This window comes from Oncorhynchus gorbuscha, linkage group LG11 (genome assembly GCF_021184085.1).
Source record: "Oncorhynchus gorbuscha isolate QuinsamMale2020 ecotype Even-year linkage group LG11, OgorEven_v1.0, whole genome shotgun sequence".
Classification (NCBI taxonomy): Eukaryota; Metazoa; Chordata; class Actinopteri; order Salmoniformes; family Salmonidae; genus Oncorhynchus; species Oncorhynchus gorbuscha.
In genome coordinates, this window is record NC_060183.1 from 7,489,451 (window position 1) to 7,619,063 (window position 129,613).

Genomic DNA, 129,613 nt, shown 5'->3' on the forward strand with positions numbered 1-129,613 from the left:
CCCCCACTTACCTTTTGTACACCAAGCCGCGATGCCGGATTATCCCATTAGAGAAACTCCATTATCATTTCCTTGTAACTATCTATTGTTTTTTTTATGCATTTCTGTGAATTACTTAGTTGGTAAATAAATGATTTAAGACAATTGATGTATGGATGACTCATAGTGAAGACTGGGTTCGTGCAGATAACCAACTATTTACAATGTTTGGAATGAGACTAACGTGAGGTAAAGAAGAATTCATTAATTAGAAGAATAATTGATCAGATATTAAAATATCTGAAAAGTGGGATGACCTTACCCTGAACCCTAAACTACAACCCTTAACTAACCATTTTACATGTATACATGATTGAGGTATGGACACCCCAAGGATCCCGAATAGCAACTCTTCGAAAGCCTATGAACTCCTCTATTCGACTGAAAACCACGGACACAGCTCTTATTGGTTGTCTAATACTGGGAACTGGTAACAACACAGTCTGTGATTGGCTAACTTTAATTTAGATCTGAAAACGGTGAGATAACATACCATGCCGTGAGGTGTTGAGGGAAAGACAGATTACCTATAGATTGGACATAATCTTTTCTAGGCCCATTAGCAAAAACAGGAAATACGCAAGCCGTAGGCTACACCATTAGCAAAAATAGGAAATACACAAGCCGTAGGCTACACCATTAGCAAAAATAGGAAATACACAAGCCGTAGGCTACACTATCACTCAAGTTGGCTACTGCGGAATGTCGGCTTGCACGGGTAAAAACGGTAAGTTTCGAACGTTTATGTTTGAGATTTAATTCATATAAATAGAAACTATGCACCCTTATGCCTTTCATTAACACGCAGGCGTTGGTATGACGACGTGTTAGTTACACACAGCCGTCACGCAGGCGTTGGTATGACGACGTGTTCGTTACACACAGCCGTCACGCAGGCGTTGGTATGACGACGTGTTCTATACACACAGCCGTCACACAGGCGTTAGTAAGGCGTTCATTGGTAGGCGAGAGCCACACAGTTGTACGGTTGCCTTGGCTTAATTCTGTCACTTATCACCCCCCATACTCCCCATCTTTCAGGTAGATTTCTATGGAATGCTGTTTGGGTCTTTGTGTGTCAAAAAAGAAACACACATCAAATAACAAAATTCTATTGTAGAAGGTTGTGTGTGCTGAATTTGTGTTTACAATACTGAGTTGGTAATAAGGCATTATTTGTTCAACCAAATGGGAAAACATCTGTGCTGAGGCATTTGAAATAAGAGCAGGATCAAAAATGTTTGCAAATATCTTTGATACAGATGTTATTAGAAGCTTTAGCTTGATACCTAGCTAGCACCAATACAACCAGCCTGAACACAATGACCAGTAGAAACTGCAGTCATTTTCATTATTCTTAGCAATGATTTGGGAATCCATGTGAGTATTAGCTAGTTAGCCACTTGTTGTTCTCCTATTGAAATCGAACTTCAGTTCATGAAAATAACTACATTAGCTAGACATCTACCCTGTTGCCCAAAGCTAACATTATAAGCAGCCAGCTAGCTCCAGTTGGCTAGTGAGACTTGACCGGACTGGGTTATGTGTTATGAAGCTAGCCACAATAGTGGAATTTGCAGTTTTGCCTTCAAAATCAAACTCAGTCTGCTCAATAAAAGAGAAGGGGAAAACAGCCCATTCTCTGTGGACACATTAAATGAACACACTTGCATATGACATCACGAACAGACAAGTCATGACACCCTGTCGTGCTCCACTTGGCTCAGTTCCCACTTTTTATTATGTGAAATATTTCTTATATATTTAAACATATAAAACACATATTTGAAGATCCATTAAATACAGAATTTCTGTACATGTTGTTTTAGGTTTTTTTTCTGCGTTGATTAGCGTGTTTAGATTAAATTCACAAGCAATTACTATCTTGCCTTTGGAAGAGGATGGTGGAGGGAATCAACCAGACTAGCTTGGTTTATTTAGTATGTTCAGTACCCAAGTGCTCCTCGGAGGTATCAGACTCCAAAACATCCACGTTGCTTTGTTTTTCCCATGGAAGTGTTCAATACGCCAACGTAGGTTGACTGGTACAATAAATGAGGGCTGTACGGTATTCATTCACAATACACGGGTATTACTTGTCTAAACCATCGCTAAACCAACTAAATATACGGTCCCACATTGCCGTATACTGTTGAATATGAGTACTGCACGATTAATCCCTACTCTCGTGGATACATTGTGAATACCTGCGACGACTGCTCTGAATTCTGCTGTCCAGGCTGTATCACATCCGGCGGTGATTTTTGAGCGCCAGAGGTGCGGCGCACAATTAGCCCAGCGTCGTCCGGGTTTGGTCGTCATTGTAAATAACAATTTGTTCTTTAACGGACTTACCTAGTTAAGTAAAGGTTGAATAAAACAAAACATTTAAAACCATTACTCTGGTCTCTGTAGTCAGGAACTTGAGAGAAACACAGCGAGGACGGTTTGGTGTCCACTTGTTACCACAACTACAAAGTGTAAAAATAAAAAAAATCGTCAAAAATGTATATTAACAAAAAATAGCTTTTTGGTCTTAAATTATGGTTAAAATTAAGCATAAGGTTAACATTGTGCTTATGGTCAGGTTTCAAATCTAATTTTAAGAAGCTACATTTAAGAAAAGGGCGGAGTTTATAACTCTGTGGCTGTGTTAACTGGTGACGACCGAGACAACAATAACACAAGTCAGGTCTGACTTTTACTTCGGATTCAACCTATTCTGACAGGCCAAAGCCAACAACATCCGCGAATGTGTGCTTTCTTTCTCATGTTGATTGATGGGTGACACGCGTCGAATAGTAGGTGAGTATCTGATGATACGTGAATATCGATCAGGGATATTTGTTTTATTGAATACACACCGCACATTGGTTGGTGACTGATAATGTATTCTGAACGTTTCAAGAAATCTGTTCCATACGGTGTTACCGGTTTGATATGTAGTACCATGGATTCAATCAAACGAATGATGAAGGGATTGTATAAAGGTTACTAGATTGCTGTTGCAGTGTGGAAAGGCAGGTGAACCGGTTGAATTACTATTGTGTTTGGGGGATAGATGCGTTATGAACAAATATAGCCACTAAACTCGTGATCACAGTTTCAGACTAGTCAATCTCAGGCTGCTGTGATTGTGAATTAGCCTCGTCGATGCATCATCTTTCCGCAGCAGTTGTGCAAAACACAGAACTAGAATTAAAGTCGTGATTCTATTTCAATGCCTGCCAACACGTGATACTTACGGATGCAGGATCAGCACTTTACAATCCTATAGTCATCTCTGGTTGACTGGCTCACCAAAAAGTGGTTGCAAAATTCTTGTTTTGCAAGAAAATAGCAGAACGGAAGACCGCATCCATTTAATCACATCACACCTATAACTGTATGAGTGAGATTGGTTCACTGGAAAAAAAGTATTGTGGCTTCATGTGATCTGTCTGGTCACGTTTTCATTGAAATCGGTTAACCCAGAACTAAAAACTTGCGTAATTTGGTCAGATGCTTCGTTATGTTTAAGTAGTCTGTCAACGAGAGATGACGTTTTCATAAACTCCCTAACTGTAGGCTGGCTACTTTCATTTACATGGGCTGGTGTCGTCCTAGTGGGTCTGGCACAGTCAAGGACATGGGGACAGACTCACAGTCAAGGACATGGGGACAGACTCACAGTCAAGGACATGGGGACAGACTCACAGTCAAGGACACGGGGACAGACTCACAGTCAAGGACACGGGGACAGACTCGCAGTCAAGGACACGGGGACAGACTCGCAGTCAAGGACACGGGGACAGACTCACAGTCAAGGACACGGGGACAGACTCACAGTCAAGGACACGGGGACAGACTCACAGTCAAGGACACGGGGACAGACTCAGTCAGGACACGGGGACAGACTCAGTCAGGACACGGGGACAGACTCACAGTCAAGGACACGGGGACAGACTCACAGTCAAGGACACGGGGACAGACTCACAGTCAAGGACATGGGGACAGACTCACAGTCAATGACATGGGGACAGACTCACAGTCAAGGACATGGGGACAGACTCACAATCAGGGACACGGGGACAGACTCACAGTCAGGGACATGGGGACAGACTCACAGTCAAGGACATGGGGACAGACTCACAGTCAAGGCATTGCCATGGGGACAGACTCACAGTCAAGGACATGGGGACAGACTCACAGTCAAGGACATGGGGACAGACTCACAGTCAGGGACATGGGGACAGACTCACAGTCAGGGACATGGGGACAGACTCACAGTCAGGGACATGGGGACAGACTCACAGTCAGGGACATGGGGACAGACTCACAGTCAGGGACATGGGGACAGACTCACAGTCAGGGACATGGGGACAGACTCACAGTCAGGGACATGGGGACAGACTCACAGTCAAGGACACGGGGACAGACTCACAGTCAAGGACACGGGGACAGACTCACAGTCAGGGACATGGGGACAGACTCACAGTCAAGGACACAGGGACAGACTCACAGTCAGGGACATGGGGACAGACTCACAGTCAAGGACATGGGGACAGACTCACAGTCAAGGCATTGCCATGGGGACAGACTCACAGTCAAGGACATCGGGACAGACTCACAGTCAAGGACACGGGGACAGACTCACAGTCAAGGACATGGGGACAGACTCACAGTCAAGGACATGGGGACAGACTCACAGTCAAGGACATGGGGACAGACTCACAGTCAAGGACATGGGGACAGACTCACAGTCAAGGACATGGGGACAGACTCACAGTCAAGGACACGGGGACAGACTCACAGTCAAGGACACGGGGACAGACTCACAGTCAAGGCATTGCCACGGGGACAGACTCACAGTCAAGGACATGGGGACAGACTCACAGTCAAGGACATGGGGACAGACTCACAGTCAAGGACACGGGGACAGACTCACAGTCAAGGACATGGGGACAGACTCACAGTCAAGGACACAGGGACAGACTCACAGTCAAGGCATTGAAGTAGGGTAGTGCAGCAACCCCCTGCATGCCAAAGCATTGGTTAGGTTTACCCCATGAATTGTTGGGTGCATTTATGGAGTCGCCATTGAGAACAGGGTCTCTTTCACAAGGTAGTCATATATATATATTATTACTTACTTACTTATATATATATTAGACCTGCCTTGTGAAAGAACCTGTATATTACTTATATATATATATTACTTATACTTATACTGGGACGGCAGGGTAGCCTAGTAGTTAAAGCGGTGGACTAGTAACCGAAAGTGTTGCAAGTTCAAATCCCTGAGCTGACAAGGTACAAATCTGTCGTTCTGCCCCTGAACAGGCAGTTAACCCACTGTTCCTAGGCCGTCATTGAAAATAAGAATTTGTTCTTAACTGACTTGCCTAGTTAAATAAAGGTAAAATATATATGTATATTGTATTTGAAAATTGTATATATATATATATATATCATTTTCAAATACAATATGCAAGTAAAATACAGTACAACACAAATATTCAAGACAAGCAGTTGCATTCCCCAATAAGACATTCCTCAATTAGACATTCCCCAATAAGACATTCCTCAATTAGACGTTCCCCAATAAGTCATTCCCCAATAAGTCATTCCCCAATAAGACGTTCCCCAATTAGACGTTCCTCAATTAGACATTCCCCAATTAGACGTTCCCCAATTAGACGTTCCCCAATTAGACGTTCCCCAATTAGACGTTCCCCAATTAGACATTCCCCAATTAGACATTCCCCAATTAGACGTTCCCCAATAAGACGTTCCCCAATAAGACGTTCCCCAATAAGACGTTCCCCAATAAGACGTTCCCCAATAAGACGTTCCCCAATAAGACGTTCCCCAATAAGACGTTCCCCAATAAGTCATTCCCCAATAAGACGTTCCCCAATTAGACGTTCCTCAATTAGACATTCCCCAATTAGACGTTCCCCAATTAGACGTTCCCCAATTAGACGTTCCCCAATTAGACGTTCCCCAATTAGACGTTCCCCAATAAGACGTTCCCCAATAAGACGTTCCCCAATAAGACGTTCCCCAATAAGACGTTCCCCAATAAGACGTTCCCCAATTAGACATTCCCCAATAAGACGTTCCCCAATAAGACATTCCCCAATAAGACGTTCCCCAATTAGACATTCCCCAATAAGACGTTCCCCAATTAGACATTCCCCAATAAGACGGTCCTCAATATTTAAAATTGCAGAGCGGCACCAGAACATCCAACTGTATTTTGTAGTTGGTTCCAGCAATGAGGTGCTTTCACGCTTAAAGTGGATTTACCTTATCTTTGTCCCGAATGGCTCAGTTTGTAGAGCATGGCACTTGCAACGCCAGGGTTGTGAGTTCGATTCCCACTGGGGACCAGTATGGAAAAATAATTGTTGAATTTGACAGAAGTCAGAAGGATCTCCTCTTTTATGGGGAAGAGGACATAGGACATAGGAAGAGGACATAGGAAGAGGACATAGGACTTAGGAAGAGGATATAGGAAGAGGACATAGGACATAGGAAGAGGACATAGGAAGGAAGAGGACATAGGACATAGGACTTAGGAAGAGGATATAGAAAGAGGACATAGGACTTAGGAAGAGGACATAGGAAGAGGACATAGGACTTAGGAAGAGGACATAGGACTTAGGAAGAGGACATAGGAAGAGGACGTAGGATAAGGACATATGCTGCTTTCCAGATCTTAGGGAGGGGGGTGTTTCAAAGATTTAACTACTTTCCAGAAGTTCACTGGATTCCCACCATTCTCCTACATAGTGTGAGACTTTCTTTCTTCTTTTATCCAGTCAAGGACAGATGAAACATTTCAACTGTGGTAGAAGTTAGAACTGTCTTTAACAGTTAACTGTGGTGTTAGGTCTATATAGGCCTGTCTTTAACAGTTAACTGTGGTGTTAGGTCTATATAGGCCTGTCTTTAACAGTTAACTGGGGTGTTAGGTCTATATAGGCCTGTCTTTAGCAGTTAACTGGGGTGTTAGGTCTATATAGGCCTGTCTTTAACAGTTAACTGGGGTGTTACTGTCTCAAACTAGGGAGGAGTTAACTGGGGTGTTAGTTTTCAACATTCCACTGTTAACAGTTAACTGGGGTGTTACATATAGGCAACAGTTAACTGGGGTGTTAGGTCTATGGCCTGTCTTAACTGATCTATATAGGCCTGTCCTTAACAGTTAACTGGGGTGTTAGGTCTATATAGACACAGAAGAAGACTGTCTCAACTAGGGAGGAGAGGTAGTTTTCACATTCCACTGTTAAGTGGAACACAAGCAGCTATGTCTGATGCTCTCTCACCTCTAACCTAACTGTCTGTGACATCCTTTTACCATGGTGTTACACACACAGACACACACAGACACACACAGACACACAGGCACACAGACACACAGACACACAGGCACACAGACACACAGACACACAGGCACACAGGCACACAGACACACGCACACAGACACACGCACACAGACACACAGACACACACACACACAGACACACGCACACAGACACACAGACACACGCACACACACACACACACACACACACACACACACACACACACACACACACACACACACACACACACACACACACACACACACACACACACACACACACACACACACACACACACAGAAGTATGTCTATAAGTATCTGAGTGGTAGTGTTGTGGGTCATGTGCTGATGTCAGGGGTCACGGTCATCCTGAACTTCCCGGTTTATAAATGTGGAGGATACGTGTGTGTGCTCCTGGTACAGATAACAGCACTATATTCTGTACTGTAACTGTCATGGTCGTTGGTCAAATGCATTCATGTGAGCTCTCTCTTCCCCCTCCCCTGTCTCTGTCCTCTCTCTCCTTCCTCTCTCTTCCCCCTCCCCTGTCTCTGTCCTTCTCTCTCCTTCCTCTCTCTTCCCCCTCTCCTGTCTCTGTCCTTCTCTCTCCTTCCTCTCTCTTCCCCCTCCCCTGTCTCTGTCCTCTCTCTCCTTCCTCTCTCTTCCCCTCCCTGTCTCTGTCCTCTCTCTCCTTCCTCTCTCTTCCCCCTCCCCTGTCTCTGTCCTTCTCTCTCCTTCCTCTCTCTTCCCCCTCCCCTGTCTCTGTCCTTCCTCTCTTCCTCCCCTCCTCTGTCCTCTTCCCCTCTCCCCCTCCCCTGTCTCTGTCCTCTCTCTCCTTCCTCTCTCTTCCCCCTCCCCTGTCTCTGTCCTTCTCTCTCCTTCCTCTCTCTTCCCCCTCCCCTGTCTCTGTCCTTCTCTCTCCTTCCTCTCTCTTCCCCCTCCCCTGTCTCTGTCCTTCTCTCTCCTTCCTCTCTCTTCCCCCTCCCCTGTCTCTGTCCTTCTCTCTCCTTCCTCTCTCTTCCCCCTCCCCTGTCTCTGTCCTCTCTCTCCTTCCTATCTCTTCCCCCTCCCCTGTCTCTGTCCTCTCTCTCCTTCCTCTCTCTTCCCCCTCCCCCCTCCCCTTCCTCCTGTCTCTGTCCTTCTCTCTCCCTTCCTCTCTCTTCCCCCTCCCCTGTCTCTGTCCTTCTCTCTCCTTCCTCTCTCTTCCCCTCCCCTGTCCCCTTCTCCTTCCCTGTCCCCCCTGTCCTTCCTTCTCTCTCTTCCTCTCTCTTCCCCCTCCCCTGTCTCTGTCCTTCTCTCTCCTTCCTCTCTCTTCCCCCTCCCCTGTCTCTGTCCTTCTCTCTCCTTCCTCTCTCTTCCCCCTCCCCTGTCTCTGTCCTTCTCTCTCCTTCCTCTCTCTTCCCCCTCCCCTGTCTCTGTCCTTCTCTCTCCTTCCTCTCTCTTCCCCCTCCCCTGTCTCTGTCCTTCTCTCTCCTTCCTCTCTCTTCCCCCTCACCTGTCTCTGTCCTTCTCTCTCCTTCCTCTCTCTTCCCCCTCCCCTGTCTTTGTCCTCTCTCTCCTTCCTCTCTCTTCCCCCTCCCCTGTCTCTGTCCCTTCTCTCCTTCCTCTCTCTTCCCCCTCCCCTGTCTCTGTCCTTCTCTCTCCTTCCTCTCTCTTTCCCCCTCCTCTCTCTCCTTCCTCTCTCTTCCCCTCCCCTGTCTCTGTCCTCTCTCTCTCCTTCCTCTCTCTTCCCCCCCCCTGTCTCTGTACTTCTCTCTCCTTCCTGTCTCTTCCCCCTCCCCTGTCTCTGTCCTTCTCTCTCCTTCCTGTCTCTTCCCCTCTTCCCCCTCCCCTATCTCTGTCCTTCTCTCTCCTTCCTCTCTCTTCCCCCTCCCCTGTCTCTGTCCTTCTCTCTCCTTCCTCTCTCTTCCCCCTCCCCTGTCTCTGTCCTCTCTCTCCTTCCTCTCTCTTCCCCCTCCCCTGTCTCTGTCCTTCTCTCTCCTTCCTCTCTCTTCCCCCTCCCCTGTCTCTGTCCTCTCTCTCCTTCCTCTCTCTTCCCCCTCCCCTATCTCTGTCCTCTCTCTCCTTCCTCTCTCTTCCCCCTCCCCTGTCTCTGTCCTCTCTCTCCTTCCTCTCTCTTCCCCCTCCCCTGTCTCTGTCCTCTCTCTCCTTCCTCTCTCTTCCCCTCCCCTGTCTCTGTCCTTCTCTCTCCTTCCTCTCTCTTCCCCCTCCCCTGTCTCTGTCCTCTCTCTCCTTCCTCTCTCTTCCCCTCCCCTGTCTCTGTCCTTCTCTCTCCTTCCTCCCTCTGTCTGTAGGTGCTACAGCCTGACTACCCATACTGCCCTGGTCCCCAGTGTCAGCCTGACTACCCATACTGCCCTAGTCCCCACTGTCAGCCTGACTACCCATACTGCCCTAGTCCCCACTGTCAGCCTGACTACCCATACTGCCCTGGTCCCCACTGTCAGCCTGACTACCCATACTGCCCTAGTCCCCACTGTCAGCCTGACTACCCATACTGCCCTAGTCCCCACTGTCAGCCTGACTACCCATACTGCCCTGGTCCCCACTGTCAGCCTGACTACCCATACTGCCCTAGTCCCCACTGTCAGCCTGACTACCCATACTGCCCTAGTCCCCACTGTCAGCCTGACTACCCATACTGCCCTGGTCCCCAATGTCTACCTGACTACCCATACTGCCCTGGTCCCCAGTGTCAGCCTGACTACCCATACTGCCCTTGTCCCCAGTGTCGCCTGAGTCTTTCCCCCACACTATGGACCTCAACCTTGGGTAGAGCAGTCCTACACACCCCTGGAGAAACATTCCACCCTCTCTCCTTTCCTCCCTCTTCCCCCTCCCCTGTCTCTGTCCTTCTCTCTCCTTGTCTCCTCCTCCTGTCCCTCTCCATACCTCTCTCCTCTCTTGTCTCCCTCTTCCCCCTGTGTGTGATGATGGCTGATGGTACAGAGTCTCTACAAGCCAGTGTAAACTCCTACTGGGCAGCTTCTCCCATCCACGCCTCCGCTATGTCTGACGAGGAGACCGAGGGACAGGACACTGATGAGGTAAATGGCATCATCAAGTTTCAAGATGTGTTAGTCGTGTATATATATATATATATATATATACAGTGGGGCAAAAAAAGTATTTAGACAGCCACCGACTGTGCAAGTTCTCCCACTTAAAAAGATGAGAGAGGCCTTGTAATTTTCATCATAGGTACACTTCAACTATGGCAGACAAAATGAGAGAGAAAAACTCCAGAAAATCACATTGTAGGATTTTTAATCTAAAAACTCTGGACATTATAGTGAATATTAAACTGCTTTATTTTCAATGCTACACTAACCCAATGCGAACTTTTATAACTTTTCCCCATATCCACTTCCTTACATTGTAGATAGACAGGGCCCCTCTGCTGCCCAAGCAGCACCATGCAGGACCCCCGGGGGCCACGGGGCGGCCCCTAGCCTCCCGCCACTGTCCAGAAGACTCCTACTGTATGGTGTACATGATCTTCTTCCTGTTGGGCATCGGCTCTCTGCTCCCCTGGAACTTCTTCATTACAGCGAAACACTACTGGACCTACAAGCTGAGCAATAATACTGACGGGCACGGAGAGGAGCCGCGCTCAGACCTTAGTGTGAGTGTGTGAAGGTGTGTGTGTGTGTGTCTACTGCATTAAATCACTCGACAGCTGTAGGAATTGAAGTGTTCTTTCACTTGCAACACAATTATAAGAGGGGGGGGGAAGCGTAGCCTAGTGGTTAGAGTGTAGGGACGGCAGGTAGTCTAGTGGTTAGTGTGTAGGGACGGCAGGTAGCCTAGTGGTTAGAGTGTAGGGACGGTAGGTAGCCTAGTGGTTAGAGTGTAGGGGCGGTAGGTAGCCTAGTGGTTAGAGTGTAGGGACGGTAGGTAGCCTAGTGGTTAGAGTGTGGGGCGGCAGGTAGCCTAGTGGTTAGAGTGTAGGGGCGGCAGCGTAGCCTAGTGGTTAGAGTGTAGGGGCGGCAGGTAGCCTAGTGGTTAGAGTGTAGGGACGGCAGGTAGCCTAGTGGTTAGAGTGTAGGGGCGGCAGGTAGCCTAGTGGTTAGAGTGTAGGGGCGGCAGGTAGCCTAGTGGTTAGAGTGTAGGGGCGGCAGGTAGCCTAGTGGTTAGAGTGTAGGGGCGGCAGGTAGCCTAGTGGTTAGAGTGTAGGGGCGGCAGCGTAGCCTAGTGGTTAGAGTGTAGGGGCGGCAGCGTAGCCCAGTGGTTAGAGTGTAGGGGCGGCAGCGTAGCCTAGTGGTTAGAGTGTAGGGGCGGCAGCGTAGCCTAGTGGTTAGAGTGTAGGGGCGGCAGGTAGCCTAGTGGTTAGAGCGTTGGACTAGTCACCGAAAGGTTGCAAGATCAAATCCCAGAGCTGACAAGGTAAAAAATCTGTCGTTCTGCCCCTGAACAGGCCGTCATTGAAAATAAGAATTTGTTCTTAACTGACTTTCCTAGTTAAATAAAGATATAAATAGTGGGTGTCATTTTAAAGATGATTCTATTGCCAACATGTCTAGTTAAACTATAGTGTTAGCTGTTTCAAAAGCCACTTCAGAAAAACAGATTGTAATTTTGGTAGAAAGGAGTCCTGACTGCGTGTGTGTACATGTGGCCGATGTGAAATGGCTAGCTAGTTAGCGGTGGCTAATAGTGTTTCAGTCGGTGACGTCACTCGCTCTGAGACCTCGAAGTAGTGGTTCCCCCTTTGCTCTGCAAGAGCCGCGGCTTTTGTGGCGCGATGGGTAACGATGCTTCGTGAGTGACTGTTGTTGATGTGTGCAGAGGGTCCCTGGTTCGAGCCCAGTTTGGGGCGAGGAGAAGTATAGCGTGTTACTGTACAGACACTGAGCTCTGACATCATGTATAGCGTGTTACAGTACAGACACTGAGCTCTGACATCATGTTTAGCGTGTTACTGTACAGACACTTAGACTAAATCTACCATTTTCAACCCGTATAAGGGTTGACGGGCTGTGAGTGGGGAAGGTCTATGATGAATGCCCTGACTGTTAGACTCTCTGGTGTCTGCTAAATGAATACAATGTAAATGTTTCCCTCTGGCCTTGACAGGAGTACTTTGAGAGCTATCTGGCCATCGCCTCTACAGTGCCTTCGGTCCTCTGTCTGGTCCTCAACTACCTGTTAGTTAACAGGTAACCTCTACAGTGCCTTCGGTCCTCTGTCTGGTCCTCAACTACCTGCTAGTTAACAGGTAACGTCTACAGTGCCTTCGGTCCTCTGTCTGGTCCTCAACTACCTACTAGTTAACAGGTAACGTCTACAGTGCCTTCGGTCCTCTGTCTGGTCCTCAACTACCTGTTAGTTAACAGGTAACCTCTACAGTGCCTTCGGTCCTCTGTCTGGTCCTCAACTACCTGCTAGTTAACCGGTAACGTCTACAGTGCCTTCGGTCCTCTGTCTGGTCCTCAACTACCTACTAGTTAACAGGTAACCTCTACAGTGCCTTCGGTCCTCTGTCTGGTCCTCTGTCTGGTCCTCTGTCTGGTCCTCTGTCTGGTCCTCAACTACCTGCTAGTTAACAGGTAACCTCTACTGTGCCTTCGGTCCTCTGTCTGGTCCTCAACTACCTACTAGTTAACAGGTAACCTCTACAGTGCCTTCGGTCCTCTGTCTGGTCCTCTGTCTGGTCCTCAACTACCTGCTAGTTAACAGGTAACCTCTACAGTGCCTTTGGTCCTCTGTCTGGTCCTCTGTCTGTTCCTCAACTACCTACTAGTTAACAGGTAACCTCTACAGTGCCTTTGGTCCTCTGTCTGGTCCTCTGTCTGTTCCTCAACTACCTACTAGTTAACAGGTAACCTCTACAGTGCCTTTGGTCCTCTGTCTGTTCCTCAACTACCTACTAGTTAACAGGTAACCTCTACAGTGCCTTCGGTCCTCTGTCTGGTCCTCAACTACCTACTAGTTAACAGGTAACGTCTACAGTGCCTTTGGTCCTCTGTCTGTTCCTCAACTACCTGCTAGTTAACAGGTAACGTCTACAGTGCCTTCGGTCCTCTGTCTGGTCCTCAACTACCTGCTAGTTAACAGGTAACCTCTACAGTGCCTTTGGTCCTCTGTCTGGTCCTCAACTACCTACTAGTTAACAGGTAACCTCTACAGTGCCTTTGGTCCTCTGTCTGGTCCTCTGTCTGTTCCTCAACTACCTACTAGTTAACAGGTAACCTCTACAGTGCCTTCGGTCCTCTGTCTGTTCCTCAACTACCTGCTAGTTAACAGGTAACCTCTACAGTGCCTTCGGTCCTCTGTCTGTTCCTCAACTACCTGCTAGTTAACAGGTAACCTCTACAGTGCCTTCGGTCCTCTGTCTGGTCCTCAACTACCTACTAGTTAACAGGTAACCTCTACTGTGCCTTCGGTCCTCTGTCTGGTCCTCAACTACCTACTAGTTAACAGGTAACCTCTACAGTGCCTTCGGTCCTCTGTCTGGTCCTCTGTCTGGTCCTCTGTCTGGTCCTCTGTCTGGTCCTCTGTCTGGTCCTCTGTCTGGTCCTCTGTCTGTTCCTCAACTACCTGCTAGTTAACAGGTAACCTCTACAGTGCCTTTGGTCCTCTGTCTGGTCCTCTGTCTGTTCCTCAACTACCTACTAGTTAACAGGTAACCTCTACAGTGCCTTTGGTCCTCTGTCTGGTCCTCTGTCTGTTCCTCAACTACCTACTAGTTAACAGGTAACCTCTACAGTGCCTTTGGTCCTCTGTCTGGTCCTCTGTCTGTTCCTCAACTACATACTAGTTAACAGGTAACGTCTACAGTGCCTTCGGTCCTCTGTCTGGTCCTCAACTACCTACTAGTTAACAGGTAACCTCTACAGTGCCTCCGGTCCTCTGTCTGGTCCTCAACTACCTACTAGTTAACAGGTAACCTCTACAGTGCCTTCGGTCCTCTGTCTGGTCCTCAACTACCTGCTAGTTAACAGGTAACCTCTACAGTGCCTTCGGTCCTCTGTCTGGTCCTCAACTACCTGCTAGTTAACAGGTAACCTCTACAGTGCCTTCGGTCCTCTGTCTGGTCCTCTGTCTGGTCCTCAACTACCTACTAGTTAACAGGTAACATCTACAGTGCCTTCGGTCCTCTGTCTGGTCCTCAACTACCTACTAGTTAACAGGTAACCTCTACAGTGCCTTCGGTCCTCTGTCTGGTCCTCTGTCTGTTCCTCAACTACCTACTAGTTAACAGGTAACCTCTACAGTGCCTTTGGTCCTCTGTCTGTTCCTCAACTACCTACTAGTTAACAGGTAACCTCTACAGTGCCTTCGGTCCTCTGTCTGGTCCTCTGTCTGTCTCTCAACTACCTACTAGTTAACAGGTAACCTCTACAGTGCCTTCGGTCCTCTGTCTGGTCCTCAACTACCTACTAGTTAACAGGTAACCTCTACAGTGCCTTCGGTCCTCTGTCTGGTCCTCAACTACCTACTAGTTAACAGGTAACCTCTACTGTGCCTTCGGTCCTCTGTCTGGTCCTCAACTACCTACTAGTTAACAGGTAACCTCTACAGTGCCTTCGGTCCTCTGTCTGGTCCTCTGTCTGGTCCTCTGTCTGGTCCTCTGTCTGGTCCTCTGTCTGTTCCTCAACTACCTGCTAGTTAACAGGTAACCTCTACAGTGCCTTTGGTCCTCTGTCTGGTCCTCTGTCTGTTCCTCAACTACCTGCTAGTTAACAGGTAACCTCTACAGTGCCTTCGGTCCTCTGTCTGGTCCTCTGTCTGGTCCTCAACTACCTACTAGTTAACAGGTAACCTCTACAGTGCCTTCGGTCCTCTGTCTGTTCCTCAACTACCTACTAGTTAACAGGTAACCTCTACAGTGCCTTCGGTCCTCTGTCTGGTCCTCTGTCTGTTTCTCAACTACCTACTAGTTAACAGGTAACCTCTACAGTGCCTTCGGTCCTCTGTCTGGTCCTCAACTACCTACTAGTTAACAGGTAACCTCTACAGTGCCTTTGGTCCTCTGTCTGTTCCTCAACTACCTACTAGTTAACAGGTAACCTCTACAGTGCCTTCGGTCCTCTGTCTGGTCCTCTGTCTGGTCCTCAACTACCTACTAGTTAACAGGTAACCTCTACAGTGCCTTCGGTCCTCTGTCTGGTCCTCAACTACCTACTAGTTAACAGGTAACCTCTACAGTGCCTTCGGTCCTCTGTCTGGTCCTCAACTACCTACTAGTTAACAGGTAACCTCTACAGTGCCTTCGGAACATCATTAGAGGAACCAGATTCATTCAGCCAATCAGTAGGCCTGGCTACAAACACTTGGAGCCTGTGAGGTCACGTGTTCTCTCAGCCAAACAGACGGTCTGTTCTGGATATAAAGGACTCAGTATCCTTCCACACCGCGACCTTCATATCACAGTCCTGCAGTGTGTTTGGACCTTTAAGTGTTAAGGCATCACTGCTACTTCCTGAAACGTAACCCGTTTTGGCCCTTTAAGAGCTTTCCTTGTATTAACGTCCATTGTCCTCCGAGAGTTGCTAAATCTCCTCTACTAAAGGAGATGGGTAAGCGCCTGATCCCAGATCTGTGTGTGCTGTCTTGCCATCTCCTAGTTAGTTAACAACTCACGACTGCACAAACAGATCTGGGATCAGGCTTGGTCTGGGACATTCTACAGTTATGAACATAGTCTACTGATCTGGGATCAGGCTTGGTCTGGGACAGTCTACAGTTATGAACACAGTCTACAGTTATGAACATAGTCTACTGATCTGGGATCAGGCTTGGTCTGGGACATTCTACAGTTATGAACATAGTCTACTGATCTGGGATCAGGCTTGGTCTGGGACAGTCTCCAGTTATGAACATAGTCTACTGATCTGGGATCAGGCTTGGTCTGGGACAGTCTACAGTTATGAACACAGTCTCCAGTTATGAACATAGTCTACTGATCTGGGATCAGGCTTGGTCTGGGACAGTCTCCAGTTATGAACACAGTCTCTCCGTCCCTCTGGCTGAACGGAATGTTACGTATTAATGATGTTGTACACTTGAGCAAGATGCTTGACCCCTGATAATTGCTCTCGTGGTTCTACTGTGCGGATGGCCCATTGCCTCCATCCCCTCTGGGTGTGTCTCTGGGTGTGTCTCTGTAAGTATATTTTCTGTGTACTTAGTTTAAAGTGGCAGGTAGGTCTGAATAAACCATCACAGTCTCTCATATGCGTTGACCAGACCTGGGTTCAAATAGTATTTTAAATCATTTCAAAATAGTTTCATATGTGCTTGATTTGAGCATGGCCCAATGAGACCAACAGAATGGTCTGTATAAACCCCGCCCACCTAGCACTCCAGCTAGGCTAAAGAAAACGGCTCAAAAGTATTTGAAAGATTTTAAATAGTACTTGAACCCAGGTCATGTGTTGAGCAGTCTTTGCCGTCTAGTTTAATCCACTCGGTCTACTTCCTGTGTGATCAGCAACACCATAATCAAATCAAATCAAATGTATTTATATAGCCCTTCGGACATCAGCTGATGTCTCAAAGTGCTGTACAGAAACCCAGCCTAAAACCCCAAACAGCAAGCAATGCAGGTGTAGAACCACACCATTAATCCTCATACGTAGGTTTGGTTCTCTCCGAGCAGAACACGGACATGCGGAGCAAATGTCTTATACAACATTACTGTTGTTTTGTCCCTCTTGAGCCACTGAAGCAACAACATAGCCAGAAACACTATCTCAAAAATAAATCACGAAATCTGTCATACATGTTGACAGCCAGGCCGTTTTAGGGCCTAGCTTTCTGCTCTCTCATCTTTCTGCTCTCTCCTCTTTCTGCTCTCTCCTCTTTCTGCTCTCTCCTCTTTCTCGTTGAATGACGACAAACACATTGAAGAATCACGTCCCCTACTGTTGACCAACCCCTCAGTCAGGCAGTCTCTCTGTCAGTCTCTCTCTGTCAGTCTCTCTGTCAGTCTCTCTGTCAGTCTCTCTGTCAGTCTCTCTGTCAGTCTCTCTCTCTGTCTCTCTCTCTGTCAGACTCTCTCTGTCAGTCTCTCTCTCTGTCAGTCTCTCTCTCTGTCTCTCTCTCTCTGTCTCTCTCTCTGTCTGTCTCTCTCTCTCTGTCTCTCTCTCTCTCTCTCTCTCTGTCTCTCTCTCTGTCTCTCTCTCTGTCTGTCTCTCTCTCTGTCAGTCTCTCTCTGTCTGTCTCTCTCTGTCTCTCTCTCTGTCTCTCTCTCTGTCTCTCTCTCTGTCTGTCTCTCTCTGTCAGTCTCTCTGTCAGTCTCTCTCTGTCAGTCTCTCTCTGTCAGGCTGTCTCTCTCTGTCTCTCTCTCCGTCTCTCTCTCTGTCAGTCTCTCTCTCTCTGTCAGTCTCTCTCTGTCAGGCTTTCTCTCTCTGTCTCTCTCTCTGTCAGTCTCTCTCTGTCTCTCTCTCTCTGTCAGTCTCTCTCTGTCAGGCTGTCTCTCTCGGTCTCTCTCTCTGTCAGTCTCTCTCTCTCTGTCAGTCTCTCTCTCTCTGTCAGTCTCTCTGTCAGTCTCTCTCTGTCAGTCTCTCTGTCAGTCTCTCTCTCTCTCTCTCTCTCTCTCTCTCTCTCTCTCTCTCTCTCTCTCTCTCTCTCTCTCTGTCTCTCTCTCTCTCTCTGTCTCTCTCTCTCTCTCTCTCTCTCTGTCAGTCTCTCTCTCTCTGTCTCTCTCTGTCAGTCTCTCTCTCTCTCTCTCTCTGTCTCTCTCTGTCAGTCTCTCTCTGTCAGTCTCTCTCTCTGTCAGTCTCTCTCTCTGTCAGTCTCTCTCTCTGTCAGTCTCTCTCTCTGTCAGTCTCTCTCTCTGTCAGTCTCTCTCTCTGTCAGTCTCTCTCTCTGTCAGTCTCTCTCTGTCAGTCTCTCTCTCTGTCAGTCTCTCTCTCTGTCAGGCTGTCTCTCAGTCTGTCTCTCTCTGTCTGTCTCTCTCTCTCTCTGCCTCTCTCTCTGTCAGTCTCTCTCTGTCAGTCTCTCTCTGTCAGTCTCTCTCTGTCAGTCTCTCTCTCTGTCTCTCTCAGTCAGTCTCTCTCAGTCTGTCTCTGTCTCTCTCTCTCTCTGTCTCTCTCAGTCAGTCTCTCTCTGTCTGCCTCTCTCTCAGGTTGTCCCCAGCGGTGCGTATCCTGTCGTCTCTGCTCATCATCTTGGCTGTGTTCATAGTGACCACGGTCATGGTCAAGGTGTGTACTATATACTACTGGTCTCTTAGAAATGTCCTTGTTTCCCCATGAAAACCGGTCTCTTAGAAATGTCCTTGTTTCCCCATGAAAACCGGTCTCTTAGAAATGTCCTTGTTTCCCCATGAAAACCGGTCTCTTAGAAATGTCCTTGTTTCCCCATGAAAACCGGTCTCTTAGAAATGTCCTTGTTTCCCCATGAAAACCGGTCTCTTAGAAATGTCCTTGTTTTCCCATGAAAACCGGTCTCTTAGAAATGTCCTTGTTTTCCCATGAAAACCGGTCTCTTAGAAATGTCCTTGTTTTCCCATGAAAACCGGTCTCTTAGAAATGTCCTTGTTTTCCCATGAAAACAAACATGAAATGAGTTGCAAAGTGAATAGGAAATACAGTCAAGACATTGACAAGGTTATAAATAATGATTTTTAATTGAAATAATAATTGTGTCCTTCAAACTTTGCTTTTGTCAAAATAATCCTCCATTTGCTGCAATTACAGCCTTGCAGACCTTTGGAATTCTAGTTGTCAATTTGTTGAGGTGATCTGAAGAGATTTCACCCCATGCTTCCTGAAGCACCTCACACAAGTTGGATTGGCTTGATGGGCACTTCTTACGTACCATACGGTCAAGCTGCTCCCACAACAGCTCAATAGGGTTGAGATCTGGTGACTGTGCTGGCTACTCCATTATAGACAGAATACCAGCTGACTGCTTCTTCCCTAAATAGTTCTTGCATAGTTTGGAGCTGTGGGTCATTGTCCTGTTGTAGGTGTAAATGAGCTCCAATTAAGCGCCACCCCCAGGCCATCACATTGCCTCCCCCAGACCATCACATTGCCTCCCCCAGGCCATCACATTGCCAGGCCATCATTGCCTCCCCAGGCCATCACATTGCCTCCCCAGACCATCACATTGCCTCCCCAGGCCATCACATTGCCTCCCCCAGACCATCACATTGCCTCCCCCAGGCCATCACATTGCCTCCCCCAGGCCATCACATTGCCTCCCCCAGACCATCACATTGCCTCCCCCAGACCATCACATTGCCTCCCCCAGACCATCACATTGCCTCCCCAGACCATCACATTGCCTCCCCCAGACCATCACATTGCCTCCCCCAGGCCATCACATTGCCTCCCCCAGGCCATCACATTGCCTCCCCCAGACCATCACATTGCCTCCCCCAGACCAACACATTGCCTCCCCCAGACCATCATTGCAGACCATCACATTGCCTCCCCCCAACACATTGCCTCCCCAGACCAACACATTGCCTCCCCAGACCAACCTCCCCCAGACCAACACATTGCCTCCCCCAGACCATCCTCCCCAGACCATCACATTGCCTCCCCCAGACCATCACATTGCCTCCCCCAGACCATCACATTGCCTCCCCAGACCATCACATTGCCTCCCCCAGGCCATCACATTGCCTCCCCAGGCCATCACATTGCCTCCCCAGGCCATCACATTGCCTCCCCCAGGCCATCACATTCTCCCCAGGCCATCACATTGCCTCCCCAGGCCATCACATTGCCTCCCCAGGCCATCACATTGCCTCCCCAGGCCATCACATTGCCTCCCCCAGGCCATCACATTGCCTCCCCCAGGCCATCACATTGCCTCCCCCAATCACATTGCCTCCACCTCCCCAGACCATCACATTGCCTCCCCCAGACCATCACATTGCCTCCCCCAGACCATCACATTGCCTCCCCCAGACCAACACATTGCCTCCCCCAGACCAACACATTGCCTCCCCCAGACCAACACATTTCCCCCAGACCATCACATTGCCTCCCCCAGACCATCACATTGCTTTTTGCCTCCCCCAGACCATCACATTGCCTCTCCCAGGCCATCACACTGCCTCCCCCAGGCCATCACATTGCCTCCACCAGGCCATCACATTGCCTCCACCAGGCCATCACATTGCCTCCCCCAGGCCATCACATTGCCTCCCCCAGGCCATCACATTGCCTCCCCAGACCATCACATTGACTCCACCAGGCCATCACATTGCCTCCCCCAGACCATCACATTGCCTCCCCCAGACCATCCCATTGCCTCCCCAGGCCATCACATTGCCTCCCCAGGCCATCAAATTGCCTCCCCCAGGCCATCTTCACATTGCCTCCATCCCCCAGGCCATCACACTGCCTCCCCCAGGCCATCACATTGCCTCCCCCAGACCATCACATTGCCTCCACCAGGCCATCACATTGCCTCCCCCAGACCATCATTGCCTCCCCCAGACCATCACATTGCCTCCCCAGACCATCACATTGCCTCCCCATCACATTGCCTCCACCAGGCCATCACATTGCCTCCCCCAGACCATCCCATTGCCTCCCCCAGGCCATCACACTGCCTCCCCCAGACCATCACATTGCCTCCCCAGACCATCACATTGCCTCCCCAGACCATCACATTGCCTCCCCCAGACCATCACATTGCCTCCCCCAGACCATCACACTGCCTCCACCAGGCTTGACAGATGGTTCACTCCTCCAGCATCTTTTCATTTTTTCTGTGTCTCATGAATGTTCTTCTTTGTGATCTGAACACCTGCGAAAGTAGATTCGTCTGTCCACAACACTTTTTTCCCCCCAATCTTCCTCTGTCCAGTGTCTGTGTTCTTTTGTCCATCTTAATCTTTTATTTTTATTGTCCAGTCTGAGATATGGCTATTTCTTTGTATCTCTGCCTAGAAGGCCAGCATCCTGGAGTCGCCTCTTCACTGTTGATGTTGAGACTGGTGTTTTGTGGGTACTATTTAATGAAGCTGCCAGTTGAGGACTTGTGAGGCGTCTGTTTCTCAGACTAGAGACACTAATGTACATGTCCTCTTGCTCAGTAGTGCACCTGGGCCTCCCACTCCTCTTTCTATTCTGGTTAGAGCCAGTTTGCTCTGTTCTGTGACGGGAGTTGTACACAGCGTTGTACGAGATCTTCAGTTTCTTGGCAATTTCTCGCATGGAATAGCCTTCATTTCTCAGAACAAGAATAGACTGACGAGTTTCAGAAGAAAGGTCTTTGTTTCTGGCCATTTTGAGCCTGTAATCGAACCCATAAATGCTGATGCTCCAGATACTCAACTAGTCTAAAGAAGGCCAGTTTTATTGCTTCTTTAATCAGGACAACAGTTTTCAGCTGTGCTAACATAATTGCAAAAGGGATTTCTAATGATCTATTACCCTTTTAAAATTATAAACTTGGATTAGCTAACACAACGTGCCATTGGAACACAGGAGTGATGGTTGCTGATAATGGGCCTCTGTACCCCTATATAGATATTCCATTAAAAATCAGCCATTTCCAGCTACAATAGTCATTTATAACATTAACAATGTCTACACTGTATTTCTGATCAATTTGATGTTATTTTAATGGACAAAAAATTTGCTAAAAAAAATTGTGAGTGACTCCAAACATTTGAATCGAAGTGTATCTGTATATATTTATGGCTTTACAACATGACTTGGGTAACATGGTTTATTGTGTAAATGTCAAGTCTGTAAAGTACAGTTTATTTTCTATACAGCCATAATGTACAGTACCAGTCAAACAGTTTGGACACACCTACTCATTCCAGGGTTTTTCTTTATTTTAACTATTTTTTTACATTTGTAGAATAATAATGAAGACATCAAAACTATTAAAAAACACACATGAGAATCATGTAGTAACCCCCCCCAAAAAAATATATTTTATATTTGAGCAGTCGCCCTTTTGCATTGGCATTCTCTCAACCAGCTTCATGAGGTAGTCACCTGGAATGCATTTCAATGAACAGGTGTGCCTTGTTAAAAGTTTATTTGTTTCCTTCTACAATGTAGAAAATAGTCAAAGTAAAGAACCCTGGAATGAGTATGCGCGTCCTAACTTTTGACTGGTACTGTATGCGTGTCTAAGACATTTTTCACCTCATTAAAGTTGATGCTCCTGTACAGGTGGATTCCTCTGGTTGTAGAGAGCAGTTCTTCTTTGGGACTTTAGCCAGTGTTGCTATGGTCAGCGGGGCGTCCAACCTCTTCTCTGGCTCTGTGTTCGGGATCAGTGGGCATTTTCCTATGAGGATATCACAGGCACTCATATCAGGTATTACACACACACACACACACACACACACACACACACACACACACACACACACACTAAGTCTCTCATATTGGGAAGATGAATCTGTCTACATGCCAATATCATATACCCAACAGTCTAGTCTACATGATAACAAACCACCCAAACTGTTCCCTTGGAGAGTCTCTGTATCTGTCCCATCATTGCTGACATCATCTTAGTTTCATACCAACAACTGAAACACCCATCAGCTGATTTGACTTCCTTCTCCTGCTTAACCCAGACATCATTTTATAACAGCATAACACAGTCAGTCATTTTGCCCTCCCCCATCCCTCTCCCCCATCTCTCTCTCCCCCATCCATCTCTCCTCACCCCTCTCTCCCCATCCCTCTCCCCCATCTCTCTCCCCCATCCCTCTCCCCCTCTCTCTCTCCCCCACCTCTCTCTCCCCACCCCTCTCTTCTCTCTCTCCCCCACCCCTCTCTCCCCCACCCCTCTCTCCCCCACCCCTCTCTCCCCCACCTCTCTCTCCCCACCCCTCTCTCCCCACCCCTCTCTCCCCACCCCTCTCTCCCCCACCTCTCTCTCCCCTCTCTCCCCCATCCCTCTCCCCCATCTCTCTCTCCTCACCCCTCTCTCCCCCCACCCCTCTCTCCCCCCTCTCTCCCCCATCTCTCTCTCCTCACCCCTCTCTCCCCCATCTCTCTCCCCCACCCCTCTCTCCCCCACCCCTCTCTCCCCACCCCTCTCCCCACCCCTCTCTCCCCCATCTCTCTCTCCACCCCTCTCTCCCCCACCTCTCTCCCCCATCTCTCTCTCCACCCCCTCTCTCCCCACCTCTCTCCCCCATCCCTCTCCCCATCCCTCTCCCCCCATCTCTCTCTCTCTCACCCCTCTCTCCCCCACCCCTCTCTCCCCATCTCTCTCTCCCCCATCTCTCTCTCCTCACCCCTCTCTCCCCCATCTCTCTCCCCCACCCCTCTCTCCCCCACCCCTCTCTCCCCACCCCTCTCCCCACCCCTCTCTCCCCCATCTCTCTCTCTCTCTCTCCCCCCACCCCTCTCTCCCCACCCCTCTCTCCCCCATCCCTCTCTCCCCACCCCTCTCTCCCCCATCTCTCTCTCCCCACCCCTCTCTCCCCACCCCTCTCTCCCCACCCCTCTCTCCCCACCCCCTCTCCCCCACCCTCTCTCCCCACCCCTCTCTCCCCACCCTCTCTCCCCACCCCCTCTCCCCCATCCCTCTCGTCCATCCCTCTCTCCCCACCCCTCTCTCCCCCATCCCTCTCTCCCCATTCCTCTCCCCATCTCCCCACCCCTCCTCTCTCCCCATTCATCTCCCCACCCCTCTCTCCCCCACCCCTCTCTCTCCACCCCTCTCTCCCCCACCCCTCTCTCTCCCACCCCTCTCTCTCCCCACCCCTCTCTCTCCCACCCCTCTCTCCCCCACCCCTCTCTCCCCACCTCTCTCTCCCCCACCCCTCTCTCCCCACCCCTCTCTCCCCCACCCCTCTCTCCCCACCTCTCTCTCCCCCCTCCCCTCTCTCCCCCACCCCTCTCTCCCCCACCCCTCTCTCCCCCCACCTCTCTCTCCCCCACCCCTCTCTCACCCACCCCTCTCTCCTCACCCCTCTCTCCCCCATCTCTCTCTCCCCACCCCTATCTCTCCCTCCCCCATCTCTCCCTCCCCACCCCTCTCTCCCCCATCTCTCTCTCCCCACCCCTCTCTCCCCATCTCTCTCTCCCCACCCCTCTCTCCCCATCTCTCTCTCCCCACCCCTCTCTCCCCCACCCCTCTCTCCCCCACCTCTCTCTCCCCCACCTCTCTCTCCCCCACCCCTCTCTCCCCCACCCCCCCTCTCTCCCCACCCCTCTCTCCCCACCCCTATCTCTCCCTCCCCCATCTCTCTCCCCACCCCTCTCTCCCCCCATCTCTCTCTCCCCTCTCTCCCCCATCCCTCTCCCCCATCTCTCTCTCCCCATCTCTCTCTCCTCAATCTCTCTCCCCCATCTCTCTCTCCCCCATCTCTCTCTCCCCCCATCTCTCTCCTCACCCCTCTCTCCCCACCCCTCTCTCCCCCATCTCTCTCCCCCACCCCTCTCTCCCCCATCTCTCTCTCCCCCACCCCTCTCTCCCCACCCCTCTCTCCCCCATCTCTCTCTCCCCACCCCTCTCTCCCCCACCCCCTCTCTCCCCACCCCTCTCTCCCCACCCCCTCTCCCCACCCCCTCTCGTCCATCCCTCTCTCCCCACCCTCTCTCCCCCATCCCTCTCTCCCCACCTCTCTCCCCCACCCCTCTCTCCCCCATCTCTCTCTCCCCATCCCTCTCTCCCCCATCTCTCTCTCCCCACCCCTCTCTCCCCATTCCTCTCCCCATCTCCCCACCCCTCCCTCTCTCCCCATTCATCTCCCCATTCATCTCCCCATCCCTCTCTCCCCCATCCCTCTCTCCCCCCACCCTCTCTCCCCCACCCCTCTCTCCCCACCTCTCTCTCCCCCACCTCTCTCTCCCCCACCCCTCTCTCCCCACCTCTCTCTCCCCCACCCCTCTCTCCCCCACCCCTCTCTCCCCCACCCCTCTCTCCCCCACCTCTCTCTCTCTCCCCACCCCTCTCTCCCCCACCCCTCTCTCCCCCACCCCTCTCTCTCTCACCCCTCTCTCCCCCCATCTCTCTCTCCCCACCCCTCTCTCTCCCCACCCCTATCTCTCCCTCCCCATCTCTCCCTCCCCACCCCTCTCTCCCCCATCTCTCTCTCCCCACCCCTCTCTCCCCCATCTCTCTCTCCCCACCCCTCTCTCCCCCTCCCCCTCTCTCCCCCATCTCTCCCTCCCCACCCCTCTCTCCCCCCATCTCTCTCTCCCCACCCCTCTCTCTCCCCACCCCTCTCTCTCCCCCATCTCTCTCTCCCCCATCTCTCTCTCCCCATCCCTCTCTCCCCACCCCTCTCTCCCCCACCTCTCTCTCCTCACCCCTCTCTCTCCCCACCCCTCTCTCCCCCCACCTCTCTCTCCTCACCCCTCTCTCTCCCCACCCCTCTCTCCCCCATCGCTCTCTCTCCCACCCCTCTCTCCCACCCCTCTCTCCCCCATCTCTCTCTCCCCTCTCTCCCCCATCCCTCTCCCCCATCTCTCTCCCCATCTCTCTCTCCTCACCCCTCTCTCCCCATCTCTCTCCCCACCCCTCTCTCCCCCATCCCTCTCGTCCATCCCTCTCCCATCCTCTCTCTCCCCACCCCTCTCTCCCCCACCCCTCTCCCCCCACCCCTCTCTCCCCCACCTCTCTCTCCCCCACCCCTCTCTCCCCCCACCTCTCTCTCCCCCACCCCTCTCTCCCCCACCCCTCTCTCCCCCATCTCTCTCCCCACCCCTCTCTCCCCACCCCTATCTCTCCCTCCCCCATCTCTCCCTCCCCACCCCTCTCTCCCCCATCTCTCTCTCCCCTCTCTCCCCCATCCCTCTCCCCCATCTCTCTCTCCCCCATCTCTCTCTCCTCTCCCCCTCTCTCCCCATCTCTCTCCCCCATCTCTCTCCCCCATCTCTCTCTCCCCCCATCTCTCTCTCCTCACCCCTCTCTCTCTCCCCACCCCTCTCTCCCCACCTCTCTCTCTCCCCACCTCTCTCTCACCCACCCCTCTCTCCCCCACCCCTCTCTCCCCACTCTCTCTCCCCCCACCCCTCTCTCCCCACCCCTCTCTCCCCCACCTCTCTCTCACCCACCCCTCTCACCCACCCCTCTCTCCTCACCCCTCTCTCCCCCCATCTCTCTCTCCCCACCCCTATCTCTCCCTCTCCCCCATCTCTCCCTCCCCACCCCTCTCCCCCATCTCTCTCTCCCCACCCCTCTCTCCCCCATCTCTCTCTCCCCACCCCTCTCTCCCCCATCTCTCTCTCCCCACCCCTCTCTCCCCCCCTCTCTCCCCCACCTCTCTCTCCCCCACCTCTCTCTCCCCCCACCCCTCTCCCCCACCCCTCTCTCCCCCACCCCTCTCTCCTCACCCCTCTCTCCCCCATCTCTCTCTCCCCACCCCTCTCTCCCCACCCCTATCTCTCCCTCCCCCATCTCTCCCTCCCCACCCCTCTCTCCCCCATCTCTCTCTCCCCTCTCTCCCCATCCCTCTCCCCATCTCTCTCTCCCCCATCTCTCTCTCCTCACCCCTCTCTCCCCCATCTCTCTCCCCCACCCCTCTCTCCCCCATCTCTCTCTCCCCCATCTCTCTCCTCACCCCTCTCCCCCATCTCTCTCCCCCACCCCTCTCTCCCCCATCTCTCTCTCCCCCACCCCTCTCTCCCCACCCCTCTCTCCCCCATCTCTCTCTCCCCACCCCTCTCTCCCCCACCCCCTCTCCCCCACCCCTCTCTCCCCACCCCTCTCTCCCCGCCCCTCTCTCCCCCATCCCTCTCCTGTCCATCCCTCTCTCCCCCACTCTCTCCCCCATCCCTCTCTCCCCACCCCTCTCTCCCCCCACCCCCTCTCTCCCCATCTCTCTCTCCCCATCCCTCTCTCCCCCATCTCTCTCTCCCCACCCCTCTCTCCCCATTCCTCTCCCCATCTCCCCACCCCTCCCTCTCTCCCCATTCATCTCCCCATCCCTCTCTCCCCATCCCTCTCTCCCCCACCCCTCTCTCCCCCACCCCTCTCTCCCCACCTCTCTCTCCCCCACCTCTCTCTCCCCACCCCTCTCTCCCCACCTCTCTCTCCCCCCCACCCCTCTCTCCCCCACCCCTCTCTCCCCCACCCCTCTCTCCCCCACCTCTCTCTCCCCCACCCCTCTCTCCCCACCCCTCTCTCCCCCACCCCTCTCTCCTCACCCCTCTCTCCCCCATCTCTCTCTCCCCACCCCTCTCTCCCCACCCCTATCTCTCCCTCCCCCATCTCTCCCTCCCACCCCTCTCTCTCCCCATCTCTCTCTCCCCACCCCTCTCTCCCCCATCTCTCTCTCCCCACCCCTCTCTCCCCCCACCCCTCTCTCCCCCATCTCTCCCTCCCCCCACCCCTCTCTCCCCCATCTCTCTCTCCCCACCCCTCTCTCTCCCCACCCCTCTCTCTCCCCCATCTCTCTCTCCCCCATCTCTCTCTCCCCCATCTCTCTCTCCCCATCCCTCTCTCCCCCCACCTCTCTCTCCTCACATCTCTCTCCTCATTTCCCCACCCCTCTCTCCCCCATAACATCTCTCTCTCCCCTCTCTCCATCCCTCTCCCCCATCTCTCTCTCCCCCACACAGTCTCTCCCCCACCCCTCTCTCCCCCATCCCTCTCGTCCATCCCTTTGCCTCCTCCCCACCCCTCCTCCCCCATCTCTCCCCCACCCTCTCTCCCCCACCTCTCTCTCCCCCACCCCTCTCCCCCCACCCCTCTCTCCCCCACCCCTCTCTCCCCCACCCCTCTCTCCCCCATCTCTCTCTCCCCACCCTCTCTCCCACCCCTATCTCTCCCTCCCCCATCTCTCCCTCCCCACCCCTCTCTCCCCCATCTCTCTCTCCCCTCTCTCCCCCATCCCTCTCCCCCATCTCTCTCTCCCCCATCTCTCTCTCCTCACCCCTCTCTCCCCCATCTCTCTCCCCCATCTCTCCCCCCATCTCTCTCTCCCCCATCTCTCTCTCCTCACCCCTCTCTCTCTCCTCCTCCCCTCTCTCCCCCATCTCTCTCCCCCACCCCTCTCTCCCCCACCCTCTCTCCCCACCCCTCTCTCCCCTCTCTCTCCCCATCTCTCTCCCCCACCCCTCTCTCCCCCACCCCTCTCTCCCCATCTCTCTCTCCCCCACCCCTCTCTCCCCACCCCTCTCTCCCCCATCCCTCTCTCCCCACCTCTCTCTCCCCACCCCTCTCTCCCCACCCCTCTCTCCCCCACCCCTCTCCCCCCCACCCCTCTCTCTCCCACCCTCTCTCCCCACCCCTCTCTCCCCCTCGTCCATCCCTCTCTCCCCCCCCTCTCTCCCCCATCCCTCTCTCCCCACCCCTCTCCCCCCACCCCTCTCTCCCCCATCTCTCTCCCCCCCCCTCTCTCCCCATTCCTCTCCCCATCTCCCCACCCCCTCCCTCTCCCCCATTCATCTCCCCATCCCTCTCCCCCCCACCCCTCTCCCCCCACCCCCTCTCCCCCCCCCTCTCCCCCACCCCTCTCTCCCCACCTCTCTCCCCCACCCCTCTCTCCCCCACCCCCTCTCTCCCCCACCCCTCTCTCCCCCACCCCTCTCTCCCCCACCCTCTCTCTCCCCTCTCTCCCCACCCCTCTCTCCCACCCCTCTCTCCCCCATCTCTCTCTCCCCACCCCTCTCTCCCCCATCTCTCTCTCCCCACCCCTATCTCCCCCATCTCTCTCTCCCATCTCTCTCTCCCCAATCTCTCTCTCCCCACCCCTCTCTCCCCCACCCCCTCTCTCCCCCACCCCCTCTCTCCCCCATCTCTCCCTCCCCACCCCTCTCTCCCCTCTCTCTCCCCACCCCTCTCTCCCCCATCCCTCTCCCCCATCTCTCTCTCCCCATCCCTCTCCCCACCCCTCTCCCCCACCTCTCTCTCCTCACCCCTCTCTCCCCCACCCCTCTCTCTCCCCACCCCTCTCTCCCACCCCCTCTCCCCATCTCTCTCTCTCCCCATCCCTCTCCCATCCCTCTCTCCCCACCCCTCTCTCCCCCATCCCTCTCTCCCCCACCCCCTCTCTCCCCCACCCCTCTCTCCCCCATCTCTCTCTCCCCACCCCTCTCTCCCCATTCCTCTCCCCATCTCCCACCCCTCCCTCTCTCCCCATTCATCTCCCCATCCCTCTCTCCCCCACCCCTCTCTCTCCCCACCCCTCTCTCCCCCACCCCTCTCTCCCCACCTCTCTCTCCCCCCACCCCTCTCTCCCCACCTCTCTCTCCCCCACCCTCTCTCCCCACCTCTCTCTCCCCCACCCCTCTCTCCCCCACCCCTCTCTCCCCACCTCTCTCCCCCCACCCCTCTCTCCCCCACCCCTCTCTCCCCACCCCTCTCTCCCCACCCCTCTCTCCTCACCCCTCTCTCCTCACCCCTCTCTCCCCCATCTCTCTCTCCCCCACCCCTATCTCTCCCTCCCCCATCTCTCCCTCCCCACCCCTCTCCCCACCCCTCTCTCCCCCATCTCTCTCTCCCCACCCCTCTCTCCCCCATCTCTCTCCCCCACCCCTCTCTCCCCCACCCCTCTCTCCCCCATCTCTCCCTCCCCACCCCTCTCTCCCCCATCCCTCTCTCCCCATCTCTCTCCCCCACCCCCTCTCTCCCCCATCTCTCTCTCCCCACCTCTCTCTCCCCCACCCCTCTCTCCCCCACCCCTCTCTCCCCCACCCCTCTCTCCCACCTCTCTCTCCCCACCCCTCTCTCCCCACCTCTCTCTCCCCCACCTCTCTCTCCCCCACCCCTCTCTCCCCCACCCCTCTCTCCCCCACCCCTCTCTCCCCCACCCCTCTCTCCCCCACCCCCTCTCTCTCACCCCTCTCCCCCCATCTCTCTCTCCCCACCCCTATCTCTCCCTCCCCCATCTCTCCCTCCCCCATCTCTCCCCCCCCACCCCTCTCTCCCCACCCTCTCTCCCCATCTCTCTCTCCCCACCCCTCTCTCCCCATCTCTCTCTCCCCCCCCCTCTCTCCCCCACCCCTCTCTCCCCCATCTCTCCCCCCCCCCCTCTCTCCCCCATCTCTCCCTCCCCACCCCTCTCTCCCCCATCTCTCCCTCCCCACCCCTCTCTCCCCATCTCTCTCCCCCCCCCCTCTCCCCCCATCTCTCTCTCCCCCACCCCTCTCTCCCCATCTCTCTCTCCCCCACCTCTCTCTCTCCCCTCCCTCTCTCCCCCCACCTCTCTCCTCACCCCTCTCTCCCCCATCGCTCTCTCCCCCCCCTCTCTCCCCCATCCTCTCTCCCCACCCCTCTCTCCCACCCCTCTCTCCCCATCCCTCTCTCCCACCCCTCTCTCCCCATCTCTCTCTCCCCCCACCCCTCTCTCCCCATCTCTCTCTCCCCCACCCTCTCTCCCCCACCCCTCTCTTCCCCCACCTCTCTCCCCCATCTCTCTCTCCCCCCTCTCTCTCCCCACCCCTCTCTCCCCCCTCTCTCTCCCCCACCCCTCTCTCTCCCCACCCCTCTCTCCCCCACCCCTCTCTCCCCACCCCCTCTCCCCCACCCCTCTCTCCCCACCCCTCTCTCCTCACCCCTCTCTCCTCCCCCCTCTCTCCTCACCCCTCTCTCCCCCATCCCTCTCTCCCCATCCCTCTCTCCCAGGCCAGGCTATGGGTGGTACTATCAGTGCAGTAGCCTCCATAGTGGACTTGGCAGCAGCTAAAGATGTGACTGACAGCGCTCTAGCTTACTTCCTGACAGCTGATGTCTTCATCCTCTTCTGTATCCTCATGTACCTGCTGCTGCCTAAGCTGGATTACTCACGGTAGACACACACACACACACACACACACACACACACACACAGCAATAACACTCTCACCATATCAATCAAATGTATTTATAAAGCCCTTTGTACATCAGCTGATATCTCAAAGTGCTGTACAGAAACCCAGCCTAAAACCCCAAACAGCAAACAATGCAGGTGTAGAAGTACGGTGGCTAGGAAAAACTCCCTAGAAAGGCCAGAACCTAGGAAGAAACCTAGAGAGGAACCAGGCTATGAAGGGTGGAGATTAATAGAGAACATGGCCAAGATGTTAAAATGTTTATAGATGACCAGCAGGGTCAGATAATAATAATCACAGTAGTTGTCGAGGGTGCAACCGGTCAGCACCTCAGGAGTAAATGTCAGTTGGCTTTTCATAGCCGAGCATTCAGAGATAGAGACAGCAGGTGGACTGGGGACAGAGGGTGGACTGGGGACAGAGGGTGGACTGGGGACAGAGGGTGGACTGGGGACAGAGGGTGGACTGGGGACAGAGGGTGGACTGGGGACAGCGGGTGGACTGGGAGCAGCGGGTGGACTGGGGACAGCAGGTGGACTGGGAGCAGCAGGTGGACTGGGGACAGCAGGTGGGCTGGGGACAGCAGGTGGACTGGGGACAGAGGGTGGACTGGGGACAGCAGGTGGACTGGGGTGGACTGGGGACAGCAGGTGGACTGGGGACAGCGGGTGGACTGGGGACAGCAGGTGGACTGGGGTGGACTGGGGACAGCAGGTGGATTGGGGTGGACTGGGGACAGCAGGTGGACTGGGGTGGACTGGGGACAGCCGGTGGACTGGGGACAGCGGGTGGACTGGGAGCAGCAGGTGGACTGGGGACAGCGGGTGGACTGGGGTGGACTGGGGACAGCGGGTGGACTGGGGTGGACTGGGGACAGCGGGTGGACTGGGAGCAGCAGGTGGACTGGGGTGGACTGGGAGCAGCAGGTGGACTGGGGTGGACTGGGGACAGCAGGTGGACTGGGGTGGACTGGGGACAGCAGGTGGACTGAGGTGGACTGGGAGCAGCAGGTGGACTGGGGTGGACTGGGAGCAGCAGGTGGACTGGGGACAGCGGGTGGACTGGGGACAGAGGGTGGACTGGGGACAGCGGGTGGACTGGGGACAGCGGGTGGACTGGGGACAGAGGGTGGACTGGGGACAGAGGGTGGACTGGGGACAGAGGGTGGACTGGGGACAGAGGGTGGACTGGGGACAGAGGTGGACTGGGGACAGAGGGTGGACTGGGGACAGAGGGTGGACTGGGGACAGCAGGGTGGACTGGGGACAGTAGGTGGACTGGGGACAGCAAGTGGACTGGGGACAGCAGGTGGACTGGGGACAGCAGGTGGACTGGGGTGGACTGGGGACAGCGGGTGGACTGGGGACAGCGGGTGGACTGGGGACAGCGGGTGGACTAATATAGACTTTACAACAATGTGCATGCACATGTGTCAAAGAGGCTGAGGGAGATGTGGGGAGGGAAGATGCGGAACTGTAGTGCCTCTGAGTTTTGTTCTGTTGTGGTAAGGCAAACCACAGTTAAATGAAACTAGTCTCCTCTCCCGAAACCAAGGAAACGGGCTTTATTGATACTGAGAATAAAATAAACGCTTCCCAGTTTCTGTTTGGTAACCTTTTGATATGAGCCTTTGTCCAAAAAAAACTTCTTACAGGTGGCTCCTTTGAACTTTGGTGTGTTCTCAGGTCATCGGTGTGTTCTCAGGTCATCGGTGTGTTGTCGGGTCATCGGTGTGTTGTCAGGTCATCGGTGTGTTGTCAGGTCATCGGTGTGTTGTCAGGTCATCGGTGTGTTCTCAGGTCATCGGTGTGTTCTCAGGTCATCGGTGTGTTGTCGGGTCATCGGTGTGATGTCAGGTCATTGGTGTGTTGTCAGTTCATCGGGTGTGATAAACCAGCAGGAGCTCTTAGATCATGAGGTGCAATATTACAGAGAACAAACAGCTGTTGATTTTGAACAGTAAACAATGTTTCCTGGGAAAAACAATTCCAGAAGTAAACCAGGAAGTGTTTTGAACAAAAGCTTGTTGGACATTAGTTTACTATTCAGCATTAACTTCTGTTTGTTCTAATACATTACAAGTGTTCAAGGTCAATGACTTCTTACTAAATGACTTAATTACATAGAGAGACAACATGTTATAGACCTTTTATACATAGCCTCAGTTAAAATATTCAGTTAATTTTTTTTAGTTACCATTTTTTAGTTACCTTAGTTACCATTTTTTGTTACCTTAGTTACCTTTTTTTGTTACCTTAGTTACCATTTTTTTGTTACCTTAGTTACCATTTTTTTGTTACCTTTTTTTAGTTACCATTTTTTGTTACCATTTTTTAGTTACCTTAGTTACCATTTTTTTGTTACCTTTTTTAGTTACCTTAGTTACCATTTTTTTGTTACCATTTTTTTAGTTACCTTAGTTACCATTTTTTTGTTACCTTAGTTACCATTTTTTTGTTACCATTTTTTTGTTACCTTGGTTACCATTTTTTTGTTACCTTAGTTACCATTTTTTTGTTACCGTTTTTTTAGTTACCTTAGTTACCATTTTTTTGTTACCTTAGTTACCATTTTTTTGTTACCTTAGTTACCATTTTTTTTTGTTACCTCTCATATCACTCTGGAAGTAAGTTGCCCTTTAGGCACAGATCTAAGATCAGCTCACCTTGCTGAAATTCTAACATTAACCATTTAAGCATTTAGGCAATCATGAAACTGATCTGGAATCAGTTCTGACAAGTGATAAAACATATAACTTACAGGTGTTACCGACGTTATTGCATAGATGATACATGATTTAAATGTTGTGTACCCCGTGGATGTCGATTTAAGGCAGCCCCTCCGCACCTCTCTGATTCAGAGGGGTTTGGGTTAAATGCTGAAGACACATTTCAGTTGTACAACTGACTAGGTATCCCCCCCCCTCCCCCTTTTCCCTTTCCCTACTGAAACCGTTTCCCTTCCTCAGGCACTACATGCTGGCAGCAGAGTACAACAAGTCAGGGTCTATACCAGAGCCCCGCGGTGAGGCGGACGGCCTGGAGGGGGCACCAGCGAGCACGGTCTCCTCCGTGTCCATCCCTCCTCTGAAACCCATCCTTCAGCAGACATGGCTCCTGGGTCTCTGTGTCTTCTACGTCTTCTTCATCTCTATAATGGTGTTCCCTGCAGTCTCTTCTGGGATCCAGGTAGAAGGACTAAATTACAGTTCTGAGGGGGGTGAACAGGGCTGCTAGTCTACAATGCAAACTGTATTCTAAGACAATAGTCAACTTGGGGACAATTAAGTTATTTTCTTGTATTTTATGTTATATTATCTTGTCTTTTCTTCAGTCTGTTAACCAGGACAGCATGTTGTCTTCTCAGTCTGTTAACCGGGACAGCATGTTGTCTTCTCTTCTCAGTCTGTTAACTTGTTAGGAAGTGGTTCCGCTGTCGGGATCAAATCAGCGGAAATTTCAAGAGCGCCACGTATAGTTTTTGATAAAAATCAAACTTTCATTAAAAACACATGCAAGGTACTGAATTAAAGCTACACTCGTTGTGAATCTAGCCACCGAGTCAGATTTGTAAAATGCTTTTCGGTGAAAGCATGAGAAGCTATTATCTGATAGCATGCACCCCCAAAGTACTGGGACGTCATCTAAAACGACAGATTTTGCGGTAGCCGGCGCTACCCAAAACGCAGAAATAAAATATAAAACATTCATTACCTTTGACGAGCTTCTTTCTTGGCACTCCTAGATGTCCCATAAACATCACAATGGGGTCTTTTTCCCGATTAAATCCATCATTGTATAGCCAAAATGTCGTTTTCTGATCCAGGAATATTCCCTTTTACAAGACGCAACGTCACTTTTTAAAATGACAAAAGTTGCCTATAAACTTTTACAAAACACTTCAAACTACTTTTCTAATCCAACTTTAGGTATTAATAAACGTTAATAATCTATACAATTCATCACGGGGTGATCTGTATTCGATAGCAGCTAGTCTTGAAATCAGCGGCCATCTTTTCCATTTTAATAACATCCTGTTGAGAGACTAAAACAGGAAAGGGCAAAACGTCATACAACCAAGGATTAAGTCTGCTAGAAATGCCAGCACTGGCGACATCGTGTGGAAACCGTAGGCGTTTACAGGACATCTTCATTTATTTGCAGTCGCCTTAAACAATACATTGACTGGCGGATTAATATATTTTTTGTGTTTTTGGAGAACAGTTTTTCGAGGGATTTTTACTCCTAAACACGTTGTGTTATAGCCACAGACACGACACAGTCACACCAGTTTTAGAGACTTCAGAGTGTTTTCTATACACACATACTTATCATTTGCATATACTATATTCCTGGCATGAGTAGCTGGTCTTTGAAATGTTGCGCGATTTTTAACAAAAAGCTGCGAAAATTCTCATGATCCTTAAGAGTTAACCGGGACAGCATGTTGTCTTCTCTTCTCAGTCTGTTAACCGGGACAGCATGTTGTCTTCTCTTCTCAGTCTGTTAACTGGGACAGCATGTTGTCTTCTCTTCTCAGTCTGTTAACCAGGACAGCATGTTGTCTTCTCTTCTCAGTCTGTTAACTGGGACAGCATGTTGTCTTCTCTTCTCAGTCTGTTAACTGGGACAGCATGTTCTCTTCTCTTCTCAGTCTGTTAACTGGGACAGCATGTTGTCTTCTCTTCTCAGTCTGTTAACCAGGACAGCATGTTGTCTTCTCTTCTCAGTCTGTTAACCAGGACAGCATGTTGTCTTCTCAGTCTGTTAACCAGGACAGCATGTTGTCTTCTCTTCTCAGTCTGTTAACCAGGACAGCATGTTGTCTTCTCAGTCTATTAACCAGGACAGCATGTTGTCTTCTCAGTCTGTTAACCAGGACAGCATGTTGTCTTCTCTTCTCAGTCTGTTAACCAGGGACAGCATGTTGTCTTCTCTTCTCAGTCTGTTAACCGGGACAGCATGTTGTCTTCTCTTCTCAGTCTGTTAACCAGGACAGCATGTTGTCTTCTCAGTCTGTTAACCAGGACAGCATGTTGTCTTCTCTTCTCAGTCTGTTAACCAGGACAGCATGTTGTCTTCTCAGTCTATTAACCAGGACAGCATGTTGTCTTCTCTGTCTGTTAACCAGGACAGCATGTTGTCTTCTCTTCTCAGTCTGTTAACCAGGACAGCATGTTGTCTTCTCTGTCTGTTAACCAGGACAGCATGTTGTCTTCTCCGTCTGTTAACCAGGACAGCATGTTGTCTTCTCAGTCTGTTAACCAGGACAGCATGTTGTCTTCTCTTCTCAGTCTGTTAACCAGAAGAGTGGCAGCCCCTGGACAACAACATACTTCACCCCCATCACCAGGTGAGAATCAGACTGATTCGGCTCTTTATCTCGTCAGTAGTGTCTAAATCAAATCAAATTGTATTTGTCACATGCTCTGAATACAACAAGTGTAGACCTTACTGTAGAATGCTGACTTACAAGCCCTTAACCAACTATGCAGTTTTAAGCAAAATAAGAGGTTAAGAAAATATTTACTAAATAAACTAAAGATTTTTTTTTTTTTTTTTTTTTTTTAAAAAAATATCACAATAACGAGGCTATATACAGGGTGTTACGGTACAGAGTCAATGTGGAGGCTATATTACAGAGTCAATGTGTTATACAGGGTGTTACAGAGTCAATGTGGAGGCTATATACAGGGTGTTACGGTACAGAGTCAATGTGGAGGCTATATACAGGGTGTTACGGTACAGAGTCAATGTGGAGGCTAGACTATATACAGGGTGTTACGGTACAGAGTCAATGTGGAGGCTATATACAGGGTGTTACGGTACAGAGTCAATGTGGAGGCTATATACAAAGAAAATAAACAATGAATAGCAGCCACATTAAGAAAAGGAGGGAGTCGATGTGAATAGTCCGGGTGGCCATTATTATCTGTTCAGCAGTCATATGGCTTGGGGGTAGAAGCTGTTTAGAAGCCTTTTGGACCTAGACTTGGTGCTCCAGTACCGCTTGCCGTGCGGTAGCAGAGAGAACAGTCTATGACTGGGGTTGCAGGAGTCTATGACAATTTTTAAGGCCTTCCTCAGACACTGCCTGGGACAGAGATCATGGATGGCAGGAAGCTTGGCCCCGGTGATGTACTGGGCCGTACACACTACTCCCTGTAGTGCCTTGTGGTCTGATGCCGACCAGTTGCCATATCAGGCGGTGATGCAGCCGGTCAGGATGCTCTCGATGGTGCAGCTGTTGAACTTTTTGTGGATCTGAGGACCCATGCTAAATCTTTTCAGTCTCCTGAGGGGGAAGAGGCGTTGTCGTGCCCTCTTCATGGCTGTCTTGGTGTGCTTGGACCATGATAGTTTGATGATGTGGACACCAAGGAACTTGAAGCTCTCGACCTGCTCCACTACAGCCCTGTCGATGAGAATAGGGGTGTCTTGATCACGTTCAGGGAGAGGTTGTTGTCCTTGCACCACACAGCCTGGTCTCTGACCTACTCCCTATAGGCTGTCTCATCGTTGTTGGCGATCAGGCCTACCACTGTGTCTTTGGAAAATGAACGATGGTGTTAGTCATGCTTGATCACACAGTCCTGGGTGAACAGGGAGTAAAGGAGGGGACTAAGCACGCACCCCTGAGGGGCCCCGGTGTTGGGGATCATGTGGCGGATGTGTTGCTACCTACCCTTATGACCTGGGGGCGGCACGTCAGGAAGTCCAGGATCCAGTTGCAGAGGGAGGTGTTCAGTCCCAGGGTCCTCAGCTTATTGATGAGCTTTGAGAGCACTATGGTGTTGAACGCTGAGCTGTAGTCAATGAATAGTATTCTCACATAGGTGTTCCTTTTGTCCAGGTGGGAAAGGGCATAGAGATTGCATCATCTGTGGATCTGTTGGGGCGATATGCAAATTGGAGTGGGTCCAGGGTTTCTGGGATGATGGTGTTGATGTGAGCCATGACCAGCCTTTCAAAGCACTTCATGGCTACAGACATGAGTGCTACCGGTCGGTAGTCATTTAGGCAGGTTACCTTAGTCCCTGTGCCCAAGAACACTATGGTGGTCTGCTTGAAGCATGTTGGTATTACAGACTCAGTCAGGGACAGGTTGAAAATGTCAGTAAAGACACTTGGCAGTTGGTCAGCGCATGCTCTGAGTACACGTCCTGGTAATCCTGGTAATCCGTCTGACCCTGCGGCCTTGTGAATGTTGACATGTTTAAAGGTCTTACTCACATATGGAGAGTGTGATCACACAGTCGTCATGCATGCTTCAGTGTTACTTGCCTTGAAGCGCACATAGAAGTAATTTAGCTCATTATCGTAGGCTCGTATCACTGGGAAGCTCATGACTGGACTTTCCTTTGTAGTCTGTAATAGTTTGCAAGCCTTGCCACATCTGACGAGCATCAGAGCGGTGTAGTACGATTCAATCTTAGCCCTGTATTGACGCTTTGCCTGTTTGATGGTTCGCCGGAGGGCATTGTGGGATTTCTCATAAGCATCCAGGTTAGTGTCCCATTCCTTGAAGTGGCAGCTCTACCCTTTATCTCAGTGTGACTGTTGCCTGTCGTCCATGGCTTCTGGTTGTGGTATGTACGTACAGTCACTGTGAGGACGACGTCATCAATGCACTTATTGATAAAGCCCGGTGACTGATGTGGTGTACTCCTCAATGCCATTGGATGAATCCCAGAACATATTCCAGTCTGTGATAGCAAAACAGTCCTGTAGTTTAGCATCTGCTTCATCTGACCACTTCTATATCGAGCGAGTCACTGGTACTTCCTGCTTTAGTTTTTGCTAGTAAGCAGGAATCAGGAGGATATAATTATGGTCAGATTTGCCAAATGGAGGGCGAGAAGAGAGTTTTGTATGCGTCTCTGTGTGTGGAGTAAAGGTGGTCTAGAGTTTTGTTCCACATGTGACATGCTGAGAGAAATGAGGTAAACAGATTAAGTTTTCCAGCATTAAAGTCCCCTGTCACTAAGAGCTGGATGACAATTTTCTTGTTTGCTTATGGCCTTCTACAGCTGGTTGAATGCGGTCTTAGTGTATCTATGCTTCCTGTATGTATACTTGATATGTCATGAATACAGGGCTTGTATTCAGAAAACGTTACAGAGGGCTGATCTAGGATCAGTTTTGGCTTTTTGGATCATAATGAAATGGATTACATGGACAAGGGGAACCTGATCCTAGATCACCTGCTCTGAGACTCTTCATGACCTGATCCTAGATCAGCTACTATGAGACTCTTTATGACCTGATCCTAGATCACCACTCCTACTGAGACTCTGTATGACCTGATCATAGATCACCACTCCTACTGAGACTATGACCTGATCCTAGATCACCTACTATGAGACTCTTTATGACCTGATCCTAGATCACCACTCCTACTGAGACTCTGTATGACCTGATCATAGATCACCACACCTACTGAGACTCTTTATGACCTGATCCTAGATCACAACTCCTACTGAGACTCTTTATGACCTGATCCTAGATCACCTACTCTGAGACTCTTTATGACCTGATCCTAGATCACCTACTATGAGACTCATTATGACCTGATCCTAGATCACCACTCCTACTGAGACTCTTTATGACCTGATCCTAGATCACCACTCCTGAGACTATGACCTGATCCTAGATCACCTACTCTGAGACTCTTTATGACCTGATCCTAGATCACAACTCCTACTGAGACTCTTTATGACCTGATCCTAGATCACCACTCCTACAGAGACGCTTTATGACCTGATCCTAGATCACCTACTATGAGACTCTTTATGACCTGATCCTAGATCACCACTCCTACTGAGACTCTTTATGACCTGATCCTAGATCACCACTCCTGAGACTATGACCTGATCCTAGATCACCACTCCTACAGAGACGCTTTATGACCTGATCCTAGATCACCTACTATGAGACTCTTTATGACCTGATCCTAGATCACCTACTATGAGACTCTTTATGACCTGATCCTATATCACCTACTATGAGACTCATTATGACCTGATCCTAGATCACCACCACTGAGACTCTTTATGAATATGGACCATGGGGGATAATGTAGTCATTATCTTCTCTCCAGCTTCTTCCTCTACAACGTGGCTGACTTCTGTGGTCGTCAGGCCACGGCCTGGCTGCAGGTCCCAGGCCCCACCAGTAGAGTCCTCCCCGCCCTGGTCCTCTCCCGGACAGTCCTGGTGCCTCTCCTCATGTTCTGCAACTACCAGGTAAAGAAAATGAGAGAACGTCCACAACTCTTATCCTCTAGTGGTAATAAGGAAAAGGGTGCTTGGGGGAGCACAGTCCATTAGCCAGTCTGTCTGTGCTGTCATGCCAACTCCTTGTCACTCATTGGCTAGACACATGACCAGGCAGTCGATCACATCAAATATATCTATATTTTTTAATTAAAAGACCAGCACTCAGTTGAATATAAGCTTTGTTAAAAAAAAAACAATTTAAAAAATGTGTTTAAAATAAATAAATAAAAATATTCTTATTGCAACACGTCTTAGTAGTCTTTTTAGTAACACCTTCTATGTAGTACATGTGTATAATTCTTTATAATGCCCCATAATACACTTAGTGGGGAGAACAAGTATTTGACACACTGTCGATTTTGCAGGTTTTCCTACGTACAAAGCATGTAGAGGTCTGTAATTTTATCATAGGTACACTTCAACTGTGAGAGACGGAATCTAAAACAAAAATCCAGAAAATCACATTGTATGATTTTTAAGTAATTAATTAGCATTTTATTGCATGACATAAGTATTTGATACATCAGAAAAGCAGAACTTAATATTTGGTACAGAAACCTTTGTTTCTTTACCTGTTATGACATTGACTATTAGCTTATTGTTTTCCCCCTGTAACTACCCAAGAGGGCTAGCGTTTTGGGGGAGTCCCAAATGGCACCCTATTCCCTGTATATAGGGCACTACTTTTGACCGGGACCTATAGGGCACTAGTGCACTACTTTTGACCGGGACCTATAGGGCACTAGTGCACTACTGTTGACCGGGGCCTATAGGGCACTAGTGCACTACTGTTGACCGGGGCCTATAGGGCACTAGTGCACTACTTTTGACCGGGGCCTATAGGGCACAAGTGCACTACTTTTGACCGGGGCCTATAGGGCACAAGTGCACTACTGTTGACCGGGACCTATAGGGCACTAGTGCACTACTTTTGACCGGGACCTATAGGGCACTAGTGCACTACTTTTGACCGGGGCCTATAGGGCACTAGTGCACTACTTTTGACCGGGGCCTATAGGGCACTAGTGCACTACTTTTGACCGGGGCCTATAGGGCACTAGTGCACTACTTTTGACCGGGACCTATAGGGCACTACTTTTGACCGGGACCTATAGGGCACTACTTTTGACCGGGGCCTATAGGGCACTAGTGCACTACTTTTGACCGGGGCCTATAGGGCACTAGTGCACTACTTTTGACCGGGACCTATAGGGCACTAGTGCACTACTTTTGACCGGGACCTATAGGGCACTAGTGCACTACTTTTGACCGGGACCTATAGGGCACTAGTGCACTACTTTTGACCGGGACCTATAGGGCACTAGTGCACTACTTTTGACCGGGACCTATAGGGCACTAGTGCACTACTTTTGAAACTTGTCTTTTAATTTTTTTAAATGTCCTTGGTAACCTAGTGCCTAGAGACCACCTTCACTAGTCCTCTTCAGCACCTCTTCCCTGTCTTCTTCATCTGTCTCCTGGGCATCCGGGACCTGGGCACCTTGCCCATGCACTACTTTGGTGCCACGGGACCTGGCAGGGCACTGGTCATGCACTTCCTTTGGGACTGGCTGGGGATCCTTCTCTGGGCATAGTACACTTCTTCTGAAGAGGAGACGGGAGGAAGAGGAGACCTAGGAGGGCACAAATCCAGTGACACTAACTTTCTCCATGCAGACCGACATTTGTCCATAAACGTCAAATTGCAAGGTTAAGTTTAAGGCACTGAATGGTTAAAGCATTACTTTAAAAAAAATAAAGTACTGGGAACTCATGACCTCTGTGTCGAAACTCAGGGCACCGCCATCCCAGTGCACTACTTTGGACCGGGTTCCACCTATCACCGGTTCACTGGTTTTGCACTACTTTGACCGGGATCTTAGGGCACCTGGTGGACTACTTTTAGACCGTTGGACTAGTAACCGGGGTTGCACTAGTGCACTACTTTCATTCTGACCCTGAACAAGGCAGTTAACCTACTGTTCCCAGGGCACTGAAAATGCACTACTTTCCTGGTTAAATAAAAAATAAAAACTTCTGGGCCTATAGGGCACTAGTGCACTACTTTTGACCACCTAGATAAAGCACTAGTGCACTACTTTTGACCGAAATAGGGCATTTGACCGGGACCTATAGGGCACTAGTGCACTACTTTTGACCGGGACCTATAGGGCACTAGTGCACTACTTTTGACCGACCACTCACTACTTTTGGGGACCTATTAGGGCACTAGTTTTGCACTAGTTTTAAATGGTTGCAGTAAGTCATTTAGGGCACTAGTGCACTACATTTTTGATAAGGTGGAGACCTAAGATGGGTTGTTTTCACTAGTGCACTACTTTTGACCGGGTTGCCTATAGGGCACTAGTGCACTACTTTTGACTTATGGCTGGGCCGGCCTATAACACACTAGTGTTTATGTACACTTATGTTTTGATGGGCCAAACCCTTTAAAGGGCACTAGTGACTCATTTTAGACCTTGGGACCTATAGGGCACAGATAGATGACACTGCTACTTGACCGGGGCCTGCTAGGGCAGAGATAGAAGGCTGGCACTACTTTTGACAGCTGGCTGGCCTACTATGGCACTAGTGACTGACTACTTACTGCATGAAAACCTAGATGACTGGCTGGCTGCTACTGCATGAAAACACTAGTGGCTGGCTACTTTTGAAAACAGCTAGATGACTGACTGGCTGCTATAGGGCAGCTAGTGACTGGCTGGCTGCTACTGCATGAAAACAGCTGGCTGGCTGCTACTGCATGACAGCTAGATGGCTGGCCTATAGGAAAACAGCTAGATGACTGGCTGGCTGCTTTCATTTAGATTTGTCTTATAGAAACTTGTCTTTTAATTTTTTGCATCAAAACAGCTAAATGTCCTTGTGTAACCTGGCTCTAGCTGGAGGAGGGCATGAAAACAGCAGAGACCACCTTCACACGGTCCTCTTCAGCCACAGCTAGATGGCTGGCTTCCCTGTCTTCTTCATCTGTCTCCAGCTGGGCATCACCAAAACAGCTAGATGGCTGGCTGCACCTTGCCCATGATCTGGCTGGATGAAAACAGCTAGATGGTGGTGCTACACAGCTAGGACCTGGCTGCTAGCATGAAAACAGCTAGATGGCGTGGTCATGAGCTTGGCTTCCTGACGTTGGGACTGGCTGATGGCTGGCTCGGAAAACAGCTTCTGGCTGTGTTGATAGTACACTTCATCTGAAGAGGAGATGGGAGCTGCTACTGCATCAAAACAGCTAGATGGGGCTGGCTGCTACTGCAGAAAACAGAGACGGGAGGCTAGGAGGAGACTGGCTGGCTGGAGGAGGAGACTGGGAGGAGGAGCTAGATGACTGGGAGGCTAGGAGGCTAGATGGCTGGGAGGAGGCAGAAAACAGCTAGATGGCTGGGAGGACTGAGGCTAGATGGCTGGCTGGCTGCTACTGCAGGAGAACAGCTAGAGGGGCTGAGGAGAAAACAGCTAGAGGGCTGGCTGCTACTGCATGAAAACAGCTAGAGGGGCTGGGCTAGGCTAGATGGCTGGGAGGAGGAGCTAGAGACTGGGAGGAGGAGCTAGAGACGGCTGAGGAGGAGGAGAAAGATGGCAAATCCAGACTGACTTCAACAAACTTGGTGGCTCCATGCAGAAAACAGCTAGACATTTGTCCATAAAACAGCTAATTGCAAAGGTTAAGTTTAAAAATTTACTCTGAATGGTTAAAGTTTGGGATTAGGGTTTTAAAAAAGCTAAATGACTGGGATTGAACTCATGACCTAGATGACTCTGGCTGCTACTGCAAAAACTCAGATGACTGGCTACTGCCTGCATCCAGCCATCCCAGTCCACAGCTAGATGGCTGGCTGGCTGCTACTACAGCTAGATGACTGGCTTGTTCCAGCAGACGCCCTACACTCACTGGCTGTTGTTCCTAGATGGCTGGCTGGCTTTGAAAACAGCTAGATGGCTGGCTGCTATCTCCAGCTAGATGGCCTGGACGGAAAACAGCTAGATGACTGGCTGGCTGCTCTGCATCAAAACAGCTGGATCTTGGGCATGACCTGGCTGGACTGGCAGGATGGCTAGCCTGCTACTGTGGTTAGATGGCGTTGGACTGCATGAAAACAGCTAATGGTTGGCTGGCTGCTTCAAAAACAGCTAGATGCTGACAAGGTACAAATGCTGTCATTGACTGCCCCTGAAAAACAGCAGTTGGCTGGCTGGCTGTTCCCAGATGGCTGGCTGGCTGCTATTGAAAATAAGAATTTGTTCTTAAAACAGCTGACTTTCCTGGTTAAATAAAAACAGCTAAAAACTTCTGTCCTCATAGTCCAGCTAGATGGCTGGCTGGGAGGAGCTAGAGGCCTGGCTGATTCCATCAGATAAAGCTAGATGACTGGCTGACTGCTACTGCATGAAAATGTAGATGGATTTTATTTGAAATGATTTGACTAAAGGCATCAAAACACAGTTGGTTGGCTGCTTCATGAAAACAGCTAGATGACTGGCTGGCTGCTATTATAAAACAAGATCATCTGGCTGCTACATTTGGCTGGCTGTTTTGATAGTTTCTGCTACTGCAATAAATGGCTTGCAGTAAAACATTTTGATGGCTGGTTGGCTTCTATCCACCCATCACATGGCTGGTTTGATAAAACAGCTGGAGACTGGCTGGCTGCTAGATGTCCGAACAGCTAGATTGGCTGGCTTTGCATGAAAACAGCTAATGGCTGGCTGGCTGCTACTCATGTTGGCTGGCTGGCTATGCATGAAAACAGCTAGATGGTGGCTGCCAGGCTAGATGGCTGGCTGGCTGCTACTGCAAAAACAGCTAGATGGCTGGCTGGCTGCTACTGGCTGCTAGATGCTGGCTGGCCCTGCATAAAACCTAGATGGTGTTTATGTAAAACATGCATTATGTTTGGCTGATGTTGCCAAACCAGCTTTAAAGCCAGCTAATATATAGATGGATGACTCATTGAAAACAGAAATAGAAGGCTTGGCTGCTACTGCATGAAAACAGATAGATGACTGGCTGGCTACTGCATGAAAACAGCTAGATGGCTGGCTGGCTGCTACTGCATGAAAACAGCTAGATGACTGGCTGGCTGCTACTGCATGAAAACAGATAGATGACTGGCTGGCTGCTACTGCATGAAAACAGAGATGAAGGCTGGCTGCTACTGCATGAAAACAGAGATAGAAGGCTGGCTGCTACTGCATGAAAACAGATAGATGACTGGCTGCTACTGCATGAAAACAGAGATAAGGCTGGCTGCTACTGCATGAAAACAGAGATGAAGGCTGGCTGCTACTGCATGAAAACAGCTAGATGACTGGCTGGCTGCTACTGCATGAAAACAGCTAGATGACTGGCTGGCTGCTACTGCATGAAAACAGCTAGATGACTGGCTGGCTGCTACTGCATGAAAACAGAGATAAGGCTGGCTGCTACTGCATGAAAACAGAGATAAGGCTGGCTGCTACTGCATGAAAACAGAGATAAGGCTGGCTGCTACTGCATGAAAACAGAGATAAGGCTGGCTGCTACTGCATGAAAACAGAGATGGCTGGCTGCTACTGCATGAAAACAGAGATGGCTGGCTGGCTGCTACTGCATGAAAACAGAGATGAAGGCTGGCTGCTACTGCATGAAAACAGAGATGGCTGGCTGCTACTGCATGAAAACAGAGATAAGGCTGGCTGCTACTGCATGAAAACAGAGATAGAAGGCTGGCTGCTACTGCATGAAAACAGCTAGATGGCTGGCTGGCTGCTACTGCATGAAAACAGCTAGATGACTGGCTGGCTGCTACTGCATGAAAACAGCTAGATGACTGGCTGGCTGCTACTGCATGAAAACAGCTAGATGGCTGGCTGGCTGCTACTGCATGAAAACAGCTAGATGGCTGGCTGACTGCTACTGCATGAAAACAGCTAGATGGCTGGCTGCTACTGCATGAAAACAGCTAGATGGCTGGCTGGCTGCTACTGCATGAAAACAGCTAGATGACTGCCTGGCTGCTACTGCATGAAAACAGCTAGATGACTGCCTGGCTGCTACTGCATGAAAACAGCTAGATGACTGGCTGGCTGCTACTGCATGAAAACAGCTAGATGACTGGCTGGCTGCTACTGCATGAAAACAGCTAGATGGCTGGCTGGCTGCTACTGCATGAAAACAGAGATGACATAACGACATGGAATAAAGTAATCAAATAAAACATGCATATATATATATATACACACACAACTGAAATATGTTATTAAAGTAATGTGGATAAATTAAGGTTAATAAGGGATCAGCAGTAATGGACAGTCTCTACCATCATGGGACTTTTATTCATTGTTTTATTCTGGGTTGTTACAGCATTCAACCCACATAGAGCCTGATTCAGACATGGGAAATATACACCTTTCTTACACACTCCTCAGTAGTTGGCATTCACACTTACCTTATGCAGGTGCGTAGCAGTCTTTGTAGGTCTGGCTCCTTTGCGCACTGAAAACCCTCACATTTGCTGGCCTACAGATTTTCTCACTGAGTTCTACTACAATAGGGGTTTAAATACATGTATCTAAAGCCATATATTTCATTTTGGTTTACCTTTTAATTCTAAGGAGAAGGATACAACTCACCTACTGTTCGCATGTTGGGGCGGCAGGGAAGCCTAGTGGTTAGAGCGTTGGACTAGTAACCGGAAGGTTGCAAGTTCAAACCCCCGAGCTGACAAGGTCTGTCATTTTGCCCCTGAACAGGTAGTTAACCCACTGTTCCTAGGCAGTCATTGAAAATAAGAATTTGTTCTTCACTGACTTGCCTAGTTAAATAAAAGGTTAATTTTTTTTTAAATACACACAATAGGCTGACTGGGGAGGTGATTTCACACAAGTCACAGTCCTGTGATAAGAGCTGCAACGCTAATATTTGCGTAAACTCTTCACAGTTGTGTTCTGTGGGTGTCGCCGACTAGACTGATCCCCCATTTCATTGCTTCACATTCCAACCTTGTTTAACATTATCTAGTCTAAATATGGCATGACTCCACCAATTGTAACCTTCTGCATCACTATGAGAGGTACTTTTATTTTGAAGGCAAAACGCAAATTCCACTATTGTGCCTAATCCTTATTGTGGCTAGCTTCACAACACATAACCGGTCCTGTCAAACGTTACTAGTCAGATGAATCCAATGGCTGTTTATAACATTAGATTTGGGCAACAGGGTTAAGTAGCTGTCTGTTTATAACATTAGATTTGGGCAACAGGGTTAAGTAGCTGTCTGTTTATAACATTAGATTTGGGCAACAGGGTTAAGTAGCTGTCTGTTTATAACATTAGATTTGGGCAACAGGGTTAAGTAGCTGTCTGTTTATAACATTAGTTTATAACATTAGATTTGGGCAACAGGGTTAAGTAGCTGTCTGTTTATAACATTAGATTTGGGCAACAGGGTTAAGTAGCTGTCTGTTTATAACATTAGATTTGGGCAACAGGGTTAAGTAGCTGTCTGTTTATAACATTAGATTTGGGCAACAGGGTTAAGTAGCTGTCTGTTTATAACATTAGATTTGGGCAACAGGGTTAAGTAGCTGTCTGTTTATAACATTAGATTTGGGCAACAGGGTTAAGTAGCTGTCTGTTTATAACATTAGATTTGGGCAACAGGGTTAAGTAGCTGTCTGTTTATAACATTAGATTTGGGCAACAGGGTTAAGTAGCTGACTAGCTATTTATTTTCATGAACTGAATTTCAATTTCAATAATGAACAACAAGGGTCTAACTAGCTAATACTTACATGGATTTAATTGCTTTTAATTGGTTGTAATTGCTGCTAGTACATCTTTTTTTTAACAAGCGAAAGCGAACTACCCCAGAAGTAGCGGTCCAACAAATATTGTCTTATTACCAACGTGGTATTGTACATCGTTCGTGGCCAGTGTGTGTTTGTTTGCAGACTTTGTTTTGTACAGCTTTGACAGTGCTACTGATAGTAGTGGGGTGGCGCTTAACTTGCAAGTGCAAATTCAGCACACAAAACATTCTATAATATAAAATTGGTGTTCTTTGACGTACAACTTTTTTTTTTCTTACACACAAAGACCCAAACAGCTTCCACACTATGCATATGCCTATTAAAGACAATTGATGCTTGTTCTGAAAATGTGCTTGAATGATTCGTGTGACGCATTCGCGGAGCCTCCATGGGCCAAATCAAGCGCTAACGCGTCGCCATGTGCCTCTCAAATTGTGTTTAACAGTGTAGAGGGCTCCGTGTAGCGCCGCGTCGCAATTAACGCTGTACGGCCACCGCAAATATCAGATTTGACCATTCAAAACCTTTAAAATCGTAGCAACAGTAAAACTATGGGGCGGTGTTGTGGGAGAGGAGCAGCGAAAAATCAGCTTTCAGAACGATTCGGTGGGCAGTCAGATCTGGCCTCAACACCAGTCCATGAATCCGAATCGGTGTAGGCGAACGTGAGTAGATGACCTCGGAAACAAGAAAAGTCCGGACAGCTTGGACGCAGTCTCCAGTTCTTTAGACCTCAGTGGCGCCATCTATTGGCGTTCATCCCCGAAACACTATGAGCTTCAGAAGGCTATATGATTAATTAACAGATCTTCACACCCCAAGTACTGAATCATTGCATTTTAGTGGCTCCAATTACATTGCATACTAAATACTTTATTTAATTAATTATTAGTGTCTTGCATCTTCAGGAAGCATGTCCAGCCCACATGGGTTTATAATGTGGAGGGTGCTACTTGTCCTATATAAAAGCAACAGCATTCAAAGGCTGCTTCTTGTGTCAATTTACTAGTAAACATTCTGACCAATCAGAAAACAAAGTGGATTTGAGATTATTTTTATTTCAACTGTAAAAAAAATTAAAAAATTCTGACCGAGCCAATCGATCGCCTGACAGTAGTCTGATCACAAAAAGCACTTCATCTTTAAAGCAACAAAATCAGCCGATTAAACAATGAAATATTGTTTACAATTTTTAAAAAAATGTAAAACTTGCCCCACCACTTTCAGTAAAAAGCTGGAGAGTTTGACCATCCGTGATATTAAAATTGAGTTTTAACCACATTGAGGCTATATACACATTTGTTGTGTTTACATTTCCATCAGAACACATTACTTCACACAAACAGCGTGAAGAGAGCAGAGAAGGAAACGGCAAGCGGAGAGGCTATGAAAAGGGGGCACAAACATACCATTAGAAATGTTTGTCCAAAATGGCACCATGTTCCCTATATAGTGCACTACTTTTCAACCAGGGTCCGTGGGGTGTTTAGGTCAAAAGTAGTGCACTACGCAGCGAATATGGTCCCATATGAGACTCAAAGGATGCATTTGTTCTCACACACATAGGGTGTGGCTCAACATTTAGAGTAGACCATTCTATTGGTCCTACAGTGGAAACTTCACCCCCAATGGGCCCCTGTTGAAAAGTAGCACACTATATTAGGGAATAGGGAAGCATATCAGACACAAATATTTTACTGTCCTCACATCAGCTCATTCATTTTTAAAAATTACACCAAAAGAATTTAAAAATACAATTAAACTGTTTCTACAAAATAGAGATGAACTGGCATTAGGAGAGACTCAATTAAAACAGAACGTATCCCAGGAAGGTATGCTAGAGACACTAAGAAAGTTCTGTCACTGCAAAGGAGCACATTGACAGGACCCCCTGAGATTCAATAGGTCTCAGACCACTGTTCTTTCAGACAGTAGTATCCAGTTACCCAGCTGTCTGCATCACATACTTAAAATGGGACAGTTTCATGGACAGAGATTAAGCCTAGTCTTGGACTAAGAAGCATTATATTTTAGTTCGGGACTAGGTTTAACCTACGTCCGGGAAACCAGGCGTGTCAAGTAAGGGACCGTGTGTGACATGTAAAATCATTTATCTAAAAAAGAGAGATGTTTAGATAAACAGTCTGGTAGATCCACTCGACAACCCTAACACCACTTCTCCTACCCCCAAAGAGAGAAACAAACTTCTGTCAGAAAAAATCGTTTCCATTTCCTCCCCACTTCTTCAGTCCAAACTGCTCGGTAAATTTATATTGACAATTGCAAAAACCTGTCCAACATGTTTTACGAAAAACAGAACACATTTATAAAGTTAAAAAAAAAAATAAAAAGCAGTGCAACAGTATTTCTCCTGAAAGTTTGTCGGCCGGTCTTTATCCGTTCTCCCATCACCACACGTGACGCCTGCAATGTGCCACCGCCTGGGAGACAGAGACAACCACCCACAGGTTAGACAGCAACCCACAGGTTAGACAGCAACCCACAGATTAGACAGCAACCCACAGGTTAGACAGCAACCCACAGGTTAGACAGCAACCCACAGGTTAGACAGCAACCCACAGGTTAGACAGCAACCCACAGGTTAGACAGCAACCCACAGGTTAGACAGCAACCCACAGGTTAGACAGCAACCCACAGGTTAGACAGCAACCCACAGGTTAGACAGCAACCCACAGGTTAGACAGCAACCCACAGGTTAGACAGCAACCCACAGGTTAGACAGCAACCCACAGGTTAGACAGCAACCCACAGGTTAGACAGCAACCCACAGGTTAGACAGCAACCCACAGGTTAGACAGCAACCCACAGGTTAGACAGCAACCCACAGGTTAGACAGCAACCCACAGGTTAGACAGCAACCCACAGGTTAGACAACAGGCATCCTAGGGGCTTTCTCCATCCTTTACATGAGATATCCGGTCTGATATTTCAGGAGTACTTTAGTCACAGGATTTCAAGAACAGACCTGGATGAGCCGTTCTAATCCAATCATAATGCACGGCCGGAAATAACAGTTGGATAATAAAAAACAATTTAAAATGAATTTGTATCAAATTCATTCATTTATTTAAACCATTTGTATCAAATTCATTCATTTATTTAAACCAGGGGAGCTACATTGACAATCCATTTCTCAACCCTGGAATGAATCATCACTGCGGTTGTGCTACTATGATAGAAACAGTGCAGCCCTGCGTGTCGAGTACTCACGTTGCAGAGTTTTGCAGAGTCCATGTTCTTGCACCAGAACGCAGGTCCCCAGCTACACTGGTCCATACCCAGAAGACTTTGCACTGCCTCGGGACACAATCCCACCTTCTGTAAACCCAGGACAACCACAGAACCCACTGTCAGATACTGCCATTCATATAACTTATTCATTTCAACCAGGGATTTCACTTGAAATCATCTTTATCGATCTTGACACTAGAGGTTTTTCCCCTCTTCCATCATATACTTCTGACACCTTTTCTCTATAGTGAATTGTATTCCTCTATGCATTCCAGTGTATTCCAGTGTATTCCAGTGTATTCCAGTGCTCACCACGCAGACAAAGTCGGGGTCCAACATCTGCAGTAGGAGCTGCACCAGCATGGGCTCATACTGCTCAATCAGCTGGTCACACTGGAGGAGGAAGAGAGAAAGAAAGATTAACAGTCACACCAACAATGTCTAGTCGACCAGTTACTAGCCAATATCCATTCTTCTGTTGCAGTAACAGAGTTTAGGAAACACAGTTTTCCCCATTTCATGGTCAGTGTAATCTACCAATGATAACACTTGGAACAAGTAGACGTCTACATCCTCACCTCGCCCCTGACGGTCTCCGGGACAAAGCTGCAGACTTTCCTGACTGCGTCTTCAATCTGAGCCCGTGTGGCGTTCTGTTCCAGGATCTCGTCGATGTAACGCACGGCCATCTTGCAGATGTCACAGAGGCCTCCCGCCTCGACCTGGGACTGGTCCAACACCGCTGAGGGGGGGGGGACACGGGGTTAACGTCATCTGGATTGGAGCACCATCAATAAAAAAATGGCCTTTTCTAGTTGAATGATCTTGAATAAAAATTGTTATACAGTTTTGGCCTGGTCGTTCTCTAATCTGGATGCATTAAAACCTACAGGGCCCAACCTACAGGGCCCAACCTACAGGGCCCAACCTACAGGGCCCAACCTACAGGGCCTGCTCCACGTGTCTCAAACACACACTCCCTCTACTCACGGATGAAGGCACGGCTGGCGTCCTTGCAGAGCCCCAGCACGGTGCAGATAGTCTTGGGGTCGGCCTCCTGCAGCAGCAGCTTAATGATGGCCTGGCCGTAGGACTCGATCAGATCTTTACACTGGGCTGACAGGGAGGACGGCAGCACAGAGCACACCTTCTCCAACACGCGCACCACATCTTGCTGAGAAGAGGGAGGAAGGAGTGGAAGAGCACCGGGGTTAGTTAGACTTAAATGAATCTCCTTCCCCAGACAAGTCTGCCCAAATGCCAATGTGTCCAACTCTGCCTTCGTTAGCAAACAAAATAATCTCCCAGTGGATAGGCATTGGCTTAATCTACCAACCAATAACCTCCAACAAAACCTTCCCACTAACCCCGCCTCGCAGTCATGTGATTCGCTCAAATTAAAATGATCACCTATACTTGACTTAATAAGATCACGCCCATAGAATGAAGAACTCCTATGAATGGTTGATGTCCCAGGGTTAAATGCTACGTGTAACAACTGTGTTGTCTGTTCACACTGCTTTGCTTCATCTTGGCCAGGTCACAGTTGTAAATGAGAACTTGTTCTCAACTAGCCTACCTGGTTAAATAAAAGGTGAAATAAAAAAAAATATGGGGATGAGGCCAGGTGTGACCAACACCATTTCATCTCACCTTCCTATAGAGAATTCTCATAAGACAACTTGGCTTAAAAAAGGTAGCGAGCTAAGAGCTCCTTCGGCAGTGAGTATATAAAGGTAGCGAGCTAAGAGCTCCTTCGGCAGTGAGTATATAAAGGTAGCGAGCTAAGAGCTCCTTCAGCAGTGAGGATATAAAGGTAGCGAGCTAAGAGCTCCTTCGGCAGTGAGGATATAAAGGTAGCGAGCTAAGAGCTCCTTCAGCAGTGAGGATATAAATGTAGCTTGCTAAGAGCTCCTTCGGCAGTGAGTATATAAAGGTAGCTTGCTAAGAGCTCCTTCAGCAGTGAGGATATAAATGTAGCTTGCTAAGAGCTCCTTCGGCAGTGAGTATATAAAGGTAGCTTGCTAAGAGCTCCTTCGGCAGTGAGTATATAAAGGTAGCTTGCTAAGAGCTCCTTCGGCAGTGAGTATATAAAGGTAGCTTGCTAAGAGCTCCTTCGGCAGTGAGGATATAAATGTAGCGAGCTAAGAGCTCCTTCGGCAGTGAGTATATAAAGGTAGCTTGCTAAGAGCTCCTTCAGCAGTGAGGATATAAAGGTAGCTTGCTAAGAGCTCCTTCAGCAGTGAGGATATAAAGGTAGCTTGCTAAGAGCTCCTTCGGCAGTGAGGATATAAAGGTAGCGAGCTAAGAGCTCCTTCAGCAGTGAGGATATGAAGACAGCTCTTCTCGCCTTCAGCAGTGAGGATATAAAGGTGTCCAACTTGCAGAGTCTTGTTTATTTTCAGCGTGCAGTGAGGATATAAGTTGATCGCGAGCTAAGAGCTCCTTCGGCAGCGAGGATATAAAGGTAGCGAGCTAAGAGCTCCTTCAGCAGTGAGGATATGAAGACAGCTCTTCTCGGTCGGCGCGGCAGATTGACAGCGTGTCCAACTCTGCAGAAGTCTTGTTTATTTTCAGCGTGCTTAGTTTGTAGTGTTTTAAGTTGATCGCCGGGGTTACCTCTATGGCACCATGGCTGTATATTTTGGGACCGCTCCAGTCATTGACATTTGCGAAGCTACTCTCCAGCGGCCAGCCGGCTACTCTCCAGCGGCCAGCCGGCTACTCTCCAGCGGCCAGCCGGCTACTCTCCAGCGGCCAGCCGGCTACTCTCCAGTCAGTCTGTTCTGCTGATGTGTGTGTGTGGTACTCTATCCTACTCTGGTCCTTTTCAGCAGGGTTAATACCTGCCTGGTGCCCCATCCAAACCTTTATCTTCACCCCTCTGACACCACCGCTACAAAGTGAACTAGGGTAAAACAATATCTACTGCTGCTTGCACAGTAATAACCATCACAAAGGGTCAGAGTAATGGGCGGCCCGAGGACACAGAGATAAGATGCATTGTACTAAATCCTTGTTCTTCCTTGACACACAGGACAAACGAGCCCACTTGGCCTCCGAGGGGGGGTTTAATGAAGAGATTCTGTAATGAACTCATACATTCTAGCCTATTGCAGACAGAATCCTTGTTTAAGAACCCTGAAGACACATCCTACAGGTCACATTAATTTACAATTTCAGTTGAACTATTTAAAAATGTACATAAAAATGCAAATATATATATTTTTTGTCTGGATTAACTGTGGCTTTTTAGCAGCAATATTCAAACTGAAATTGTGTTGATCATCCAGCATCGGCCAGAGGTGGAGAGCAATCACATTCATTTATACATCTACACATCCATCCATCCACATTCATTTACACATCCATCTATCCACATTCATTTACACATCCATCCATCCATCCATCCATCCATCCATCCACATTCATTTACACATCCATCTATCCACATTCATTTACACATCCATCCATCCATCCACATCCATCCATCCACATTCATTTATCTATTCATCCATCCATCCACATTCATTTATAGTGCTTTCCCCCCCACATGACAAAAACATAATTTATTGTAACTCCCTTACAAACAGCGTGAAGTTTCGGTAATACACCATATAGCAGGTCATGACTCATGAGCAACCCGTCAGGTGACCTACCTCAGTCTTCTCATCCCCCAGCATGCTCTCCACCTCCTTCATAATGAACTTGCACACTGTACACTGAGGGGAACTACGGGCACGTACTATGTTCTGGAGAACAGACAAGAGTCGGCGTAACTACAATAGGTCTTGGAACAAAATAAGTTGGTCCCGAAACGCATCGGTACAAAACTAGAATAGTAACCATGCCAACGGCATAACTAATTTACAGAACAAGTAGTCAGAGTGATTATTGAACTTTTTACGTTTAAGGAAATGTCCATGTATTTCATATGGAGGAATGTAAGGGATGGTACAGTTTAAACGGCCACTTGCCAGAACCTCTGGTACCGGTAGGTTACCTTGACAGGCTTGACAGCGTCCAGCTTAGTGGCAGGGACCAGTTTGACAGCAGGGACGGCGTTGGCAGCCACCAGGGTCATCATAGGGACAGAGCTCTTCACCTCTGCAGGGCAGAATTCAGCCCGGGAACAGATATCTTTAGGTTGCTGAGTGGGGAGAACGTCAGAATGGACTGTTAGACACATTCATACCATTCTACAGAAAATACATTTCATCACATGACATTAAGATGTATGGTGTACCAGTCCCCTGTTCCATAGTCTCAGAGCCAGGCTATACCCTGTGCCAGTCCCCTGTTCCATAGTCTCAGAGCCAGGCTATACCAGTCCCCTGTTCCATAGTCTCAGAGCCAGGCTATACCCTGTACCAGTCCCCTGTTCCATAGTCTCAGAGCCAGGCTATACCCTGTGCCAGTCCCCTGTTCCATAGTCTCAGAGCCAGGCTATACCCTGTACCAGTCCCCTGTTCCATAGTCTCAGAGCCAGGCTATACCCTGTCCCAGTCCCCTGTTCCATAGTCTCAGAGCCAGGCTATACCCTGTGCCAGTCCCCTGTTCCATAGTCTCAGAGCCAGGCTATACCCTGTACCAGTCCCCTGTTCCATAGTCTCAGAGCCAGGCTATACCCTGTACCAGTCCCCTGTTCCATAGTCTCAGAGCCAGGCTATACCCTGTACCAGTCCCCTGTTCCATAGTCTCAGAGCCAGGCTATACCCTGTACCAGTCCCCTGTTCTATAGTCTCAGAGCCAGGCTATACCCTGTACCAGTCCCCTGTTCTATAGTCTCAGAGCCAGGCTATACCCTGTACCAGTCCCCTGTTCCATAGTCTCAGAGCCAGGCTATACCCTGTACCAGTCCCCTGTTCCATAGTCTCAGAGCCAGGCTATACCCTGTACCAGTCCCCTGTTCCATAGTCTCAGAGCCAGGCTATACCCTGTACCAGTCCCCTGTTCTATAGTCCCGGTGGAATTGGAAAAAAACATCCTGTGGCTATTTCCAAATACACTGGTATACATGCTACACCTCCCAAACCTAATGGACTAAATGGAAACGGTTGTCTCGTATCACAACACGCCCATCAAATATGTCGTCCCCCCCACCCCAAAAAAAAGCTTGGTTTTCCAAGGACAAAAGGTATTCAGCACAGAGAAACATTGTGACGCAGTTCTACAACAGTGAAATGTGAGTACTTGAAGTCAGTAGAATTAGTGGACAGACCGTATCGAAACAGAGGCTGTGGGCAGACAGAACGACAGATCTTTTTACAATGGTAGTCATCCATTGACAGATGAACAACGGAAATGATTGGCTGTCTAAAAGGCTCCAGACCTCGAAGCTAAATCCATAATAAGATTTCATCCAAGTCTCTGTGTGGCCAATGCCTAAAAAGGTGTGAGACCGAACACAGAGAGACCCCTACCTGTTCCTACAGACCCACAGACACCCCAGGAGAGAGCAGGAAGAGAGAGCAGGAAGAGAGAGCAGGAAGAGAGAGCAGGAAGAGAGAGCAGGAAGAGAGAGCAGGAAGAGAGAGCAGGAAGAGAGAGCAGGAAGAGAGAGCAGGAAGAGAGAGCAGGAAGAGAGAGCAGGAAGAGAGAGCAGGAAGAGAGAGCAGGAAGAGAGAGCAGGAAGAGAGAGCAGGAAGAGAGAGCAGGAAGAGAGAGCAGGAAGAGAGAGCAGGAAGAGAGAGCAGGAAGAGAGAGCAGGAAGAGAGAGCAGGAAGGTGCAGAGAGCAGGAGGTGATGCATGAAGAGGGGAAAATAAAAACAAACTATTAAAAGATGTGAATGAAATCAGCAGGCTAGGAGGTGCTGTTGTCAGTCTAGATACACACACACTGATGTGAATGAAATCAGCAGGCTAGGAGGTGCTGTTGTCAGTCTAGATACACACACACACACACTAGATGTTTTATGACAAACATAGTGGTTCATTTCACCCATGTATAAACCTGTTAATGTCAGGTACACTGTGCAAAGACATTGGTTACAATTACACATCAGCTGAAGAGAACCCTCCAGTTTGGGGGGGGGGGGTTGAAAGGCAAATGTGGTGCACTACATATATGAAACGGGATGTCATTTTGGACCCGCCCTAGTGACTGACCATGGACATGAGCTGCAGGGCGATGAGAGGCGCGTACTGGCTGATATACTGCTTGCACTGAAACACAGGAGAAGACAAACACAGTCAGATACAAAGTCAGTGGAAACCAATGATCTTCCAGCTTCATAGATTGACCAACAAATACTTCCAATCAAGTGTATTTATAAAGCTCTTTAAAAAAATGTTTTAATCCCTAGAAAAGTGGGAATCTAGGAAGAAACCTAGAGGAACCAGGCTCTGAGGGGTGGCCGGTCCTCTTCTGGCTGTGCCGGGTAGAGAGGAACCAGGCTCTGAGGGGTGGCCGGTCCTCTTCTGGCTGTGCCGGGTAGAGAGGAACCAGGCTATGAGGGGTGGCCGGTCCTCTTCTGGCTGTGCCGGGTAGAGAGGAACCAGGCTATGAGGGGTGGCCGGTCCTCTTCTGGCTGTGCCGGGTAGAGAGGAACCAGGCTATGAGGGGTGGCCGGTCCTCTTCTGGCTGTGCCGGGTGGAGATTATTAAGGCCCGACTGTTCAACATGTCCGAACATTCATAGAGAACCAGCAGGGTCCAATAAACCAACTATTGCATTAAACCAGATGGCAACTAGGGCATGAAGTGTAAATTAGATTACGGCTACTTCCATTGCTGGATTACTCAAAATATTCACTCCACCGAACTCGTTTTAAAACCCAGTCCTCTCACTAACTCCTAGCGAGATAACTACGTAGTCCTCTCACCAGGTCACACTGGTCCTGGATCTGTAACTAACTAGATAACAAGGCCTCTCACCAGGTCAGAGATTCCAGGCCCCAGCAGGTCACACTGGTCCTGGGTCTGTAACTAACTAGATAACAAGGCCTCTCACCATGTCAGAGATTCCAGGCCCCAGCAGGTCACACTGGTCCTGGGTCTGTAACTAACTAGATAACAAGGCCTCTCACCATGTCAGAGATTCCAGGCCCCAGCAGGTCACACTGGTCCTGGGTCTGTAACTAACTAGATAACAAGGCCTCTCACCAGGTCAGAGATTCCAGGCCCCAGCAGGTCACACTGGTCCTGGGTCTGTAACTAACTAGATAACAAGGCCTCTCACCAGGTCAGAGATTCCAGGCCCCAGCAGGTCACACTGGTCCTGGGTCTGTAACTAGATAACAAGGCCTCTCACCATGTCAGAGATTCCAGGCCCCAGCAGGTCACACTGGTCCTGGATCCGTTCGATCAGAGAGTTGACGAAGGTAGTGTTGCTCTTCGCCTCGCCCTGGAAGTCTGTGATGAACTTCACACAGTCCTCACACAAGTCTCCAGTCTGCTACAGGGGACAGAAGACACTCACTAGTGACTAAAGGAGTAGCAGTTACATCTACACACACACACAAAATCAGTGACAGTTTAAAGTTGGTACTGGGGTCATGTTCAGTAGTGAAATAACAGTTTGGAATGGGAAAGTACAGCCAGAATTTGATCAATAAGACAGATTTCAGTTGAAAAGATTTACTCAACATAACTTATGTGCAGCTATGCTGGGCACCATAGTCAATTCTAAATCTGACTATTTTGTAAAGTCCTCTAACAATTATTACACCGAAACCCAATTCCTAGACACCAAAGACCAGAATTACGACCCCCAAAATTCTATGACGACTGGCGTACCTGTTTAGGAACCTCTTGCTTGGTGTTCTCCTGGGCCTGGGGGTAGAGGAGCCCAGGGACGTTGAGGAGGAAGGGGGCGACCCTCTGGGCCAGGTCTTCCTGAGGAATCTCATTGGACGTGAGCGGTGGGATCTGGTTAGACTGGATCTGAGACTGGAGTCTGCCTAGGGCTGCCTGCTGGGAGCCACACAGGCCTATGGCGCCACACACCACCTGAGGGTTCTCCTGGAATCCAGAAACAGACTCTGGTCACTACAATCCGTAGATCTCAATAGCCACCATTAAGTCACTACTGGAACGCACACTATAATAAACTCAGGGTCGGTTTCCCACTTCACCCAGATCAGGCCGAGACCTGGACTAAAACTATTTCCATTGAAAGTGTTTGAGTCCAGGAACAGGGTTAATCTATATGCAGCTGGCATCCTAAATGCAATTCATTACCAACCTAGTCGTCCCCCCCCCCCAGAACAGCTACAGTGTTCCCTAGTCCCCCCCCACACAGAACAGCTAGTGTTCCCTAGTCCCCCCCACACAGAACAGCTAGTGTTCCCTAGTCCCCCCCACAGAACAGCTACCGTGTTCCCTAGTCCCCCCCACAGAACAGCTACCGTGTTCCCTAGTCCCCCCCCACAGAACAGCTACCGTGTTCCCTAGTCCCCCCACAGAACAGCTACCGTGTTCCCTAGTCCCCCCCACAGAACAGCTAGTGTTCCCTAGTCCCCCCACACAGAACAGCTAGTGTTCCCTAGCCCCCCCACACAGAACAGCTACAGTGTTCCCTAGCCCCCCCCCACACAGAACAGCTACAGTGTTCCCTAGCCCCCCACAGAACAGCTACTATGTTCCCTAGCCCCCCCACAGAACAGCTACCATGTTCCCTAGCCCCCCACAGAACAGCTACCATGTTCCCTAGCCCCCCCACAGAACAGCTACTATGTTCCCTAGCCCCCCCAGAACAGCTACTATGTTCCCTAGCCCCCCCCCACACAGAACAGCTACCATGTTCCCTAGCCCCCCCCCACCACAGAACAGCTACCATGTTCCCTAGCCCCCCCAGAACAGCTACCACAGAACAGCTACCATGTTCCCCCCCACAGAACAGCTAGCCCCCCCCCCCCACAGAACAGCTACCATGTTCCCTAGCCCCCCCACAGAACAGCTACTATGTTCCCTAGCCCCCCCACAGAACAGCTACCATGTTCCCTAGCCCCCCACAGAACAGCTACCATGTTCCCTAGCCCCCCCCCCCACAGAACAGCTACCATGTTCCCTAGCTGGATTGATTCTGAATAACAAATGTTTCTCGGTTTGTGTGTGTGTGTGTACCAGCTCTCCAGCGATGATACCAATGAGGATAGGGTAGTAGGCGTCCACCAACTCTTTACACTGTGCAGCCACGGTCTTGTCAGGGATCAGGTGACAGGCCTTTTCCAGGACGCTCAGGATCTCACCCTAAAGGACATGAACATCAGCTTAGAGCCCCCCAGCCTCAGGCCCCCACTACAGAACAGCTACCATGGCCCCCCAGCAGCTCAGGCCCCCACTACAGAACAGCTACCATGTTGGCCCCCCCCACTCTGTGGAGAACAGCTATGGGCCCCCCAGCCTCAGACCCCTGGATTGATTCACTCTTGTGGAGCTCTCCAGCGATGGGGCCCCCCAGCCTCAGATCCCAACCAATGAGGATAGGGTAGTAGGCGTCCACCAACTCTTTACACTGTGCAGCCACGGTCTGTGGAGCGATGGGCCCCCCCAGCCTCAGACCCCCACTCTGTGGAGCCCCCATGCAGCCCCCCTCCCCCCCAGCCTCAGACCCCCACTCTGTGGAGCGGTGGGGCCCCCCAGCCTCAGATCCCCACTATGTGGAGCGATGCCCCCCCCAGCCTCAAACCCCCACTATGTGGAGCGATGGGCCCCCCCCCAGCCTCAAACCCCCACTCTGTGGAGCGATGGGCCCCCCAGCCTCAGACCCCCACTCTGTGGAGCGATGCACCCCCCCAGCCTCAGACCCCCACTCTGTGGAGCGATGGGCCCCCCCAGCCTCAGACCCCCACTCTGTGGAGCCCAGCAGTTCCATGCATTAGGCCCTATTCCAGATTTAGCACCCGATTCAACTAATCATCAAGCCTTTCACTACGAGTTCAGGACTACAACATTTCTAAAATGAGGATCCCCTGGGAGAAGCTATAAAAACACTACTCAGCCATAATGCACCATCTTAGGCAGCGTAGCCTAGTGGTTAGAGCGTTGGACTAGTAACCGGAAGGTTGCAAGTTCAAACCCGAGCTGACAAGGTACAAGTCTGTCGTTCTGCCCCTAAACAGGCAGTTAACCCACTGTTCCCAGGCAGTCATTGAAAATAAGAATATGTTCTTAACTGACTTGCCTGGTTAAATAAAGGTAAAATAAACTCATTCATCTGGGAGCGAAAAAGTTATGCCACATCTGTACCACTATGGTGTACACTGGATAGAAAATAGTTTGGCAGAGCGTGAATTTGTTTCCAGCAACAACAAAAAAAACAGGGAACTTTCCCACATTCATCCTCCATGACTCACCTGAGTAGCGTTGTTGTTCAGCAGCTGGTCCACCGCTATCAGCAACCCCTTACACAGGTCACACGGCACAGATTTCTGAAACAGGGAGGAGGAAGTTGATTAGGGTAGCAAAACCAAGACCAGGTTAAACAATGCCCCGCTGTTCATCCTGTCCCCCCCCCAAAAGACAATAACATGCTAGATAAAATAGACTCGCGTCTCACCATCTGGGGTTGGTTCCATACGTTCTGTTGGCAGTGGACCACGGCACCACAGATAGAGGCAGTCTTCACATTGTGGCACCAGTAGGGAGGACCACGGGCACACTGTTCAGTCCCCAACAGAGGGGTGGCGACAGCTAGGAGAGAGTAGACACTAGTTACCCACACTGTTCAGTCCCCAACAGAAGGGTGACGACGGCTAGGAGACTGTTCAGTCTCCAACAGAGGTAGTACTAGTCCTCCAGTATGTATGTATGTAACCCAGGTCCAGTATGTATGTATGTATGTAACCCAGGTCCAGTATGTATGTATGTATGTAACCCAGGTCCAGTATGTATGTATGTATGTATGTAACCCAGGTCCAGTATGTATGTATGTATGCATGCATGTAACCCAGGTCCAGTATGTATGCATGTATGTAACCCAGGTCCAGTATGTATGCATGTATGCAACCCAGGTCCAGTATGTATGCATGTATGCAACCCAGGTCCAGTATGTATGCATGTATGTAACCCAGGTCCAGTATGTATGCATGTATGTAACCCAGGTCCAGTATGTATGCATGTATGTAACCCAGGTCCAGTATGTATGCATGTATGTAACCCAGGTCCAGTATGTATGCATGTATGTAACCCAGGTCCAGTATGTATGCATGTATGTAACCCAGGTCCAGTATGTATGTATGTATGTAACCCAGGTCCAGTATGTATGTATGTATGTAACCCAGGTCCAGTATGTATGTATGTATGTAACCCAGGTCCAGTATGTATGTATGTATGTAACCCAGGTCCAGTATGTATGTATGTATGTAACCCAGGTCCAGTATGTATGTATGTATGTAACCCAGGTCCAGTATGTATGCATGTATGTAACCCAGGTCCAGTATGTATGCATGTATGTAACCCAGGTCCAGTATGTATGCATGTATGTAACCCAGGTCCAGTATGTATGTATGTAACCCAGGTCCAGTATGCATGTATGTAACCCAGGTCCAGTATGTATGTAAACCCAGGTCCAGTATGTATGTAACCCAGGTCCAGTATGTATGTAACCCAGGTCCAGTATGTATGTAACCCAGGTCCAGTATGTATGTAACCCAGGTCCAGTCCTCCAGTATGTATGTAACCCAGGTCCAGTATGTATGTATGTAACCCAGGTCCAGTCCTCCAGTATGTATGTAACCCAGGTCCAGTCCTACAGTATGTATGTAACCCAGGTCCAGTATGTATGTATGTAACCCAGGTCCAGTCCTCCAGTATGTATGTAACCCAGGTCCAGTCCTACAGTATGCATGTAGTTCCTTTTCAAGCAGGCGAAAGTAGGTGTTACAACTCTAAAATAAATCCGAGAACAGGAAGTGAAAGGATCATGTGACTCAAAGGGGAATACCACAACCAACAAGTCCTACTTCCTCATCTGATCATAGAGAGAGGCAGAGAAAACTGAAATTGTAAACTCTGTTTTATGGGAACAGATCCTAGCAAGAAACCCTAGGAAACCAGTGGAAAGTACCAACCATCTGTTAGACTGTATGAGGTGTGTGTGTGTGTGTGTGTGTGTGAAGTAAATATATACATTTCACATACATATATACATACACACGTTATTGTGAGCTCAACGAGGTCAGCATCCAATCGTCCATCAGCTGGAGAAAATAAAGGCAGTTTGCCTCAATATGAACACAACAGCAGTGTACCAAACACCTTCCTGGTATTGAGTTGCACCCTCCACACGTTGGGGCATGGACTTCACAAGGTGTCGAAAGCATTCTACAGGGATGCTGGCCCATGTTGAGACCAATGCTTCCCATGGTTGTCTCAAATTGGCGGGATGTCTTTTAAGTGTTGGACCAGTCTAGATACACACGGTAAATAAAGTATTGAGTATGAAAAACCCGCCAGCGTTGCAGTTCTTGACACTCATTCTGGAGCGCAGACTACCACACCTTGTTCAAAAAGGCATTTCAAATGGTTTGTCGTTCACCCTCTGAATGGGACACACACATTTCTCAAATTGTTTCAAGGATTAAAAAATGATTCTTTAACCAGTCTCCCCCCCCTTTCATCTACACCGACTGATAATGGATTTTGCAGGATTGTCATGATGGATCGCGCCCCCCCGAACCATGAAATACCACCCCAGACCATTATTCCTCCACCAAACATTAGTTGGCACTATGCATTGGGGCAGATATCTGGGTTTGGCGGATGCCAGGCGAACGCTTTGTCCCGTTTCCACTATTCCAGAGTCCAATGGCAGCAATCTTTACACCACTCCAGCCAATGCTTAGCATTGCACATGGTGATCTTGGGCTTGCGTGCGGCTGCTCAGCCATGGAAACCCATGAAGCTTCCGACAAAGTTAAACTGCTTCCAAGGGCAGTTTGGAACTCGGCAGTGACAGAGGACAGATGATTTTACGCACGTCAGCGGTCCCGTTCTGTGAGCTTGTTGCCTACCACTTCACGGCTGAGCCGGTGTTGCTCCTGGACATTTTCACTTCACAATAACAGCACTTACAGTTGACCGGGGCAGCTCTCACAATAACAGCACTTACAGTTGACCGGGGCAGCTCTAACAATAACAGCTCTAGCAGGGCAGAAATGTGATGAGCTGACTATGGTGCCACGCTGAAAGTCACCGAGCTCTTCAGTACAGGCCATTCTACTGCCAATGTTTGTCTATGGAGATTGCATGTCTGTGCAATAGTGTGCTGAAATGTCAGTTACCCCCCCCCCCAATACTAGAACATAGAAATGAAAACTGTCCGGTACTAGAATTTGTTACTGTCGGTACTTCTGTCAAACGCGTTTCACATCATATACGGATTGAGAGGATCAAGTCCATCCAGTAATTTGTCTGAATGTTCTCTAGCTATCCAGGCTAGCTGACAGAGAGCCATATTTGAGTAGAGAGGAGAGAAAAGACAGCATCTTTTAAAAACATACCTCTATGCCCACAGCGGGACAAAAATGTATATATATATATATATTAATTTATGCGCAAAAAAAAATCCTTTTCAGTACCCTGTCTTTCTAAGATAATTCATATAAATCCAAATAACTTCACAGATCTTCATTGTAAAGGGTTTCAACACTGTTTCCCATGCTTGTTCAATGAACCATAAACAATAAAATGAACATGCACCTGTGGAACGGTCGTTAAGACACTAACAACTTAGACAGCAGGCAATTAAGGTCACAGTTATGAAAAGTTATGACACTAAAGAGGCCTTTCTACTGACTCTGAAAAACACCAAAAGAAAGATACCTAGGATCCCTTCTCTGCATGAATGTGCCTTAGGCATGCTGCAAGGAGGGATGAGGACTGCAGATGTGCCCGGGCAATACATTGCCACATCCGTACTGTGAGACGCCTAAGACAGCGCAACAGGGAGACAAATTTGCAGAGACGCAAGAATTATAATCTTCAGAGTCAAGGACGTAAGCACAAATGTTGCATTGACTGAGGGAAAGAAGGTGATGATGCACAGCCATTGCCAAATAAAGCAGCAAGCTGATAGACAGCTACTCATGTGACAAAAGAAAAAAGGCAAAAACCAACATGACATTGCCTAGTTATCACAAAGACCCACGCCAAGCGAACAGCCTGAAGAGAGACAACAGGCACGGTCCTGTGTTTTGTTTGCACGAAACATTCCGGTACTATCTGCACTTGTCCAATTAGAAAAGTTCCATTTGGTTCCGTTGCAAAATCTTGTGGGTTTTGGGGGCACACCGTACCCCAGGCATCGGAGGTCATAGTAAGCAACCCAATGTGAAATAAATTTACATTTACATTTAAGTCATTTAGCAGACGCTCTTATCTAAATCACTCATGTTCATATGCTGATACATTCACACTGCAGTGAGTCAATCATTCACTCCCATGCTGCCTTGTACTGGGAAATATACAGTAGAGATCGAAACCCCCCCCGTTCTCCTAGGCAGACAAAAACAACAAGTTGTTGCTCTATGAGGTGCTGGGCCTCGTTATCAAAGACATTTAAACTTGTCTGACTCCAATGAGGAAAACCTTTATGCTACATTGTCAGCGAGTCAGCTATTTCACATTTTACCACCTACTTTGAAAACATCACAAGGGGGATAAACATGACAAGAACAGGCTACATTTTAGGAGTCTACGCTGCCACGATAGCCAATAGTTCTACAGTAAACTTGGCCGGCTGTTTTTTAAAAAAAAGTTAAATTAAGGACCATTCACGACTCAACACAGTTGAGTGATCAGAGTGATCAATCGCATGTTTGAGTTTGATGATGACGCATAATGGAACAGCTCAGAGCTGCTTGTAATCTACGCCACTCAGCTGTGTGAGTCAGGAGGGAAGCAACCATCACATGGCGGCACAAACTACCCCCCCCCCCAGCTACCTCCCCACATTTTGATAGCAGATGACGACGAGAGGGGACAAATCAAAATGTAGTCGCGTACACAGTTTAGCAGATGTTATAGAGAGCACAGCCAAATGCTTAAGCATCCCAATGAAGACTGCAAAGAACTAGTCTCATGTGTTGTCGTCGTTGCAAAACTAACCGAATTACCCCTAAAAGGGGGAACTAGAACAAACGTATTGCAGGAACCGATACCTAGCCTGTAGTTTAGCAAATATGAGAAATCATATGACTGACACTCCCCATGAGTAATCAAACAATTTCATATCACACACAGGGCGTCCCAAAACAAGTCAACAAGGAAGGGGAGCGTTATAAATAGGCCTCGTCATTGTCCCTCAGAGCAGCAGTAAGACACCCTCAACATCCTGACCAAACTAGGACACTGAAGCAAAGGTAACAGGCATGTTTATTACCACCAAGCTTTGTAGTGATATTAGCAAATTAGGCCTATAGGGAAGATCGCTTTGCTTGACTAAGCATTCAGCATGCATAGGGGAATGTGACAGACTGCATAATTGATTTAGGGAACGTGTTAGGTAGTTTGCAGCTAAATTACGCTCATGGAAAGGCAACATTATACATGTCAATACTAACATCTATTACCTAAAATCAGAAATATAGATGTCGAAACTAACATCTACCTAAAAATCAGAAATAAACCCACACGATCAAAAAGTGAAGCGAAACCCTAACGAAACATAAAAATGAGGAAATTGAAAACGTCTACCTAATAAAAGACCCATTACCCACACTCCCCTGGGCCCTACCTACCCACTCGAACATGTACTTGTCCTACACACTTTGTCCCCGTTTTGTCTCAACAATCATTTGTTAGAACTGCTGCATTAGGAATGTAGTTGGGCGAAAGTACCGAGAGGATATGAATGCATTTGTTTAAGATGAGTAAGATGGGCCCATCATGCACCTGGATGGATTACATCAAGAATACATGCAGTCTTTTAAATGACATTAAAAAATGTTTAAGTGAACAGGAAAACAGGTTAGACTAGGGATAGATTGATTTGAGAGGACAACAGCACCATACATTGTTTTCCTAAATGATGCTCCATGTAAAGGACAAGGTACAGACTCAATGTAACACAGCTGTAATAAAAACTAAAAAAAACAGGTGTAAGAAATACATTGGCCTAACTAGATACTGTGTTTATTCTAAATGAATCACACCAATGGCTGAGTTAAAATAAAATTACAATAACTAGCATGAGGACTGCCACAGCCCGGAGGTGTGTTGGGTCATTGTCCTGTCGAAAAACAAATGATCGTCCCACTAAGCACAACACAGATGGGATGGCGTATCGCTGCAGAATGCTGTGGTAGCATTGCTGGTTAAGTGTGCCTTGAATTCTTTAAAAAAAAAATATATCTCTGACCGTGTCACTAACAAAGTACCCCCCCACAGCATAACATGCTGGGAACCACACATGCGGAGATCTTCCGTTCACCAACTCCGCATCTCACAAAAGACACAGCGGTTGGAACTAAAAATTGAGACTCATCAAACCAAAGGACAGATTTCCACCAGTTTAATGTCCATTGGTTGTGTTTCTTGGCCCAAGCAAGCCTCTTGTTATTGGTGTCCATTAGTAGTGGTTTCCTTGCAGCAATTTGACCATGAAGGCCTGATTCACACAGTCCCCTCTGAACAATTGATGTTGAGATGTGTGTTACTTGAACTCTATTTGGGCTGTAATCTGAGGTGAAGTTAATTGCCGATATCTGAGGCTGATAACTCTAATGAACTTATCCTCTGCAGCAGAGGTAACTCTGGGTCTTCCTTTCCTGTGGCTGTCCTCATGAGTCAGTTTCATCATAGCTCTTGATGGTTTTTGCGACGGCACTTGAAGAAACTTTCAAAGTTCTTGACATTTCAGGCTTGACTGACCATCATGTCTTAAAGCAATGATGGACTGTCGTTTCTCTTTGCTTATTTGAGCTGTTCTTGCCATAATATGGACTTGGTCTTCTACCAAATAGGCCTACCTTCAGTATACCACCCCTACCTTGTCACAACTGATTGGCTCAAATGCATTAAGGAAAGAAATTCCACAAATTAACAAGGCACACCTGTTAATTGAAATGCATTTCAGGTGACTACCTCAAGAAACTGGTTGAGAGAATGCCAAGCTGTCAAGGCCAAGGGTGGCTACTTTGACTAAATGAAACCATAAAATATTTTGTTTAAAAAATTAATTAAAATAAAAAAACTTTGGGTTACTACATGATTCAATGTTATTCCATATTCAACGTTATATATTATCGCTATAATTCTACAATGTAGAAAATAAAGAAATCCTTAAATGAGTAGGTGTCCAAACTTTTGATTCATATATAATTTAGCCATCGTTAGTGCTAATTTGCTGCCTCCTAGGAAGCCTCATAACACTACAAATGATTAGCCAACGTTAGCCAGCTACTACAAAGTCAATGCGGCAACATCAGCTAGTTAACTACACATCTTGAAGATGCATAAAGTGAAGGAACAGGTTTAAAATGTATCAGTGACGAAGCTAAATGACTTGTTTAGTTAGCAATGTCTACTGTGTTGTTTACGAAACGACAGTAACCTGGATACTTTGTTTCTCTCTACAACTTTAAACTAGTCATCTTTGATACAAAGTGACAATTATGTAACGAATCATTACATTCCACATTGTATCATATTACCTGCGGAGACGAAAACCAGAGCAAGGCACAGCATGGTGGAGCGGTCCTGAGTCCGTCTCGTTCCGTGGTGTATGTGAATGTCGGGTGTATTTCTGAGCGCTGCTATGCAGGACGGGTGTTTGCTCTTGGTTTGTAATCACACAGCTTCTACTGTCTCTGTTTATAGGACGCCTCATCGTCAGCTGACCACTGGCGTCTTTGATTGATCGATGTTTCCACAAATAACCATTTACTGTCTTTTGCTTTTAACATAGATAGTATATCATTATGTAGTAACATAATTGCAATTATGTGTAAACAAACATACTCATTGTTCAACCCCACATTGACTAAAAAGGCTATAGGCGCTTTATTTCTCATCACATTGATCCTTAGCTAGTAGCCTATGAGGTGAACAATATGAGCACATTTCATTTTTTTTTAATTTAACCTTTATTTAACTAGGCAAGTCAGTTTAAGAACAAATTCGTATTTATAATGACGGCTTGCACATGATAAGATCACCGATCACTGTATTCAACTGATCTAATTCAACTTGGTTTGATTTCTACTGAGGGTTGGTACTCAATTTATCCCATTTACATGCAAATAAATATTCAAATGTAAACATACTGGGAGTTTGGGGCGCTGTGCGGCAGATAGCCTAGTGGTTAGAACATTGAGCTGGTAACTAAAAGGTTGTTTGATCGAATCCCCAAGTTGACAAGGTAAAAATGTTTCGTTCTGCCCCTAAACAAGGTAGTTAACCGACTGTTCCCCGGCCGCCGAAGACGGGGATGTCGATAATGATAGCCTCCGGCACCTCTCTGATTCAGAGGCTTTTAGGTTAAATGCGGAAGACACATTTCAGTTGAATGCGTTCAGTTGTACAACTGACTCGGTATCACCCCTTTCCCTCTCCTCGGGGAATATGCAAACGTACTACTGTAATGTAACGTATTGTTCCAGATCACATTTATTTGATGTGATTTATTTTTTACAGGATGGGATTGTGATATAGAACAGCCATATTTCCTCAAAATAAAGGTTATGTTGCGTTGTGATCGATATGGCGCAACAGCACAAAGCTCTAGTTAATGGCTACTCCAACGGAACTGATACTTTTCATTTCTGTATTTTACTGTTGTGACTCAATCAGGAATTCAAAATGTTATTTTGTACAGAGGTTGCTTAACGTCATCAGTATGGATTTTATTGGAAATTGAATTAAATGATGATGACCTATTGCCTATCTTCCTTTACTTACAATTGGACTTAAATGTGAATGGTACATGTTTACTATATATATATATATGAGGGTGCCCTGCATGTCCCCAGGCACCCTCATTTGTTGACTTCTGTGATCGAAAAAGCCTTGGTTTCATGCATGTCAACATCAGAAGCCTCCTCCCTAAGTTTGTTTTACTCACTGCTTTAGCACACTCTGCTAATGTCCTGATGTCCTTGCCGTGCCTGAATCCTGGCTCAGGAAGTCCACCAAAAATTCTGAGATTTCCATACCCAACTATAACATTTTCTGTCAAGATAGAACTGCCAAAGGGGGAGGAGTTGCAATCTACTGCAGAGATAGCCTGCAAAGTCATGTCATACTTTCCAGGTCTATTCCCAAACAGTTAGAACTTCTAATTTTAAAAATTAATCTCTGCAGCAATAAGTCTCTCACTGTTGGTGCCTGCTACCGACCCCCCTCAGCTCCCAGCTGTGCCCTGGACACCATCTGTGAATTGATCGCCCCCATCTAGCTTCAGAGTTTGTTCTGTTAGGTGACCTAAACTGGGATATGCTTATGCCCTCAATCTCACACAAATCATCAAGGAACCCACCAGGTACAACCCTAAATCCGTAAACATGGGCACCCTAATAGACATCATCCTGACCAACTTGCCCTCCAAATAGACCTCTGCTGTCTTCAATCAGGATCTCAGCGATCACTGCCTGTATCCGCTACGGGTCCGCGGTCAAACGACCACCCCTCATCACTGTCAAACGCTCCCTAAAACACTTCTGCGAGCAGGCCTTTCTAATCACCCTGGCCCGGGTATCCTGGAAGGATATTGACCTCATCCTGTCAGTTGAGGATGCCTGGTCATTCTTTAAAAGTAACTTACTCACCATCTTAGATAAGCATGCTCCGTTCAAAAAATGCAGAACTAAGAACAGATATAGCCCTTCGTTCACTCCAGACCTGACTGCCCTCGACCAGCACAAAAACATCCTGTGGCGGACTGCAATAGCATCAAATTGTCCCCACGATATGCAACTGCTCAGGGAAGTCAGGAACCAATACAAGCAGTCAGTCAGGAAAGCAAAGGCCAGCTTTTTCAAGCAGAAATTTGCATCCTGTAGCTCCAACTCCAAAAAGTTCTGGGACACTGTGAAGTCCATGGAGAACAAGAGCACCTCCTCCAAGCTGCCCACTGTACTGAGGCTAGGAAACACTGTCACCACCGATAAATCCATGATAATCGAAAACTTCAACAAGCATTTCTCAACGGCTGGCCATGCCTTCTACCTGGCTACTCCAACCTCGGCCAACAGCTCCGCCCCCTCCCCCACAGCTACTCGCCAAAGCCTCCCCAGCTTCTCCTTTACCCAAATCCAGATAACAGATGTTCTGAAAGAGCTGCAAAACCTGGACCCATACAAATCAGCTGGGCTTGACAATCTGGACCCTCTATTCCTGAAACTATCTGCCGCCATTGTCGCAACCCCTATTACAAGCCTGTTCAAACTCTCTTTCGTATCATCTGAGATCCCCAAGGATTGGTCAGCTTCTGCGGTCATCCCCCTCTTCAAAAGGGAGACACCTTGGATCCAAACTGTTACAGACCTATATCCATCCTGCCCTGCCTATCTAAGGTCTTCGAAAGCCACGTTAACAAACAGATCACTGACCATCTCGAATCCCACGGTACCTTTTCCGCTGTGCAATCTGGTTTCCGAGCTGGTCACGGGTGCACCTCAGCCACGCTCAAGGTACTAAACGATATCATAACCTCCATCGATAAAAGACAGTACTGTGCAGCCGTCTTCATCGACCTGGCCAAGGCTTTCGACTCTGTCAATCACCATATTCTTATCGGCAGACTCAGTAGCCTCGGTTTTTCTAATGACTGCCTTACCTGGTTCACCAACTACTTTGCAGACAGAGTTCAGTGTGTCAAATCGGAGGGCATGTTGTCCGGTCCTCTGGCAGTCTCTATGGGGGTGCCACAGGGTTCAATTCTCGGGCCGACTCTTTTCTTTGTATATATCAATGATGTTGCTCTTGCTGCGGGCGATTCCCTGATCCACCTGTACGCAGACGACACCATTCTGTATACTTCTGGCCCTTCCTTGGACACTGTGCTATCTAACCTCCAAACGAGCTTAAATGCCATACAACACTCCTTTCGTGGCCTCCAACTGCTCTTAAACGCTAGTAAAAACCAAATGCATGCTTTTCAACCATTCGCTGCCTGCACCCGCACGCCCGACTAGCATCACCACCCTGGATGGTTCCGACCTAGAATATGTGGACATCTACAAGTACCTAGGTGTCTGGCTAGACTGTAAACTCTCCTTCCAGACTCATATCAAACATCTCCAATCTAAAATCAAATCTAGAGTCGGCTTTCTATTTCGCAACAAAGCCTCCTTCACTCACGCCGCCAAATTTATCCTCGTAAAACTGACCATCCTACCGATCCTCGACTTCGGCGATGTCATCTACAAAATAGCTTCCAACACTCTACTCAGCAAACTGGATGCAGTTTATCACAGTGCCATCCGTTTTGTTACTAAAGCACCTTATACCACCCACCACTGCGACCTGTATGCTCTAGTCAGCTGGCCCTCGCTACATATTCGTCGCCAGACCCACTGGCTCCAGGTCATCTACAAGTCCATGCTAGGTAAAGCTCCGCCTTATCTCAGTTCACTGGTCACGATGGCAACTCCCACCCGTAGCACGCGCTCCAGCAGGTGTATCTCACTGATCATCCCTAAAGCCAACACCTCATTTGGCCGCCTTTCCTTCCAGTTCTCTGCTGCCTGTGACTGGAACGAATTGCAAAAATCGCTGAAGTTGGAGACTTTTATCTCCCTCACCAACTTTAAACATCTGCTATCTGAGCAGCTAACTGATCGCTGCAGCTGTACATAGTCCATCGGTAAATAGCCCACCCAATTTACCTACCTCGTCCCCATACTGTTTATATTTATTTACTTTTCTGCTCTTTTGCACACCAATATTTCTACCTGTACATGACCATCTGATCATTTATCACTCCAGTGTTAATCTGCTAAATTGTAATTATTCGCCTACCTCCTCATGCCTTTTGCACACAATGTATATAGACTCTTTTTTTTCTACTATGTTATTGACTTGTTAATTGTTTACTCCATGTGTAACTCTGTGTTGTCTGCTCACACTGCTATGCTTTATCTTGGCCAGGTCACAGTTGTAAATGAGAACTTGTTCTCAACTAGCCTACCTGGTTAAAATAAAGGTGAAATAAATGTTTAAAAAAAATATATGTATATATTAAGTAGAGGTCCCCTGGAAAAAGTAAAGTTAGTCAAAACGCACCAATTTGTCAAACTGTCTGCGTTTACTATCGACAGTTTAGGCTACCCAATTATCGTGGGCCGCGAGTTTAAACAAAGGTGGGCTACAGATTCCTGCCCAATGTTTTTGATTTTTAAAAGTATTATAATAATAAATGCCATTTAGCAGATGCTTTTATCCAAAGCGACTTACAGTCATGTGTGCATACATTCTACGTATGGGTGGTCCCGGGGATCGAACCCACTACCCTGGCGTTACAAGCGCCATGCTCTACCAACTGAGCTACACAGGACCACCTATTTACCAATCAGATAATAGGGAAAATGATCAGAATTGCATTGCCTGTGTAAACTCAGCCATAGTGAAGGATGCTTAGAAATGTATCCATAACGACCACAAGAGGGCAATAATATTAGATAACCAGAATGAATAGTAACCTACAGATAGATTGTAGTGGTAGAATTGTAAATCCGGTGTTATTCCCCTAAACCCCTCTAGGTCATTGTTTTTTTCTGAAGTTGTTGAATTCAGCCAAAAATTTGAGTTTGTTTTGTTGTAATTCTTTCGACATGACTGAAGGGCAAAAGACATGAGATGTGTTTCAATCCATCCCATTTCTTTTCAGGTTTGCCGCAGAGCTGTGGGGAAAAAAGGTGATTGACAATCCATCACTGAAAACAAACTATGGATGTCCACAAGCCTGAAGACAAGTGAGTTAGCAGCCTAGTTATGTGTCCTTTCTTTTTATGGTGACATCTTTTAACTGTTTTAGATACCGTATCTAGTTTTTGTGAAACTCTGGCCTGTCCCTCTTTTTATGGTTACTGGCAAATGGTATTGTAACGCGAACCAAATGGTAATGTACCCGATAGGTTAGCCTTTGGATTGGAAGTGTGTCACGAGCTCCTCCAAGGGAGATACCTCTTTAGGGACTGTGGTGAAAGTGCTCACCATTAGGTCAGCCGGGCGTCCGGGATCGCCCCCTAGTGGTCACATCTTGCCCTATAGAAAATGTTGAAATTTGCTGCTACGTTTAATTTAACTAGACAAGTCGGTTGAAGAACAAATTCTTAATTGCAACGACGGCCTACCCCAGCCCCCAGCCAATTGTGCACCACCCTATGGGACTCCCACTATAGTCCGTGGATACAGTGCCTTAGACCGCTGCACCACTCGGGAGGCTACTTTAAACCCAAATTTAGTATCATATCTGTCAAGTAATTACCATTTCACATTGTAATGTCTTTGTGGGCCTACATACTACGTAAATAAATATGTTATTTATTGTCAAATTAACTAAACAAATAAAATAAAGTATTGGAATTTGCTTAATTTAATCCCAAATGTAGTATCATATGTGTCAAGTAATTAGCATTTCACAAGTAATTAGCATTTCAAACAAATTAAAGTAATTTCTTTGTAATCCCAAATGGCCTACATACTTTCTTTGTGGGCCTACGTAAATAAATATGTTATTTATTGTCAAATTAACTAAACAAATAAAATAAAGTATTGGAATTTGCTTAATTTAATCCCAAATGTAGTATCATATGTGTCAAGTAATTAGCATTTCACCTTGTAATTTCTTTGTGGGCCTACATACTACGTAAATAAATATGTTATTTATTGTCAAATTAACTAAACAAATAAAATAAAGTATTGGAATTTGCTTAATTTAATCCCAAATGTAGTATCATGTGTCAAGTAATTAGCATTTCACCTTGTAATTTCTTTGTGGGCCTACATACTACGTAAATAAATATGGTATAAATTGTCATATTAACTACACAAATAAACCCGGGTAACAGTTGCTTCCTGTCCTCCTGTCATCCATCAGAAACTATGGCGTGTGGCTGATCTTTTTCATGCTGGGTTTAGGAACTCTCCTGCCATGGAGCTTCTTCATGACAGCCACCATGGTAGAGCCACAACATTAGTTCTCATCCTTTCAGACCGAACAATGAATGAATACATACCGGAAATACAATGCCTGAGCTTTTAGTGAGACGTCTGTATTCAGTCTGTATTCATTTCCAAATATGTTTCAAGTGTTACTTTACAGATTGTCTGGATATTATCTCGTGATAATTCACAGGCAGCAGGGTGGCCTAGTGGTTAGAGCGTTGGACTAGTAACCGCAAGGTTGCAAGTTCAAACCCCCGAGCTGACAAGGTACAAATCTGTCGTTCTGCCCCTGAACAGGCAGTTAATCCACTGTTCCTAGACCAGTCAACCCACTGTTCTGAGACCAGTTAACCCACTGTTCCGAGACCAGTTAACCCACTGTTCCTAGACCAGTCAACCCACTGTTCCTAGACCAGTTAACCCACTGTTCCTAGACCAGTTAAATCACTGTTCCTAGACCAGTTAAATCACTGTTCCTAGACTGTCATTGAAAATAAGAATCTCTTCTTAACTGGTAAATAAAAGTAAGATAAAAATACCCTCTTATCATTGGAATAATTCATTTGAGCAGCATTTTTTCAAGTAATTACATAATATTTGATACATTATTGTATTGCATCCACTTCCAATGGATATCACCTACCTGGGTGGTGCATGACAGCCATGTTGCTGTAGAACAGCCATGTTACTGTAGAACAGCCATGTTACTGTAGAACAGCCATATTACTGTAGAACGGCCGTGTTACTGTAGAACGGCCGTGTTACTGTAGAACGGCCGTGTTACTGTAGAACGGCCGTGTTACTGTAGAACAGCCATGTTACTGTAGAACAGCCATGTTACTGTAGAACAGCCATGTTGCTGTAGAACAGCCATGTTACTGTAGAACAGCCATATTACTGTAGAACGGCCATGTTACTGTAGAACGGCCATGTTACTGTTAGAACAACCATGTTACTGTAGAACAGCCATGTTACTGTAGAACAGCCATGTTACTGTAGAACAGCCATGTTGCTGTAGAACAGCCATGTTGCTGTAGAACAGCCATGTTACTGTAGAACAGCCATGTTACTGTAGAACAGCCATATTACTGTAGAACAGCCATGTTACTGTAGAACAGCCATATTACTGTAGAATGGCCATGTTACTGTAGAACGGCCATGTTACTGTAGAACGGCCATGTTACTGTAGAACGGCCGTGTTACTGTAGAACGGCCGTGTTACTGTAGAACAGCCATGTTACTGTAGAACAGCCATGTTGCTGTAGAACAGCCATGTTACTGTAGAACAGCCATGTTACTGTAGAACAGCCATATTACTGTAGAAAGGCCATGTTACTGTAGAACGGCCATGTTACTGTAGAACGGCCATGTTACTGTAGAACAACCATGTTACTGTAGAACAGCCATGTTACTGTAGAACAGCCATGTTGCTGTAGAACAGCCATGTTACTGTAGAACAGCCATGTTACTGTAGAACAGCCATATTACTGTAGAACAGCCATGTTACTGTAGAACAGCCATTTTGCTGTAGAACAGCCATATTGCTGTAGAACAGCCATGTTACTGTAGAACAGCCATGTTGCTGTAGAACAGCCATGTTACTGTAGAACAGCCATGTTACTGTAGAACAGCCATGTTACTGTAGAACAGCCATGTTGCTGTAGAACAGCCATATTACTGTAGAACAGCCATGTTACTGTAGAACAGCCATGTTGCCGTAGAACAGCCATATTACTGTAGAACAGCCATGTTACTGTAGAACAACCATATTACTGTAGAACAGCCATGTTACTGTACAACAGCCATATTACTGTAGAACAGCCATGTTGCTGTAGAACAGCCATGTTACTGTAGAACAGCCATGTTGCTGTAGAACGTTCGCCACACATTAGCATTGAACTAAAACTAAAGTCTTCTGTCCTCTTGTCTCTCTACAGTATTTTACCAGCCGTCTCAGAGACCCCACCCAAATATCAACCGACAAACCCTACGACCGTAGTCCTACGGAGGCCAGTTACAATAACGTATCGACACTTTGTGCCATGGTGCCTTTACTGATCTTCACCTGTCTCAACTCAGTCCTGCATCACAGGTTCGTTTAGCCCACCATCCCCCCCCCCCCCCCCGGGGCTCCCCACACTATCTTGACTTTCCTAATGCGTTATAAAGCACTACTCCAAAAGATAAATCTTCATTTTTTTTGGGGGGGGGGGGGGGGCGAGCTAATATGATAATAAATGTCCCATGTTTTTTTGGGGGGGGCGAGCTAATATGATAATAAATGTTCATGTTTTTTTTGGGGGGGGGGGGGGGGGCTAATATGATAATAAATGTTCATGTTTTTTGGGGGGGTGATCTAATATGATAATAAATGTTCATGTTTTTTTGGGGGGGGGGGCTAATATGATAATAAATGTTCATGTTTTTTTGGGGGGGGGTGATCTAATATGATAATAAATGTTCATGTTTTTTTGGGGTAAATTCAATAGATTGGACATGATTTTGAAAGGCACACACCTGTCTATATAAGGTCCCACAGTTGACAGTTCATGTCAGAGCAAAAGCCAAGCCATGATGTCGAAGGAATTGTTCGTAGAGCTCCGATACAGGATTGTGTTGAGGCACAGATCTGGGGAAGGGTACCAAAAATGTAAGATCCCTAAGAACACAATAGGCCTCCATCATTCTTAAATGGAATAAGTTTGGAACCACCAAGACTCTTCCTAGAGCTGTCACCCTGGCCATACTGAGCAATCAGGGGAGAAGGGCCTTGGTCAGGGAGGTGACCAAGAACCCGATGGTCACTCTGACAGAGCTCCAGAGTTCCTCTGTGGAGATGGGAGAACCTTCCAGAAGGACAACAATCTCTGCTACACTCCAGTAATCAGGCTGTTATGGTAGAGTGGCCAGATGGAAGCCACTCCTCAGTAAAAGGCACATAACAGCCCACTTGAAGTTTACCAAAAGGCATCTAAAGACTCTCAGACCATGAGAAACAAGATTCTCTGGCCTGATGAAACCAAGATTGAACTCTTTGGCCTGGAGAAAACTTAGCACCATCCCTATGGTGAATCATGGTGGTGGCAGCATCCCTACGGTGAAGCATGGTGATGGCAGCATCCAGGACTACCTGACATGATGGCTCCTTGCTGTCCCCAGTCCACCTGACTGTGCTGCTGCTCCAGTTTCAACTGTTCTGCCTTATTATTATTTGACCATGCTGGTCATTTATGAACATTTGAACATCTTGGTCATTTTCTGTTATAATCTCTACCCGGCACAGCCAGAAGAGGACTGGCCACCCCACATAGCCCGGTTCCTCTCTAGGTTTCTTCCTAGGTTTTGGCCTTTCTAGGGAGTTTTTCCTAGCCACCGTGCTTTTACACCTGCATTGTTTGCTGTTTGGGGTTTTAGGCTGGGTTTCTGTACAGCACTTTGAGATATCAGCTGATGTACGAAGGGCTATATAAATAAATTTGATTTGATTTGATTTGATTTGATCCCTACGGTGAATCATGGTGGTGGCAGCATCCCTACGGTGAATCATGGTGGTGGCAGCATCCCTACGGTGAAGCATGGTGGTGGCAGCATCCCTATGGTGAAGCATGGTGGTGGCAGCATCATTGCTGTGGGATTGTTTTTCAGCGGCAGGGACTGGGAGACTAGTCAGGATCGAGGGAAAGATGAAGGGAGCAAAGTACCTGTCGGGCACGTTCGCTGCCTTCTCCATGATCTGTGCTATCGCAAGTACGTCTGAGACATGATACACCTTTTTATCTCACGATTGACACATCTACAGATATATGTCATCATAAAAAAAATACCTGTTACTACATTTTTTACTACTAAAATAATTAAGTTCACCTCCACAAAGGGCAGTTGAGGCCAAGAGATTAGTAGTATTGAAATGAATTCATAGACTCCTTTGGGATATGTACACGTTACCATGTTTTTGATATGGCTGTACAAGTGATGTCTCTCCCTCCCACTCTCTCTATCAATCCCACTCCCTCTCTCTCCCCCCCCTCTCTCCTCTCTCTCTCCCTCCCACACTCTCTCCTCTCTCTCTCCCTCCCACTCTCTCTCAATCCCACTCCCTCTCTCTCCCCCTCTCTCCTCTCTCTCTCCCTCCCACTCTCTCTCTCCCCCTCCCTCTCTCCCTCTCGCTCTCCCTCCCACTCTCTCCCCCCCCCTCTCTCCCTCCCACTCTCTCTCTCCCCCCTCTCGCTCTCCCTCCCACTCTCTCTCCTCTCTCCCTCTCTCTCTCTCCCCCCTCTCCCTCTCTCTCTCCCCCTCCCATCTCCCATCTCCTCCCTCCCTCTCTTCTCCCTATCTCCCTCCCTCTCTCTCTCCGTCCCACCCTCTCTCTCTCCCCCCACTCTCTCTCCTCTCTCTCTCCCCCACTCTCTCTCCTCTCTCTCTCCCTCCCACTCTCTCTCCCTCTCTCTCCCCTCCTCTCCCTCCCACTCTCCCCCTCCCTCTCTCCCTCTCGCTCTCCCTCCCACTCTCCCTCCCACTCTCTCTCCTCTCCCCCCCTCTCCCATCTCCCTCCCTCTCTCTCTCGCTCTCGCTCTCCCTCTCTCTCTCCGTCCCACCCTCTCTCTCTCTCACACACACCCCAGGTGGCTCAGCACTAAATGATGTTGCTTTTGGATACTTCCTCACAGCCTGTGTAGTGATCACATTGGCCATAATGTCCTATGCGATCCTCCCTAAACTGGTAATAAACTCTGGATTTGAAATGTTATTATTACATATATTTGACTGAAAAAATGGGGTTAGGAGACGCTACTCGATGATAATACAACCAATACTTCATAATACAACTGTAACGGCATTCAGAGGTGGAGGAAGGATCGGACCAAAGTGCAGCGTGGTAAGCGTTCACGATGATTTATTCAAAACGAACTGAACACTGAAATACAAAAACAATAAACGATGTGAACAAAACGAAAACCGAAACAGAACCGTGTGGCGACAAACACTCACACGGAAAACAAACACCCACGAACCAACACAGAACCGTGTGGCCCAAACACTCACACGGAAAACAAACACCCACGAACCAACACAGAACCGTGTGGTGACAAACACTCACACGGAAAACAAACGCCCACGAACCAACACAGAACCGTGTGGCGACAAACACTCACACGGAAAACAAACGCCCACGAACCAACACAGAACCGTGTGGCGACAAACACTCACACGGAAAACAAACGCCCACGAACCAACACAGAACCGTGTGGCGACAAACACTCACACGGAAAACAAACGCCCACGAACCAACACAGAACCGTGTGGCCCAAACACTCACACGGAAAACAAACACCCACGAACCAACACAGAACCGTGTGGCCCAAACACTCACACGGAAAACAAACACCCACGAACCAACACAGAACCGTGTGGCGACAAACACTCACACGGAAAACAAACACCCACGAACCAACACAGAACCGTGTGGCGACAAACACTCACACGGAAAACAAACACCCACGAACCAACACAGAACCATGTGGCGACAAACACTCACACGGAAAACAAACACCCACGAACCAACACAGAACCGTGTGGCGACAAACACTCACACGGAAAACAAACACCCACGAACCAACACAGAACCGTGTGGCGACAAACACTCACACGGAAAACAAACACCCACGAACCAACACAGAACCGTGTGGCGACAAACACTCACACGGAAAACAAACACCCACGAACCAACACAGAACCGTGTGGCGACAAACACTCACACGGAAAACAAACACCCACGAACCAACACAGAACCGTGTGGCCCAAACACTCACACGGAAAACAAACACCCACGAACCAACACAGAACCGTGTGGCGACAAACACTCACACGGAAAACAAACACCCACAAACCAACACAGAACCGTGTGGCCCAAACACTCACACGGAAAACAAACACCCACGAACCAACACAGAACCGTGTGGCCCAAACACTCACACGGAAAACGAACACCCACGAACCAACACAGAACCGTGTGGCGACAAACACTCACACGGAAAACAAACACCCACGAACCAACACAGAATCGTGTGGCCCAAACACTCACACGGAAAACAAACACCCACGAACCAACACAGAACCGTGTGGCGACAAACACTCACACGGAAAACAAACGCCCACGAACCAACACAGAACCGTGTGGCGACAAACACTCACACGGAAAACAAACACCCACGAACCAACACAGAACCGTGTGGCGACAAACACTCACACGGAAAACAAACACCCACGAACCAACACAGAACCGTGTGGCCCAAACACTCACACGGAAAACAAACACCCACGAACCAACACAGAACCGTGTGGCCCAAACACTCACACGGAAAACAAACACCCACGAACCAACACAGAACCGTGTGGCCCAAACACTCACACGGAAAACAAACACCCACGAACCAACACAGAACCGTGTGGCCCAAACACTCACACGGAAAACAAACACCCACGAACCAACACAGAACCGTGTGGCCCAAACACTCACACGGAAAACAAACACCCACGAACCAACACAGAACCGTGTGGCCCAAACACTCACACGGAAAACAAACACCCACGAACCAACACAGAACCGTGTGGCCCAAACACTCACACGGAAAACAAACACCCACGAACCAACACAGAACCGTGTGGCCCAAACACTCACACGGAAAACAAACACCCACGAACCAACACAGAACCGTGTGGCGACAAACACTCACACGGAAAACAAACACCCACGAACCAACACAGAACCGTGTGGCCCAAACACTCACACGGAAAACAAACACCCACGAACCAACACAGAACCGTGTGGCCCAAACACTCACACGGAAAACAAACACCCACGAACCAACACAGAACCGTGTGGCGACAAACACTCACACGGAAAACAAACACCCACGAACCAACACAGAACCGTGTGGCCCAAACACTCACACGGAAAACAAACACCCACGAACCAACACAGAACCGTGTGGCCCAAACACTCACACGGAAAACAAACACCCACGAACCAACACAGAACCGTGTGGCGACAAACACTCACAAACACCCACAAACCAAAAGTAAAACCCAGGCTCCCTAAGTATGATTCTCAATCAGGGACAACGATTGACAGCTGCCTCTGATTGAGAACCATACTAGGCCGAACTCAAAACCCCAAAATAGATAAACACACATAGACTGCCCACCCAACTCACGCCCTGACCAACCTAAACAAAGACAAAACAAAGGAACTAAGGTCAGAACGTGACAACAACTAATACTTCATAATACAACTAATACTTCATAATACAACTAATACTTCATAATACAACTAATACTTCATAATACAACTAATACTTCATAATACAACTAATACAACCAATACAACTAATACTTCATAATACAACTAATACAACCAATACTTCATAATACAACCAATACTTCATAATACAACTAATACTTCATAATACAACTAATACTTCATAATACAACTAATACTTCATAATACAACTAATACTTCATAATACAACTAATACAACCAATACTTCATAATACAACCAATACTTCATAATACAACTAATACTTCATAATACAACTAATACAACCAATACTTCATAATACAACCAATACTTCATAATACAACTAATACTTCATAATACAACCAATACTTCATAATACAACTAATACAACCAATACTTCATAATACAACCAATACTTCATAATACAACTAATACAACTAATACTTCATAATACAACCAATACTTCATAATACAACTAATACTTCATAATACAACCAATACTTCATAATACAACTAATACAACCAATACTTCATAATACAACTAATACAACCAATACTTCATAATACAACCAATACTTCATAATACAACTAATACAACCAATACTTCATAATACAACCAATACTTCATAATACAACTAATACTTCATAATACAACTAATACTTCATAATACAACTAATACTTCATAATACAACTAATACTTCATAATACAACCAATACTTCATAATACAACTAATACTTCATAATACAACTAATACTTCATAATACAACTAATACAACTAATACTTCATAATACAACCAATACTTCATAATACAACTAATACTTCATAATACAACCAATACTTAATAATACAACTAATACTTCATAATACAACTAATACAATTAATACAACTAATACAACTAATACTTCATAATACAACCAATACTTCATAATACAACCAATACTTCATAATACAACTAATACAACTAATACTTCATAATACAACTAATACTTCATAATACAACCAATACAATTAATACAACTAATACAACTAATACAATTAATACAACCAATACTTCATAATACAACCAATACTTCATAATACAACTAATACAATTAATACAACTAATACAACTAATACAATTAATACAACCAATACTTCATAATACAACCAATACTTCATAATACAACTAATACTTCATAATACAACCAATACTTCATAATACAACTAATACAACCAATACTTCATAATACAACTAATACAACCAATACTTCATAATACAACCAATACTTCATAATACAACTAATACAACCAATACTTCATAATACAACCAATACTTCATAATACAACTAATACTTCATAATACAACTAATACTTCATAATACAACTAATACTTCATAATACAACTAATACTTCATAATACAACCAATACTTCATAATACAACTAATACTTCATAATACAACTAATACTTCATAATACAACTAATACTTCATAATACAACTAATACAACTAATACTTCATAATACAACCAATACTTCATAATACAACTAATACTTCATAATACAACCAATACTTCATAATACAACTAATACAATTAATACAACTAATACAACTAATACAATTAATACAACCAATACTTCATAATACAACCAATACTTCATAATACAACTAATACAACCAATACTTCATAATACAACCAATACTTCATAATACAACTAATACTTCATAATACAACTAATACTTCATAATACAACTAATACTTCATAATACAACTAATACTTCATAATACAACTAATACAACTAATACTTCATAATACAACTAATACTTCATAATACAACTAATACAACCAATACTTCATAATACAACCAATACTTCATAATACAACTAATACAACCAATACTTCATAATACAACCAATACTTCATAATACAACTAATACTTCATAATACAACTAATACTTCATAATACAACTAATACTTCATAATACAACTAATACTTCATAATACAACTAATACTTCATAATACAACCAATACTTCATAATACAACTAATACTTCATAATACAACTAATACTTCATAATACAACTAATACAACTAATACTTCATAATACAACCAATACTTCATAATACAACTAATACTTCATAATACAACCAATACTTCATAATACAACTAATACAATTAATACAACTAATACAACTAATACAATTAATACAACCAATACTTCATAATACAACCAATACTTCATAATACAACTAATACAACCAATACTTCATAATACAACCAATACTTCATAATACAACTAATACTTCATAATACAACTAATACTTCATAATACAACTAATACTTCATAATACAACTAATACTTGTGGTCCTTCTGTAGCTCAGTTGGTAGAGCATACAACTAATACGATCCCGGGACCACCCATACATAGAATGTATGCACACATGACTGTAAGTCGCTTTGGATAAAAGCGTCTGCTAAATAGCATATATAAATAGCATATATAAATAGCATATATATATATATATAGCATATATAATACTTCATAATACAACTAATACAACTAATACTTCATAATACAACTAATACAACTAATACTTCATAATACAACCAATACTTCATAATACAACCAATACTTCATAATACAACTAATACTTCATAATACAACTAATACAATTAATACAACTAATACAACCAATACTTCATAATACAACCAATACTTCATAATACAACTAATACTTCATAATACAACTAATACAATTAATACAACTAATACAACCAATACTTCATAATACAACTAATACTTCATAATACAACCAATACTTCATAATACAACTAATACAACGAATACTTCATAATACAACCAATACTTCATAATACAACTAATACTTCATAATACAACTAACACTTCATAATACAACTAATACAATTAATACAACTAATACTAATACTTCATAATACAACTAATACTTCATAATACAACTAATACTTCATAATACAACTAATACTTCATAATACAACTAATACAACGAATACTTCATAATACAACCAATACTTCATAATACAACTAATACTTCATAATACAACTAACACTTCATAATACAACTAATACAATTAATACAACTAATACTTCATAATACAACCAATACTTCATAATACAACTAATACAACGAATACTTCATAATACAACTAATACTTCATAATACAACCAATACTTCATAATACAACTAATACAACCAATACAACTAACACTTCATAATACAACTAATACAACCAATACTTCATAATACAACTAATACAACCAATACAACTAACACTTCATAATACAACTAATACAACCAATACAACTAATACTTCATAATACAACTAATACAACTAATACAACTAACACTTCATAATACAACTAATACTTCATAATACAACCAATACTTCATAATACAACTAATACTTCATAATCAACTAATACTTCCTCCCCTTTTCATTCATCACATAATAATTTACCAGTGTGTAAATGTCAAATATATGTAATACTTCCATTCCAGTTCATCTCTCCTGTTTTGTTAATTAACATCCCAGTGTGAGATAATTGATTGTAATTTCGTGTTCTGAACCTTACTTTAGGAGTTCTATCGATATTACAGCAAGAGACAACGTGGAAACAGGCTTAGTGACGAGGTGAACAGGCTGGACGGTAAAATGACATTTATGTTTGGTCACATATGTAAAAATAAGAGAAAGATAGTTGTCACGTTTTATGTATAGATAAGTAAATCCAAGCCATGCATAAACTTGGACACTTGTTGAATATATTTTTATTTTAAGGATCATGAAAGCAATGTATTGGATAGGAACGAGGCTATCCAATACATTGCTTTCATGAACATTAAAATAGCCTCGTTCCTTCTCCCTCCAGAAAATGCTGCAGCGACTACACCAGTTCTCAAACAAGGAGAAGAGGAACAAACCGTGTCCATGCTGACCATCTTCAAGAAGGTATGGCATAATTATGTTTAGATTGAGGCCGGAATTCAAACCATGGCTCGCTTTAGAGTAGGACACTAGACAGCCCACACAATGAGGCTTTTAATTAAAGACATTTCCTCAGATGTTCACGGAGATCGCATTCATGGTAAACTCTGCGCATGTTGGCTCAACTGTAAATTTAAAAAGTTTGTTGTAGCACGAATTAAATCCCGACCTAAAACAATTCAGGGGATGAATTGAAATTCTATTGATGAACTGAAAATCGTTACTGTGCTTTAAAAGCAAATACAAAACATTACATTACGTCATTTTAAGAGGCACATTTGCAGACACTTCTCGCTAATCGATAAAAAATTACACGTTAATTTAGCTAATTTAGCATGTTGAATGAACCAGTCACTGTCATAGCATATTACGAGTGAGTATTTCAACAAAAACAACAAAATAAATTCAATTAACTTTCTGAATTGGAAAAACAATGAAAACCCAATACGCGTTTTATATACTGTAGGTATTTAATGGATTATAAACCCACTATAGCAATAAATACTTTTTAAATACTCGTTTTTACATGGCTTTAGAAAGTAGATCCCCGAACTAAAGATTCACCCTCAATCACACTTTTGATATTCTTCCCTATACCTACCCTATACCTACCCTATACCTATACCTACCCTATACCTACCCTATACCTACCCTATACCCTATACCTACCCTATACCTACCCTATACCTACCCTATACCTACCCTATACCTACCCTATACCTACCCTATACCCTATACCTACCCTATACCTACCCTATACCTACCCTATACCCTATACCTACCCTATACCTACCCTATACCCTATACCTACCCTATACCTACCCTATACCTACCCTATACCCCCTATACCTACCCTATACCTACCCTATACCTACCCTATACCCTATACCTACCCTATACCTACCCTATACCTACCCTATACCTACCCTATACCTACCCTATACCTACCCTATACCTACCCTATACCCTATACCTACCCTATACCTACCCTATACCTACCCTATACCTGCCTATACTATACCTACCCTATACCTACCCTATACCTATACCTATACCTATACCTATACCTATACCCCTATACCTGCCCTATACCCTATACCTATACCCTATACCTACCCTATACCTATACCTACCCTATACCTACCCTATACCTACCCTATACCTACCCTATACCTACCCTATACCTACCCTATACCTACCCTATACCTACCCTATACCTACCCTATACCTACCCTATACCCTATACCTACCCTATACCTACCCTATACCTACCCTATACCTACCCTATACCTATACCTACCCTATACCCCTATACCTACCCTATACCTACCCTATACCTACCCTATACCTATGCCTGCCTATACCTACCCTATACCTACCCTATACCCTATACCTACCCTATACCTGCCCTATACCTACCCTATACCTACCCTATACCTGCCTATACCTGCCCTATACCTACCCTATACCTACCCTATACCTACCCTATACCTACCCTATACCTACCCTATACCTACCTATACCCTATACCTACCCTATACCTACCCTATACCTACCCTATACCTGCCCTATACCTGCCCTATACCTACCCCCTATACCTACCCTATACCTACCCTATACCTGCCCTATACCCTATACCTACCCTATACCTGCCCTATACCTGCCCTATACCTGCCTATACCTACCCTATACCTACCCTATACCTACCCTATACCCTATACCTGCCCTATACCTGCCCTATACCTGCCTATACCTATACCTGCCCTATACCTACCCTATACCTGCCCTATACCTGCCCTATACCTGCCCTATACCTACCCTATACCTGCCCTATACCTGCCTACCCTATACCTGCCCTATACCTGCCCTATACCTACCCTATACCTACCCTATACCTGCCCTATACCTACCCTATACCTACCCTATACCTACCCTATACCCTATACCTGCCTATACCTACCCTATACCTACCCTATACCTGCCTATACCTGCCTATACCTACCCTATACCTGCCTATACCTACCCTATACCTACCTGCCCTATACCTACCCTATACCTACCCTATACCTACCTATACCTACCCTATACCTACCCTATACCTACCCTATACCTACCCTATACCTACCCTATACCTACCTATACCCTATACCTACCCTATACCTACCCTATACCTACCCTATACCTACCCTATACCTACCCTATACCCTATACCTACCCTATACCTACCCTATACCTACCCTATACCTACCCTATACCTACCCTATACCTACCCTATACCTACCCTATACCTACCCTATACCCTATACCTACCCTATACCTACCCTATACCCTATACCTACCCTATACCTACCCTATACCTACCCTATACCTACCCTATACCCTATACCTACCCTATACCTACCCTATACCTACCCTATACCTACGCTATACCTACCCTATACCTACCCTATACCTACCCTATACCTACCCTATACCCTACCCTATACCTACCCTATACCTACCCTATACCTACCCTATACCTACCCTATACCTACCCTATACCTACCCTATACCTACCCTATACCTACCCTAAACCTACCCTATACCTACCCTATACCTACCCTAAACCTACCCTATACCTACCCTATACCTACCCTATACCTACCCTATACCTACCCTATACCTACCCTATACCTACCCTAAACCTACCCTATACCTACCCTATACCTACCCTATACCTACCCTATACCTACCCTATACCTACCCTATACCTACCCTATACCTTCCCTATACCTACCCTATACCTACCCTATACCTACCCTATACCTACCCTATACCTTCCCTATACCTACCCTATACCTACCCTATACCTACCCTATACCTACCCTATACCTACCCTATACCTACCCTATACCTACCCTATACCTACCCTCATACTGCTCTCTATCCTGGGTTGAATGAATCTCTCGTGGACAAACGGACGTAACATACTGTATGAAATCGTTGCGTCTGTCAACAGACTAGGGAAGCGACAATTTAAAGCGTCTGCACGCTTCCCAGGAGAAATAGTTCGGACGAGTACGTGCCTATATTATGAAGACATTTTTGTTCATTGAGAAATACAAGGAACTTTGTTCCGGTGCACGGATTTTTCATTGCTGATTATTTGGACAAATCACGATTTCGCAGGTGGTCGCATCTTTATAATTTCGGAAATGGAGCGGAAATTGGTTAAGAATTTCTGTTTAGAGAGGTGGAGACTTTGCTAGTCTAAAACAGGCTCAGTTTCCTTTTAGGGGGATGGAAACTTCCTCTGTGGTGGACTCAGTTAGTATAACGTAGAGCCATACAGTTGAAGTCGGTAGTTTACACATACTTAGGTTGGAGTCATTAAAACTCGTTTTTCAACAACTCCACAAACTTCTTGTTAACAAACTATAGTTTTGGCAAGTCGGTTAGGACATCTACTTGGTGCATGACACAAGTCATTTTCCAACAATTGTTTACAGACAGATTATTTCACTTATAATTCACTGTATCACAATTCCAGTGGGTCAGAAGTTTACATACACTATATTGACTGTGGTTTTTAAACAGCTTGGAAAATTTTATACAATTATGTCATAGCTTTAGAAACTTCTGATAGGCTAATTGACATATTTTGAGTCAATTGGAGGTGTACATGTGGATGTATTTCAAGGTCTACCTTCAAGCTCAGTGCTTCCTTGCTTGACATCATGGGAAAATCAAAATAAATCAGCCAAGAACCTCAGAAAAAAAATTATAGACCTCCACAAGTCTGGTTCATCCTTGGGAGCAATTTCCAATCACCTGAAGGTACCACATTCATCTGTACAAACGATAGTACACAAACATAAACACCATGGGACCACGCAGCCATCATACCACTCAGTTAGGAGATGCGTTCTGTCTCCTAGAGATGAACATACTTTGGTGCGAAAAGAGCAAATCAATCCCAGAACAACAGCAAAGGACCTTGTGAAGAGGCTGGAGGAAACAGGTACAAAATTATCTATATCCACAGTAAAATGAGTCCTATATCGACATAACCTGAAGGGCTGCTCAGCAAGGAAGAAGCCACTGCTCCACAACCGCCATAAAAAAAGAAGCCAGACTTCAGTTTGCAACTGCACATGGGGACAAAGGTCGTACATTTTGGAGAAATGTCCTCTGGTCTGATGAAACAAAAATAGAACTGTTTGGCCATAATGACCATTGTTATGTTTGGAGGAAAAAGGGGGAGGCTTGCAAGCCAAAGAACACCATCCCAACCGTGAAGCACGGGGGTGGCAGCATCATGTTGTGGGGGTGCTTTTCTGCAGGAGGGACTGGTGCACTAGCCAAAATAGATGGCATCATGAGAAGGAAAATGATGACGATATATTGAAGCAACATCTCAAGACATCAGTTAGAAAGTTGAAGCTTAGTTGCAAATGGGTCTTCCAAATGGACAATGACCCCAAGCATACTTCTAAAGTTGTGACAAATGGCTTAAGGATGAATAAGTCAAAGCACTGACCTCAATCCTATAGAAAACTTGTGAACAGAGCTGAAAAAGCATGTACGAGCAAGGAGGCCTACAAACCTGACTCCGTTACACCAGCTCTGTCAGGAGGCCTACAAACCTGACTCCGTTACACCAGCTCTGTCAGGCCTACAAACCTGACTCCGTTACACCAGCTCTGTCAGGAGGCCTACAAACCTGACTCCGTTACACCAGCTCTGTCAGGAGGCCTACAAACCTGACTCCGTTACACCAGCTCTGTCAGGAGGCCTACAAACCTGACTCCGTTACACCAGCTCTGTCAGGAGGCCTACAAACCTGACTCCGTTACACCAGCTCTGTCAGGAGGCCTACAAACCTGACTCCGTTACACCAGCTCTGTCAGGAGGCCTACAAACCTGACTCCGTTACACCAGCTCTGTCAGGAGGAATGGGCAAAAATTCACCCAACTTATTGTGGGAAGCTTGTGGACGACTATCCGAAACGTTTGACCCAAGTTAAACAATTTAAAGGCAATGTCACCAAATACTAATTGAGTGTAAGTAAACTTCTGACCCACTGGGAATGTGATGGAAGAAATAAAAGCTGAAATAAATAATTCTCTCTACTATTATTCTGACATTTCACATTCTTAAAATAAAGTGGTGATCCCAACTGACCTACGACAGGGAATTTTTACTAGGATTAAATGTCAGGAATTTTGAAAAACTGAGTTTAAATGTATTTGGCTGTATGTAAACTTCCGACTTCAAACTGTATATTTAGAATGTGTAATATCGTTCCTATTCAAAACATTTAGTTACGTAGCATTGTTAAAATATTCACCATTTATTTTGAATGTGGCACTAACACGGCGGCCATAGAATGTTTAGTGTTATATACAAATGTTGTCATAATGCAGAAAGATCTATGTTCCCAACCAGTCGATTTTCTATGGTCCCAACTCTCCAAAAAGGTGATGTAAAAGTACTTTCTTGTTGACCCATTGACTGTAGATCTGGGTCCTGGCTCTCTCTGTGTGTTTTTCCTTCACCGTCACCATCGGTGTCTACCCTGCTGTCACGGTGGATGTCTAGTCTGCCGCCGTTAATGAAGGCGCCTGGGGTCTGTGTGTATGAATACCTATGACAAGAGCATGGTTTCTATTGTTCATTTTACGTTATACTCACACACTTTTGATTTTACGAGCCTTTACAACAACAACTAAAAATTGACTGGTAATATTCACTGGTAATGTGTGTGATCGTACGTTATCCTCTCCTCTCAGAGATGTACTTCATCCCCGTCTGCTGTTTCCTGCTCTTTAACCGTGAGCGACTGGGCCGGGAGAAGCCTCACTGCTGTGTGCATGTGGGTAAGTCGGCAACAAAACACACGATACAGAATGGAGGAAATCGGCTCATTTGAATGAATATGCCTGAAACTAACTGATACTTATTTGAATTGTGGATATTGTGAACTAAGGATTCCAGATCACACTAACAGAACAGTAGACGCTAACAGAACAGTAGATGCTAACAGAACAGTAGACGCTAACAGAACAGTAGACGCTAACAGAACAGTAGACACTAACAGAACAGTAGATGCTAACAGAACAGTAGACGCTAACAGAACAGTAGACACTAACAGAACAGTAGATGCTAACAGAACAGTAGACACTAACAGAACAGTAGACGCTAACAGAACAGTAGACGCTAACAGAACAGTAAACGCTAACAGAACAGTAGCCGCTAACAGAACAGTAGATGCTAACAGAACAGTAAACACTAACAGAACAGTAGACGCTAACAGAACAGTAGATGCTAACAGAACAGTAGATGCTAACAGAACAGTAATAATATAATATAATAATAATATATGCCATTTAGCGGACGCTTTTATCCAAAGCGACTTACAGTCATGTGTTCATACATTCTACGTATGGGTGGTCCCGGGAATCGAACCCTCTACCCTGGCGTTACAAGCGCAATGCTCTACCAACTGAACTACAGAAGGACCACAGACGCTAACAGAACAGTAGACACTAACAGAACAGTAGATGCTAACAGAACAGTAGACACTAACATAACAGTAGACGCTAACAGAACAGTAGATGCTAACAGAACAGTAGACACTAACAGAACAGTAGACACTAACAGAACAGTAGATGCTAACAGAACAGTAGACACTAACATAACAGTAGACGCTAACAGAACAGTAGATGCTAACAGAACAGTAGACACTAACAGAACAGTAGACGCTAACAGAACAGTAGACGCTAACAGAACAGTAGATGCTAACAGAACAGTAGACGCTAACAGAACAGTAGACGCTAACAGAACAGTAGAGGTTACCCATAGGCCTTTACTGGTATGGTAAATTTACAGTAGTTTTTTAAGAGACAAAAAAATACAAGTAAACTTTAAACTACCCTGAATTTAAGATAAATACCTTTTGCATCTTATCTACTCATCTTGTGGTGACGTTGTGAATGTTATGAATGTATCAATCCAGTTTCTATGCATTTTACAACCGGCTTAATTAAGATAAACACGGCAGGAAAGCTTTATTAAACATACAATGTTTTTAAATGTGAATTTAAGTCATCATCTTCTATCGAATAAAGCACTTATCACTTAGCCTTGGCACTATCACTTAGCACTACAACTTAGCCTTAGCACTATGACTAATCCTTAGCACTATGACTTAGCCTTAGCACTATGACTTAGCCTTAGCACTATGACTTAGCCTTAGCACTGTAACTTAGCCTTAGCACTGTCCCTTAGCCTTAGCACTGTCCCTTAGCCTTAGCACTGTCCCTTAGCCTTAGCACTGTCTCTTAGCCCTAGTACTATGAGTTAGCCTTAGCACTGTCCCTTAGCCTTAGCACTATGACTTAGCCTTTGCACTACGACTTAGCCTTAGCACTATGACTTAGCCTTAGCACTATGACTTAGCCTTAGCACTGTCCCTTAGCCTTAGCACTATGACTTAGCCTTAGTACTATGACTTAGTACTATGACTTAGCACTATGACTTAGCCTTAGCACTATGACTTAGCCTTAGTACTATGACTTAGCCTTAGCACTATGACTTAGCCTTAGCACTATGACTTAGCCTTAGCACTATGACTTAGCCATGGCACTATGACTTATGATTTATTTGAATGTACTATGTCTCTTTCTCTGCCATCCACTTTCAGCCTGGGAAGGACAGCAAACTGGTGCCCATTTTTATGGTAGCCCGTGTGATCTTTGTGCCTCTCTTCATGCTGTGCAACGTTCAGCCCCGCTACAACCTGCCTGTCGTCTTTCAACACGATGCCTGGTTCATCGTCTTCATGATCCTCTTCGCCTTCTCCAGCGGATACCTGGCCAGCCTCTGCATGTGCTTCGGCCCCAAGTAAGACCGCTTGCCTCCTTCGCCTGGGCGAAAACCCAGATAGATTTGAAACTTTCAAGTTAGCCTACAGGGCGACATTTTCCTCTCATAATGACACGCATTGCAAACTAACCGTTTGCAATGCTAACTAACATTTGACATAAGATGGGATGAGCAAAATGATAATATGCAGTGTGATTTAGGCCTACACTAACCTTTACCAACGTTAGGAGGCACAACACACACGGTACAAGCAAAGCATTTGCGTAAGGTGTCATTTATTGCAAGAGAAAAATGTCTCCCAGTTTGAGACTGCACCTAAAGTGTTACCACAGTAGGTTGGTCCCAGAATTGTTTGTAGCCTGGTCCCAGACCTGTTTGTGGTTTTGGCTTCTGCTCCATTGGCCTTGTCAAGCCATGTTCTGCATGACATTTCCATAGGAGTTGGCAAGACACCTGATCCCCTCACCCTCTCTCTCTCCTTTCTCTCTTCCCTCTTCTCTCTTCCTCCTCTCTCTTCCTCCTCTCTCTCCAGATTAGTTGCTCCTCATGAGGCAGAGACTGCTGGTGCCATCATGGCATTCTTCCTGTCCCTGGGTTTGGCTCTGGGAGCATCCTTCTCATTCTTCTTCAGAGCCATAGTCTAAAATAGCCCGATGTGGGGAGCATGCATAACCCAAACATAACTAACATTTTTTTAAATGCTACAATGACTGTTGTTGCAAACTGCCACGTCTCTATTCATTTTGAAACGTTAGGTCATACCCTCGCGTTCCTTACACTGACACTTAGTCTTTTCTTACTGGCATCAGACTTTGATGACAGCTGCTGTGACTGTGGTATGGTTGTCTCACCTAGCTACCTGTAGATGAATGCACTAACTGACTGGGATATGTCTCACCTAGCTACCTTAACATGAATGTTACTAACTGACTGTGATATGTGGTTGTCTCACCTAGCTACCTTAACATGAATGCACTAACTGACTGGGAAATGTGGTTGTCTCACCTAGTTACCTGTAGATGAATGCACTAACTGACTGTGATATGTGGTTGTCTCACCTAGCTACCTGTAGATGAATGCACTAACTGACTGGGATATGTGGTTGTCTCACCTAGCTACCTGTAGATGAATGCACTAACTGACTGGGATATGTGGTTGTCTCACCTAGCTACCTGTAGATGAATGCACTAACTGACTGGGATATGTGGTTGTCTCACCTAGCTACCTGTAGATGAATGCACTAACTGACTGTGATATGTGGTTGTCTCACCTAGCTACCTGTAGATGAATGCACTAACTGACTGGGATATGTGGTTGTCTCACCTAGCTACCTGTAGATGAATGCACTAACTGACTGTGATATGTGGTTGTCTCACCTAGCTACCTGTAGATGAATGCACTAACTGACTGGGATATGTGGTTGTCTCACCTAGCTACCTGTAGATGAATGCACTAACTGACTGTGATATGTGGTTGTCTCACCTAGCTACCTGTAGATGAATGCACTAACTGACTGTGATATGTGGTTGTCTCACCTAGCTACCTGTAGATGAATGCACTAACTGACTGTGATATGTGGTTGTCTCACCTAGCTACCTGTAGATGAATGCACTGACTGTGATATGTGGTTGTCTCACCTAGCTATCTGAAGATGAATGCACTAACTGACTGGGATATGTGGTTGTCTAACCTATCTATGCACTAAATGTAAAGGAATCCGCATACATAGGTTCGGTTTGCACCTCGCAGAACTCGGGTAGGCATGGCGGCCATCTGTGCTCTCATACTCCCTAAAGACCTTCGCTTGAAAAACAAGAAAAAAACTCTGCAATTGTACCATTTGTCCCTCTTGAGCCACTGTAGCAACAACATAGCCAGGAACACTTCCTCAACATAGTCCAAATGAATCTAACTCAAGAAATCTGTCATTAATTATGATGTTTTTGGTCTTAGTCACAGCAATTTTACATCTAGCCATGATGTTTGGTGCAATATTTCTCAAATGAAAAAATGTGCATGAAAACTGTCTCTCTCGTTGAATGACTTCATGTTCCCATTCCTACTAGGTGTAGTACTGTTGACCAATCACCGAACAAAAATGGCACAAAATTTTCATAATATATACCCAAACTGTTTTGACTGGGAAGCATCCACCTCTGGCCTGCTCGCCTCCCTACCACTGAGGAAGTACAGCTCCCGCTCAGCCCAGTCAAAACTGTTCGCTGCTCTGGCCCCCCAATGGTGGAACAAACTCCCTCACGACGCCAGGACAGCGGAGTCAATCACCACCTTCCGGAGACACCTGAAACCCCACCTCTTTAAGGAATACCTAGGATAGGATAAGTAATCCCTCTCACCCCCCCCCTTAAGATTTAGATGCACTATTGTAAAGTGACTGTTCCACTGGATGTCATAAGGTGAATGCACCAATTTGTAAGTCGCTCTGGATAAGAGCGTCTGCTAAATGACTTAAATGTAATGTAAATGTAATGTAAGTCACTCTGTATAAGAGCATCTGCTAAATGACAAATGTTACTTCTAGTAGTGTAATGGTATATGGTCTCAATGTAGTGTCCCAAATACATTACTTTCAATTTGAATTATGATGGAATAAACACTAAGCAGCCTTCAAAAAAGCCTACTTTAAGGTAGAAGTCGACGAGGAAAAGAATGCTATACCTGCTAAAATCGGCTTCAAATAATTACACTAGTCTTTTCTTACTGACACCGACTTTGCTGACAGCTGCTTGAGGAAAATGTGTACTTTAATTACATGACTGTAATATGTGGTTGTCTTAACCTTGCTACGTTAAGATGAATGCATTAATTGCTCTGGATATGCTTGTCTGCTAAATGATTGAAAGGGAAGGTAATGGGGCATTACTTTAAGGCCTCACTGAATGAAATGTAAGAGTAGGTGAAAATGTCATGTAATTAAACACCAAAACTTCACTATGCAAATGAATACAAATGAAACCGTGTGTTTTTTACAAGTTTGGAATTTGTTTAGTAATTTAATCAACCATTAAAGCAGATGGCACTGAAATAGTATTACAGTATATTGGATGGTATGAATGACCAAGGAAAAAGTTTTGTATGCCAAAAACGTACTCAATGATATATTGTAATTTAACGATGGTTCTATGTCCATGCGGTGCCTCCCTGTTTGTCAATTTTCTTCCGTTTGGTGCCTAATGAACATGTGAGTCTTTCCTCGGGATGTGAAAAACCCTGTCTTCTATTTCTAAATTGTTGGGCAAGGAAGCAGCAATAGACCGGCACCCAGGCTAAAGCCTGGCTATCAAATGCGATCCACTTCTCAATGTGTCACAGAAGCTGGACAACTAGAAATAACTCTTATGACCGTTCAATTTCTACACTGTGTCCTGGTGTTTAGATGCCACCGGGTGTCCGCAGCAGGGTCCATGGGAAGGCTCCGGATCATTCTTCAAGACCGTAGGCCTCACCACGTCAATGTCCCTCTCCAGATGATCCAGCAAGCCCGTGACAATACCGGGAGCAGCGTGGAAGTCAATCAGAAAGTATCCACCGCGCGTGTGTCGCTCGTTGTGTTTCGATATCTTGTACGGTAGAAGTTTCTCTCCGAGGTTCTCCAGGCCTCTCACCACAGCGCCTCGCTCCATCAAGGTTTCCACTGTGCGCCGCAAAAGTGCCGCGGTCTCCGGCCTCTGCATGGCCTTTACAATGAGGGCGAGTTCATATCGAGGCATGATTTACAGATTGCGAAAGACAAGAACAGACAGTAATACAGTTTAAACGTCCAGACTCATACAAATGTCCTTCATTTACAATATTCCCCGGACGTCAGGTGCCATGTCGTGAGACGATTAGAGATGACGTAAAATATATACACACTAGACTGTACCAAAAGGTGGAGGTATGGCGCTTAAAACGTTTTACATAAGAACATCTTCATACAATACATAATAAACGCAAGTAGGACAATGTTTAGAGCTATGTCCATTAATATTACTCGTTTTGAGTACTAAATTATTATCGGACTCAAACTAAAGATTTTTTTAGTTTTACCGACGTGCTTTCCGTGGTTTTTATTATTTTTGGTGACGTTTTTTATTAGGCGACGGCGTTTCAACGCGCATGCGTCTTCGGCGATTTTTCTTCCACACGAGCCTGGTGAAAATGGCGGAGCAAAGTTCCGTGCCGAGTGATCTTTACAAACATGTCTATTCATTTCTACTGGAGAACAAGTTTACCAAGGCTGCCCAACACTTCATCAAACAAGCTAAAGTGGTAAGCGACAATATTCCGTATCCCGTTTAGTAGTTGTTGACAATGTTGTGTACCGCTGGATGAGCCAGTCTGCTACGCAGGAGGTGCACGCCGTGCCGAGAGAACACGTGTGACTCCAATCCACTAATAATTCGTTTTTTTTATATTAGAATACCCATTTGATTAGGTTAAATTACATATTCAACTTTTAGGATGATTGCTTCTTCAACTGCCATCACATAATAACTGGACTCAACTAGATAGTTTAGCAAGTTAACGTTGAACGATTGAATAAAATGTCTGTCTTGACTAGTCAGCAGGCTATGAAATACCGTGTGCGTACGCTATAACTACCTAACAAGCTAGATTAACATGACATGCGTTTATTGTTTATTGGGAAATGGTTGTTCGAACATTGATCCATCATCGAAAACGTTACTCGTTCTAATAATACTCCTCATTATGTTTTTCATGCACTTGTTTGTAGGTAAAACATTGTTTCGGAAATCATTGGTTACATTTAATTCCTCATGATGGCGGGTTAGGGTTAGAGAATAAAATGGCTGATGTAAATTTTTCTTCCTTTGCAACAGCCACCCCAGGATGAAAAAGAAGCCGCTGGTCTTCTTGACATTTTCAACTTCTGGGTGAAGTAAGTAAACTCTTGTCAGTAACTTTATAACCCAACAACGTGGCTGGCGAGAATGACTTGACGTGTGTATATTTTCAATCCAACCTCATCTTCTGAGAGTCCCTTTGTCAATGACTGTGGGGCTAAACCATTAAGTGCACATACCAATAGGTAACAGTTTCTTTAAATTATTTTTGAATGCCTCTCACTGCTCTGTTCGCCATTCCTTTCTCAGGTCTCCCGAAGCTAAGAAACGCAAGGCGCTGCCCATCGGTCCTGGGTCCAGTGACCGTCCGTCTGCTAAGAAGGCAAAGACTGCAGAGAGCTCCAGTGAGGAGTCGAGCAGTGAGGAGGAGGAAGCTGCAGCACCTGCCAAGGCCACGCCCACAGGTACGCACTCATCTGTCCTTTTTCCTATTTTCCATTTAGCCGAGTCTTATCAAAAACGACAGTAGTGTGTGTGCATATATTTTTGTATGGGTAGCCCCGGCGGTAATCGAACCCTTGGCTTTGCAAGCACCATGCTCTATCAACTGAGCCACACTGCTGAATGGAGTTATACTCGCCTGGCCTGGAACAATGCTGGAAGGACAATGCAAGCGAGAATACCCGAGGCAGCACATTAATGTCCGGGTTGGCCCTATAGTGTAATACCTGAGCCAGCACACTATGGTCCAGGTTGGCCCTATAGTGTAATACCTGAGCCAGCACACTGGTCCAGGTTGGCCCTATAGTGTAGTACCTGAGCCAGCACACTGGTCCAGGTTGGCCCTATAGTGTAATACCTGAGCCAGCACACTATGGTCCAGGTTGGCCCTGTAGTGTAATACCTGAGCCAGCACACTATGGTCCAGGTTGGCCCTATAGTGTAATACCTGAGCCAGCACACTATGGTCCAGGTTGGCCCTATAGTGTAATACCTGAGCCAGCACACTATGGTCCAGGTTGGCCCTATAGTGTAATACCTGAGCCAGCACACTATGGTCCAGGTTGGCCCTATAGTGTAATACCTGAGCCAGCACACTATGGTCCAGGTTGGCCCTATAGTGTAATACCTGAGCCAGCACACTATGGTCCAGGTTGGCCCTATAGTGTAATACCTGAGCCAGCACACTATGGTCCAGGTTGGCCCTATAGTGTAATACCTGAGCCAGCACACTATGGTCCAGGTTGGCCCTACAGTTTAATACCTGAGCCAGCACACTATGGTCCAGGTTGGCCCTATAGTGTAATACCTGAGCCAGCACACTATGGTCCAGGTTGGCCCTATAGTGTAATACCTGAGCCAGCACACTATGGTCCAGGTTGGCCCTATAGTGTAATACCTGAGCCAGCACACTATGGTCCAGGTTGGCCCTATAGTGTAATACCTGAGCCAGCACACTATGGTCCAGGTTGGCCCTATCGTGTAATACCCGAGGCAGCACACTATGGTCCAGGTTGGCCCTACAGTTTAATACCTGAGCCAACACATTCTTCTGTGTGGTGTCTTTGCAGCAGTTTGACCGTGAAGGCCTGTAACTCTGGGTCTTCCTTTCCTGTGGTTGTCCTCTTGAGTGACAGTTTTATCATAGTGCTTGATGGTTTTTGCGACTGGCACTTGAAAAAACATTAAGTTCTTGACATTTTCTGGATCGACTGACCTTCATGTCTTAAATTAATGATGGACTGTCGTTTCTCTTTTTTTATTTGAGCTGTTCTTGCCATAATACGGACTTGGTCTTTTACCAAATAGGGCTATCGTCTGTATACCAACCCTACCATGTCGTAACACAACTGATTGGCTCAAACGCACCTGTTAATTCAAATGTATTCCGGGTGACTACCTCGTGAAGCTGGTTGAGAGAATGCTAAGAGTGTGAAAAACTGTCAAGGCAAAGGGCGGCTACTTTTAATAATCTAACATGTATATTTTGATATGTTTAACAAACATGGAATCGTGTAGTAACCAAAAAGTGTTATTTCATAGTTTTGATGTCTTCACTATTCTACCATGTAAAATATTGTAAACATAAATAAACCCTTGAATGAGTAGGTGTCAACTTTTGACTGGTACTGTGTGTGTGTGTGTGTGTGTGTGTGTGTGTGTGTGTGTGTGTGTGTGTGTGTGTGTGTGTGTGTGTGTGTTTTTTTAAGGATTTCTAAAATCCTCCAACTTTCATACCAGGCAACCCCACACGGGTTTGCGACCCATAGTTTGAGAACCGCTGCTCCTAAACCCATATCCTACATTGCCATGGCATTTTTTATTTTTATTTTTTATTTTACCTTTATTTAACAAGGCAAGTCAGTTAAGAACATATTCTTATTTTCAATGACGGCCTGGGTTAACTGCCTGTTCAGGGGCAGAACGACAGATTTGTACCTTGTCAGCTCGGGGGTTTGAACTCGCAACCTTCCGGTTACTAGTCCAACGCTCTAACCACTAGGCTACGCTGCCGCCCCATTGATGGACAGAGTTGACCTTTTTTTTATCCAGCTAAAGGTAGCCTCAGAGGGGCCTCCCGAGTGGTGCTGCGGTCTAAGGCAGTGCTAGCTGCGTAACTGCAGATCCTGGTTCGATGCCAGGCTGTGTTGCGACCGCGAGGCCCCGGAGGTGACGCCTAATTGGCCCAACGGCATCCAGGATAGGGGAGGGTTTCGGGGGGCAGGGATGTTCTTATCCCATTGCGCATTAGCGACTCCTGTGGCGGGCGCATTAGCGACACATTGGTGCAGCTTGATTCCGGTTTAAGCGTGCGTTGTCAAGAAGCAGTGTGGCTTTGCTGGGTTGTGTTTCGGAGGACGCTCGACCTTCGACTCTCCCGAGTCCGCACGGGAGTTGCAGACTGTAACTACTAATTGACTATCACGAAAATGGGGATAAAAAAGGTTGACTCTGATATGTAAACCGCATATTGGGTAGATTTTCACATCCACGAAGAGGTGAAGCGTGAGGCTCAACTTCTCTGCTGTTTTCGTATCCTGGCTACGACGTTGTGAAGTGCACAGATGCTGTTAGAGCAAAAGTCTTGCATCTCACTAATCAATATCTCCGGTGTTGCTCGTGGCAACGTTGTTTTTTTTTACTGAGTCTACCTTTTTAAACGGTTTCTTGATGTGTTTTCGTTAGCAGCCAAGGCTCCACGCCCTGCTAAATCAGATTCCAGCAGCAGTGATGATTCCAGTGACGAAGAGGAGGAGGAGGAGGCTGTAGCGAAGGTACATGAGCTATGTTTTACAATTTATCGTCTCTTATTACGTTAAAATCCCTAACCGTGTGATCTATGGTCAGGCCCACACAGACTTCCCCCACCAGACATGCCACCAGGGGTCTTTTCACAGGGGTCCCTTCCATCTCATGTAGTGAACAGCAAACCTGGTTTATTGAAACCGATAAAGCATCACATCACGGCATAACCCCCCCCCCATGTGACCTATTGGTTGTGTGTATGTGAAACAAATAGATACACACACACACACAAACTGCATGTTAATGTTTTTTAAATGTAGATAAGTTGTAAACATCTTGTCTTTTTCGTTGTGTAGAACCCCAGTGAGATTAGCTGTTGCCATTGTGTTTCGGCTAAATGGGGATCCCAATAAAATCAAATATCAATGTTGTTGATTTGCTATAATGGCTGACCATAACAGAGCAATATAGGGGAGGGCTTAGTGAAGATGATGTGTGTCCTGATGACGGCATCTTGCTGTTGAGACGTTGGTTATGTTATAAAGAAGGTGTGGGGTAGGTCTGCTCTTGCAGCATGTTTAAAAAAATAAAAAATTAGTTCCTCATCTCTGCTAACAGAAACCTGTAGCAATCAAAGCCCCAGTGAAGAGCCCAGTGGTGTCAGCAGCCAGGACAAAGAGCTCCAGCAGTGAGTCATCAGAAGATGAGGCCAAAGCTCCTGCAGCTAGTAAGTACATATTTAACCTTTTGGAATGAACAGGAAGTCCCGCGTACTGAACATGTTCCCAATTGCCACCTTTACCGACAACGTTTTGATCCAGAAGGATCTCTATCAGATTATTTTCTAATGTCTGTCCAGCACCCTTTAAAAAAAATTTTATTAGGATTGTGCGTATGACCTCAAACCTTCCTACATTTGAACCTTTGTTCAACCATGAAGTCCCTTGAGGAATCTCTTTAGACGGAGACCCGACCAAGACGATCGCTTTACGACCACCATGATCCCATATTTGTATCAGCGTTGTTTCCCTTGTTGTGCGGTTGCTTCTTGGATGTTACTTGTTTTGTGGTGTTGTCTTGCTGACTGTTCTTCTTGTGTGGCGTCTTGCTGACTGTTCTTCTTGTGTGGCGTCTTGCTGACTGTTCTTCTTGTGTGGCGTCTTGCTGACTGTTCTTCTTGTGTGGCGTCTTGCTGACTGTTCTTCTTGTGTGGCGTCTTGCTGACTGTTCTTCTTGTGTGGCGTCTTGCTGACTGTTCTTCTTGTGTGACTGTTCTTCTTGTGTGGCGTCTTGCTGACTGTTCTTCTTGTGTGGCGTCTTGCTGACTGTTCTTCTTGTGTGGCGTCTTGCTGACTGTTCTTCTTGTGTGTCTTGCGACTGTTCTTCTTGTGTGACTGTTCTTCTTGTGTGTTCTTCTTGTGTGGCGTCTTGCTGACTGTTTTTCTTGTGTGGCGTCTTGCTGACTGTTTTTCTTTGCTCTGTAGAACGAAAGGCTGCAGCCGCGACCCCTAAGGCAGGAAAGGCTCCTGCCGCGACCCCTAAGGCAGCAGCTCAGAAGAAGACTGCGAGCAGCAGTAGTGAAGACAGCTCCAGTGAAGACGAGGCGCCCACTAAGGTACTGAGACTGATCCACAGCACACAACCTCTCACCAGGGGGTCTATTCAAAAAGCCTCTCTGTGGAAGAGAGCTGATGTAGGAACAGTTCTGCCTTTTCGGGTCATAACGACTAAAGTTCGGTTGACAGAAGGGGCCTGATCCTGAATCAGCAGTCCCATTCTGAGACCATCTGTAAATATGTGCCCAGGACTCACAAACAGGACAGGCGTCCACGTTACCATGGGAGCTGTGTAGCCAGTGACAGTCTCCCTTCCTAGGCGTGGTACATTATCTTCTTGATCTAACAAAAGTCTTGTGTGCCACTGTCATACGATGCCAGATTGGAAGAAGGAACATTAGCTACATATTGTGGAGTAAATGTGTGTTTTTTTGGGGGGGGGTAGACGAGAAATGAAGACTCCGTCAACCGTAAAACTAAGTCATTACACATCTTCATGAAAAATCTACAATGAATGTACACATTAGAACGAAAATACCAAGGCACTCTTAATATTTGGCGGGATTTAAAAAAAAAAAGTCTTGTTTCATCATGTCCTCGATGATAATTAAAACTACAAGTGCAGTTGCTACATCTTTAGACTGTCTACACAATGTAGTTAGTGATACCTTGACCTCCTAGACTGACTGTCTCGCCCAACAGACCCCGGTGAAACCTCCTGGCCCCGTCAAGACCCCTCCAGCCAAGGACAGTAGTTCCTCGGACAGCAGTGATGAGGAGGAGGAGGAGGAGAAGAAGAAGAAGAAGAAGAAGAAAGTGTCAGGTAACGAACTACTGTTTGTACTTAGGGACGGATTCTCGGACATAGATTATTTTAAGACTAAACTCAAATGAAGTGTTTTGTAGTCCAAGACCCAGCTACATCTGTCTGGGAAACCGGCCCTAGAGTGCTATCCTGCTATCTGACACCTCGTTATTCTCCTCAGCTAAAACAGTCAAAACCACCCCAGCCAAGACTTTGACCCCCAAAGCTGCTGCAGCTGCTAAGAAGGGAGAGTCCAGCTCTGAGAGCACAGGTAGGTACTAGACCTAGTTTCTATCTGTTGTAGACCTTGGTTCTAAAGGTTCTAGACCTAGTTTCTAAAGGCTCTAGGTTATATCTGTTGTAGACCTTGGTTCTGAAGGTTCTAGACCTAGTTTCTAAAGGCTATAGGTTATATCTGTTGTAGACCTTGGTTCTAAAGGTTCTAGACCTAGTTTCTGAAGGCTCTAGGTTATATCTGTTGTAGACCTTGGTTCTAGACGACTAGGTAAACACGACACGTTGTACATCTTCAGACGGGCGAAAGGGAAGATCGAAGAATTAGGTTGCGCTGTTCGACATTCTGATTTGTTTACATCCTTCAAAATAAAAGTCCCAATATGATAGATCACTCTACATTTGTATTTCGGTAGAACTTTATATTTTATATGAATTTGATCAAAGTCGCGTTGGGGAAAAGTCGCGTAAAGAGAGGACCACTACACTAGCAGGAGGGAAGCCACTGTCCACACAAGACGGTGAAGACTCACATCATCCTAAAGTCTTGTTGTTTTAACAACATATTTTGGCACTCTGAATAAAAACCGACGTATCGTCTGACCATATCCTGTGATTTCTTTATTCTCTATCAGCTACAACTTTATTTGATCATTTACGCAAACAAGCGCGCTTTTAATATAGCATCTGTCCCACTGCTGCTGGGTTACCTTAACTAGCTAACCACTAGCAGCTGTGAATCACATCACGTTACCTTAACTAGCTAACCACTAGCAGCTGTGAATCACATCACATTACCTTAACTAGCTAACCACTAGCAGCTGTGAATCACATCACATTACCTTAACTAGCTAACCACTAGCAGCTGTGAATCACATCACATTACCTTAACTAGCTAACCACTAGCAGCTGTGAATCACATCACATTACCTTAACTAGCTAACCACTAGCAGCTGTGAATCACATCACCTTAACTAGCTAACCACTAGCAGCTGTGAATCACATCACATTACCATAACTAGCTAACCACTAGCAGCTGTGAATCACATCACATTACCTTAACTAGCTAACCACTAGCAGCTGTGAATCACATCACATTACCTTAACTAGCTAACCACTAGCAGCTGTGAATCACATCACATTACCTTAACTAGCTAACCACTAGCAGCTGTGAAACACATCACATTACCTTAACTAGCTAACCACTAGCAGCTGTGAATCACATCACGTTACCTTAACTAGCTAACCACTAGCAGCTGTGAATCACATCACGTTACCTTAACTAGCTAACCACTAGCAGCTGTGAATCACATCACATTACCTTAACTAGCTAACCACTAGCAGCTGTGAATCACATCACATTACCTTAACTAGCTAACCACTAGCAGCTGTGAATCACATTACCTTAACTAGCTAACCACTAGCAGCTGTGAATCACATCACATTACCTTAACTAGCTAACCACTAGCAGCTGTGAATCACATCACGTTACCTTAACTAGCTAACCACTAGCAGCTGTGAATCACATCACGCTTACAGCTGTAACTAGCTAACCACTAGCAGCTGTGAATCACATCACGCTAACCACTAGCAGCTGTGAATCACATTAACTAGCTAACCACTAGCAGCTGTGAATCACATCACGTTACCTTAACTAGCTAACCACTAGCAGCTGTGAATCACATCACGTTACCTTAACTAGCTAACCACTAGCAGCTGTGAATCACATCACATTACCTTAACTAGCTAACCACTAGCAGCTGTGAATCACATCACATTACCTTAACTAGCTAACCACTAGCAGCTGTGAATCACATCACATTACCTTAACTAGCTAACCACTAGCAGCCGTGAATCACATCACATTACCTTAACTAGCTAACCACTAGCAGCTGTGAATCACATTACCTTAACTAGCTAACCACTAGCAGCTGTGAATCACATCACATTACCTTAACTAGCTAACCACTAGCAGCCGTGAATCACATCACATTACCTTAACTAGCTAACCACTAGCAGCTGTGAATCACATTACCTTAACTAGCTAACCACTAGCAGCTGTGAATCACATCACATTACCTTAACTAGCTAACCACTAGCAGCTGTGAATCACATCACATCACATTACCTTAACTAGCTAACCACTAGCAGCTGTGAAACACATCACGTTACTAGCCGTTCAGCACATTTCTTTTACTGTGAAAAACAAATATCTACCTTTACCAGCATAGTAGACATTGAACGTCTGTAACCAAACTGGTTAAAACTCTGTCGTTGGCTGACGATAGGTATAGCTAGCCACGTGCTAACATGAGTGATACTACTAGCAGCAGTAAACCCAGGTGACGGTGAACACAACCGTTGGCTACCACGATATCCTGCACGTTACATCGGCCAATAAAGATCAGGAAGTAGAGCAAATCATAAAGACGCGTCTTGAAATATGCAAAACGTGCAGTGTTCTGTTGGAGGAGTTGTTGCTAGCTTATTCCATCTCCAAACACCACGCTAAATCCGTGTGTGTGTGTGTGTGTGTGTGGGGGGGGGGGGGGACAGTTGGTTTTGAATGATCTGGTGCACTTAGCCAACAATCTATATTTGTTTATTTATTAGCAACATAACATATGTTTTTGGGCACTTTAGTACCTACTTACCGAAGTGAGGCCTGCATATGACTGAAGCGCCAGGGGTTCACTAGTCTGTCCGGCGCAATAACACTTTATTCCCGTCTACTTGCATTTCAACCAACCGGTACAGTGTACTGCCGCCAACACCAGGCCGGTAGTCCTTGACGTGAAAGCCGCAGCGTATTGGACGTTTTGAATTATTGATAAATGTCATGCAAATTGCTAAAATAGGAAGTGTTTTTTTTTTTTGTTAACTTTTGCATAAAGACTGTTTAGATGGAGTATCGTCAATCTACGTTAGATTTGTGGAAATATATTGTGCAACCTGTCCTTAAATTTTTTTTTTTAATGACGAGCCCCACTACTAACACTGTTTTACCTGAGGTGAGGTGTTTTGATCTTAAAGTGAACCGTTTCGTTGATTCTCTTGTTCCTCTTAGACTCCAGCTCTGAAGAAGAAGCAGCAAAGAAGCCAGCAGCAAAGAAGGCTACCCCAGCGAAGGCTACCCCAGCGAAGGCTACCCCAGCGAAGGCTACCCCAGCGAAGGCTACCCCAGCGAAGGCTACCCCAGCGAAGGCTACCCCAGCGAAGGCTACCCCAGCGAAGGCTACCCCAGCAGAAGACTCTGACTCCAGCTCTGAGGATGAAGAAGAGGCTAAGAAGCCAGAAGTAATAAGGGTTAAGTCCACAGCTGTCAAAGTAACGGTTACCCCTGCCAAGGAAGACTCTTCCTCAGACTCCAGCTCAGAGGAGGAAGAGGAGGAGAAGGGTGCGAAGACTGTGAAAGTGGCGCCAGCTACAGCAACCGTAACGGTGGCAGAGGTGAAGGAGCGGGGGGCCAAGACTGTGACTGTAGCGGGGGCCAAGGCTACTGTGAAGGTGGTGGAAGACGGCTCCTCTTCCTCGAGCTCAGAGGATGACGAAGAGGGGACAGTGAAAGCAGCACCAGCTAAGGCGACTCCTACCGTGACCCGAGGCAAGGCTGCTGAATCCTCCTCGGACTCCGACTCGAGCTCAGAAGATGAGGAAGAGGCTAAAAAACCAGCAGCCAAGGTGACTCCAGCAAAGACTGCCCCAGCTAAGAAATCAGACTCTTCCAGCTCTGGTAAGACATTTAATACAAGTTGGTGAGGCTGTAAGATGGAGTCATTTTAAAATGCATCCCAGATCTGTTTGTGCTGAATAAGTTGGCAAGAGGCCACAAACAGATCTGTGACTCGGTGTTACAGACAAATCAACTTTTTTACCATTATACGCGGGTTATGTTACAAAAACGTTAAACCATCCAGTAAATTGCGACTCATTCTCGCCGGTTGGGCCCCTCTGTTGCCGTAAGCAAACCGGAAAATGCTCGTCCCGAGGTGGCGCTCCTAGTGGCCGTGGACATCAATGCAGGGAAACTCAAATCAGTTTTACCTCATTTCTATCAGCATGTTATATGTGCAACCAGAGGGGAAAAAAACTCTAGACTACTTTTACAGAGACATGTACAAAGCTCTCCCTCACCCTCCATGTGGCAAATTTGACCATAATTCTATCCTCCTGATTCCTGCTTACAAGCAACAATTGGTGCGGCAGGGTAGCCTAGTGGTTAGAGCGTTGGACTAGTAACTGGAAGGTAGCAAGTTCAAACCCCCAGACTGACAAGGTACAAATCTGTCGTTCTGCCCCTGAACAGACAGTTAACCACACTGTTCCTAGACCGTCATTGAAAATAATAATTTGTTCCTAACAGACTTGCCTAGTTAAATAAAGGTAAAAACAAACACAAAAAACAGGAAGCACAAGTGAATGGTTCAATAAGGAAGTGGTCAAGCAGTTTGGGCCGTCTGGCTCGTTGCGAACAGTGTGAAGCTACAGGACTGTTTTGCACAGGGATTCCTCCAATGGCATTGAGGAGTACACCACCTCAGTCATTGGCTTTATCAATAAGTGCATCGAGGGAGAGACTAAGGTTGAAGGTCATGCGTCCTCCGATACCCAACCAAGCCGCACTGCTTCTTAACACAGCGTGCATCCAACCCGCACCAATGTGTCGGAGGAAACACTGTGTACCTGGCAACCTTGGGTAGTGCGCACTGCGCCCGTCCCGCCACAGGAGTCGCTGGTGCGCGATGAGACAAGGATATCCCTACCGGCCAAGCCCTCCCTAACCTGGACGACGCTAGGCCAAATGTGCGTTGCCCCACGGACCTCCCGGTCGCAGCCGGTTGCGACAGAGCCTGGGCGCGATCCCAGGGTCTCTGGTGGCACAGCTGGCGCTGCAGTACAGCGCCCTTAACCACTGCGCCACCCGGGAGGCTCAAACAGCACCACTTTCGTGCGTTTTGCCAGCAGCTCTGCTGTTTATGACTTCAAGCCTATCAACTCCTGAGATTAGGCTGGTGTAACCGATGTGAAATGGATAGCTAGTTAGCGGGGTGCGCACTAATAGCGGTTCAAACGTCACTCGCTCTGAGACCTGGAGTAGTTGTTCCCCTTGCTCTCCATGGGCCGCCGCTTTTGTGGAGCGATGGGTAACGATGCTTTGAGGGTGGCTTGTCGACGTGTTCCTGGTTCGAGCCCAGGTAGGAGCGAGGAGAGGGACGGCAGCTATACTGTTACACTGGCAATACTAAAGTACCTATTAGAACTTCCAATAGTCATAGGTGTATGAAATACAAATGGTATAGAGAAATAGTCCTATAATAACTACAACCTAAAACCTCTTACCTGGGAATATTGAAGACTCGTGTTAAAAGGAACCACCAGCTTTCATATGTTCTCATGTTCTGAGCAAGGAACTTAAACGTTAGCTTTCTTACGTTTCTTACATAGCACATATTGCACTTTTACGTTCTTCTCCAACACTGTTTTTGCATTATTCATTATGTATTATATTAAGTTTAAAATAAGTGTTCATTCAATATTGATGTAATTGTCATTATTACAAATATACATATTAGAATCGGTCGATTTTAATCGGCATCTGCTTTTTTTTGGGTCCTCCAATAATCGGTATCGGCGTTGAAAAGTCGTAATCGGTCGACATCTAGTCTGTAATACTAGCATGTTTCACGCAGACCACCATAGTCCCTGTGCCCAAGAACACGAAGGTAACCTGCCTAAATGACAACCGACCCGTAGCACTCACGTCTGTAGAAATGAAATGCTTTGAAAGGCTGGTCATGGCTCACATCAACACCATTATCCCAGAAACCCTAGACCGACGGCAATTTGCAAACAGATCCACAGGTTACATCTCTATTGCACTCCACACTGCCCTTTCACACCTGGACAAAAGGAACACCTATGTAAGAATGCTGTTCGTTGACTACAGCTCAGTGTTCAACACCATAGTACCCTCAAAGCTCCTCACTAAGCTAAGGACCCTGGGACTAAACGCCTCCCTCCGCAACTGGATCCTGGACTTCCTGACGTGCCGCCCCCAGGTGTTAAGGGTAGGGAACAACACATCCGCCACGCTGATCCTCAACACGGGGGCCCCTCAGGGGTGCGTGATTAGTCCCCTCCTGTACTCTCTGTTCATTCAAGACTGCATGGCCAGGCACGACTCCACAACACCGCTAGGCCTGATCACAGACAACGACGAGACAGCCTATAGGGAGGTCAGAGACCTGGTCGTGTGGTGCCAGGACAACAACATCCACAACGTGATCAAGACAAAGGAGATTGTGGACTACAGGAAAAGGACCGAGCACGCCCCCATTATCATCGACGGGGCTGTAGTGGAGCAGGTTGAGAGCTTCAAGTTCCTTGGTGTCCACATCACCAACAAACTAACATGGTCCATTACACGAAGACCGTCGTGAAGAGGGCACAACAAAACCTATTCCCCCTCAGGAAACTGAAAAGATTTGGCATGGGTCCTCAGATCCTCAAAAAGGTTCTACAATTGCACCATCGAGAGCATCCTGACTTGTTGCGTCACCGCCCGATATGGCAACTGCTCAGCCTCCGAGCGCAAGGCACTACAGAGGGTAGTGCGTATAGCCCAGTACATCACTTGGGCCAAGCTTCCTGCCATCCAGGACCTCTACACCAGGCGGTGTCAGAGGAAGGCCCTAAAAATTCATGCTCCAGCCACCCTAGTGATAGACTATTCTCTGCTACCGCATTGCAAGTGGTACCGCAGCACCAAGTCGAGGTCGAAAAGGCTTCTAAACAGCTTCTACTCCAAAGCCATAAGACTCCTGACCAGCTAATCAAAGGGCTACCCAGACCCCTCTTTTACACTGCTGCTACTCTCTGTTTATTATCTATGCATAATCACTAACTTTATCTACATGTACATATTACCTCGACTAACCGGTGTTAGCAGTTGATGATGTTCTTCAATAACGAAGACACCGACGCAAATCAGGGGGAGAAAAAAAGATTTATTTGAAAAGGACAAATCGTAGATGTTATGCTGGGAGGGAGATGTTCAGTTTTCCCTGTCCTCAGTTTTGCTTCTGTTCTAACTTTGCACCAGTTGGGTACATTTCAGTCAGACACCGGAAGAAGTTGTCTTTTAACCTGTTAAGAAAATATTTTCTGCTCGTTGTTGGGTGCTGAATAACGTCCACAGAAAATCACAGTTAAGTGTTACACTCGGGAGTGGGAGATTTGTTTTTAGGTCTTGGCTTCCAGAGGTGTCAAACTCATTCCATGGAGGGCCTCGTGTCTGCATGTTTTTGGTTTTCCCTTTCAATTAAGCCCCAAACAACCAGGTGTGGGGAGTTCCTTACTAATTAGTGACCTTTATTCATCAATCAAGTACAAGGGAGGAGCGAAAACCCGCAGCCACTCGGCCCTCCGTGGAATGAGTTTGACACCTGTGGCTTAGACTGTCAAACAAACTCACATTTTATTTAACTGAATCTACCATTTTTAAATGCTGTAATGTTGGCATCTGTCTGTCCTGTAGACTCTGACAGCAGTTCTGAGGACGAGACACCAGCTAAACCTGCTGCAGCTGCTCCCAAGGCCCCAGCCAAGGCTGCTACAGAAAACAGCTCGGACTCCGACTCTTCTTCTGAAGATGACGAACCCCCAGCTAAGAAGGCTACCCCAGCCTCTGTTGCTAAATCAGCTTCCAAACCAGCAACCCCGGTTCCTAAATCAGCCTCCAAACCAGCAACCCCGGTTCCTAAATCGGCCTCCAAACCAGCAACCCCGGTTACTAAACCAGCTGCAGGGGAGAGCAGCTCGGACTCCGACTCTTCTTCTGAAGATGACGAACCCCCAGCTAAGAAGGCTACCCCAGCCTCTGTTGCTAAATCAGCTTCCAAACCAGCAACCCCGGTTCCTAAATCAGCTTCCAAACCAGCAACCCCGGTTACTAAACCAGCTGCAGGAGAGAGCAGCTCGGACTCCGACTCTTCTTCTGAAGATGACGAACCCCCAGCTAAGAAGGCTACCCCAGCCTCTGTTGCTAAATCAGCTTCCAAACCAGCAACCCCGGTTCCTAAATCAGCTTCCAAACCAGCAACCCCGGTTACTAAAGCAGCCGAGAGCAGTTCAGACTCCGACTCTAGCTCAGATGAGGATGAGGCCATAGCTAAGAAGGCTACCTCTAAACCAGCCACCCCAGTGGTGACTAAATCAGCCCCAGCCAAGGCAGCAGCCGAGAGCAGCTCCGATTCAGACAGCTCGGACTCGGAGGACCAGGCTGCTACGAAGAAGACCACCCCCAAGACCACCCCCAAACCTGCAGCCAAGAGTCCTGCCGTCAAGACACCGGCTAAAGCTGCAGAGTCGTCATCGTCCGAGGAGAGTAGCTCTGACGAAGAGGCCAGTAAAAAGACTGTGAAACCTGCCGCCACCCCCAAGACCACCCCCAAGACCACCCCAGCAGCCAGACCTAAAACCAAGGAGGCCAGCAGCTCATCAGACGACTCTTCTTCGTCTGAAGAAGAAGAGGCAGCGGAGAAAGCACCGGCAGCAGTCGCCACTCCCATCGCTAACGGTGAGTTTTGAACGCCACTAAAAAGGTAAAGTCTGGAAACTGTTCAGTGGTCATTTTAAACTCATGATATTTACCCAATTTGATTCTTGACAATTATAGTTTTTAAATGCCTCATAAGCCATAGTACAACTGTATTGTGTTGAGTGCTATCTTAATGGCCTACATATTGGAGCCATTTACCAAGAGAAGGAAAAACGGCCCATGTTTTGCAGCAAGGCTAATTATCACGCTACAACTCAATTACTTGAAAAGTCATCCTTGTTTGAATGGTTTCCATTGTTTTCTAGTTGTATTGCCCTTTTTAAAATAATTGATTATTGGGTTAGTGTAACTGGATAGATTGACAAGAAGGATATTTTTCTCATTTATCCCTCTTCTCTCCACAGGCATTGTAAACGGTAAGAGAAAAAGGGATGAAGGAGCCTCGGAGGATGAGGAAGAATTAACGACACCTAAAAATAACAAGGCAGCAGCAGCAACAACACCACAGACGTTCCCGAAAGTCTCTAAGAAGGTGAGAACAGAACAGAGACTGGCTAGCGCTTGGCTTGTATAACTATTTAATACTTATCATTTGTTGGTCTGGTATTTGTTGTATATGGAAAATAAACTTTGGTGTCAGACTTAGTATACATAAATAGATGTGTTGCATTTCTGTACCACAGAGATGCTTTTCTGGCACAGATGTAAAGTGCCTTCGGAAAGTATTCAGACCCCTTGACTTTTTCCACATTTTTATTACGTTACAGCCTTATTCTAAAATGGATTTAAATTGTTTTTTTCCCCTCGTCAATCTACCTCGTAATGATAAAGCAAAAACAGGTTTGGACACATTTGCTAATTTATAAAGAAATTAAAAACACATTTTTACATAGGAATTGCAGAGAGAAATGCTTATCAAGCTCTATCGGGTTGGATGGGAGCGTTGCTGCGCAGCTATTTTCAGGTTTATTCAGAGATGCGCTTGTCCACTCAAGGACATTTCATGACCACTCCTGCCTTTGTCTTCTTGGCTGTGTGCTGACAGATGGCGCTGAAGGAGATGCCTGCCATTTTACAGGCTCCTAACCAATTGTGTTCTTGCGTTATTTGTAACTCTCTTATGACAGAAAAGAGCTTCTAGATATCAGGACATTGATTACTCACCTCGTATCAGACAGATTATTTTCTTGATTGAGTCAGACGCGAAGGATTTGCTTCAGACACCCGACATGGGCCTAATCCCTGTCCTTCTCCTGAAGAAGAGACTGAGATATCGCGGACGTAGGTCGGGGTGCCTTGTAAGGATCCGGCGGCGAGTGAGTAATCCCCCTCTACCATCAGTCCTATTAGCTAACGTGCAATCATTGGATAACAAAATGGATGAGCTCCGCTCAAGATTAGCAGTTGATGTTGTTCTTCAATAACACAGACCCCAAGGAAAATCAGGGGGAGGTAAATAGGTTTATTCAAAGAGAACAAATCATGCTGGGAGGTAGATGGTAGATGATCATGCTCCCTTGTCCTCAGTGATTCTCTCCACAGAACAAAGGAACAGGATGTGATTAATAACCCAGCCCTAGCCTGTGGTTGACCAATTAGACTTCCTTGCAATAAAACTGGGCCAATGGCCAAATAACAGTATCATATTTCAGGCTCCTTCCTTGGACAAATTCCTGCCATTGTATCTGACCCAGTGATCAATAATTTCCTATTACAGAAAAATCACTATTTCCATTGATCATTAAATCTAGGCCTTAGGTCCTCTGCGTTGTGTATTTATCTTCAAAATATTCTTACACTATCAGTCACTGGCTTCATCGATAAGTTGGTAGAGCATGGCGCTTGTAACGCCAGGGTAGTGGGTTCGATTCCCGGGACCACCCATACGTAGAATGTATGCACACATGACTGTAAGTCGCTTTGGATAAAAGCGTCTGCTAAATGGCATATATATATACAAGTGCATTGATGACGTTGTCCCCACAGTGACCGTACGTACATACCACAACCAGAAGCCATGGATTACAGGCAACATCCTCACTGAGCTAAAGGCTAGAGCTGCCGCTTATAAGAAATCCTGCTATGCCCTCCGACTAGCCGTCAAACAGGCAAAGTGTCAATACAGGACTAATATTGAATCCTACTACACCAGCTCCGACGCTCGTCGGATGTGGCAGGGCTTCAAACTATTACGGACTACAAAGGGAAGCACAGCCGTGAGCTGCCCAGTGACACGAGCCAGATGAGAGAAATGACTTCTATGCTCACTTCGAGTCAAGCAACAATGAAGCATGCGTGAATGAGAGCATCAGACGACACAACAGTAGGCTTGATCACCAACAACGACGAGGGAGGAGGTGAGGGCTCAGCGTCAACAAAACAATGGAGATGGATCGTGGACTTCAGGAAACAGCAGAGTGAACAACCCCTTATCCACATCGACGGGACTGGTGGAGAAGGTGGAAAGATTTTAAGTTCCTCAACGTACACATCACCGACAAACTGAAATGGTCCACGCACACAGTGGTGAAGAAGGCGCAATAGTGCCTCTTCAACCTCAGAAGGCTTAAGGAATTTGGCTTGTCACCTAAAACCCTCAACTTTTACAGATGCACAATTGGGAGCATCCTGTCAGGCTGTATCACTGCCTGGTACGGTAACTGCACCACCCACAACCACAAGGCCCTCCAGAGGGTGGTGCGGTCTGCCCAACGCATCACCGGTTGCGAACTACCTGCCCTCTGTGACACCTACAGCACCTGACGTCACAGGAAGGATAAAAAGATCATCAAAGACAACAACCAACCGAGCCACTGCCCTCACATTGACTCTGTACCGTAATACCCTGTATATAGCCTCCACATTGACTCTGTACCGTAATACCCTGTATATAGCCTCCACATTGACTCTGTACCGTAACACCCTGTATATAGCCTCCACATTGACTCTGTACCGTAACACCTCTGTATATAGCCTCCACATTGACTCTGTACCGTAACACCCTGTATATAGCCTCCACATTGACTCTGTACTGGTACCCCCTGTAAGCACCCTGTATATAGCCTCCACATTGACTCTGTACCGTAATACCCTGTATATAGCCTCCACATTGACTCTGTACCATAACACCCTGTATATAGCCTCCACATTGACTCTGTATCGGTACCCCCTGTATGTAACACCTCTGTATATAGCCTCCACATTGACTCTGTACCGTAATACCTCTGTACTGGTATAGCCTCCACATTGACTCTGTACCGTAATACCCTGTATATAGCCTCCACATTGACTCTGTACCGTAATAAGTCATGACTCTGGGTATATAGCCTCCACATTGACTCTGTACCGTAACACCCTGTATATAGCCTCCACATTGACTCTGTACCAGAATAGCCCACATTGACTCTGCATTGTGGAACTGGTAACACCCTGTATATAGCAGTGTCAAAACACCCTGTATATAGCCTCCAAATTGGATGGATTGACTCTGTATTCCGTTTGACCCTGTATATAGCCTCCAAAGACTCTGTACCGTAAACCCTAAGAGAGGAGGAAATTGATATAGCCTCCACATTAACCGACTGGTCAAGGGGTCTGAAACTCTCCCTAAGGAACGATGTCAGGTGTTTGATGGGTCGATACAGAACCGAGGTGCATTGTGGAACTGGTCTGCGTCAGTGTCAAATATGGACTAAACTTGACTCCTAAATTCCCTGTTTGACCCGTCTGTCCCTCCTAAAGATCAATGTGCCTTTCCGTAGAATAAGAGAGGAGGAAATTGATGTGGATAACCGACTTGCTGACAACTCTTTCGATGCCAAGGTGAGAACTACACTCCCCTTTGTCTGTCTACTATAGAAATTACAAATGGGGCTCAAACTTAATTCAGTTGAGATTTTGTATAATTATTTCCTTTATAACACAATGTACTAAGAACATAACAGCTCTCTGTGTACTAAGCCCTTCATTTAAACACCATTACAGCTCTCTGTGTACTAAGCCCTTCATTTAAACACACATTACAGCTCTCTGTGTACTAAGCCCTTCATTTAAACACCATTACAGCTCTCTGTGTACTAAGCCCTTCATTTAAACACACATTACAGCTCTCTGTGTACTAAGCCCTTCATTTAAACACACATTACAGCTCTCTGTGTACTAAGCCCTTCATTTAAACACACATTACAGCTCTCTGTGTACTAAGCCCTTCATTTAAACACCATTACAGCTCTCTGTACTAAGCCCTTCATTTAAACACACATTACAGCTCTCGGTGTACTAAACCCTTCATTTAAACACAATTACAGCTCTCTGTGTACAAAGCCCTTCATTTAAACACCATTACAGCTCTCTGTGTACTAAGCCCTTCATTTAAACACACATAACAGCTCTCTGTGTACTAAGCCCTTCATTTAAACACACATTACAGCTCTCTGTGTACTAAGCCCTTCATTTAAACACACATTACAGCTCTCTGTGTACTAAGCCCTTCATTTAAACACACATTACAGCTCTCTGTGTACTAAGCCCTTCATTTAAACACCATTACAGCTCAATGTGTACTAAGCCCTTCATTTAAACACCATTACAGCTCTCTGTGTACTAAGCCCTTCATTTAAACACACATTACAGCTCTCTGTGTACTAAGCCCTTCATTTAAACACCATTACAGCTCTCTGTGTACTAAGCCCTTCATTTAAACACCATTACAGCTCTCTGTGTACTAAGCCCTTCATTTAAACACACATTACAGCTCTCTGTGTACTAAGCCCTTCATTTAAACACACATTACAGCTCTCTGTGTACTAAGCCCTTCATTTAAACACCATTACAGCTCTCTGTGTACTAAGCCCTTCATTTAAACACCATTACAGCTCTCTGTGTACTAAACCCTTCATTTAAACACCATTACAGCTCTCTGTGTACTAAACCCTTAATTTAAACACCATTACAGCTCTCTGTGTACTAAGCCCTTCATTTAAACACACATTACAGCTCTCTGTGTACTAAGCCCTTCATTTAAACACCATTACAGCTCTCTGTGTACTAAACCCTTCATTTAAACACCATTACAGCTCTCTGTGTACTAAACCCTTCATTTAAACACCATTACAGCTCTCTGTGTACTAAGCCCTTCATTTAAACACCATTACAGCTCTCTGTGTACTAAGCCCTTCATTTAAACACCATTACAGCTCTCTGTGTACTAAGCCCTTCATTTAAACACACATTACAGCTCTCTGTGTAGAAACATTATTGGTGATATTTATTCACTCAAGTGCAGGGCCGTAAATAAAAATAAATCTAACAAGTAATTTCTGGGTACTGATTTACCTCAAAAAGAGAAACAAAACGCTTCTTGGCAAAGATCGATTTTCCAATTTAGCTGGGAGGGGACAACTGAAAACGAGTTATTGGCCGAGAGCTTTGGAACTCTTTCTTATTGGTCCATTATCTAATTTACCGCATTGTGATGTCACTAGGCAGACAAAGGTCATCCTACCGAAACAGGCTGAAATTTCAGGACATCTTTTCAAACAACACTAAAAGGGCATTATCATTTCACAGCATTTTTCCAACCATATGTACATTAAAAAAAAAAAAAAAATTCACACGCTGAATGGACCACGTTCACACCTTAGCTTGCACTAATTTCCAGTGCTTGTTCTTAAAACTCAAAGTAAAAGCTGTACAGTAGTTATGAATCGACAGTTGTCAGCATGTCATGATTGGCTAGACGGGTTCTGACTGTCTCTGTGCTCTCCTCAGCGCGGGTCGGATGGAGACTGGGGCCAGAGGGCCAATGACGTGCTCCGCTTCACCAAGGGGAAGTCCTTCCGTCACGAGAAGACCAAGAAGAAGAGGGGTAGCTACTGTGGAGGAGCCATCTCCCAGTCCGTCAACTCCATCAAGTTCGACAGCGACTGAGAACCTAGTCATCGTTTGTCACTACCCCTCTTCCTCCCCTCTCGACCCAGGACTATCTGAGGACCAGGACGGTCTGCCCCCTTCCCCCGACCTCCCCCTCAGCAGAAACCTGACTGAGCTGAAGATCATGAACTGAACTAGAGCTGAGACTGCTGCACTCACATAAGTGGCTGGTGATTTGTAGTTCGTATGCCTGTGTTAATTAAACCAGTCCTTTTAAAATGCACATTTCTGCAATGGTGGAATGACGCTGTAGAAGTGGAGACTAGCTTTCCTTGAAATGGCACCCAGTCAAGACACCTCCCCTATGTCCTAAACTGCACCCTATTCCCTACGTAGTGCAATACTTTTAACCTGATCGAAAGTAAGGGCACTACTTTTAACCCGATCGAAAGTAGGGCACTACTTTTAACCCGATCGAAAGTAGGGCACTACTTTTAACCCGATCGAAAGTAGGGCACTACTTTTAACCCGATCGAAAGTAGGGCACTACTTTTAACCCGATCGAAAGTAGGGCACTACGTAGGGAATAGGGTGCCGTTTAGAACAGAAGAAAGGCTGCAGAGGGGAGGTGTCTTGGCTCGTCTCCCCTTGTGCCTTCAGGACGGATCACAAAGGATTCATGTACAACATATAGCCACCAGGTGGCGGTAGTCAGCCACCAGTTCAGTTAAATATAAATTCAAACTGTTTTCAGATTTTTCTCTCTGCCACTTAATCTGTTGCTTGTTGTGAAATCGTTAGCCTGGATCTCATACATTATGTCCAGTGATATTTTTGTATTCCCCCCCCCCCCGTAAATATGTTTATTGTTTATTGTAGTTTGCATTGCGGGGAAAAGGGTTATTCGTTTAGATTTTTTTGTGTTGTCGGGGAATTGACTTTTTGTATGGAACATGCAGACCTGTGGGGTTTTGTTTTGAGGGTTGAATGAAATGTTCTTTGAGGATGATTTATTATGGGTTGGATATTTCGTAGTGGATACGTTCCAGGCTGACTACATTTGCAGTGGCCCAACCAGATCTCACGCCTGGATAAGGATTCAACCACTGCAATGTTAGTCAGCCTGGAACGCACCCGTTTTAGATCAGTATTTAAGTTGTTTTTTTTTAGCCTGGGATCATCCAACTGTTATTACAAGCTGCAGTCTAAAAATAACTTCCTGGGTCGTGTTCAGTGGGATGTACTGAAACAAAACGTTTTGAAACGGTAAACACCATCTGAAATGGTACCCCGTTCACTAGTGGTCGTAAGTAGTGTACTGTAGGGAATACGCTGCCATTTCAGATGTGATGTTGAGTCCTGCTTGAAGTCAAAACTGCCTATTGGTTTGGTGGTTCATTGGTTCAGCAGCCAACCACAAGTTGTTTTTAATTTTGTGAATTTTCAATTTCATGTTTCTTCTAATTGAGTATTGTTATTACTTGAATAAAATACCTAGTTGTTCCAATCTCTCCTTCCTCCCTCCACGTTTAGAAGCTGTCTTTTTCCATTCACTTAGGAACTTAAAGAGTACAAATAAATTAAATAAAAAATAAATTAAATAAATACATTAAATAGAACCAACATGTAAATAACCCAGAAGGCCAATTTCATTTTAATTTCATTTTTTTTTTTTACATTTTATTTACTTAACCTTGTCCTCTAGGTTACTGAATCTCTTTTCTACTGCAGTTTGGTGGAAGAGGAATGAGGTAGAGCCCTATGCATATTTTTGACTAGGGCCCAAGAAAGCAAACATTACTTCCCTTTTTAGCATACCTAAAAAATAATTTATACCTTTTATTTAGCTCAGCAAGTCAGTTTAAGAGCAAATTCTTATTTACAATGACGGTCTAGGAACAGTGGGTTAACTGCCTTGTTCAGGGGCAGAACGACAGATTTTTACCTTGTCAGCTCGGGGATTCAATCTAGTAACCTTGGCCCTACACTCTAACCACTAGGCTACCTACCGTCCCTACACTCTAACCACTAGGCTACCTGACGTCCCTACACTCTAACCACTAGGCTACCTGCCGCCCCTACACTCTAACCACTAGGCTACCTACCGTCCCTACACTCTAACCACTAGGCTACCTACCGTCCCTACACTCTAACCACTAGGCTACCTACCGTCCCTACACTCTAACCACTAGGCTACCTACCGTCCCTACACTCTAACCACTAGGCTACCTGCCGTCACTACACTCTAACCACTAGGCTACCTGCCCCTACACACTAACCACTAGTCCCTACACTCTAACCACTAGGCTACCTGCCGTCACTACACTCTAACCACTAGGCTACCTGCCGTCCCTACACTCTAACCACTAGGCTACCTGCCGTCCCTACACTCTAACCACTAGGCTACCTGCCTTCCCTACACTCTAACCACTAGGCTACCTGCCGTCCCTACACTCTAACCACTAGGCTACCTGCCGTCCCTACACTCTAACCACTAGGCTACCTACCGCCCCTACACTCTAACCACTAGGCTACCTGCCGTCCCTACACTCTAACCACTAGGCTACCTGCCGCCCCTACACACTAACCACTAGGCTACCTGCCGCCCCTACACTCTAACCACTAGGCTACCTACCGCCCCTACACTCTAACCACTAGGCTACCTACTGCCCCTACACTCTAACCACTAGGCTACCTGCCGCCCCTACACACTAACCACTAGGCTACCTGCCGCCCCTACACTCTAACCACTAGGCTACCTGCCGCCCCTACACTCTAACCACTAGGCTACCTGCCGCCCCTACACTCTAACCACTAGGCTACCTGTCGCCCCTACACTCTAACCACTAGGCTACCTACTGCCCCTACACTCTAACCACTAGGCTACCTACCGTCCCTACACTCTAACCACTAGGCTACCTACCGCCCCTACACTCTAACCACTAGGCTACCTACCGTCCCTACACTCTAACCACTAGGCTACCTACCGCCCCTACACTCTAACCACTAGGCTACCTGCCGCCCCTACACACTAACCACTAGGCTACCTACCGCCCCTACACTCTAACCACTAGGCTACCTGCCGCCCCTACACTCTAACCACTAGGCTACCTACAGCCCCTACACTCTAACCACTAGGCTACCTGCCGCCCCTACACACTAACCACTAGGCTACCTACCGCCCCTACACTCTAACCACTAGGCTACCTGCCGCCCCTACACACTAACCACTAGGCTACCTACCGCCCCTACACTCTAACCACTAGGCTACCTACCGTCCCTACACTCTAACCACTAGGCTACCTACCGCCCCTACACTCTAACCACTAGGCTACCTGCCGTCCCTACACTCTAACCACTAGGCTACCTGCCGTCCCTACACTCTAACCACTAGGCTACCTGCCGTAACTGGCAATGAAAAGCAACAATCCACCTTTTTTAAAACCCATTTACTACAGGCTGTAGTGTATCCACCACACTCTCTTCACTAGCGTCACTTGTTTTTATATTAGTCGTCTCTGCATAGGAGATTCGATTGACCCATCTAACTTTTGCCACCTCAATATCCTTCACCCTTACAGGGCACCTCCGTTCACCCAGCGGGTCAGACGCCGGGCATCAACCACACCAGGTATTCAACCAGAACATCTGTCGTCATCCCTGAGAGGACTCTTTTGACGCTGCAAACTTCAGAAATACAGTTAATCAAAACAAGTCTGGGGGGCTTTTGTAGCCAACTTCACTTGTTTGGACCAAGAGGATTCCTCCAAGGGTCCCGGAGCGCCAAGTCTAGGTCCAAAAGGCTACATTTAATTTCTTACTTTAGTTTATTTAGTAAATATTTTCTGAACAGTATTTCTTGAAGTGCATTGTTGGTAAGTGAGCATTTCACAGTAAGGTCTGTTGTATTTGACAAACACGTTTCGGCAGATAACGATTTGAGGGTGTGCCTTACTTACATGTGTTTGATACTTAGCCTTAATGTTTCATTTTATTTTTAAAATAAACACCGGTCCCTCATTTGAGTCAATCCTGCTACATGAACTGAACTCTCGTTTTAATGAAGTTATGGTATTTTTAGCATCTGGGAATCTGCATATTTCCATCCGGAGGAACCAGAACCAGTCAATAGTTTGGACACAGCTACTCATTCAAGTTTTTTATTTATTTGGAATATGTTCTACATTGTAGAATAATAGTGAAGACATTTACATTTAAGTCATTTAGCAGACGACAAACTATGAATTAAACACATGGAATCATGTAGTAACCAAAAAAGTGTTAAAACAGATACAGTGGGGAAACAGTATTTAGTCAGCCATTAATTGTGCAAGTTCTCCCACTTAAAAAGATGAGAGAGGCCTGTAATTTATCATAGGTACACTTCAACAATGACAGACGATAAGAAAAAAACATCCAGAAAATCACATTGTAGGATTTTTAATGAATTTATTTGCAAATTTTGGTGGAAAATAAGTATTTGGTCACCTACAAACGAGCAAGATTTCTGGTTCTCTCAGACCTGTAACAACTTCTTTAAGAGGCTCCTCTGTCCTCCAGTCGTTACCTGTATTAATGGCACCTGTTTGAACTTGAAAGTTTCAAGGGCAGTTGCAAAAAACATCAAGCTCTACGATGAAACTGTCTCTCAGGAGGACCGCCACAGGAAAGGAAGACCTAGAGTTACCTCTGCTGCAGAGGATAAGTTCATTAGAGTTACCTGTCTCTCATGAGGACCACCACAGGAAAGGAAGACCTAGAGTTACCTCTGCTGCAGAGGATAAGTTCATTAGAGTTACCAGCCTCAGAAATTACAGCCCAAATAAATGCTTCAGTAAGAGACGCATCTCAACATCAACTGTTCAGAGGAGACTGTCATTCAGGCCTTCATGGTCGAATTGCTGAAAAGAAACCACTACTAAAGGACCCCAATAAGAAGACTCGTTTGGCCAATAAACACGAACCATTAGACTGGTGGAAATATGTCCTTTGATGTCATGAGTTCAAATTTGAGATTTTTGGTTCCAGCCATCATGTCTTTGTACACCAGCCCGGGCATGTTGTTTTTCTTTATTTAAATAAACAGTTAGGGTTATATATTATATTAGTTGTCCATCCTTCAAGGTTTCTAATAATTAAAGATTTTTCCAGGTGCTGTGTGTTGAATTCCTGGTGTCCTGGGGACTGGGGTTGTCACCATCGTCACCATGCCGTTCTTCGGCACTGTGATGATGCTGAACGCAATCAGCATCCTGTCCTCTATTTCCCAGGTGGGCGCTCAGTGCGTTGCGATGGAGAGGAAGCAATTCATGCAGGTAAATTAGCATAACCTTGTTGACAATAAAGATTAAACATTGTAAGGTGTTGTGGAAATAATCAGAGAATTTGTTGGTAACATAGGTAAATGTTTTATATTCATCAAATGTGTGTAAGTTACTTCTCATCAGAATGTTATTTTTGTATAATACTGTGGCGGCGTTGCAGTTATCTGTTCTATGTCAAGACTAAGTTGCATGGGCCGCAGAGAGGGGAGAGGTCAAAGTGTCATCATGTGTAAGCATATCTTTTACTCCCTACCTTTTTCTAGTGGGGAAAGGAGGGTGGCAGTGTCTGGAATCATTCTCATGCTCCCTTTTATCTTAACCTATAGCCTCACTCTCCTCTCCGTGAGCTTGTCCAGGATTGGTTGTATTTAGAATTGGTTGTATCTAAATGACAATTTGATATATGCCTGTTGATATGGAGGATTGGTTTATGGTTCTGGGGTTTGAGTAAGGAGACAAAGCGGAACGATTTATGTCTATGCTGTCTGACTATGTGTGTTCTTTGCCATTAAAGGATTTCAGTTGCATTGTAAGGGGGCTCTCAGAGAATTCATTGAGAGACACTGAATTTATCTGTCACAGGATTGTGATAGAGCTCATATAATTAAAGATGGACTTTGATAACTAACTCTGACTTGTGTGCTTTGGTTTGCTCCCATGATTTGGTAAATAGAGGACATTTCCACGACACCGGCCACCCCTCAGAGCCTGGTTCCTCTCCACCCCTCATAGCCTGGGTCCTCTCCACCCGGCACAGCCAGAAGAGGACCGGCCACCCCTGAGCCTGGTTCCTCTTTACCCGGCCCACAGAGGACTGGCCACCCCTCATAGCCTGGGTATATAAAGTGTAATATTGGGATGCAAACTCATATACATTTGAAATGTATTCAATTTTATCTGATGTGGTATAGGTGTGTTCGTGTGAGGTGAACATTTTGTTTCGATGTTTGTTTAAGACGACCTAGAAACACCCTGATTGCAGTAAAAAGGATTATAAAGCATATTTATTGACAACATGATATTGCACTACAAAGAGAGGGAGAGATAAATTTAAATAACATGATTTAGGCTACTGAAAATAATCAAAAGTCAAATGTTTTTTGTTGTTTTTTTTTAGCCTAGTGGTTATAAGCATTTAGGCATGTCATGTGACTTTAGGCCTCATGTCGGTTTAGATTTATGGATCATAAAAGAAATGGCGAAACATTCTCTCGACTCCAAAGCAATCGCATGTGTCACAGGAACCACCTGGCTCGCTGATTTAAAGAGGCTTCCTGCATAGCTTTTTATTTTTATCCCATAAGAGTAGGAGTAAACATGTCTCTATTCTCAGGAGATGCTTTGTGGATATGGGCCCTGACTCTAAAACCCACAATGTTGGTACGTCATGTGACGACCCTGCCACCTTGTTGGTGTGCTGACGATTCAGGCCACAGCCTTTTTAGGTTTATGAATGCTTGTCTTCTCAACCTTGTCATTCAGGTTGTCTGTGATGTGTATCCCGTGGAACTTGAAGCTTTATACATGCGGCCCTGTGGATGGGACCGCGCTCCTGCTGCTGTTTCCTGTAGTCCACGATAAGCTGCTTTTTTGTTTTGTTGACGTTGAGGGAGAGGTTATTTCCCTGGCACCACTCCGCCAGGCACCTCACCACCTCCCTGAAGGCCGTCTCGTCGCTTTTGGTAATCAGGCCAACCACTGTTGTGATTGAGTTGGAGGTGTGCGTGGCCACTCAGTCATGGGTGAATGGGGTGTACAGGAGGGGAATGAGCACGCACCGTTATGGGTTCCCAGTGTTGAGGATCAGCGTAGGGCGGGTGTTGTTTCCGACCTTTACCACCTGGGGGCGACCTGTCAGGAAGTCCAGTAGCACAGGGCGGGGTTCAGACCCAGGGCCTCCAGCTTGATGATGAGCTTGGAGGGTAGGTACTATGGGGTTAAATGCTGAGCTGTAGTCAATAAACAGAAATCTTACATAGTTATTCCTCTTGTCCAGATGGGATAGGTCAGTGTGCAGTGTAAATCTGTGGATTTGTTGGGCTGGTCTGCAAATTGCAGTGGGTCGAGTGTGTCGGGTAAGGAGGAGGTGATGTGATCCTTAACTAACCTCTCAAAGCACTTCATGGAAATCCTACCTTTCAAGGGCCTGTATGGCTGCACTAGTATACTAATTCTAAACACACACTTGTCCCGTCTACCCGTCAACAGTCTACCCGTCAACAGTCTACCCGTCACAGTCTACCCGTCACAGTCTACCCGTCACAGTCTACCGTCACAGTCTACCGGTCACTGTCTACCGGTCACTGTCTACCGGTCACTGTCTACCGGTCACTGTCTACCGGTCACTGTCTAACGGTCACTGTCTACCGGTCACTGTCTACCCGTCCTGTCTACCCGTCCTGTCTACCCGTCCTGTCTACCCATCCTGTCTACCGGTAACTGTCTACCCGTCCTGTCTACCCGTCCTGTCTACCGGTAACTGTCTACCCGTCACTGTCTACCAGTAACTGTCTACTGGTAACTGTCTACCCGTCCTGTCTACCGGTAACTGTCTATTGGATCACCTCTCACCAAAAGTACCAAGTGCGGAGAAAAAACATCCGTGGGCGAATCGAATCGTTTTGACCGGAGCAAGGAGTCCGTCTTGTATCCTGTAAGTCTGTCAGTTATGTCGTCGCCTTTTGTTTTGAATTGTTTACGTGTTTCGCTGTGCGGGGGAAAGGATAAAACAAGCGGAACTACGTAGCTAATAACTGTTGTAACGGGGATCCTTATCGTAGCAACACACTTTTGGAGCGAAGGCAATCCCGCGCTGTGTTAGCCAAGTTGTCATGTCATCGGGTGTCGTTCGGAAAAGTTGAAGTGTGTATGTTAGGATGGTAAACGTTATAATAATTAAGGATGAAGTGTGAATTCATGCCAGGAATAATAAGTGTGAGGTTTGATTTCCTCCCTTCCGTAATCAGCAGCCAATGAGGTTATTTTTCCTTTATTCATGTCAGCACTTCAGAGTTATAACAAGCTAATAAGTCACTCGTAAGATAAGGAGGTTGTAAGAGTGTGTGTTTAACTGTATTTTTCATTTACTTTATAAGTAAAGGAAGGTGATCATTCTGACTAAACTACAGAATAAAGCCACCAGGTAAAATCAAGGAACGGTTGCTGAGCTGGGCGTCTAGCCAGGTCAAAGGTCAAAGAGGACAACGAGTCTATTCAGAAAAACAAACATGTTTAATAATACTCTGGTTGAACATCAGAATTATAAAGTCATTCAGTAATAATAACCCGCTCTCTGAAATAAAACAGGCCGGGATGGTAGCAGGGAATACAACTCAAACGTCGACAGTCTGTACAGTTGTAGAATATCTTCGAGACACATTAGATAGAGGGATAGAAGGACAGAGGATGAGAGAGATGGAACAGCCTCAGAGAGACACATTAGATAGAGGGATAGAAGGACAGAGTGGATGAGAGAGATGGAAGAGGAGAGAGATGGAACAGCCTCATAGAGAGACACATTAGATAGAGGGATAGAAGGACAGAGTGGATGAGAGAGATGGAACAGCCTTAGAGAGACACATTAGATAGAGGGATAGAAGGACAGAGACGATGAGAGAGATGGAAGAGGAGAGAGATGGAACAGCCTCATAGAGAGACACATTAGATAGAGGGATAGAAGGACAGAGAGGATGAGAGAGATGGAAGAGGAGAGAGATGGAACAGCCTCATAGAGAGACACATTAGGTAGAGGGATAGAAGGACAGAGAGATGAGAGATGGAAGAGGAGAGAGATGGAACAGCCTTATAGAGAGACACATTAGATAGAGGGATACAGAGGGATGAGATGGAAGAGGAGAGAGATGGAACAGAAGGACAGAGAGGATGAGAGAGATGGAAGAGGAGAGAGATGGAACAGCCTTATAGAGAGACACATTAGATAGAGGGATAGAAGGACAGAGAGGATGAGAGAGATGGAAGAGGAGAGAGATGGAACAGCCTTATAGAGAGACACATTAGATAGAGGGATAGAAGGACAGAGAGGATGAGAGAGATGGAACAGCCTTAGAGAGACACATTAGATAGAGGGATAGAAGGACAGAGAGGATGAGAGAGATGGAACAGCCTTATAGAGAGACACATTAGATAGAGGGATAGAAGGACAGAGAGATGGAAGAGGAAAGAGATGGAACAGCCTTATAGAGAGACACCTATTTTAGAGAGACATTCCACGTGATTTAAATGAATCCTTTAACCTTTGAATTGAGGGAGTAACAGGATTTCTTGTGTTTTGCAGTCAAACATAAATCCTCTAAACTACAACGAGGGTTTATAAAGTGCCGTTTCATCCTTACTCAGGGAAAAAGGTTGTGTTTGTTTACATTATTCACCAAGAAAATTACTACAAATAGCAAAACAATAAATATACAAGATTATAACTCCCATCCCCTAATAATACCCATGATGCATCACCATGGAAAGCCTCTTAGGACAAACTGCCGCGTCAGCATCTCAAAATGGCACCCTATTCCCTATGTAGTGCACTACGCTTGACCAGGGTCCATAAGAAGACCCATAGGGTTCTGGTCTAAATTAGTGCA

At 46.4% G+C, this 129,613-nt stretch overlaps 5 protein-coding genes across 10 annotated transcripts; 3 read left to right on the forward strand and 2 right to left on the reverse strand.

The window, feature by feature from the left end:
• Positions 1 to 2,286: 2,286 nt before the first annotated feature.
• slc29a3 (solute carrier family 29 member 3) lies at positions 2,287 to 40,387 on the forward strand. Of its 5 annotated transcripts, XM_046368458.1 has the most exons (10): positions 2,287 to 2,844; positions 9,686 to 10,438; positions 10,774 to 11,016; positions 12,468 to 12,550; positions 18,466 to 18,544; positions 22,496 to 22,643; positions 30,858 to 31,020; positions 34,011 to 34,230; positions 36,336 to 36,394; positions 40,142 to 40,387. In XM_046368458.1, the coding sequence occupies exons 2-10, from the start codon at positions 10,322 to 10,324 to the stop codon at positions 40,368 to 40,370; spliced, it is 1,341 nt and encodes a 446-aa protein (XP_046224414.1). In that variant the 5' UTR covers positions 2,287 to 2,844; positions 9,686 to 10,321; the 3' UTR covers positions 40,371 to 40,387. The 5 variants fall into 5 exon arrangements, with proteins under 5 accessions (XP_046224414.1, XP_046224415.1, XP_046224416.1 ...); XM_046368460.1 differs by lacking the exons at positions 2,287 to 2,844; positions 9,686 to 10,438 and having other exon boundaries at positions 10,904 to 11,030; positions 40,142 to 40,385; XM_046368463.1 differs by lacking the exons at positions 2,287 to 2,844; positions 9,686 to 10,438; positions 10,774 to 11,016; positions 12,468 to 12,550 and adding an exon at positions 13,931 to 14,394 and having other exon boundaries at positions 40,142 to 40,385.
• Positions 40,388 to 49,169: 8,782 nt separating this feature from the next.
• On the reverse strand, positions 49,170 to 69,112 carry LOC124048065 (prosaposin-like). The gene is made up of 14 exons (XM_046368466.1): positions 68,982 to 69,112; positions 61,886 to 62,019; positions 61,683 to 61,757; positions 60,451 to 60,576; positions 59,122 to 59,346; positions 58,637 to 58,777; positions 57,493 to 57,549; positions 55,387 to 55,533; positions 55,043 to 55,135; positions 52,374 to 52,557; positions 51,962 to 52,125; positions 51,696 to 51,776; positions 51,363 to 51,470; positions 49,170 to 50,572 (listed from the first exon to the last, which is right to left on the reverse strand). The coding sequence occupies exons 1-14, from the start codon at positions 69,013 to 69,015 to the stop codon at positions 50,540 to 50,542; spliced, it is 1,602 nt and encodes a 533-aa protein (XP_046224422.1). The 5' UTR covers positions 69,016 to 69,112; the 3' UTR covers positions 49,170 to 50,539.
• LOC124048064 (equilibrative nucleoside transporter 1-like) lies at positions 66,553 to 95,498 on the forward strand. Of its 2 annotated transcripts, XM_046368464.1 has the most exons (9): positions 66,553 to 66,689; positions 74,156 to 74,240; positions 77,373 to 77,527; positions 80,058 to 80,155; positions 86,337 to 86,406; positions 86,629 to 86,708; positions 92,517 to 92,603; positions 94,430 to 94,629; positions 95,144 to 95,498. In XM_046368464.1, the coding sequence occupies exons 4-9, from the start codon at positions 80,129 to 80,131 to the stop codon at positions 95,253 to 95,255; spliced, it is 576 nt and encodes a 191-aa protein (XP_046224420.1). In that variant the 5' UTR covers positions 66,553 to 66,689; positions 74,156 to 74,240; positions 77,373 to 77,527; positions 80,058 to 80,128; the 3' UTR covers positions 95,256 to 95,498. The 2 variants fall into 2 exon arrangements, with proteins under 2 accessions (XP_046224420.1, XP_046224421.1); XM_046368465.1 differs by lacking the exon at positions 92,517 to 92,603.
• Positions 95,499 to 97,592: 2,094 nt separating this feature from the next.
• On the reverse strand, positions 97,593 to 98,614 carry mrps6 (mitochondrial ribosomal protein S6). Its single transcript, XM_046368467.1, has one exon. It carries the CDS (start codon positions 98,340 to 98,342, stop codon positions 97,986 to 97,988), a length of 357 nt encoding a protein of 118 aa, XP_046224423.1. The 5' UTR covers positions 98,343 to 98,614; the 3' UTR covers positions 97,593 to 97,985.
• LOC123989597 (nucleolar and coiled-body phosphoprotein 1-like) lies at positions 98,336 to 120,238 on the forward strand. Its single transcript, XM_046290722.1, has 13 exons — positions 98,336 to 98,883; positions 99,456 to 99,514; positions 99,729 to 99,883; positions 102,606 to 102,694; positions 103,284 to 103,392; positions 104,150 to 104,280; positions 104,924 to 105,061; positions 105,168 to 105,297; positions 108,328 to 108,993; positions 112,798 to 113,838; positions 114,225 to 114,352; positions 117,562 to 117,642; positions 119,590 to 120,238. The coding sequence occupies exons 1-13, from the start codon at positions 98,731 to 98,733 to the stop codon at positions 119,746 to 119,748; spliced, it is 3,039 nt and encodes a 1,012-aa protein (XP_046146678.1). The 5' UTR covers positions 98,336 to 98,730; the 3' UTR covers positions 119,749 to 120,238.
• Positions 120,239 to 129,613: the final 9,375 nt, after the last annotated feature.

Bases quoted from the DNA above. Each gene is read 5' to 3' on its own strand.
- LOC124048065 (XM_046368466.1), bottom strand. From the start codon at position 69,015: ATGCTGTGCCTTGCTCTGGTTTTCGTCTCCGCAG. The intron at 62,020-68,981 runs GTAATATGATAC...ACTCTCTCCTAG, and splicing joins TCTGGTTTTCGTCTCCGCAG to CTGTCGCCACCCCTCTGTTG. The intron at 52,126-52,373 runs GTGAGTAGAGGG...CCCCCCCCTCAG, and splicing joins CGCCAGCCGTGCCTTCATCC to CGGTGTTGGACCAGTCCCAG.
- LOC123989597 (XM_046290722.1), top strand. From the start codon at position 98,731: ATGCGTCTTCGGCGATTTTTCTTCCACACGAGCCTGGTGAAAATGGCG. The intron at 99,515-99,728 runs GTAAGTAAACTC...TTCCTTTCTCAG, and splicing joins ATTTTCAACTTCTGGGTGAA to GTCTCCCGAAGCTAAGAAAC. The intron at 113,839-114,224 runs GTGAGTTTTGAA...TTCTCTCCACAG, and splicing joins CGCCACTCCCATCGCTAACG to GCATTGTAAACGGTAAGAGA.
- slc29a3 (XM_046368458.1), top strand. From the start codon at position 10,322: ATGATGGCTGATGGTACAGAGTCTCTACAAGCCAGTGTAAACTCCTAC. The intron at 12,551-18,465 runs GTAACCTCTACA...CCTCTCTCTCAG, and splicing joins AACTACCTGTTAGTTAACAG to GTTGTCCCCAGCGGTGCGTA. The intron at 22,644-30,857 runs GTATTACACACA...CCTCTCTCCCAG, and splicing joins ATCACAGGCACTCATATCAG to GCCAGGCTATGGGTGGTACT.
- mrps6 (XM_046368467.1), bottom strand. From the start codon at position 98,342: ATGCCTCGATATGAACTCGCCCTCATTGTAAAGGCCATGCAGAGGCCG.
- LOC124048064 (XM_046368464.1), top strand. From the start codon at position 80,129: ATGTCCTATGCGATCCTCCCTAAACTG. The intron at 86,709-92,516 runs GTATGGCATAAT...CTCTCCTCTCAG, and splicing joins TGCTGACCATCTTCAAGAAG to AGATGTACTTCATCCCCGTC. The intron at 94,630-95,143 runs GTAAGACCGCTT...CTCTCTCTCCAG, and splicing joins TGCATGTGCTTCGGCCCCAA to ATTAGTTGCTCCTCATGAGG.